This window comes from Musa acuminata, chromosome BXJ2-7, assembly GCF_036884655.1.
Source record: "Musa acuminata AAA Group cultivar baxijiao chromosome BXJ2-7, Cavendish_Baxijiao_AAA, whole genome shotgun sequence".
Classification (NCBI taxonomy): domain Eukaryota; kingdom Viridiplantae; phylum Streptophyta; class Magnoliopsida; order Zingiberales; family Musaceae; genus Musa; species Musa acuminata.
The window spans coordinates 1,995,148-2,105,974 of NC_088344.1; the positions used below are offsets into that span (position 1 = coordinate 1,995,148).

The 110,827-nt window shown below is 37.1% G+C and overlaps 13 protein-coding genes, 2 non-coding genes and 2 pseudogenes across 30 annotated transcripts; 7 read left to right on the plus strand and 10 right to left on the minus strand.

Annotated features, from left to right (window-relative positions):
- Window positions 1–2,312: 2,312 nt before the first annotated feature.
- On the plus strand, window positions 2,313–9,360 carry LOC135616061 (anthranilate synthase beta subunit 1, chloroplastic-like). Its single transcript, XM_065115228.1, has 9 exons — window positions 2,313–2,559; window positions 2,647–2,789; window positions 5,590–5,660; window positions 5,774–5,811; window positions 5,888–5,998; window positions 6,080–6,179; window positions 7,552–7,687; window positions 8,603–8,729; window positions 9,148–9,360. The coding sequence occupies exons 1-8, from the start codon at window positions 2,442–2,444 to the stop codon at window positions 8,699–8,701; spliced, it is 816 nt and encodes a 271-aa protein (XP_064971300.1). The 5' UTR covers window positions 2,313–2,441; the 3' UTR covers window positions 8,702–8,729; window positions 9,148–9,360.
- A 2,978-nt stretch (window positions 9,361–12,338) lies between these two features.
- On the plus strand, window positions 12,339–20,488 carry LOC103990841 (E3 ubiquitin protein ligase RIE1). The gene is made up of 5 exons (XM_009410121.3): window positions 12,339–12,940; window positions 15,920–16,039; window positions 16,520–16,652; window positions 16,759–16,917; window positions 19,880–20,488. The coding sequence occupies exons 1-5, from the start codon at window positions 12,438–12,440 to the stop codon at window positions 20,039–20,041; spliced, it is 1,077 nt and encodes a 358-aa protein (XP_009408396.1). The 5' UTR covers window positions 12,339–12,437; the 3' UTR covers window positions 20,042–20,488.
- A 3,489-nt stretch (window positions 20,489–23,977) lies between these two features.
- Window positions 23,978–30,331, plus strand: LOC108953434 (TPR repeat-containing thioredoxin TDX-like). Of its 3 annotated transcripts, none has more exons than XM_065115894.1 (11): window positions 23,978–24,160; window positions 24,257–24,290; window positions 27,509–27,682; window positions 27,772–27,859; window positions 27,954–28,034; window positions 28,142–28,206; window positions 28,299–28,439; window positions 28,502–28,618; window positions 28,723–28,773; window positions 28,912–28,960; window positions 29,794–30,331. In XM_065115894.1, exons 1-11 carry the CDS (start codon window positions 24,051–24,053, stop codon window positions 30,126–30,128), a joined length of 1,245 nt encoding a protein of 414 aa, XP_064971966.1. In that variant the 5' UTR covers window positions 23,978–24,050; the 3' UTR covers window positions 30,129–30,331. The 3 variants fall into 3 exon arrangements, with proteins under 3 accessions (XP_064971966.1, XP_064971967.1, XP_064971968.1); XM_065115895.1 differs by having other exon boundaries at window positions 28,915–28,960; XM_065115896.1 differs by lacking the exons at window positions 23,978–24,160; window positions 24,257–24,290 and adding an exon at window positions 26,377–26,424.
- Window positions 30,332–30,759: 428 nt separating this feature from the next.
- Window positions 30,760–36,581, plus strand: LOC135580805 (uncharacterized). Of its 2 annotated transcripts, none has more exons than XM_065115898.1 (5): window positions 30,760–31,047; window positions 34,460–34,712; window positions 34,801–35,005; window positions 35,224–35,272; window positions 36,095–36,317. In XM_065115898.1, exons 2-4 carry the CDS (start codon window positions 34,551–34,553, stop codon window positions 35,247–35,249), a joined length of 393 nt encoding a protein of 130 aa, XP_064971970.1. In that variant the 5' UTR covers window positions 30,760–31,047; window positions 34,460–34,550; the 3' UTR covers window positions 35,250–35,272; window positions 36,095–36,317. The 2 variants fall into 2 exon arrangements, with proteins under 2 accessions (XP_064971970.1, XP_064971969.1); XM_065115897.1 differs by lacking the exon at window positions 36,095–36,317 and adding an exon at window positions 36,332–36,581 and having other exon boundaries at window positions 30,791–31,047.
- Window positions 36,582–41,839: 5,258 nt separating this feature from the next.
- On the minus strand, window positions 41,840–48,032 carry LOC135616572 (psbP domain-containing protein 6, chloroplastic-like). The gene is made up of 3 exons (XM_065115899.1): window positions 47,544–48,032; window positions 45,394–45,710; window positions 41,840–42,167 (listed from the first exon to the last, which is right to left on the minus strand). The coding sequence occupies exons 1-3, from the start codon at window positions 47,899–47,901 to the stop codon at window positions 41,997–41,999; spliced, it is 846 nt and encodes a 281-aa protein (XP_064971971.1). The 5' UTR covers window positions 47,902–48,032; the 3' UTR covers window positions 41,840–41,996.
- A 551-nt stretch (window positions 48,033–48,583) lies between these two features.
- LOC135616062 (F-box/kelch-repeat protein At5g26960-like) lies at window positions 48,584–50,385 on the plus strand. The gene has a single exon (XM_065115229.1). It carries the CDS (start codon window positions 48,779–48,781, stop codon window positions 50,078–50,080), a length of 1,302 nt encoding a protein of 433 aa, XP_064971301.1. The 5' UTR covers window positions 48,584–48,778; the 3' UTR covers window positions 50,081–50,385.
- Window positions 50,386–54,462: 4,077 nt separating this feature from the next.
- LOC103990836 (uncharacterized) lies at window positions 54,463–60,000 on the minus strand. Its single transcript, XM_009410112.3, has 9 exons — window positions 59,767–60,000; window positions 59,585–59,634; window positions 59,412–59,481; window positions 59,208–59,313; window positions 57,479–57,545; window positions 57,190–57,265; window positions 56,081–56,376; window positions 55,319–55,452; window positions 54,463–54,918 (listed from the first exon to the last, which is right to left on the minus strand). Exons 1-8 carry the CDS (start codon window positions 59,957–59,959, stop codon window positions 55,369–55,371), a joined length of 942 nt encoding a protein of 313 aa, XP_009408387.2. The 5' UTR covers window positions 59,960–60,000; the 3' UTR covers window positions 54,463–54,918; window positions 55,319–55,368.
- Window positions 60,001–61,545: 1,545 nt separating this feature from the next.
- LOC135616573 (protein MIZU-KUSSEI 1-like) lies at window positions 61,546–62,556 on the plus strand. The gene has a single exon (XM_065115900.1). The coding sequence runs from the start codon at window positions 61,643–61,645 to the stop codon at window positions 62,357–62,359; it is 717 nt and encodes a 238-aa protein (XP_064971972.1). The 5' UTR covers window positions 61,546–61,642; the 3' UTR covers window positions 62,360–62,556.
- Window positions 62,557–63,001: 445 nt separating this feature from the next.
- LOC135618097 (small nucleolar RNA Z278) lies at window positions 63,002–63,108 on the minus strand (annotated as a pseudogene).
- A 70-nt stretch (window positions 63,109–63,178) lies between these two features.
- Window positions 63,179–63,272, minus strand: LOC135618096 (small nucleolar RNA Z223). The gene has a single exon (XR_010488919.1). It is a non-coding gene; the product is annotated as a small nucleolar RNA Z223 (small nucleolar RNA).
- Window positions 63,273–63,348: 76 nt separating this feature from the next.
- Window positions 63,349–63,433, minus strand: LOC135618102 (small nucleolar RNA U36a). The gene has a single exon (XR_010488924.1). It is a non-coding gene; the product is annotated as a small nucleolar RNA U36a (small nucleolar RNA).
- A 242-nt stretch (window positions 63,434–63,675) lies between these two features.
- LOC135618105 (small nucleolar RNA snoR134) lies at window positions 63,676–63,829 on the minus strand (annotated as a pseudogene).
- Window positions 63,830–64,832: 1,003 nt separating this feature from the next.
- LOC135580875 (transcription factor GAMYB-like) lies at window positions 64,833–70,103 on the minus strand. 8 transcript variants are annotated; one of them, XM_065115904.1, is made up of 4 exons: window positions 69,982–70,103; window positions 69,084–69,172; window positions 67,991–68,305; window positions 64,833–66,593 (listed from the first exon to the last, which is right to left on the minus strand). In XM_065115904.1, the coding sequence occupies exons 3-4, from the start codon at window positions 68,150–68,152 to the stop codon at window positions 65,136–65,138; spliced, it is 1,620 nt and encodes a 539-aa protein (XP_064971976.1). In that variant the 5' UTR covers window positions 68,153–68,305; window positions 69,084–69,172; window positions 69,982–70,103; the 3' UTR covers window positions 64,833–65,135. The 8 variants fall into 8 exon arrangements, with proteins under 8 accessions (XP_064971976.1, XP_064971974.1, XP_064971977.1 ...); XM_065115902.1 differs by having other exon boundaries at window positions 67,991–68,319; XM_065115905.1 differs by having other exon boundaries at window positions 69,084–69,156; window positions 69,982–70,088.
- Window positions 70,104–70,622: 519 nt separating this feature from the next.
- Window positions 70,623–71,303, minus strand: LOC135616075 (calmodulin-binding protein 25-like). Its single transcript, XM_065115245.1, has one exon. The coding sequence runs from the start codon at window positions 71,248–71,250 to the stop codon at window positions 70,729–70,731; it is 522 nt and encodes a 173-aa protein (XP_064971317.1). The 5' UTR covers window positions 71,251–71,303; the 3' UTR covers window positions 70,623–70,728.
- Window positions 71,304–73,567: 2,264 nt separating this feature from the next.
- On the plus strand, window positions 73,568–83,392 carry LOC103990833 (probable ADP-ribosylation factor GTPase-activating protein AGD14). 4 transcript variants are annotated; one of them, XM_009410108.3, is made up of 14 exons: window positions 73,569–74,068; window positions 74,148–74,209; window positions 76,753–76,840; window positions 76,923–76,984; window positions 77,084–77,180; window positions 77,290–77,455; window positions 77,555–77,727; window positions 77,855–78,664; window positions 79,045–79,182; window positions 79,261–79,371; window positions 80,973–81,050; window positions 82,549–82,675; window positions 82,744–82,789; window positions 82,869–83,392. In XM_009410108.3, exons 1-14 carry the CDS (start codon window positions 73,973–73,975, stop codon window positions 82,921–82,923), a joined length of 2,109 nt encoding a protein of 702 aa, XP_009408383.2. In that variant the 5' UTR covers window positions 73,569–73,972; the 3' UTR covers window positions 82,924–83,392. The 4 variants fall into 4 exon arrangements, with proteins under 4 accessions (XP_009408382.2, XP_009408383.2, XP_064971982.1 ...); XM_065115910.1 differs by having other exon boundaries at window positions 77,290–77,422; XM_009410107.3 differs by having other exon boundaries at window positions 73,568–74,068; window positions 77,290–77,727; window positions 79,045–79,173.
- Window positions 83,393–84,941: 1,549 nt separating this feature from the next.
- Window positions 84,942–91,018, minus strand: LOC103990831 (uncharacterized). 2 transcript variants are annotated; one of them, XM_009410103.3, is made up of 4 exons: window positions 90,419–91,018; window positions 87,538–88,020; window positions 85,474–85,754; window positions 84,942–85,366 (listed from the first exon to the last, which is right to left on the minus strand). In XM_009410103.3, exons 2-4 carry the CDS (start codon window positions 87,997–87,999, stop codon window positions 85,138–85,140), a joined length of 972 nt encoding a protein of 323 aa, XP_009408378.2. In that variant the 5' UTR covers window positions 88,000–88,020; window positions 90,419–91,018; the 3' UTR covers window positions 84,942–85,137. The 2 variants fall into 2 exon arrangements, with proteins under 2 accessions (XP_009408378.2, XP_018684847.2); XM_018829302.2 differs by having other exon boundaries at window positions 87,538–88,061; window positions 90,419–91,017.
- Window positions 91,019–107,482: 16,464 nt separating this feature from the next.
- Window positions 107,483–108,338, minus strand: LOC103990829 (uncharacterized). 2 transcript variants are annotated; one of them, XM_009410101.3, is made up of 3 exons: window positions 108,088–108,338; window positions 107,929–107,981; window positions 107,483–107,773 (listed from the first exon to the last, which is right to left on the minus strand). In XM_009410101.3, exons 1-3 carry the CDS (start codon window positions 108,323–108,325, stop codon window positions 107,651–107,653), a joined length of 414 nt encoding a protein of 137 aa, XP_009408376.2. In that variant the 5' UTR covers window positions 108,326–108,338; the 3' UTR covers window positions 107,483–107,650. The 2 variants fall into 2 exon arrangements, with proteins under 2 accessions (XP_009408376.2, XP_009408375.2); XM_009410100.3 differs by having other exon boundaries at window positions 107,929–107,984; window positions 108,088–108,314.
- Between the last annotated feature and the right edge of the window lie 2,489 nt (window positions 108,339–110,827).

Here is a 110,827-nt window from a genome sequence, read left to right on the forward strand (position 1 = left end):
GTTCCGTAGAAAGATCTTTCTCAAACGATCGATCCTTGGTATAAACTTTTCGGTGATTATGAAAGCTAGTATGAGGGAGTGTCCCAAAGGACGCTATCGATAGGAATCATTCTACCAACCACTGATAGAAACTGAGCTTACCAAGTGGCTGATATGTGTTGCATCTTTTCTTGTTGTGTCTACCTTCCGAGCAAGAGTTTGCAATGCACTCTACCGAGCAAATTGGCAATGAGGATTACCAGTGAACCCTTCAAACTTGATGAACAAGGCCCTTTCTTTAAGTCTTTGTGCAGTATCAACTCCTTTGCCCTTTTTCTGCACCAATTAAGAACCTCTGATGTATTCATGAAGCTGTTAGTGAAAGCAACAAATAATATGAAAGTGAAACCTTTGTTCATCCATATTGCAATTACCTGCATGAAAGCAGATCAAAGAGATTAGGGCCTTTCTACATTTTCATTTATAGCAATTTTTTATTATAAAGATGATAAGCCTTCCAAAAGCCCATCAGCTTATATCCCACCCAAAGTCTAGAGAGGGCCTCTTAGATCATCACATCACCAAGTGAATCAAGGGTTCAAATTCAACAAACACCTTATACATATCACAGTTTGTGATTCAGCAGAAAGATTAGTCTTCACATACACACACACACACACACACACACACACACACAAAAGTAAAGCATCATAAGTATTATGATCTAATTCAAAATTTTCATATAAAAAGTTGCATCCATATGAACTTCTTCCATTTCTTTTAGGATTTTGATGTTGTGATATATTGAAGAACTTTATGTCATCAAAAGACCCCAATGGAACCTTCTATGGTGGGCTTTATTGAAGGCATTTAATATTTGGTGTTTGCATGAGCAACTTGTAAGCAATGGGAAGATCAAAGTATACTGTTGATCATATGAGTGTTCTCTTAGGGCACAACATGACCCAATAGCTTCACATAGTGAAAATAAGAAGAATGTGAAATTGTTATACATACAAATTTAATTTACAAACTATATACTAAATTCTTAAAGCTGCCCCTGCAAATTTTGAGCCTTAAAAAGAAAAAAAATAAATTCTAAGATCAAGTATCATTGCAAGTACTTGATGAAGCATCTACTTTTGCATTTCAATTCTCTTTTTTTTTATGGAACATTAGTAGCCAATCTTATTCTTTTAATTCAATGACTTGATTGATTGACTCTATTACATGCAAAGGTTTTCTTTATCAAATTTGCTTTTCACTTGAACTTGGATATCAGATTTCTCCACCCTATTCTTGAGTCAACTAACATCTTATTTTAGGCTAAGGTTCTTGATTCCATGCTAGTAATGTAGATTATGTATGTCTCACTCTCATAATTTATGCCCTCTTTGTTCTCCTCCTAAAGTAATCAAGACCTTAGTGTCTCATAATATATAATTCTGACCTTTATCTAGTTGTCACTATGTTAAGGCAAAAAAATATTACAATTACTATAATTTTCCAAGGAATTATTTAGGAAAATATCTTTAAAAATCTAAAAACTTACCACCTTTCCCTCATTGGAATCCCATCAGTGTGAACACCTATATAACATGAATAATTAAAGAATGAAATCCTAAAAATTAATATTTAATTTTTTATAAGTTGAGAAATATCTTGGTCTTGATAAGTTTGTCTCTATGATTTGTCATAAATTGAATGATTTGATGATAATATACTAGATCCATTTTTTAAATGTTAAAGTTGAAAACTTTATCCAATATATATATAATTAAATGTCATCTTCACTGTTTATTAACAAAAATATAATAAATATAATTCAAAGAATCTTATAAATAGTTAAATTATTACTTCTATAATATGCAAATACATATAGGATTTTTTTTTTATAATGAAGTGAAGAAGGTTGGGGGTATTCTAAGTTATATAACATAAGATGTTTTTTTTTTATTCTCACTTTTTTTATTTTCATAAGATGATATACGGTGTTCAAATCGGTTCAAACCGAACTATTAAAAATGAAATCATTTTGGATATTTCTAATTCAATTGATTAAAAATTGATTATATATGATTCTATTAATCGATTAATTGATTTGATTAATTGGATTGAACTAATTAGAAGTTGAAATCATAAACTCGATCGAATTAATATTTTTAAATAAAAATTAATTTAGTTTGAAAATTAAAATTATTTATAATTTTCAAGATTAAACTATTTATGAATCTATTGGAGCCAAACCCGTTCGAGATCGATTTGGATTCGGTTTTACCGTTCGAACACCCCTGACATCCCCATGTTGTCGGTCTCATTATTAGCTTCCATTTCCAACGGCCGAATGGGGAGACCCCCCACCCCCTCGCACTCACTTCGTCTTCTTAGACGGCTCCCCTCTCTGCTTCTGATCCCCACTGTGACTCCCCTTCCCCTCGCTCCAACCCTCCCTCCCTCTTCCCATGGCGTCTTCTCTCCTTTCTCTCACGCCTAAACTCTGCATCGCTCCCCAAACCATAAGCAGCCCTCGCCGTCTCTTCACATCCTACGCCGCGGCCCTTCATTCTCCTCCATCTCTGGGTAAGAGGAGCTCCCTCTGTTTTTCGGGTTATTTCTTCGTTTGGCTTTCGGTTTCTTGTCCGTTTGATCTTGGGGTGCATGGATTAGGACTCGGGCGTGTCGGCCTGGCTCTCGGGAGGAGCCGGTCGATGGTTGCAAGGAGCTCGGCGGTTGCTGTTGCGAATGCGAGAGATAGCAGGCCCATCGTCGTCATCGATAACTATGACAGCTTTACCTACAACCTCTGTCAGGTACTCTAACTTGGATGAGAAAGAAGGGGGAAATAGTGTTTGTTATCTTCGCTTTATTTACTTGTTAAATCTGTTTTTTTTTTTTGTGTGTGATTAGTTAGGTCAAATTTGTTAATTTTAACTTGGCTTTCTATTTTAGTCATCAGCAATTGTTCATCTACTTATGCAGAACATAGCACGTGAATTGTCAACTGTGAACCAAAATGTATTGTAGGCTATGTTATCTTTTTGTGGATATATATTTGTTGAAATTTTCTTTTAAATTTTCATTACATCAAATGTCGTACATAATGCTCACACGTGGACTCAAACTTGAGACCTATTACTTGTGCAACAATGCACTAACTAACCTGAATGTCTCAATAGAGACATTTGTTGGAAAATCATCCTCGCATTTGCTTTAGATGCTCTATGTTATCTTTTTGTGGATATTTATTCGTTGGAAAATTGTTCGTCTCATTTGTTTTAGATCCTCCCTGTAGGAAATTTTCTTTACACCTAATGGGTGTGTTTCTCTTGACTTGTGCCCATAACAAGAAGTGATAATTGAACAGCATAGTTTATGTGCTTGGAATATTTTTTTTAACACAGGTTACTTTACTATTTCCTAGCTTGGATCCAATGTATATGCATTTACTTACTAAATGAAAGCTCATTGTACATGTAATCCTGGGAAAACCATTTGGATACTTCTAATATTTGAACACTGAAAATAGGCTTCATTTTCCCATATTTGAACACTCAGAGTAGGCTGAATGCTGGATGATTTATCTTAATGGCAAAAGTCCATCAAAGCAAGAACAAAATCAAAGACTTGGTCACAAGGACTTTTGTGCAAACAACTCATTTATGTGAAATTGAAAGCACCACTTTATTGTGCAAGGCTAAACCAACAAAGGATTAACAAGCCTAAAAATGTGCATGTTTGATATTTCTGTTGTGCATCATATATTGTTTGATTCAATATACTAGTGTACTGGTTGCACTAACATTATCTTACATTTTGATACATGAGATGGATTAGGAACTGTTCTTATTTCAGTGGTGCAAGATTTGCAGCATTCTCCCTGATCGGATTCAGTAAAGTTTGTGGAGTTGCAACAAAATTAAGTTGTCCAACTGCCCTTCTATTTTTGCTATCTGAGTCCCAAGACATTTTTCTTCAAGGATTTTTTGTCAAGCTTTGTTTGTTTTAAGCACTGTTTGATCTCTTTAAGAGTTATTGCTGTTAGCCCTGCAAGGATATCTTCAAGCTCTTGGTAGAGGGTGAACTCTAAGGTCTTCTTCTCCAATAATATTTCTATCAACGGAAGAAAGTTTGGCCATAATTTCATCGAGATCATCCTTGCTTGGGTACTAACTTAATAGAGTGTTGCCTCTAATGTGCATTCCCCTGATTGGCTGATTCTAGGTGGAGAATAAAAAAGTAAGAATCAGAAGACTAATAACAAAAGTAATGCACTTTATTGCATAATAGAAAAGTAAAAAAATCCAACATTGAGTCTATAAAGCTTACAACCATCTCTATATATAAGGCTATTGGTGCCCAAGACTTCTATTTTTGTTAGAAATTTATACTGGCCTATAATATCCTCATTAAATACATCAAACATGTGCTGAATATATTGAATAAATTCACCAAAATTTGGACAGGATCATTGTTGCTGTTGTTTCCTACATTAAGATTGGTTAAGCCCCACTTAGCCTCAGATAGAGGCTACCTCATTTCCTGGGGTTCCAGGAACCTTTTAGTATCTCTCCAACCTAGAACAAGGGTTCCAGGAACCCATTAAGGCTGGTTGAATCCTGTCCAGGTTAAAATAGGTGACCCTGTTTCTGCTGCCTTTTTTTCTTCACCTATCTTGGATGGGAAGGCCTTCCCTAACTTGGCAGGCTTCAGTACCCCTCTATCCTGGATGACTGCTGATGTTGTTTTCCCATCATATGTAGGTCTCTATGCTGAAGCTGGAAGTCAAACTTGATCTCAGTTTAGGACTAAGGCACACTTGTTTTTGACATGATATTGTGCATCCAAATCAGTTAACTTGCTATACTCAGTCATACTGTTGCAATGATTGACCACTGGAGCAGTTTTAATGAAGGTCCACAGGCCCCTGATTTGGGCTTATCATGGCCGTATTCTAATGGTCGTGTTTTTAATTGGATCTGTGTTAGATAGTAGATATGGATTCAGTTATCCTGCAATGATGTAGCACTTGATTTGGGTATCTTGTGTTGTCTAGGGTGTAATGCTCTGTTAACCTAAGATAATGATTAATTTATTGTTAAACGAGTGTAGACCATGGATTAGAGGAATCCAATTGAGTTACAAATAGTGATTATAAAATTATTAAGTTAATGTTACCCAGTGAACATGGATAAAAATAACCTCCATGGAGGGTGAACCAAGATAACCCAGACAGTTAATTGGGCTTGCAGCTAAACAAACAAGAAAGAACTATCGGAATACACCAACTCAGTTATCGTTGTCCCAAAAATGTTCATGGAGAATTGATATTAAACTTGTAATTGTTTGTAAAAGTTCTGCTTTAGTACTGTATAAAGATTGCTTGGTTAGAGTTCTGATCTTTGAATGAACCTGTTTTCACGGGAACGATTCGTTGATAATGATAAATGATAATGCTGATGATAATTGTGTTCATGATGATTCATTGACATGGTAGGATATGAGAAAACAGGGACAAATTTGAAACTAGCTAACTATCAAAATATTATAGTTATGCAATATTTTTATGGCCAAGTGAAAGCACTCTGAAATCCTACCTCTTCTGTCCTGAAGTATCTTGGAGAGCTAGGAGTCCATTTTGAGGTGTATCGTAATGACGAGCTAACTGTGGAGGACATAAAAAGGCATGTGAATCCATTTTATCTTATTTTCCATTGTTCAAATAGGCTGTCTAAACTAAAAATAGTTATGATCATAAAGTCTCCTTTCACTCATAAAGTATACTATGCTTTTTCAGAATAAATCCAAGAGGAATACTCATATCCCCAGGGCCTGGTAAGCAGCTTTTGTAAAATGTGGTTTTATAGTCATGAGGCTGCAGCTATAATGCAAATCATTCTTTCATGTATAGGTGCACCTCAAGACTCGGGCATATCGTTGCAGACTGTACTCGAACTGGGTCCTTCTATGCCATTATTTGGAGTTTGTATGGGCTTGCAGTGCATAGGAGAGGCATTTGGAGGTTTGAATGAATAAAGTGCATGAATTCCATACTACATTATTAATATGCAAGAATTGTTATTAATTCCCCATTTATCTGCAGGAAAGATAGTGCGTGCTCCTTCTGGAGTAATGCATGGGAAAAGCTCTCTTGTATACTATGATGAGACATTAGAAGATTCCTTATTTCATGGTTTGCCCAAGTAAGCCATTTGTTTTTTTATTATGATTTATCGATCTTTAATAGGATTTTACACTACTTTTATTCAGGTTCAGAAAGCTGATATTTCATACCATCCTTTTTTATTTTTTAATTTGAAAGATCATTGCATAGAAACTAGTTTAGATGCCTTATGAATGTACATGTTCATTTTTTAAGGTTTATTTTAGGTTTTGGAATCATTGAATTGTTTTCCTGTGAGATGAAAGGCGATCAGAAAGGAAATTGATATTCAGGACCTTTACTACATTTAGTTTGAAGAATTTTGTAGAGATAGTTTAACACCAAGAGATCAAACAAGGACACAATATCCTGATCAGTTTGGTATTTGATCTAAAATGAAGAGGTGGCAAAATTTGTGAAGTTTTGCCAAATAAGGGTACTTGAATCACCAAGGTTGTTCCACATGTTGTGCCAATTTAACATGGATGCTAAAACCAACACACACAGATATATATTGGTGGAAGAATTTTATTTCATCATTATCATTAAACGTTGTTTTAAACCTATTGAAAGTTCAACATGGAAAGTGGTGGGTGGGGCAATATTCAAATTAAAACAACATGCCAACATATTCTGCTTTACTTTCCAGATATCTAAGCTTGTATCTCTGAAAAAAGGCAGGGACACATATCTTAAACAGTTAGAGATTGTAAATATGTTTGGTTTTTTTCTGCTTAGATGTCTTCATATTGAAAATGCTATTTGGCTGGCAAACATTTAGGGATGGAAAAGTCAGACAACTTAAGCTTATTTTTTTGGTGATGGCTATATATGTAAGAAAATCTAGAAAACTGAGCAGATTTTAGCGTGAAAATAAACAAATAATTAAATTGTTTTAGAGGACCAGAGCATCAGGTTTGTTACCATTTAAAGGATTATTTGTTTTCCTTATTAGAAGTAGTTGTTTAAACTTGTTCAAAGCAAAGTCTAAAAATGAACATGTTGTCATTGCTGTTAGCTTTGAGAGAACAGATAGATGAAGGAAAAGGGAAAAAAAAGGGAAATCCAAAAATTTTAAAAAGAATGGATAAAGGAGAAAAGCTTGAGACTTGCACATGCTTGATAACTATGAGTGTCTCTCAACATGGTAAACTCTAGGCCAACCCTTAATCTTCATTAATTTAACAGTTTATATGTATCGTTTTAGTCCTGCTTGTATTACATGAAATTCCTACTTTTTATTACTTGGTACTGAACTTTACGTCTAAATATGCATATTAAATGTGCTCTGACTTATCCAGCATGTGCTTCATGCAACAATGATCCTAATTATGCTACTCATTTTTCCTCCTGCATAATTATCTTAAACTCATACACTTTATGTAGTTGATACTTTTATATTTGTCATGCAGCCCTTTTACTGCCTGTAGATATCACAGTCTTGTGATTGAGAATGATAGTTTCCCTAGTGATGCCCTTGAGATTATGGCATGGACAGAGGATGGATTAGTAATGGCTGCACGTCATAAGAAGCATAAACATATTCAGGTGCTACAGTAACTTATATTATACTTGTAGTTTTATTTTTATTTTGTTTTTTGTTTTCATAGGCAAATGATCTCTGCTGTGCTTGCTAATCCATTTTCACTTCATTCATATATATATATATATATGCCGGGAAATTTTTAGATTAACTTATTGCCTGAACAATTAATATTTGGTCTTAGATAAGCTGCCTTGAAATTATTAATCAAGTAGTATCACTGTTAGTACAAACAATTTTAATATCAATAAGCATATACATGTTATGGAAGGATAATTGAATGTCACTACAATAAATAGTTAACAATAAACTTAGGGATGCTTATTGCTTTTAAGATTTAATATCTTATAAGAATCATAAAAGCACCCCAGTACTTGAATGTCACTACGATAAATAGTTAACAATAAACCTTTTCCAGGCTGCACTTCAAATATGATTTTATGAATGTATGTTATATTTAGCATCAAACTACATAAAATGACATGGTAAAATATCTTATGTTATTCTCTGGTGTATTATCTTAATTATAAAATCTTATTATATTAACTACATGTTGTTGTTGTTGTGTTATAGTACTAGTAACTACTTATGAGCTAGCGCTTCGCTACAACATGAATAATCTTTTTAAATGTTGTTTTTCCAGCTTTACTGCTTATGCAAAATTGCCTCTACTGACTAGGCAATCATTGTGAGCTGATATCTGTTGGTTTATGCATGCAACTGTCTTTCCAAAGAATTAATGATGTTTAATAGAGATGATATTTCTTTTCTTTGGCCACTTATTGTTTAACATCATTTCAAATAGTCGCTCGTCCTACAATGATATCATTTTCATGAAAAGCAATTTTCTTTTTCTTGTGCCTTGGATAGCAGTAATTTTTGTTTATTTATCTTATTGTTGTACCCTTTTTACGTTGTAGGGTGTTCAGTTCCACCCTGAAAGCATAATGACACCTGAAGGCAAAACTATGGTTAGCAATTTTATCAAGTTGATGGACAAATGGAGCCAGCAAAACTAGAGTTGGTTCTGCACAAGGAAAACTTCAGGTTGAGTAATGATATCTTTTTGTCAATATGGTAAAAAAAACATGAAGATGGTCATTCATTTCTGCATTCCTTGTCGGCCCATCATTTACATGTTACTTGATCCATTTAAACCTGTTCCCCATGATATAATCCAAGTTCTAGATTTATGTTATAATAGTATGACATCAAAGTTCCTTTGTGGCAAATTATGTTCTTAAAAAAATTCTGGCACTAATATTCTTCCCAGGACATTATGCCTTATCATCTCATAATCTGCATGACATGGTTAGAACATGATATCAAAAAAATTAAATGCTTTTGGACCACATGCCAAAGAATCACAATTTATTTTGATGTTGAGAACCATTAAAAAACTTTCTCCTTGTATATTTTTTCTTTCCGCCCAATCAGTTCTTCCATGCAATTATTGACATTTCAGGTACCATGGTCAGATGGATATGAAGCTGGTTCACAACAACGGCATATCAACACATGGTACGACAATATCAAATAAAATTTTATTTGAAGCTCATGATATAGATTTTGTCTTGTTTTTTAACTGCTGAGTGGAACCATTCCACCTTTCACCTCCCGACAAATGTATCGTGATAGTGTGAATCCCATGAATATTATAAAACAAATTCTGAAACTATGAATCTGATCATTGGTAGGTAAGAATTTCAAATGTCTTATGCTGCTCATTAAGACTTCTATTGGATTCATAACAAATGTGTCAAAACAATCTTGATAATTTAGCTTAACTAATTCGATTAGGTTTTGATTATGTATGAAATGGGTAAAAAAAAAGTGACAGGCCTCCAGTAATAGAAACGAAACCATGTATGATTATGTAGTAGGGATGGTACAGTTGACCAATAGAAAATTAAATCTTGTTGTTAGTTGCATGTCCTATGAGTGGTTCTCTTCTATTAGTTCTCTCAGCTAATCAAAGATTTGACCAAGAAGATTTGTTGGGAAGGCATGCTTTTGGTGAACTAACCTGCAAAACAGAACACCTTAATCAAGATACCATTAAACATATCTTTTCATGAAAACAATAAACTGTCCATGGGATTTGAGAGGGGATTAGCTTGTAGTACATGTTAAGAAAATATTAGTTACATCAACAACAAATTCAAAAAATATATAAATTGTATTTATTAGACTTCATTTGTAACTCAATAATTCAAGTCTTAGGGTTATGTTTGGTATTTTATCTAACATGTATTTATTAGACTTTAGAGGGGTATTTATTTTGTATTTTATCTAATAATTTGATGCGTATTAGTATATGTTATTTTAAACAATTATTATTATTATTATTTTTAATAAAATGAGGTTTTACAAAGATTGATAGTTCAAAATTTCAATCAATAAATTTTGACACCTAAATATTAGTGTGATGTTAGTATATCACATCTAATTATTGAAAGTTAGGGATTTGAGATCTCATCCAATGATTTAAAACAAAAAAAAAAAACTTAGAGTTCTAGTTTGGATTAGCATCTAATCTATCACCTCCTGTATTCACATTAATTCATGATTTAAAAATTTTAATTCTCTAGTATCTTGATGGATATGTTTGATTACGAAACATTAATTTGTTGATGATGTAGCAGATTTATTAATCAAAATATTGAAGATTTAAAATCTTATTCTCATAAATTTACCTCTAAAATATTGATTTAGCGATCCACTTACCAAACATTTTAATATATATATACTTTATTTATTAACCCTAAATTGGGTATGTGAAAGGAACAACAGCAGGAGAAAGATTTGGGGAGGAATCGTGGGACGCAGCATTATTCTTAGCAATTCTATCACCCTACGTGTTCTTGGTAATGAATTTAAAATGTGATGGCAACATCTCGTCAATATAATTCAATTAGTTGTCAACATTATCTCCGGATGTAACGTCAACGGGAAAAGCTAAAGCGGAAATATCAAAGCAAGATGTGGTAGTACATGACACCAACTACCAGTCTCAACTTTCTCTAAGAAAAAGCCCCAAGCTGTGCTTCAGAAACCACCCATGATAATTAACTCCCATCCCATGTCATAAGAATAAGTCCACCAAAGAGTCTTTTAAAAACAAAATATTCATCAACTTATCATCAATGACAAACGTTTCTTACATCTATATTTATTTCAGATTTATAAGTATTCCAGAATTTGATTATTTGATCTGATATTCATTGAAAGTTAACTGAAATCTCTTTTTCGCCCTTATATTTGTTCGACTCAAGAGATATAGAACCTTACAAAATTATATCGAAAGTAATCTCGACAAATACTCTTCGGTTGGGAAATGTGCTTAGGAGCGCACGAAAGGGAGAGTTTTTTTATAATGGATTCTCTGAACCATTAATCCCATGATCGACATCGATTATGTGACACTAAAGTGTTAGACTATCCAAGTATTGATCATATGATATTATAATGCTAAAATATGATTCAGATGTCAATGTGTCGATCATATGATATCGAGATATTAGTCATGTGATATTAAAGTGTCGATCATATAAGACTAAATTATTAGTCACGTATCAATAAGTCATGGTTATATTTAGTTAGCCTTATTTTCAAATTTGGATAGGGAAAGATTAATAATTATATTATTATTATTATTAAAAAATATATCTAACGCGCAAATGCAGATCGAATAATTTTGATCTCCTAAGTCTAAAAAAGTAAATTTACTGTTGCCATGAGACCTTTCCTTTTATTTATTACTGTTTCTATTATTACATATGATCATCATGGATCAAGTTTTTTTAGTACCCAAATCTATTCGATTCAAAGTACCTTCAAACAAGATACAAATGAAATTGATAAGAAAATGGGTATTCAAACAAAACCTGCTTAACATCCTATTTCTTATTTGAAAAATATTCTCGAGACAATAATTTTTTTTTACAAGAAAATTTCTGAAACCATATCTAACATTTTTATTTGAGATGTATATTTCAAGTTTTATTAATAGATTTTTTTTCAAAAACTTAAATATATATTTTGATATTAGTACTACTGCTGGTGAATAACAGTCCTGTTAGCTGTAAATTTATTTTCATTAAATATGTATTTTTCAGAACTAATTTTGAAAATATTAAAAAAAATATATATAAAGAATAAGTGCCACCAATCTCCCAGTCTACCATATTAAATGTTAAAACCCATCTGCCTTCCAAACCTACCATTCAATACTTCACATCACTCCCACCAATCTCTGCCAACTCAACTCACAAATATATATATAAACACTTTAATTTTTTTTACATATATATATTCTTATAGTATTAATTTGGAGCATTTGCCTCTTATTAAGTTATAGTATAACCTATAGGACCCTTTTAATTAGCAAAGGACTAACAATATAATTCTTAAATTACTATTAATCATGATAAATAATAATTAATTTAAATTTAAAATATAAAAAAATATATAAAATGCTATTAATGTTCTTAGAGTGAAGCCATTATAGTCTAACATTATGGATATATGCTTAGCTTAAATAAGGGATGAAACAAAAAAAAAAAGGGCAGACTTCATAGGGATACAAATGCAATTTTGACTAATAAATAACTTGAGACTGCAGTTTTAGATGCTTAACCCCTTTCATTCCCATCATAAACGAAAGCTGGCCAGCGAAAGGGCTACAGTTTGTCAAACAGAGCCAACGAGAAGAGAGAGAGAGAGAGAGAGAGAGAGAGAGAGAGAGAGAGAGGGATGGAGGGAGAAGAGGGTTCGACCGCTTCGGCCCTCCTCCGGCCAGCCTGGCCGCATGCGCAGCCGCCCCGACCGAGCCGGCTCGCAGTCCTCCTCGGCCGCGCCGCCGGCCGCAGGGGCCCCTCGATGCTCGTCCGGGAGACGGCGGCTCTCCAGCTGGAGGAGCGCCGCGCCGATTGGGCCTACTCGCGGCCCGTGGTGGCGCTCGACATCGGCTGGAACCTAGCCTTCGCGGCCGTGTCCGTTGCCGTGCTTGGGGCCACCACCCGGGAGCGGCCCAACACCCCTCTCCGCGTTTGGGTCGCAGGGTACGCTCTGCAGTGCGTGGTCCACGTGCTGCTGGTCTGGGCGGAGTACCGGCGGCGGCGGCGGCGGAGCCGCAACGGGAGGCAGGATGTTGACGAGGGCGGACAGGGCGTTAGGGAGAGGGTGCCATCGGACTCCGATGCCGTGGACAGCGAGGAGGACGGGGAGGAAGGCGGGACTGGAAGCGCACAGAGGGGGTATGTCATGATGATTATTCGAGTTAAATTTCGTTGGATTTCACATAAAGATTGCAGCTTTTGCGTCGAAACTATAGTGACAGATTTAGGATTCTTAGACCGTGTTTTGGATTTTTGGTCGTCCCCCCCAATCTGCATACTATTTGGGAATCGGAGTTAAATTTGGAGTTTACTTATTTATCCACTTCACAAACAAAAGCGACGTTGAAACTTGAGATGCTTTGAGAAAAGGAATACAGAATAAAGGGAAAGGGGAAGGTGATGCTTTGTGGGATAGTTGATGTTGCTCAACTCATCATCTTGACCATCCAAAGTATGTGAGGGCCTCTCCGCCTACTATTACATTTTTGTCAACGATATCATTTAATTTTGGTTGCTGAAAACAACTAAGTATTTTTAGTTTACGACAACCGGCTCTGTGATTGATTACTTCATCCCAAAAGGGAAGGTGCTAAATCAAATCGCCATCATATATATAGTTACCTGGACGATGAATCAATTTGAAAAACATTGAGTTAGCTTATCTTTATTGGCTTATAAGAGTCTGATGAGTGTATTACTATCAACTTCAGCTTATCTTTATTGAGTCAAATCTTACATTAGAACAAGTTCAAACATTACCTTAAATTGTTGTGCTGTTTACTATTTTTCTGTGAATGCCTACATGGGGAAAATTTGATGTGCATTTTCAGGGTAATATGGTCTATAATTCTTTTATTGATATGAAATATCTGAAGACACTAAATAGTAGTGGGTAGACTAGGTAAAGTACATTGTACACCATGAATCCTGGAATGAACATTAACTTTTTAGTTAAATTAATTGAGAAATACCAACTAGCTTACTTCTTCAGTGCACTCTTTAACATCATTTCTAAAAAAAACACAATTGAGATGATATATATAATAAGGTTTGTCGTACTGTACCGACATTTCGACCTAGGCTCGGTACGGTATGGTATCAATGTACTGGTCAGTACATCAGGACGTACCGAACGGTACACCCTGGTGTACCGAACAATTTTATATTTTTCATATTGTAGCAGTGTTATAGTATAATACTGTAGTACTGTAGCGGTACCGGGCGGTCCGCGTACCGGTAACCTGTTGGACCGGTACATACCGCCTGGTACGGGTGGTACGCTTCGGTATGACAGGCCTTGATATATAATATAACTAGTAACTGGATCGTCTTTTACAATTACATCTTATAGAATGATGCAAAGTTGCAAACCAAGTATAATTCTGTGGTGAAGGAAAAAGCTCATTATCTCACATAAAGTAAGTAGTTTTATATTTGTATGTCTCTTGTCATTGCTTTCCTAAATTCAATATTGTGTTGATAAATGATGGTTTGGATTGTTGCAACTAACATTTCCTTGAACTGATAACATGTATATTATGTATTATTAATTACTTGTTGCATTAACTAACAGAAGTTACCAGGTACACAACCCAACGTGTCCGATGAGTTAGAATATATATATATATATATATATATATATATATATATAACCAGAAGGTGGTTGTGTGTCATGCAAAATATAAGGTTTTGTTTGGCCATGAGACAAATGATGGAGAAATAATTTCAATTGAAAATTTCTTTTCATGAAACCAAATACAAATTGTTTAGCAAAAGGAAAGCAAATATGTTGCTTTTGAAATTCATGGAAAAGTGGAAAGCTAGGCCCTTTTCTTAATAATATGTTGAATAGTAGTAGAAGAAAAGGATTTGAAGAATTTTTCTTTTTATTTTGATAAAAATAATTAAAACAAAAGGAAAACTTTCCTATAAGTCCAAAGATAGATTTCTTTTTTTGGTTTTATTATGCAGAAAATATAAGGAAAAGATATTTTCAAGGAAAGATGTTTTTAATGACATTCAACTTTTAAAGTGGAAGGGGAAAAGGGAACAAGAAAAAAAACTTAATGACTGTCATTTGCTGGCAGCTGCCTGCCTTCTGTTGTGATAAATGCAGTGAGAGAGAGAGAGAGAGAGAGGAATTGCAGGGCTCAGATAGAGTTACGTATTTATTGTTTAATAAACAAATAATTATTCTTTTTTAGGCTTTCTATGTACTGACTATAAAAACTTTCCTGATTTCGCTCATCCCAAAATTCATCCTTTTTTTCGCCCCTAGGAGGGAGAAAATTTAGCCAAAGGGTTTGGACCCCACCAGATTAAACTCCGAGAAAAAATAAATATGAATGCATTTGGTAAGTTGTGATGGTAAGATAACAAAACTTGTACTTAGACTTGAACTAAAACTTAGACTGGTTTAAGAAAGACAAATTGGGTTCCAGTTTCAGCTTATCATAATTTGTTACAATTAATTATATTTGGTCTAAATTCAGGTTGTTCCAACCATATATTAACCATACCTTATTCATTTACGTTTGATTAGTTTTTGTTCTATTTCAAATTTATACCGTCTCAATAGGAATGATTCTGAGTCTACATGTGCATGGATATGTGGAAGTTGCAAGTATGGAACTTTATTTCATGGGCAGGGTGGCAGCCGATAAATACCTTGCTAAGAAGAGATTGGCATGTGTTTGGCTCATGACACTACAATCCTTGATAGGATGGCACCATCATAGTGTGTGTTTAAATGTGTGCACTTCTATACTTTTATTGGCAATCATACATATTGTATGCCAGACTACAATAAGGAGCAGCACATAAGCATATTTGCCAAAAAGTAACTTGTACTACTTTGTGAAGATTTTGGCTTTGTTGTAACTAAAATGTGGATTCTGCAGTGGTTTTTTTTCCCTCTTAATTAGATCCAATATTTTCTTTTTTGAAATTTGCTAGATTGATCTTATGGATAATCTATATATTTTTCCTGGTTTACATGTTGTATTCATCCATAGGCAACTAAATTTTCTTGATAATCTGCAGTATGTATCATATATGTGCTGTTGAAAATATGCTTTCATCCAATTGTTTTAATTATTAGCTATGATTGGTGGCCAGCATTGCAAAACGATGTGAATCTCTTAATACCATGGTATCTTTCCTGTGGTGGATTATTGGCTTTTATTGGGTTGTCTCTGGTGGTGAAACTCTTTTACAGAATGCCCCTAGGCTATACTGGTAAGCCCCTAAACAAAGTGTTATTATGACTGCAATTTTATTTGTTTTATTTAGCATTAATTTAGCATGTTAGTTTTAACTATCAGCTAGTGTTCTTTTATAAAAGCTACTACCTGGTGTTTAAAAGAAATTCAGCTGCCAAAAATATGTTGCCTAATTGAGTGTCCTTAAACCTGTCCAAGATGCACAAATATTTCCCATATTTTACTGACTTCTTTTTCTTTGCTTAACTTGGAAATGTTATATAATCTGTTCAAAATTTAGGAAGTCGGAACCCCAAAAAAAAAAGATTTTATTTATCAAGGCTGTTGCACAATCCTACTATACAAAAGGCATAACCCTTATGTCGCTAGTTCTGTTCTTAATGACCTGTTATTATTTTTTAAGATGTTATTTAATCTGACCACTCTATAGCATGTCTTATTCTCAAAGACAGTACACATATGTCCATTGATAATTCTTTTTCTTCATGATGCACAGGTTAACTGTGGTTTTCCTTACATTTGATGTATTCTTTGCCATCTTTTGTGTCGCTTTGGCCTGTGTTATTGGGATTGCACTCTGCTGCTGCTTGCCTTGTATTATTGCGATTTTGTATGCTCTGGCAGGCCAGGTTAGAGCAGAAAGTCATTCTTGATAAGAAAAATAAGAATTTTATAAGAATTAACTGACCATAAAATTAGATAATTACTTTCATTGGTCTATTGATGGATATATAGGAAGGTGCCTCAGATGCAGATATCAGCATCCTTCCAAGATACAGATATGTTGAGTCATGTGAAAATGAGCAAAAGACACCTGAGGAGGGAGTGATGATTCCTATTCTAAATAATGGTGGAATTTCAACAAGTGAGCGTGTTCTTCTGCGGGAGGATGCGGTATTATTCTTTGTTGTCTGTATATCTCATTTTTATGATTTTCATCTTCAGGGCAGAATTCGCTTTCTTAAATCTTTCTTATTGTTGTTGCTACCTTGTTTTATAATGTTATACAAGGGCTTGACTGGAAGCAAGGCTTCAATCTCTCTTCTATATTTGACATTATATTTATCATAAATAAAACATTATTCAGCAATCATCACTGTTTGACAACTTAAAAATCTTTGTTTCCTTGCATTAACTTTTACATGGTATACTTATTGACTCAGACATCATATAGACAATGCAGTTTAGAAGGAAATGAACCTATAAAGGGTGTTATCTGCTACCGATGTATTGATGACCTCAGCATGAAGATTTCAAACAGTGAAACCATAAATTAAGTCAGCACCGTGTTGTACAAATTCTTTGTCCATTAACCAGCACAAATTGAAGACTCGTGAGTACAGTAATGAAATGCTTATGCGAAGTTTAAAATAAAATGGAAGACAAAATGCTCCTTCTTCTCATTTTATTGTGGGAATTGATCTCCTTTTGGGTGGCTGGAAACCAGATTTAAAGCGCTTGGCAGTCTTTCTTCAATAAATTTTCAGACATATATTTTTTCATCTGATAGTGAACAATTTTTCTGCTTTTGATCAACAAGTACAACTAATCTTTCTAGTCACTTTGCATTGCAAGAATGTAAACACCTTACAAAATTTAGGTTTTGTTAATTTTATCAGTTGACAAGTAAGGCAAATAAAGTTAACAAACGGCAACTTCTTTTCTTGTCAGTTGAAACATATTTGACATGTTGCAGCTTAACTCTATATTGAGCTGAATGGAAGAATGCAATGCTTAACAAATCAGTCAATGTTATCTTATACAATCATAACCTGTTCTCTCTACTCAATTCCTTGGTATATTCTTTTCACCCCTTCCTTTTGTGTTGCTTCCTCATTTCTCAGTTCAGTACAAATTGGGTTTGATATATGAATGACTGCTTGCAAACTGCATTGCAACTTTTGTGGAAATAACATGAAATTTACATGCTGCATAATGTCTTTTCACAGTTCTAAGATACAAGTTCACAGTTTCGGTTCCCAGATCTGTGGCAGTCCATGGCCAGACTGAGACAGGTCTGGTCCGTTTCAGTGTACCATGGTAGAAGAAGATGGAAGAAGAAGAGGAGCAAGAAGAAGGAAGAAAAGAGGAGGAAGAGGAGGCAATGGAGGAGCAGGAGGAGAGGAGGCATATCAGAAACCATGTTGTTGATGCATGGTGAGTGGTGGAGAGGCAGGTGGCGGCAGATGGCAACGTTCGAAGGAAGAGGGAGAAGTCGTGAGCCCTTATCACGACTTCTTTCTCTTTATACAGTTTTTTTTTAATTGACCAGACTGGACCACCCGATTTTTCTTTTTCTTTTTTTTTTTTTGTTGGGGGGGGGAACCTTGTCTCGGTTGAGGCTTCGACCAGTAAATTTTGCATGGTACAAATCGAACCAGGCAAAATTGTCATAACTGCTATCATCTACTCTGCTCTGTCACACCTGCGACGACAAGAGCAGCATCCTGCCAACATATACTCTGATCTGCCACACCAACGCTACAAGAGCAGCATCGGTTAATGATAAGAACAAAATATCAGTTCATTGGGATAGCATTTAAGTTGGTAATATCCTTACTGTCTGGAAGATGAACTTTCAGTTATTGCAAGCGAGTCTTGTTCAAAGAGAAACTGAGATAAGTTGACCCAGATAAATTTAGTGACCAAAAAAATATTAATAGTGTAGTATCATCTTTGGAGTTCACATTTAGCAGAACATAGTCCGTCTGTTCCTTGGTTTGTCATCAGAGTATTTTAAGATGGAAACTGGGAAGGGGAAAAAAATCTACTAGAGAAGAGTGGCTAATTGTTAAACACTGACAATTGGAAATAGTTGAATCTATTTATGCATTTGCCAAATACTTTCACAGAATATTACATGCATGCAGGAAAAGTTGTAAATTCAGAGATTGATAGTGCTTAAAATAAACATATGGATTCACATTTGAGCCTAAATGCTTGTTTTCCATAGTTAACACATTCCCGAACCTGTTTTATTAAGTGTTTATAATTTATTCAGGAGCACATTCAAGATCCACTTGAACAAATTTTATAGCCCAGCATATATTGCATGTATTGCTCGATGTATGTACTAGTGAGCTGCTTTCTCAATTTTAGGCGACCATCAAACGTGAGCTGGTATCCCTTTGGACTGTCCATCTATTTTGAGGGCACAACTCGTTGCTGTAGAGCTTCCTGTAGTTTGTCAAATAGCCTTGGAGTGCAGACCTAGTCTCTTATGTCGAGACAGTAACTGCAAGTCTACCCTGGAAAACGAACTTCTTATTATAAGTGATCCTTGCATTTCCTCAATTTAGTTGCTGCATGAATGTTGTCTAATTTGAAACTATATTTATTTGGAAAGAAAACAAATTCATGTTACAGTTACAAGTTTGATACTATAATCACTTTTTGTTCCATGATGAGTTATTTCATGTGAGCATTAGCTTGGGTGGCTTGTTTATTGTTCAGGTGCCCAAGCAACTGTCTATGACAATAAAGAACCTACTGCCTTTGCAATCTACGTTCCTATTTCATACTAGGGTTTGCTAAACATTATTTGTTCAATATATGCAGCATATCTCCCTTCACTTGCAGTTGGCAATTTCCTATAGTGTTTGACATGTATGTGTAGGTGATTACACCATAAACCTGTCAACTTCCATGTTTGGAATTGATAATTGATACTTTGCATAGTTTGCTTGTTTAACTTTGGAGTGCCAAACACTATCAATTTGGTGTTTGACGGCTGTTTGTTATTTAGGCTGATTCATTAGATTCTTCAGACTTTTCTATGCTGATTCATTAGATTCTTTGTACTTTTCGAAGCTGATTGCTTCAAATTATACTTTGATCTGACCCTTCTATGTTCTAGGAGTGTTGTATTTGCCTCACATCATACGAAGATGGGGTGGAACTCCATGCACTGCCATGCAACCATCACTTCCATTCCTCATGCATAGTCAAATGGCTTCGGATCCATGCCAACTGCCCGCTCTGCAAGTACAACATTCTCAAGGGAAGTGATATAGTGTGAAGATCAATAATCCACATGAATCTCTTCATTTTTCTTTCCATGTTGTATATAAGAATACAGAAAGTTAAGTAGTTGCAACCTTCCCACAATGCGCTGGTTGGAGCAGCTGTTTACTTGCTCTCGATAGGCTTCGCACACTCCCCACACTGTGAGCTAAAAAGTTTCTTGATGTGTTTTCTGGCATCAAATCTGGTGGAGCTGCTTTCATCTCGAACACCAAATCTCGTATAAATGTGTGGCTTGTTGTTCCTTTTTAAGAAATGTTGGTCTAACAGCTGATCTCATGTTTCTGTTGCTTGAGTTCAAAAAATCGGTATGTGCTTGCTAGCTATAGTTTAAAGGATTAAGCAGTTGTTATTACTGTCTGTAACTGTTGTCATATGAAATGTTTGTGGGAACAAATAGAAACGACTCATTATATATTGAGCAAGCTTTGAACTTGGAGAAGTGGATTAGCTTTCAAGTCAAACATGATATATCTAGTGGTGTTTAATTATATATATATGGACCAAACATTGGGAGACGTGGGTCATAGGCTTTTTTTTTTCTTCTCAATTTGGGTCATATAAATTTTTTAAAATTACGTTTAATTTAAATTATTTTTGTTAAAAAAAATCATATTATGTCGTTGTCTATATGTATGTATGTATGTATGTATATATGTCATTGTCTATATGTATGTATGTATATTTTTGAAGTAGCTTATTTCCTAAATTTAAAAATTTTAAAATTGTCTCTCCTTGTTCGTTCCCTCTTTTGTCATCATTGCCTACCTTGTTCGTTGTCTTTGTTGTCTCTTGTTTTGATTTCGGGGGTGAGAAGATAAAAAGGAAGAGGAAGTCGTCAGATCGTCACATCGAGGGTCAATCTATATCTTAATAGTTTGTTATCCACAAATGACTTACACAATGAAAAAAAGAGTTACGAAGGTAAATATATATCTAATTTATCGTCATCGTAAATGAAAATGATAAAATAATTGAGATCTAAAGCAATCCAAAATAACCAGCTTTTATCGGGCTTGAAAGGGTCTCCAAAATGGATTGAACAAATGCATATAAAGAGGATTTCGAAGATTGATGCAACATATAGTACTTTTATTAAATAGAAAGCTGATACACTGAAGATGTTACATTATCCCTAAATACATAAAATGTAATCCGCTTCAAAACTGTCCGACGTTTTGTATTGCTAAGCCATCCATAAAAACATAACCAGTGAAATATGAGAATGATACTATTTTGGATTATTTTTTTCTACGAATGACACGACTAAAAATATTTTCGAGTTTTAATGATAAAATCATGAAACAAAAATATTGACAATAAAGAAAAATAAAATTGATAGTAATAATTTTTTACTCTGTATAAGTTGCCCATAATAGAAAACAAGAATAAAAAACCGCCTTGAACCAATGTCAAATATTTTGTCTTGTCTGCATTGCTTCATGATAGGGTGATCGGAGAGAAGAGGAGGTTGAAGGTAGGGGAAGGAGGAAGGGCAGGTGGTAGGGGAGGAGGGGATTGGGAGAGGAAGTGAGAAAGGTGCTGACGAGGAGGAAGAGTAAAGAGTGGGGCAACTTTTGGGGAAAAATAAATAAATAAAAAAATATATATCTAAAATATTTATTTTTTAAGAAAAATTATTCGCATATATATATATATATATGTATATGTATATATATATATATATATGTATATGTATATGTATATATATACATATATGTATATGTATATGTATATATATACATATATATATGTATATGTATATATATATATACATATATATATATATGTATATATATATATATATATGTATATATATGTATATGTATGTATATGTATATATATATATATGTACCACAATGTCACGGTCTTAGCTGGAATTGCCTAAGGCGTGAGACACCCTTACGGCAAAGACACAAACTTAGCTTGCGTTACCTAAGTCGCGCTTCGCCCTTGCGATTTATGTCTGCAAAGATCAGCCCACTTGCAACCTTTCACAGGTCCCGAAGGACTTGTAAAAAAGAAAATTGATTAGTTTGAAGAACGAGCGACGGACAAGTCCCGATGTCTTACGAAAAGGGAAAACTTTACAAGCAATTCAGCGAGGACCTTGCGTGCACAAGAGAAAAGAGAGAGACAGAAAACAATGACTTTCAGAAGGTTGAACGAACAGCTGCAAGTCCACAAACAACTGCTCATTGAGTACCTTGATGGGAACTTATTGTCGTGCCCGGCACTCGATTATATATATATATATATATATATATATATATATATATATATATATATATATATATAAAGATTAACTTATATTTAACATAATTATCACTAGATAATTTAAATTTAAAATAATATAAAAAACAAAAGAATTTAATATAAACTTTAATTATAATTATTATTCAACATATCAAATTTATTTATGAAAAAATAAATACAGAAACATATATGAAATAGTTTAATATTTTATATCGGTATGTATGCTTAATCTAAATTGAAAGCGATAGGTAAAAAAGGGTCACCTTCATCAGTAGGCCGAGATGGGCCTTCATCGAATAATCTAACAGCCTACGCGCGCACCACGTGCTGTCACTCACACATCACGTGCTGAATTAGCGATTTTTTGGATTGTAAAACCGTCATTTGACCCGTTTAATTCAACGTTTAGTCAAGATTCGTCGCCGTCTGCTGTCACTCACACATCACGTGCTGAGTTAGCGATTTTTTGGATGGTAAAACCGTCATTTGACCCGTTTAATCCAACCTTTAGTCGCGATTCGTCGCCGGCTTAGGAGGTCGCAACCTTCGTGGTGCCCACCATGGGGCCCAATCGAACAGCGGTTCTCCTGCAGAACTGCTGTTCGTCGACGATGGCAGACCCGCCACTGATCCCTCGACTCACCTTCGCTTCTGCCTTCTCCCTTCCTCGCAATCCCTTCGTCCGTCAACGACAGCAACGTGCTGCTCACCGGCGACGTCCTGCTGACCCTGATCCCCTACTCACCCTCGCATCTGTCTTCTCCTTCCTCGCAATCCCTTCCTCCGCCAACGACAGCAACGTCCTGCTCACCGGCGACGTCCTGCCACGGTGGTCTGCCATTGTCGACGAACAGGAAGAACACCTGGGAGAATCGCTGTTCGATTGGGCCCCACGGTGGGCACCACTGTGAGGAAGGTTGCGACTTCCTCAAGCCGGCGACGAACCCGGCAGGACCCGGACTAGGAGTCGCTGTTCGATTGGACTCCACAGTGGGCACCAGTAGGTTGCGACTTCCCCATGCCGGCGACGAACCCGGCAGGACCCGAACCAGGAAGCCGCTGTCACCCGCAGCGGAGGAGGAAAGTTGGCGAGCAGAAGCGCGTTATCCGGGTCCTGCGAGAGGGCCTTCTGGTTCATGAACTCCGTCCGCAGGTACTCCGAGTCGTCGTCGGGCTCCAGCTCGACCGCCACGGGTGAGACGAACCGCCGCAGCGTCGACGGGTCCATGAGCGCTGCGTCCCTCGTGCTCGCTTCCTCGACACCTCCTCCTCCGCCCTCGACGGCGTCTTTGCCGTTGCGCCCTCTCCATTCCCTCTTTCTCCCCCCTCTTCGGCGTTCATCGCCCCGGGATCCTTCGAAACCCTGCCGGGAAGGATCGTCTGGTATGAGAATGATCCGTCATCCGATCGCCCGTCGCCCGTCGCCCGTGGCCCCCGATGCGGGTGAGCGCGGCTCCTGGTTCGGGTCCTTCCGGGTTCGTCGCCGGCCTGAGGAAGTCGCAATAGGAGAAGCTCGAGCCGGCCAGATTCGGGGAAGAAAGGAGTCGACGCGTCAACCTTTCTTCTATCATCGACTCGACGGATCAAATGACCGTTTTGCCATTCTAATTCAGCACCTGATATCACGTGCAGCGTCTTCCGTGGTTGTAATCGACAATTAGCCCCTCTTTTGTGTGTGTTATTGTTGTTTTCGCAAGGGTCGGCACAGCAAAGCGGATGCTTTCCTTTGCGGCAGCGGAAGGGGAAGTATGGATACCCACAAGGTGTCTGAGTTGAAAGCCTTCGTAACCAGCTGCAGGTCCGACCCTTCCATTCTCCACCATCCTTCTCTCGCCTTCTTCCGAGACTATCTCCAAAGGTGGTGCCTGCTCTCTCCTCCCTTCTCTTACTTCATCTTTTACGCCACCATAATTTGATTTTTGACTCTCTGATGGTCGCTTCCTGTTCGTTCTAGCCTTGGCGCTCGTCTTCCCCCCCAAGCGATGCCGGTCGGTGATTCGTCTCCTCTCTATTTCTTTGTACTTTTTGTGGATCTCTTTCGTCTACACTCACTCGATCTTTACTTTTGTGATTCTCGGTAGGGTTCATTATTGTTCTCGTGCGAATAACTTTGGTATCAGAAGCATTTGCAATGGCTTATTTAGCATTTGGTTAATAGATTTTCTGTGTCATGTCTTTCTTCAATATTTGTGCTGAACAATGTTTACGATTGCTGCATTTTCTTTTTACTTCCATATTTTGATATAGTAATTCGCGAACTCTGATTTTTGATTGGTTGATTTGCTGCTTGTTGAGTTTGTAAAAATTCAAAAAGATACTCTTTCTTGTTTATGGAATCATCGAAATCTCATCTTCTGTTCATCTACTCTAGTGATACTTGCATACTAATATTAGTGCCTATCAATTGGTTAGATTAGACAACTAGTGAGCCTGCAAGTGGCATCTGCTACCGTACGAGTATATTACCTTTAAAAATTGAACTGTTAGACATATACATGTATAGAATGCACAGCTCCATTTGTTGGCATCACATGCACTCACTTATAAACTGATAATTTTACAAAGACCATCAGAAGACTTCCTTCTTTCGTAGAAGTATATTCAAATCACTTAAATTAGGGATATAATTTTATCACTGTCAAAATGAGAAGATCTTAGCTTTGCTTGCTTAACTCTGCTATCCAACCTACTCAGTGTGGTGGACAGGACTGACAAAAGTGCCTTAGCATTGAAGTTGTCTGTTCTTTTGTTACACTGGGTGTGTAGAAACCAATAGAAATATTTTTCCTTCTAATAACAGGTGGCAAGCGATGTGCATATGTAGACTATTTTTCTATACTTCTCTTTTATATTTGTGGTATATATATATATATATATGTATATGTATATGTATATGTATATATATATGTATGTATATATATAATGTGATTGAGTAGCGAGAGCTAGACCATCCATCATGAGTGCCACACCTTGGCCAACTATGGTAAGGGTTGGATCAGACCTTTAGAGCCAAGATCAATCATAGCAATGCCCTGCACGACATCAATTGATTCCTACTTCATTTGGATGGTTGTTGGTTGATTTTGGATGCTCACAAGGTTATTTTATAGGCTAAAAAAGGATACTTAGATCAAGTGGGAGAAGAGGCAAGCATGTTTCATAAATTAGAATGGAATTTTTTGGAAATCTTAAGGTTTATTAGAAAGGAAAGAAGGCCGCTATGATAATTTATTAGAAAGAAAAGAAGGCCTCTACGATAATCTTGTACTGCTCAAGGGTTATTCAAAATAAATACTATCAGTCAATATACCTTTTCTAACTAGAATAAGAAATATATTAGACTTTTAATTTTTTTTATTTTTTGAGCTGATTTTGTGGTCATGATTAGTAGTTAGTTTAGGGAGTCTTTAGTTCATGTGAGTCCCAAAATTCATCTAGCACGGTTAGACAAGTTATTTTACAATTGTGATTCACGTTGAGAGTACTAGAACCTTCTTTTGGTAGTTTTTTGTGGGGTGACAACATTAACATAGATATTAGAGCATGTGTCTTCCACAACTTTTCTTCTTATTATTATTCTAAGATCGGGGTTTTCTTATATAGGATCAGCTTGTGCCTTTTTCATTATTGATGTTTGGATGGCCACATCAACAACACACTTTTTTTTGACTTGTAGGTTCTGCTAAAATCTTTGATTTCAGCTTTATATTCACCGCTCTACTCTCAACTATAGCTTTTGGCCTTTTGCATCCTCTATATGAACTTTTGCTGAATTTCTTTGTGAATCTTTAATTGATGATTTAAAAAAAAATCAGTTATTTAGAACATATATGTGAACGTTAACTGCTACAAACTCATTAGTAATTGTCTTTATACATCAAGAGCTATCAAGTTTCATGATTCTAGACCTGCCTCTGGTTGTTTAGATTGCTAAAGGTGGCACTACATTGGAGTTCAATTAAGGTGGACCAATCAGTTTAAGCTCCTTTCAAGGTAAATTGTGAATAAGTCTAAAATGGGTGATCAAGGATTAGAGTTTGATTATACCAGTTAGTATATATCAATTTTCTCTAGTTAGATCGTCGACCGATGCGTGGAAGCTGGAACCAAGCATACTGCCAAGTAAGTTCACTGTATCAGGCTTGCTAGATGTAAATTGATCAGTATCAAGCTGTATCGGATGATAAAATTACTGTTTGGTATCAGAATCCATCATGCCTCTGTATTCTTTTTTTATATTTTTTCACTACTGTTGCTTCTTCTTCTTACACTCATTTATTTCACATGCCTGCTTGTCGCTGCCACTGTTCATCCTCTTCCTTGTTACTCATTTGTATTTTCCATGTCACCCTCTACCTTGCCACCACCACTTCTCCTCAGTTGTTCATTCACATGGTCGTCTCCTCCCGCCGCCATCTCTTCCCTGCAGCCATCTCTCTTCCGGTAGTGGTAAGGCTGGTACTGACCCATATTGGCACCTATACCTGATACTCTGTATGGTATCAATGTTGTACCAGTTCGATTGCTGACTGGTTACAGCATTGGACATAGATTTTAGAACATTGTGTGTAATCTGTGTATTTAGCAAAACAAGCAAATGGATATATTACTTTTCTCCTTGCTTGATTATTTTAGGGTTGTCATATTTAAGGATTTAAAGACTAGTGTGATCTGATTTTGCTCACCTATTTATCAGTATGGTACATACCCGATACCATTAACTAAAATGATACAGAAAAACGAAGATTGATGATATTGTTTATTCTGGTATTAAGCTATATGATAGTGGTACATGCATAGACCAGTTAACATTGGTCATTTGTACAAAGGTCTTCTCATAAGTGATGTATTAGGTCTATATTACTATCATGATCTTTATCCAGGCTTCTGCTGTAGCAGAAATATGAAATATGCTATATATTTTCATTAATTTGTTCACAACTTCCTTGTCCTTAACCTCATAACGAGCTTGTTGTTATCTTCTCTTAGTTAAATTTCTTGGTTTATAGAAGGCAGATTTAGTATCATTCTGTTTGATGAGTTACAATAACTCACAGGAATTAGCAATTACTCCTTTGTCACTCTGTTTAATGTTTGGAGACCAAAATTTAGACATTCTGTTTTTCTGTCTATTCAAGTCGTGAAGAATTCTAAATATAATTACTGGTACAGAAAACCATTTAGAATTTTCAATTGGTAATCGCAGAAAAATCCTATGAAGGGTGAAAATGATGATGAGATGACAAAAGCTGCACCAGATTCTGTAGACAAGAAGCCTTACCAGAAGCCCGAAGATGCTGCCATTGAGGATGAAATTATCGAGTCAGATATGGAGCTGGATGGTGAGCTGGTGGAACCTGACAATGGTCCTCCACAAAAGGTATGTTTTGAGTTAGTCAATGTGAAGGCACACTATCAGCCTAGATATTTTTTTCTGAATTTGAATTTTGATTTCGGTCTACTGCCAAGATGGGAGATCCATCAACTGAAGTTTCCGAGGAGAGTCGTGATGTTGCTCAGATGTGCAAAGCAAAGGCTATGAATGCAATGTCAGAAGGCAGGCTAAAATTTGCTTTCAATTAAATTTGTTCTATCATTGATGACAAATGTGAATCGGTCACCATTTCTAACTGTATAATTATGTTGACCAGGTAAGTTGGATGAATCAATTGAGTTTCTTACGGAAGCGATCTTGTTGAACCCAAGTTCAGCTATCTTATACGCCACTAGAGGTAATGATTATTTTATTTAAAACAACTTCTGTTTGATTAGATTTGTGAGTGACGCTTTGGTTTTTATAATGTCTTATTCCTGTATTGATGTATGTCTTATTTTTCAGCTAGTGTTTTTGTCAAGCTGCATAAGCCAAATGCTGCTATACGTGATTCGGATGCAGCTTTGCAGGTTCTTATCTCATATTTTGACAACCTGGAAGTTGATCATTAATGATGATATGCATTTCCATATCATGTATCCTTATCAGTTTGTCTGCTTAGATAAATCCTGACTCTGCCAAAGGATACAAATATAGAGGAATGGCAAAAGCTATGTTAGGCCAGTGGGAAGAAGCTGCAAGTGACCTGCATGTGGCATCAAAACTTGATTATGATGAGGAGATAAATTCAGTGCTTAAAAAGGTTAATAAATTTTGTGAATAAGGTGCTGGAGAACTTTTCAACTAATGGATTGTAAACTGCAGGTTGAGCCTAATGCACACAGAATTGAGGAACATCGCAGAAAATATGAGCGCTTGAGGAAAGAGAGAGAAGCACAAAAAATTGAACGTGAAAGGCAACGCCAGCGTGCTGAAGCTAACGTATTTCTTTTCCTTTCTGCTTATATTAACTCTTTATCTTCCATGATACCTGTAGTCATGATAAGAGCATTGTTGGTCCTATTATGTATACTTATCTTGCACAGGCTGTATATGAGAGGGGGAAAAAGGAGTCAACTTCAGAAAATAAAGCATTTGTAAGAACTTCCTTTCTTGACATCATGTTCTATCATCCTTGAAACCTTATTTTTAGAGTGATTGTGTTATGTATGTTGATATTGTGTCCCATATTAACCTGACTATATTAAATATATGATCAAATTCCAAATCTGAAGCAGGATGCTGAGCCAAAAGACCCCGATTCTCTTGCTGCTCTACAGGATGGTATATCACTTCCATACAAGTTCTTTTCCTTTTATGTTTTCTTGTTGCAATCATATGCCAAAAAATACGCAAAGGTCTTGTAGGTTGGGCCTTCCCCTTAGTTTGCTTGATTAAAAGCTTTTTCTTTACTTTTAAACTAAGAGCTACTTGAAGGCCCTATAAAATGGAATGATGTCAGTGATCAATATTATATTATCAGGATAGCTGCTTGTCAGCTTGGTACTTGTATTATCATGCATCAGCATTTGCAATTTGTAGCTTGATATATCAGATTTACCTATTTTTTCATTCTCTGCCATCTTGATGTTTTTCTAGTGATCATTGCTATAACTTATTGGACCATAACTAGTTTTCCATGACTCCTTTGTTCATAGTCTTCTGGCTGCTATTGAACTTATATGCATTCTGTCTCAATTATAATTTGTAGCTTGATATTCAGATTTATTTGATTTGTTTCATTCTCCGGCATCCTTGATTTCTTTTATTGATCATTGGTAACTTATTGGACCATAAAAGTAAGACATGTGTGCAAGGCATAAAGCATGGGGATCAAATCCTTGCCACTAGGAAGCCAAATACTCTATTATCCAAGATAAGGGATGGTGACAACTTTTCAATACGCAACCAAGATAGATACTGCATACCACAAGATAACATAGGTTATGGTGTAATGTTTTGATTGATTATCTCTACTATACATGCGAGCAGGTTTACATTCGTATGACAGCATTACTTTTCTTGAGAACTTGAGTTATTATTTTGATTCCATGGTTCCTTCTGTTAAGCCCTTGTTGTAATGAAGATATATCTGTTCTTTTTGCTTTAATTGGCAGGAAGTGTTATAAGCATTCACTCTTCGAACGAACTGCAAATGAAAATGACGGCGGCAGTGCGCTTGAGTAGATTAGTCATTCTATATTTTACTGCAACATGGTGCGGGCCCTGCCGCTTCATGGCACCCATTTACAAAGCCTTAGCAGAGAAGCACCGCAACATTGTGTTTCTGAAAGTCGATATAGATGAACTCGGGAACGATGCTCATCGCTGGAATGTCAACAGTGTACCAACTTTTTTCTTTGTGAAAGATGGGAAAGAAGTCGACAAAGTTGTTGGGGCTGATAAGAGCGGCCTCGAGAGGAAGATTGCAATGCATGCAGCGAAGCCATGAATAAAACATGGAGTTATCTAGAGGTTTGTTCTCGTATATGATATGCCGGTAATAGGCAATAATATCATGTGGATATCTAATCTTGCTACTAAATACTACTCCTACTATGAGAAATAGATTTGCATGGTATGTTCTTATATGAAGAATATAAACTGCACTTGCTGTTTGATGGATGAATAAATGTGTGGAAGATTGCAACTTAATCGAACTCTGTGCTTGATATTGTTGTCAAAAGATACTGGATGTGGGAATGTTGAAGTGAAAGCAAGTTTCATACTTGGATTGGGTTTGGGTTCAATGCGAACTTGGTTGACCCAACCCAATTAAACCCTCTGTGTTTACTGGAAAATCTAAAGGTCATCTTGAATTGGGTTTCGATTGTTCTATGATTTGTATATTTGGAAAACATTTTAACCAGGTGTCCTTAAAATGTAGCAACCCGATCCAACTCGGCCTAATTCGACGCAACCCATCTGCAATCGAAGAAAACCCCGGTTAGTGCAAACGGAAACCGGGGCGGGTTTGGGGTTGACAAGGAAAACCCATGTCGGGTTTGGTTTGGGTTAACCTAATCCCGAACCAACTCAACCCCCGCCCGAGCCGAAACCTAAAATTTCCACTATCGCATGTACCTTCGTCCACCTCACTCGTTCGCTCCTCTCGCCGATCTCCTCTGCGGTGCACCTTCCCGGCATTGATCTCTCCCTCTTCTTTTCTGAAGACAAGTATCTTCCTATTTCTCTGAAGGAGAAGTGGAGGCGGCGTGCCCGGGAAGCCAGGGGACGCGCGACTAGCGAGCCCTAGATTCTTCGTTGCTGCCGCTGCCAACATCGCTGGCCTAGCCACCTCCTCCCTGCCGCTGACGCAAGCCGTCATCTCCCTCCGCCGTTGTCGCAGGCCGAGCTGCCTCCACTCGCTGGTACTGTTCCCTTCTCTCGTCTCTTCTCCTCCCATTCCTGTTCTTTCCTCTCCTCCCCTCTCTCGTGCTCTCTACACTTCCCCTGCCCTACTTTATCCTCCCCTACCCTCCCCTCTCATGTGATCTCTTCTCTTCCTTTCTCTTGTTCTGTTCTCTCCTCACCTCTCTTATTTCTTAGGTATCCAGATTTATTCGTGGGGAAAAAGAGTTATATTTATACACGATTAACTATTTGAACACTAATAACAAGAAGAAGCTTAACTACCAGAAAAATCTGATCAGGTTTGGCATGAAAATTCCTTATCCAGAAGCTCAAGAATCTTGCATGTGAAATTAAAATTGTAGAAGTATAATGTTGCACAAAGATACATTTGATGATTAAGTATACACATAACTACAATGACATGTTAAAAAGGAGTAAAAGAGAGGGAAACCAGAATGATATGTTTAGCATTTTATGGAAAGCAATCACTTGATATTTAAGAAGGTGAGCTTATCGGGTAGTACTGGTCAAATGGGATCAATGGCTGAAATTACCTTGGTCACTTCATTGTCAAGTATTTTTTTTCCTTTGGCTTCATGCTATCATAGGTTTGGCAAAGAGCACTGCTCAGATGACTACTGATTTGATCATGGTCGGATACTTGTTCTAATGACCTATTAAATGTTAGGATCAAGAGCACTAAGAGGGGGGGGGGGGTGAATTAGTGCAGCGGAAAACTTTCGACGATTAAAACTGCGTTCGTACGATAAGAGCGATTTCGGTTGAAAAGCTGATTCGTAAATCACTTTAAATTGTGAACAAGCAAGATGCAGTTAAAGCAAGTCTATGAAGGCAGTTTGCAGTTACGATGAAAATTAGAATGTAAGCGTAAACTGAGATATGATGTTCGTACGATAAAACTGATTTACGTCTAAACGCCGATTCGGAAAATACTGAACTTTGAAACACGATCGTAAATGCGCAGAAGGCAGTAAGCTATTGAGGTTTGCAGTAAAGATAATATGCTCAAAGTAAATGCAAACCGAGATTTAGAGTGGTTCGGTCAATCTTGACCTACATTCACTTTTGGCTTCCTCCACCGACGAGGTCACCGACGTCCACTAGAGGCCTTCCTTCAATAGGCGAAGGCCAACCACCTTTTTACAGTTTCACTCCTTTTGACGGGCTTATGAGACAACCCTTACAGAATTTTCTTTCCTCTCTTGACAGATCAAAACTTGGAAGAAAAGAGGAAGGAGAACTTTTAACTCATACAACACTTTTGAGCTCTAAAAATCACAGAGTAAGATCAGGATTTCAGTGGTTTTTGGTTACTCTTTCATTGCTGAAAGGGTGGGGTATTTATAGGCCCCAACCCAGTTTGAATTCTGAGCTCAAAACTGTCAATTCCTGGAATCCCGGGGTCTGGCGGTTGCACCGACTGATTGGGTGCAACTGCCTGACTACGGCGGTTGCACCGCCTGGCAGAGCTCGAAGACTGAGCCTCTGGGCGGTGTCACCTCTTGTCAGGGGCGGTTGCACCTCATGTCAGAGCTCGGAGACTGAGCTCAGGCGGTGCCACCGCTTGACTGGGGCGGTTGCACCACCCAGCCAGAGCTTAGAGACCGAGCTCAGGCGGTTGCACCTTTGTCAGAGGTGGTGCAACCGCCCAGCCAGAGCTCGGAGAATGAGCCCTGGGCGGTGCCACCGTCGACTCAGGCGGTGCCAACTCTGGCCAAGTAATCTGGGTTCGAATAGGTTGATCCATTCGGCCCAATTTGGGTCTGTCAAGGGCCCAATTGCCCCAAGATTAAGTTAATGGGATCACCTCCCATTTCTAACTTAATCATCGTGCTAACTACGAATTTTTTAAGACATTTACTGCAATTTGCTCTGGTGCGTCAATCGCTTCTTCTGGCGAGCTTTCGTCGATCATCCGATGAACCCTCGGTGATGCTCCTGCGGACTGCATGTCTTACATCCATCATAGTTAATCCTGCACATGTAAAACAAAACTTCGATCGAGACAATTATTCCTAAGCAATTAACCAAGTTGTCCGGCATGTCATTGGTCCCTCGACGCTTCGTCCGATTCTTCGGCGCATCGTCCTCTTTTGCGGCCTATTGCCCAATCGGCCAATTGACTCCGCAACTTCGATATCCTTGGCGCAATACCCGCTCTTCTTGGCCCGATGCCCGAGTCCACGACCCGAAGCCTTCTGTCGATACGTCGACCGATCCACCGGCCCGACGTCCAATCTTCTGACATGTTCCTCCGGCACAACATAATTTTTCCTGCTTTAATTGTCTCATCCTGATCGAAGCATCCCGCGTCACTCAAAACGCATATTAAAACATAAACACAATTATCAATTGGTTTCATCATCAAAATACGAGATTCAACATTAAACTGGTACAATGCTGGTATACAACCCGTATCATCTGATTTTTTTTCAATAAAATAATAAAATAAATTATTTTGTAATGGTATCAAGTTATGTGTTTTAATGTTAGTACATGGTCAGGTTGGTAGATAATGATCCGTATTTTCGAGCACGACTGAGATTTGAACCTTGCCAAGACTGCATTCAAGAGCTATGCTGCTGAGCACTGCAGTCACCCTTTGTCGACTTTTCTTTTTCTCTTTTTAACTCCTCTACTTCTTTCATCTTCACTTTTGTTTTTTTTTTCTTTTTCTGGGCTATCTAGATCAGGCAATGTGGTTGACAAAATCGGCACTCCCATCTATACGTGAGTCATTTATATAAGTTGAATATTTGCTGCCACTGCAATCTTTTGAACCTCCTATTAGATTTTTCTCAGGAGCCTTGATCACCTCCTATACGATCTCTTGGCTTAGTGAAGACTATATGTTCTTTTGTTGCTTTACCCTGTTAGGACGATAATTTTGTTCACCACAATGGTAGATGGAAGATACTTTTTTTCTTTCATGTTCCTGTAGTTCTAGCTAAGTCAGAAAACTACTGTGTTATTTTTTCTTGATTTTAATATCTCCATTCCTTGAATATATAAGCTTAATTAGTTGTAGACTTTAAAGCTATTTTGTCTTAATTTAGTTTTGAACTATTCAAATGGATGCTGAGGACAAAAATATCCATTATAGATGACTTGTTATCCTATTGATAGAATTTTACTGGTATTGTATGTGGTTATGTTTGTTTTGCCTCCTATTTAACAGCTTATTTACTTTATAGTTTCTCTTGGTTTTGGAAGATAACTTTGTTCATTTTAAATGACTGGAAAATACATTAGGCAAATTATAGGCCACTCTTCTCTGTTCCTCTGTGACCTAATCATCACTTCTAGATATCATCAGTGCCTCGCATTTCTTGTTTAATTGAAGGTTTTCAAAACCAAAATTGTTTTGTCAGCGATCCTTAAAGTTGTTTTTTCTTAACTTTTGAACAGGAAATATTGAGAATTTTCTGTGACACATCTGGGATATTCCTTGTCAGAAACCCTCCCTGTCTCTCAATCTTATTAGAGGCAGGAGTGCACGATGCAGATACAGGTAAAGTGCAACTGTGGTGATGGGAAATGCCCTGAGTGGGCGATAATTGAACTCCAGGGTGTTGTTGAATCCCAGTTAGCTATCAGTGATCAGATCAATGGTCTTGAGATTGGACATCTCTGCTGCTCTTCGTTGTCTTCTTCCTCTCAGGTCAGTCTATGTTCCTGCATTCCCAGTCTCTGGTTACCCAATTTCTTTTTATGTTTACTCTGACATTTCTTGTTCATTTGTGCTGCAGCTAAGCTACATCTTCACTGTTGGTTACCATGAACTCTCTGGCACAAAAGTACAGTTGAAGAAACCACTATTGGTGTTAAAGAAAAAGGCAGCAGTAGATGCTGCAGGGCTTGAATTTCCTGCTTCCTCTGCCACAGAACTGGAAGTCATTGGAATCATTCGCCAGAAAATCCTGTTCAAGACTAGACCCAAAGCACTGATATCACGTAAAAATATTTCCTCAAGCAAAATTTTAATATTCTTGGAAATTTGATTTTTACTTAGTAATCTCTTCTATCTTGTGTTTGTAGAGTGGTTGCATCTGATGATTTTATTGTAGATCATTTGAACATTTCACTAACTTGTACATTTTTATTTATCAAGGGGTCTCTGCCTGACTTTATTTGTGTCATCCAATTAACACAATATACATTTTATTTTGCAGGGGCACAGGCAAAGAAACTTTCATAATAAGGCAACCATCCAAAGATCAGGTACTAATTATCTTGTGCAACTCTTGCCTTTCAACACCTAGAAATAATGGAACTTTCTGGTAAACAACCATGCTCGGTTTCACCAAAATATTAACCAAGAACTGCAGAAGTTAAATGATTAAAATTCAGAATTTCCAAAGGCCATCATTATCTTCTACAATGTCCATTTTTTATAATATTATTTTGTACCTATTTAAATTTTTTGGATATCTAAGTTTCGATAGTGCAAAGGAAGCATGTCGGAGTCATAACTGCCATAAAAAATGGGCATAATTTCTTTTATTCCGACTGGACTCCGAGAATTCCTCAACTCTATATTCTAGGTTCTTACAAATGTCAAGCATGTAACCTATCCTAAATTGGTTCTCGTACATGGATGAATTGTAATCCCCTTCAAATTTAATAATATTGCTTTCATGTAAGTGAACTACTTCCTTCCTAGGATCTTTTTTGTTTTTATATTACAAGTACAACATGCTCAAAATGTCTATGGATAATCCTTAGAAGGACATTTTGTTCTGGGGATCTTTCTTGAATTTCAATTATAATTCTTTACATATGAACACAATGCACGAGACTCGTCAACGCGGGGATGGGAAGTGGCAATGTAACACGGGCTTACCTTTGGATATAGACTCTATTTCTAAGATATCATTACGTACATATCAAAACTAGAAAAATAGTTTGATGTTCTTTTATGCAGCTCTTTTGATCCATGCCTAAATCATTATTGTTCATAATTATTGTCATATAATGTTTTGATGAATCATCACAGTTGTCTCTCCTGTTTTACCTTCAATGATTCTTCTGATGATTGACAAGGGTAAATGCGCAAGAATTAACTCGAATCCGAGCCCCAACCCATTGCATGTTTTATGATTATGAGGATGAGAAGCTTTACGATCGATTCCACCTCCAAGTGGAACACCTCTTGCTTTTGGATTTTGGTAGGAGGAAGAAGGCATGATCATGTTGCCAGAAACATCCCTTGTTTTTGGCTTTACAAAAGACTAATGCATATTATTGTGTTGCCTAATGTTGGTTCTATGATCGCTGCAGATGCTCCTATCATTCAACTCCATGTAGATTTTGGACTCTGAAGCGACGACCATATGGGAAAGCATTAAGAGGCCAAGAAGAGGGGTGTATGCTTGTGCAGTCGCTCGCTTCTTAGTGCATTTGCATTTTTGTGAATTCATCTGTCGGCGTTATGCATATTTGCATTGCTATAGGCACTTGCACTTACTTGCCTCTTTCCGTCGTATTCTTTTCGCTTCGCGTATGCACGAGGCTTAGTTCTGCAGACGTCCATCTAAAACAGCCTTCTTTGCAGATCAAAGAATGTTATTTCTCGTTTTATATGAAACCATCAACTCGTGTGTAATCAAAATCATACGTGTGATAAAGGAACTAATAGTAAAGGATTCCTTATTCTATTTAGATGTCTCAATGTAGTTCATTCATTTTTGCATCGAGCTAATTACATATTATTATTTTTTGTAGTTAGTCATCCTTAGCATAATCGTTTTTATTTTTTATAGTTATAAAAATAAAATATTTAAATCTATTTATTTTAATGATATTAGTTTTATTAACGAAAATATGAAAACAAATGATGAAAAGATAAATTTAATATTTAGGGGATGGTGGATGGTAGCATCGGTAGTGTCGATGCTAACGTAGCTATTACCCTCTACCTCCTCTCCATCGTCGTCACTCAGCACGTCACCTCTTCTCCCTCTTTTATTATCGTTGTCGGTGAGAGCTCTTACGGTCGCTCGAAGCTCTCATGGTCGGCTTCGCCCCATCCACCTCTTCCTCTTGCGCTCACTTCTCTCCTCACCATCGTTGCCACCCAGCGTCTCCTCTCCCCCTCCTATTATCATTGTTGGTGAGAGCTCTCATGGTTGGCTTCGCCCCATCCACTAAGGGGGAGAGGAACTCACTTTACGAGTCCAAAAGAACTCTACCAAGGCTAACAAAGACTTCTTGTGGTGGAAAACCTACAAAAGGAGACGAAATCTCAAGTCGACAAAGTCAACTCTCGAGTAAATCAATTGACGAAAGACACCAAAAACTCTATGCAACACCTACACGAAATCGTAGCAAAACTCATGTTTAGGATTACATTGCTCACAAGAGCTCTTAATGCGAGAGGGAGCAACACTCGTATTGCTCCACCACAAAACTTGAAGGCACTGGAGTCGCATTGCTATGGGGTGCTAGGGATGCGAAGGAGCTCGAGAATTTCCTATTTGATATGGAATAATACTTCCGAGTTACGAGGCCCGATTTTGAAGAAACCAAAATTTTGATTGCAACATGTATATGAATGGGAATGCAAAACTTTAGTGATGAACACATTAGGAACAGATCAACAAGGTCGATGTCGAGTGGCAATATGGGAGGACTTGAAGCGGGAGTTGAAGACTCAGTTCCTACGCGAGAACATAGAGTTTGTTGCAAGAAGGAAGATAAGACAACTCCACCAAAATACTTCTATTCGGGACTACGTAAAGCAATTTTCTGTGCTAATGCTGAACATACAATATATGCCCGAGAAGGACAAGCTGTTCAGCTTCCTCAATGGCCTGAAGTCATGGGTACAATAAGAACTGCATCGAAGGAATGTTACTGATGTGGTTGGAGCATTCGTAATGTGGAGTGAAAGCATAAATATGATGGTAGCGCTACTAGATGACTTCCAAGTGATCCTTGGAATAGTGCATGTAGTGAAGTTGGTGCCAATGTCGTTACAGAACTCCCTATGCCTAATGGGAGGTGACGACCCCTTCGTGGTTTCAATTTCTTGAGGAGGAACTAAGAATCCACAACAAATATCTACTTTATAATTAAAAAATGGATACGAAAAGGTGAATTAACTTTTGTAGTCATAGTAAAACTAGAGCCACTTGATGTGGAGGCTACTTATGAACCTATTGTGATGGTGGATTTTTTAAAGGAGTTCACTGACGTTATGCTACCCAAGTTGCCAAAAAAATCTATCGTCATGTAGAGGCATGGATCATCGCATCAAGCTGAAGCTAGAAGTGAAGCCTATAGTGAGACCACCATACTGCATGGCCCCTCTAGAGTTGGCATAACTCAAGAAGTAGTTAGATGAACTACCAAGTGGTGGTCTCATCCATAATTCTAAAACACCATTCGGAGCTCCAATCCTCTTCCAGAATAAACAAGATGAGAGCTTCTAATTATGCATCGATTATCAGGCCCTAAACAAGATGATGGTGAAGAACAAGTATCACATCCCGCTCATCGCAAACTTGTTCGACCAACTAGGCAAAGCGAAGTATTTCTCCAAACTCGACCTTCAGTCGGGTTACTAGTAGGCGCACATTGCTGAAGGCGATGAAGCGAAGACTACATATACGATCGGGTATGGAGTGTTCGAGTTCTTGATGATGCCTTGTGACTTAACCAACGCTTCAGTCGTATTCTGCACTCTCATGAACTAATTATTCAAAGAACATTTAGATAAGTTTGTGGTTATCTACTTGGACAATATCGTCTTACAGCAAAATGCTCAAGGAGCATGTCGAGCGGATAATTTGAAGTGTGAACTCTTGATAGAGTGTCACGATTTCCTTTGGAAAGAATATTCGAATATTCACCAAATATTGCTCTTAGGAAGAAGACCTTCTATCGGTCGAAGATGAGAAATGATACGGAGGAATATACGTTGATAAGAAAATGATGATAAAATTTAGAAAAATAATTTTTTAACTCGAGAAAGAAACCTTTCGATTTTGCTAACGGCTTCCTGCACTAGCAAACGCTGAATCCTATTCTGCAGCCTGCCCCAAGAATCCTATCCTACGGCGGCGCCATCGCCTGAAATCATCGACGTCGATGGCATTCCTCCCCCGGTCGATGTCTTCCTCATCATTACATGCTTCGACTTTTGGAATAAGAACGAAATGTGACGAGTGCATGTTCCTCGAATGTCCATGTTCACCGCACCATGCTCCTGCAGCTTTGGTGCACATATTTAAGTTCTTTTTTCCCTCTTGTAAGCAAAACTTAAGTAGGAAAGGTGGGATAGGATTTGGTGAAAGTAGTCAAGGCCTATACTAGTTAGACTTTGTGAGATGAGAGATCCCGGACCACAACTCGAAGTGAGTTACTTCACCATGAACTACATAAAGAAGTCGAATGCAAATTCTACATAATAACCATAACCATGTATAAAAGGGAATTTATCGAATTCTTTCGATAAATTCTACATAATCGTTCAGTGTGTTACTTCTGGCTAAATATACTTTTAATCTCGACAATTGATCGAATTCTTACTAATTTGAGTCTCAAAAAGATTTTATCGAATACTTCCCCAATGACATAAGCTTTTGTAAAGTCTCGATCCGAATCTTCGTACTCACACATCAACCTTAGTCAAACTCACAAGTCGACTTCGATTGTGTGATGGACGATCTAACAAGGAGAAAGGAAAAAAAGCATAAAGGATTCCCCAGAATCATGCACAAGCTATCATCCATGAGAATGCTATAGGATTCTCCAAAAGCTATTCATTCATCCATCTCTTTCTATATGTTAATCATCCATTTAATCAAGAAAAGAGGAAATATCAAAATGTTGCTTTGACAAAAATCAAACAAATGAATGAGATGATATAAAACAAAATGGATGGTCCACTAACCTCTATGACCTTCTAATGCGAGATATGCAATACAAATCCTGCATTGCCTAAATTATTTCTATCATGTTCATTTTTTTTATTCGGAATATGGGAGAGGTTGAGATGATAAGAGGTGTGCAATGCAAAGAAGTCTCCTTTATAGTAACATGTTTTGTTATGATTGAATTGATATAAAATAATATTTAAACTAACTTTAATACGATAAGTCAAACATATTTACAAGGGGCTAATTAGATATTAGCTCATGCAGTTAGCTACTTTTAACATCCCGATCCCTACATTTTAACATATAAGTCTATTTACCCAATGTCATTGGTTTTACTAATAGAAACACAAAATTAAAAGGGTAAAAAAATAATTTTAATATTCAGTTAATGGTGGCTAAGGACGACACTACTAGGGGCCATAGGAGGCTATTGTGGATAAAGAGAGTAACGATAAGATGTAAGGGTTGCTCAACAATTGCGTTGACGATGGGTACGAAAATGTACTTAACACTGAATTTCGAGACCCACATTTTTTCTATCACCGTCGGATATGTCTGTCGGGAGTTCGATAACCACTCGCTTGCCAGCCTTTTAGAGCTTCCTTTCCTGGTTGACGATAACCATGACAAATAAAACTCCTTTGACAAGCTCCCCATCTCCCTTTTTTCATGCCCATGTCGGAACTGACACAATAGTAGGGAAGCGCCAGTAGGGGGGTGGCAGGAGCTCTAACGACCCCAGCTTTGAGTTAAGCAATTCGTCCAATGGGTCAACGATGAGGTGTCCACCATCTTCGCCATAGACATCGCGACGGCCACCACAATTTGTGTCGACGCCAATGCAGTTGCCAAGCGATAAAAGGTCCACTCGACATATGCACTTATAGCCTTTTCACCGCTCGGTAACTGTGTCGGCGTCAACGTAGTTGTCAAGCAATGCCACTCTATATCTATATCGGTGTTGATACAGATGTTGAGCGACCCTTTTACCGCTAGACAACTACATCGATGCTGATACATATTGTAATGGTTGTCGTGCTATCTAAGGCAAAGATAGTGATTGTTTTACTGTTGACCCCATTAGGCGGATCACTCGACCCAAAGTTGGGGTCATCGGAGCTCCTGTTACTTCTCCTAATGTCATGTCAGTTCCGACATGAGCATAAAAAAGAAGAGATGGGGGGCTTGTTGGAGGAGTTTTATTCCCCATGGTTGTCATAAACTGGGGAGGGAAGCTTTGGAAGAATGACAAGCGAGCGATTATCAAGCTCTCGATGAACGTATTCGACGACGATAGAAAAATATGAATCCTAAAATTTGACGTTCAGTACGCCATCATACCCATCATCAACATAGTTATCAAGCGATCCTCATTTCTCGTCGTCGGTCTCCTCATCCACAAAAATCACCTACGACTCCTAATAGCATCGCCATTCATCACTACCGACACCGTATACACTACCAACTAAAACATTAAAAAAAATTTTTACCCTTTGTTTACGTATTTCCTTTGATAACTTTAAAGTGTAGAGATCGAGATACTAAAGATAATTAATTATAGGGGATAATATGTAATTAGCTAATTGACGAGAACTACCCATTCAGATTTGACTGTCACCAAGAATGCAAAAAAACAATTGTTTGCAAAACTCAACATTCATTAATTTGTATAAACTTTTACGAAAATCACCAAAGGAAATACCAGAATAACACATCCCAAACAAGAATCATATTGCACGACCATCACAATGTCAATGGAAATGAAACTTTGGCACGCAACAAACACTATTGCTACAACTTCATTGAGCAAAAGATATTAAATGGAGTTCATGTCCTTTCCAAGCATTAACCGTGAGCTGCTAATTTACTCTTAAGAAAAACAAAAAATGAATATTCTCAATAAGTATGAGCAGCATGGAAGATTAGGTGTAGCACATCCATTATAATGTTACAGAATTGGCAATTCATCAATTATCCATATTTCATTTACATTAAGCAACATCAGAAAAGAAAATTATGGATAATCACATTTGACATTTTCTCATCACTACATATGTTTTGATCTATATTTTAAATGATTCAAGCATTGCTTTGAGAACCTTCTCTGAGAGTGGCCATTGTTTGTCACTGGCACTTGCTACAAATAAGATTACAGTATTTCCTTTGGCAGTTGCCTTTGCTAGATTATGTGAACCAGTCAAAGCAAATGGAGTCTCAAGCTCGTATTTGTAATACTGCAACCGAAAATAAAATTGGATCAGAAGCCGATAGGTAGTAACCGTTTTTCTTGAATATTCATAAAAAAACCCATGAAATTTGTCATTGTGTAATATCATCTTGAGTTGGTGCCCACGATCCAAGGAGTCTCAGAAATCACTAAAAACACAATTTACTGAAGGGAAAGTAGAATCTATTATAATTTATAAGTGAACAATATATGAGGGAAACATTGTCTTAGGATGTGAATCTCTAGCATCTCACCAGTTAAGGAAAATATCTCGGACACCACAGTTAAACAACTTTTTATTACCATGCAAAGTTTAGCTAATAGCTCTTTAGGTTTTTATTCTCTACTTGACTTAAGTTATGTTTGTTACTGTAGATGTAATCGGAAATACTTAATGAAAAGAAACAAAGTGATACATTAAATGAATAAAGTATGACACTAAACACTCATGATACAAAAGAACACCCTACCTGAAAAATTAGAAATAAACCAAAACAACATAGAACTGCTTAAGAATCAACTAAAATCAACCGATCGACAGCTGATCTTGACTAAACTTGGTTGGTACCAAACAATAAAAGAACTCCAACCAATACTGACCACTTACTAATTGATCTCAAACATGCATATCTTGAGCAACCTTTTGTTGATTTAGATTAATCAATCAGAGGTCTGATTCAGATTATCAACAAACCTAACTTGATTATGATCTCAAATTCTAGTGCCTACCACTCTCAGTCCCAGTCATGGTTTCTCAATCCACGCCACTGCTAGTACCTCTTCAGGAACAATGCCACATACCATGGCACAATGTGTGACTTAAACATGAGTCCTGAAAGTGGCAAACATCCAGATGGTGAGAGGGGAGGGGTTGGGGGCCAGTTCGCTTCTGGTTGTTCACCACATCTGTGACTCATGCCTCAAGATGGGCACCAATTTGTGGCATGCAGCATTTCTGCCTTTTAAAACAACATTTGATGTATAGGTAAGGTCATTAAAAGTGCATCTGAAGTTATCAGCAAAGATACAATAATGTCCAGACCCATTCATGGTCTAGATCCATTTCACGTTCGTCGTATATTTTTCTCAAATTATATTGAAGTCAAATCTGAGTCCTCCTAAACCATTTTTCTAATATGGTTTTATAATGCATATTATAAAAATGATAATTTTATCAGCACAAAGTGCACAAATGGAGAAAAATGCAAGACCATATAATATGCAGAAGTCCTCTTAAAAATGATAATATGCATTAGACCATATGGTCTAATATGGACCATATGTTGTTTTGCATTAGAACATGCTAATATGGTCTAGATTCATTCTGCAGCAACAATAAAGTAAAAGAGACCAATTTTTGCATGTATTTGCCATTGGTTTGCCAAAATGGAAAGGGATAACTTATTGATCTTTTCTGTTGTCCAAACCAAGGAACATTAGTCTCCATGAAAACACAGTCACCATGGTTAATTACCTGTAACATAATCTACGTATCTCATAATGCAATACATTGAAAAAAGAAGCCATTTTGTATGTGCTATTTGAAGTAATAAGCTGAACCTGGAGCATGAGAAAAGGTCAAAGACATAATAAAACCCATGCAATTCTCTCAATACCAAACATATACACAAAGTTGAATATAATATTTTAATCAAATCCAATGTATTATAATCTCAAGGTTTAAATGCATCAAAGTTCCAATAAGCTAAACAACATGATATACATTAGCACTTTTGGTGTTTCCATACACTTCATATGAAGTTATTGTCTTTAATTTTCATCTCATGCAATTGAGTTCATCTCACATAACTCGAAAGCTAAAGATAATACAGGCTAATTACATATTACCCCCTATAGTTAGACTTCTTTAGTATCCTGGTCTCTAGACTTAAAAAATTTACATTGGAACCCCTATAATTATGAAAGTGAAACATTTAGCTCTATTTACCCTAATATCGTTGGTTTTATCAATGGAAGCACAAAAACAATAGGCAAAAAGGTAATTTCAACGTCCTAGTAACATTTTTTATAGTGACGGATGCCAATGCCACTAGTGGCCACGGGTGACTGTTGTGGATAAGGAGGGAGAAAGCAGCAAGAGGTGAGGCAAAGGGAGAGGAAAAAGAGGATGATGCAGATATTGACGCTCTGCATCTGCGTCGACGTCGCTCAGCAACTATGTCGGCACTACTCGACATCTGCATCGGTGCCGATGCAAATGTAGAGCGATGTTGCCCTTCCCCGCATCGTTGTCGATTCTGACATTGATGCAGAGCATTAACATCTGTGTCATCCTCTTCCTCCTCTCCCTTTGCCTCACCTCTCGTTGTCGCTCTTCCTCTTTATCCACAACAGCCACCCGCGGCCCCCAGGGACATTGTTGTCCACCACCACCGAAAACATAATTAGGATGTTGAAATTACCTTTTGCCTATCGTTTTCGTACTTCCGTCGGTAAAACCAACGACGTTAGGGCAAATGAAGTAAGATGTTTCACTTACATAACTATAGAGATTTAAATGTAAATTTTTTAAGTCTAGAGACTGGGATGCTAAAAGGATCTGACTACAGCGGGTACTATATAATTAGCCCATATAATACACATATTTTGCCTTGTCTTATGCAATTTAGGATTCCCTGAAACTGAAAGGCAACGTAGTTTTACTCGTCACCAATTCCAATGTGATATAATCGGTAATCAAAGTAGTCCAGGTTGAAACTATTACAAGCAAGGCTATACATAAATTTACTGATGGTCATCTGTGTTATAAGCAGCACCCAACAGCAAGAGAAATATATAGTTCAGAAATTCCCATTGATCTGATTTTAAGTTGTTACATTCCACAACACAATTATTACATTATGAGAAGGCTACACTCAACTACAAATTTTGGATGTTTAAAGCAAAGTTCTGAGTAACAGTTCGATATTGATTTTGACAACCTATCGAACTGGCACATTACTAAGATAGCAGATAACATATCAAACTAGAGCATCCAATGTCTCTCAATAAAATAATTTAAAAAATAAAATAAGTGATATATGGGCAACACTGAGCTGCATGGTCACCAATGCTTGGTCAGACTGCTAAAATAGGTCTGACCAGTGTTTTAAACCATGGTTTAAAGTATTTACATGTCAGAGATTCAATTTATTTTTAACTAAAAGGAAATCAATACTAACAAAAATCTAAAATTGTTATTATGTAAGCAAGTTGGAAGTTAAGAAGTTTACCGTTTGATCCCCGCTCTTCTCAATGGATGCTTCAAGCAACTCATCAGAGTCGAATGTATTTCCAGTCACAAAAGGTCCAAGAGAAGCAATCACCTTCTCAGGGCTACCAATATCTTCAATTGTAGCATTCGGTTTGTTTGTTAGGCGAACTAATGGAGAAGCCACAATTTGAACTTTGCCTTGCTTTTCATCTTCAAATTTGACCTCCACCCATGGTTCAGCACATTTTGGTTGGCAGTAATTTCCAGATAGTATGTTGGCAACTCGTGTTTGTTTCCATGTTGGTGGGAGCATAAATTCATATGGTTGCACATTTCCTGCAAGACGCAGTTCCTTGAGATTCTCAAATGTGATAATCATGCTAAAGTATAATGATGGATGCAGCATGCATGGCATACTGATGATGACTGTTACCAGTTCTGCATTGTAAATACTATGGCGTTGAACGTGTTTCTCTAGGAAAACAATGCTTGTTTGAATCTGAAATTCCATATCATGGTTTTGAATTTTGAATTTGGTACATTCAGGCAATGACTTAACATGCCAAAATGTTGTAAGACATGGAATGTGCCGTAAAAAATTAAAATAGTATATATTAAGCACCAACGAGTGAAGCTAATATGCAGCAAGCTTATCTCAATGATAGTACAAATTAAAAAATTTTTGAAGTTTATATGTGTGTGTGATTGTGTTTGTGTTTATACAAAAAAAAAATTGAGATAGAAACCAACTAAAAGCATTGACGCCTATCATGTCATTACTCACAGTATGTAGAAGCATTGCTTGGTGTACCACGTGAAACGGTACGAAACAAATGATATGTACTAGTATGCAACTGTTTGGTAATGTGGACTAGCCTGTTTCGAGCGGTACGCAAGAAACAAGTATTGACCAGCACGAGTGATGTATCAGGCGATACGGTCATGAGTTATCAGCTGATATGGGTCAATACCGGTAGGAATTTGACGAACTAAATCAGGTCAAATTTGACCCCATTGGTCAAATTGGCCATTGGATCCTTTTTGGGGATTTAAATCACCCTCCTTCTCCCTGTCTTTCACTAACTCTCGCTCATTCTCAATTCACTCTCTCATTCTCACCCTCTTTCTCACTCTTTCTCGCACTCTCAGCAATTAGTGGTAATAAAACTATTGATTTGGATAAGGGATTGGAACTTGAGATCTGATGGAATTTCTCCAATTTGAGAGTAATTTAGCTTCTTAGTTCTTTCTATATTTTATTGCTCATTACATATAATTAGAAAAGTACTAATGTATATTTACGAAGATTAAACATGATTAAGGTCATTCTCTTATGTGATTAAGGTCATTCACTTTCTCATCCTTTTAACCTAAAATTCCTATTCATTTATGCCCCATATACACTCTATTCTTATTTAAACATAATAAAATTGCATTGGATTAGGATTTAAAAAATCCTTAATAAGAGTTTATGTTATTTTTTGGTCATTTCGACCTTTTTTCGAAAAATTGTAGATAATATAACATATTCATCAAAATAAATTTCAATTCATCGTACAAGAAACATAGCCAATATCAAAATAAATTTCAGGACACCAAAATTTTCTGAAAGGAAAAAAGAATAATTTCCATCAACTGTTATAAACTCTTTATGATTACCTTTGCCCCAAACTTTGACATCTGACTATAAATAGATATCCTAAATAAGTAATTCATAATACTCATAAGTACATACGAAGAACTCTAGGGAAAAAACGACTAAACAAAACCAAAAGAGCTCAATCCCGATGAGGCAAATGCAGACCGATGACACAAATCCGAACGACCATGTAATCACCGGTCTAATTAACACCATAAAATAACCCAAACCAAAATGTAGAAGGGAATACTGCAATCGACCGCTGCCAATTAATTCAGCAGAAATCAGAGTTACCACGAAATGCCCGTTCATGCCATTTAGGGTGTTGTTTTAATATAAAGCTCATTATAATCTGGCAGTGCACAATCATTTAATACAGAGAATGTCGAAATATGGACATGGCAAATGAAACACTATCGAATCATCCTTTAGCACAAAAAGGAGTACCGCCATGATCGTAGTTCGTCACATTTTTAATACACCATACTAGGCATCACAACGGAAGAACAGAAAAACCGAGAAGCAATTACCAGCACGAAGAGCGGGAGTGTCTTTAGAGGTGGCTTTGAAGACGACGAAAGCGGGGTCGGTCGGGGCCGGCGGCAGGTAGGAGCCCACCTCGACCTCCCGGGCCGCCACAGAGGGTGGCTCCTTCGTCAAGGCCGCGGCCAAAGCAATCCCGGCAACAAGGTCCCTCCGACGAACCAAGGGAGACTTGCGCAAGGAGGAGTCGGCGGCAGTGGTCGTGACGGAGACTTTGCTTGGGTTGGAGGCGATGGGTACGCATTCGGGGGGAACAGAGAGGAGGGAGTGAGATCTGGAGGAGGTCGACGTGGAGATGACAGAGGAGAGAAGGGGATGGAGGGGAGCGGCGGAAGCGTTCGCCATTACGAGAGCGAAGACTTAGAAAGGGAAGGGAAGGGGAATGGAGAGGTGGGGAGTTCAAAGTTGGGGATTGAGCTGAGCCGCTTCCCTCGCCCGCTTTCTTATCCAAGCTGATATATGGGCCCACCCACCGGAAGAGGTAATCCAACGCTTTGGTGTCAGCGACCAAACCTTCCTCTCCGATGCCCTAAAAATTGATTTGGAAGATTAAAAGTAATATGAAGAAAGACGATTTGTTGGTATTTTCTTTTTATATGAAGAAAGAAAATAATATCTTTTATTTCAACTTTGTTATTTGCTTTGGTAAGGACTAATTAATTAATTAATGGTAAGATTATTCCTTGTCATCATATTCTACTATTCCCCCGTAAATAACAAAAGGCTGTTCCCTGCGAACACATGCTGGGGAGTGCTCTCAGCGCAAATGAAGGGAGCGGAGCCATTCCGTCAATGCCGTCCGTATTAGCTGTCAGTGGCATACGCACCTTTAAAGCCTACGAACGACGTCGTTTCCCTGTCTGTAGTCCTCTCCTCTGCCCTTTCTTCTTTAATCTATTAATTAATTGCACTCACGTGGCCAATCCAATCCTAATCTAATCCTCCTTTTACTCACTCCACACTGCCCCAAAACTATAAATACGAATATTGCGCTTCCTCCATGAATAAATGAGTATATATATATATATACAAAAGAGTAATAATTGGAGACGAGGGCGGTGTCGCACCAAAGGCAGCATCGATCGAATCGGAGGCGATGGCACTGTTTCATCTGCTTTAATAAGAGCAGGCCAACTTTAATCGCTTCCATCACCGTCTTGCTTACCCTTTTTCTCTTTTTTGCCTTTGTTGCTTCTATCGAAGGAGAGGAGGAAGGTAAGGCATGGCGGATGCCTGCAACTCCCGCAGCCTCTCGTGGCTCGTCAAGCCCTGCCGACCCGATCCTCGACGCGAGATCATCGCCCACCCCTCGCTGGAAATCGTCCACCATCACCACAACCTCAGGCCGTCAGCCGTCGCCTCCGCGTCTGCGGCAGCCCCGATCATGTCGCTCCCGGACGATCTCCTCTTGGAGTGCCTCTCCAGGGTTCCTTCATCTTCCCTCCCTGCCCTTCCCCTCGTCTGCCGCCGCTTCTCCCTCCTCCTCGACTCCCCTGCCTTCCTCCGCCTCCGCTGCGCTCACGGCCGCCTCCGTCGTACCCTCCACGCCCTAGCGCTCTCCGATCTCGGCCTTCTCTCCTCCACCTCCCTCCCGGTCGACGCTCCCCTCGCCTCCGCCTGGGCTCCATCTTCCGCCTCTGCAGTCCTCCCCCTCGAGGCACTCGACGGATCGTTCTCCTTCTCCCACGCCCGCGTCGCCGCCGTCGGCCGCTCAATCTACATCATTGGCCGCGGCGCCACTCTCCGCTACGACACGTGGACGGGTGCGGTTGCCCCTCGGGCCCCGACCATTTTTCCTCGCAAGAAATTCGCCGCCGCCGCGATTGGCGGCAAGATCTACGTGGCCGGAGGCGTCGCCCGTACTTCAGCAGTCGAGGAGTACGACCCGACGGCCGACGCGTGGCGGGTGGTGGCGGAGGCTCCGAGGCAGCGGTATGGCTGCGTGGGCGCCGTCGCCGGAGGGGTGTTCTACATTGCCGGAGGACTGCGCGTCGGTGGCGTCGGAGGGGAGGGCGGGAGGCTGGACGCGCACGTGTGCGCGGGGTCGATGGACGCCTACAACGTGGAGGCAGGGGCGTGGGTTAGGGGGCGGCCGGGCGCGGGGACGGTGGCGGGTGCGGCGGCAGCAGTGCCGGGAGGCGGGTGCGTTGTCGGGGCGTGCGGGACGGGGGTGCACGTGTACGTGGTCGCGAGCCACGCGGTGGAGCTGTCGTTCTGGCGGTGGGAAGCGAGGGCTCGAAGAAGCGGCGGCGGCGAGTGGGCGCGATTGGAGCCGCCTCCGATATCGGCTCGGGCGGGTCTCGGCGGGGCTTTGCGCTTTAGCTGCGCCGCAGTAGGGGAGGAGAAGGTGGTGGCGCTCGTCCATGTCTCGGTCGGGTGCGGCGGTGGGGGGAGGAGGGGTTCGGACGCCGTCGCGGTGGAGGGGGCGGTGCTGGTGTACGACATCAAGGGCGGCGAGTGGACCCGCGGGCCGGACCTCCCTCCGGGGCTTCGACGAGCGGCCGTTGCGTGCGTCGAGTTCTGATCACCGCCATGGGCCAAGGTGCTTATTTTTGAGGTGGTGTGGGACCTCTGCTTTTGTTAAAAGATATTTGAAAATTGAAGGACGGAAAATAAAAAAAGAAGAAAATTAAAAATTAGAACAAAAGACTGACACTTTTTGGAAGAAGCAGCACTTTTAGATTCCTTTATAAATTCTTACAAAAAGAGGAAGCACTTCTGGATTTCTTTATAATTATTATCATCTGTATGTGTATTTTTATTTAAGGAATTTTACATCTCTGCTTTGCTTTAATGTAGTTATTTATGTATATTCTTCCAATTTGTCCCTTTATATTTTAGTTTGGCAATGATGTACCTTAAAAACTTAAAACGTATACATAATATATATATATATATATGTATATATATATATATATAAGTAGAACTATAATTTATATTACTATCATTTTAACTATTAAGATATTAAAATTATTAATGAAATTTACATTATACAATCAGTCATCTTTCTAAAAGAACTCTGAATGCTCTTTATTTTTACCTATATACGTCAAAAAAAAAGAAAACATAAAAATGGTACACAATCATGTCGGCCTCACAGTCTTCACAACGGTCACCACCTCTCCCTTATTTCTTTAGCTCCTTTATCTTTTTGCTTTGTTATCTTTTTTCTTTACCCAACCAAAATAATAATGATAATAAATACATCAACAAACACCACTCTATGTTTGAGTCATCATAGTCACATATCCTACTTGTCCCTATCCCTCCCAAAAATACTGAATTTATTTGATTGTAAGCAACAAAAACATGAATATTAACGACCTAATTAATGTCTACAGGCTATTCAAATTACATAACTAAAAGAAATACTTTTACCACAAGCTTCTATTTATCCTTCTATTTACCATAAGCTTCTATTTATCGTGAGCTTCAATTTGCTCACAAACAACTTTTCTTCCTAGAAATTGTATATAAATATATATTATTTTTTATTTTGCTTCAAGTCGATTAAAATAGAATAATAGTCTTGTACGAGTGCATTGCCATTAGTATAGATTAAGAGAAGACTTTTCTTCCTAGAAATAATTGTCATAAGTATACCATTGTTAAGTGAAATCATCATCGACATCTAAGTTAACTCGACGTGGTTCAAACCCAACGACGCATGAGTGTCAAAATTAATTTTGAGATGACTTCAAGGTGGCTTTAAGGAGGCTCCGAAGAGATTCTAAAATGAAAGTGTTGAACTTTCGAGTCATCACTTGGACTAAAACTAATATCGGGAGAAGTTTTCTGACTCATCCCTTCAACACTTAAGTTAATGACTAAAGTCTCTAATATGTATTAGTTTTTTTTCGAGAAGAGAGTCCTCTAGTGCAGCATTCAGGATTATCTTTTATAGTTAGTCTTGGAGAGGATAGCCTATAATTGCTCTAATATCCTCCTCTCGCGTTTTGTCCACGTGGACGACAGGAGGGAGATAACCCCGAACGACCTGCCTTAAACTTTTGTCCACATGCATACATATGAAGGTGATTAAGATCTTTTTTCTTTTATGTTAGTTTCACATTGTGCTTATATATTGGATATTGATTGATTATTACTGTACCCTCTATCAGAGGTCACCGTTGCTAATTTGATATATATATATATATATATATATATATATATAAGGGTGTGCTACGTGATATGACTTATGGGCAAAACTTGTTGGAAAGAGAGTCCCGAATCAAGACCTTTTTATGGGATTTTATGTTGGTACCAACTCCTTAATGAGGTCAGGTGCAAGAGTTAGGTGCTCTTAATAATAGCAATATTAGGGGTTTATATATTAATTTGATTATTTGAGCTTAAAAAGATCCTTAACCCTTTATTTATTGTGAAAGATAAAATGAATCGTTCGAGAATGTTTTGTCCTTTTCATCACTAATAAGGATGGAAGAGAAAAAATCTATTATATTTATTCTCACGACCCTTTTCTCTCGCCGCTTGTTCTTGTCATTCTCTTCCATTACTTATATAACTATTTGTACATTATCATATATATATATATTATACTTTAACATCACATTTATTTTAATTATATTTTTAGGATTTTTTAACATTAATTAAAACATACATTCAATTCTGATTACAAAGATTTGTGAGAGCTGGGTGGTGCCTCCGTGACAATATGTTGTGTGACAATTTATGGCAATGCCATAAATAGGATGGGATACAAATGAGCGACATGTCAATGATTACGAATCAAATAATCTTAAGAGACATGTTCTTTTTAATATCAATAATTAAAAAATCTTTGATGAAATATTTCATCATAATTTTAGTTTTTTTTATTTATAATATTATATTTTAATAAATTTTAAAATATCATAAAATTTTGTTCGATTCAAGAGTTTTAATATGAATAGTAATTAGATTAGACTAACTTTGTTTGTCAAAACTTACCTCCTCATGTTTAAGCATAATCCTTTTTATGATGGTCTCTTCGTCTTTTAGCCACTTGATCGAACAACATGATGAGTAAGTTATCATCCTTCAAACCTTGATTACTTAAGTCGACAAAATGATCTACTCGGTTCGAACAAAAATTAGTTATCCCCATCTCAAATGTGAATTGTTACTTCATAACTATAACATCCGATGATTCGACATATGACATCCTAGTTTAATAATGGTTGAGTATTTGTGTAACCATTTGTGAAGTTAATTACGACTCTAATTCAATAATCGTTTTAATCTAAGAAAATACTCTTGGCTATCCCTCAATTCCTTCAAAATTCTCTACTAACTTAAATATCGGAGAGGTCTTTGTTGGGCATGTACCTAATACAGTTTTCGTAGGGTCTTCTGTCAAATCTCTCATCTTCACAACATCTAACCTATCACAAGCTTAGAAGTCAAACCGAGTTGGATCTAAACCCCCCATGTGTCGAACAACAACCATAATCTAGCCATCAAAATTATCTCCTCCTAAAAAATAAAAGTCTTCATTTCCCACTCTTGACTATCATAAAAAAAATTCAAAAGATGCAACACGAATGCAATGGAGTTAGCATCAGGTAACATCGAGACCTCGACACTCCTTGACTATCCTCAAAAAATCAAATCAAATTAAATGATATAACCATGCTGATATATCTATAGAAAATCGAAGCTATAGCAACGAATCGCATGAGCAAATCTAGAATGCCATAGCACCTGTTACGTAGGTCGAATCCCAAAAAAGACCAAAGTTGATAGTTCACACAATGCACTAGACTAAAAAATACAGACGATATGATTAACTTAGTTCACAAAGCATCGCTCGACCATAACACGATCGAATCTAACCATAAAGCATCCCATAATGATGATGATGCAACTGAATCCAATCATAAAGCATCCCTTGACGATGACATAAACGATTCAGACCATAAAATGTCACAATCAATCTTCTAATAGTGACATAGTCAAATTAACCATGAAATTGTCCTGAAACGACACAAAGATAACCACGATGCATCATTTAGTAATGACGCAATCAAGATCAGCCATAAAGCGACTACTAAACAACCTAAAGACAATACATCCTGAGACACAATGGCTGATGTGGCTGGATGGCCCACCACACAAAGCATCGTGTCTCGACCAAATCCATGTGTTAAAACATGATGGGATAGATGATACGAGGGCCCTGAAACATAGGCAACATGATGTCCACATCATATATCCATTCATAAGATTACCAAGTCATCATGGTCCTACAGGGATGATTATTCAGTACCAACGAGGACGATACGATGACTCACACCAACAGGATAGTCTACTCAGCCGAAATAACAACGAGCTATTCCCACCATCAGCGCGAACAATTAACCTTATAACCACAACATTTAATGGTCGGATATGATGACTTGGGTAACTGTTTATTGAAGGTAATCACTAAGACCCCGTTGCTTATAGAACAGAAAGATGGCTAGAAAGCACAACAAAATACTCCTTGCTATCCCCAAATCCTTTAAATAAAATTCCTTATTATCTTATATCGAATCTCTCTCTCAACTTCCCAACATCCAATCTACCTGTGACAAGCTCAACATTGGATCTGAGGTGACAACCACAATTCAACTTATCAACTAATCATACCAATTAAGGAAATGTCCACGTTGCAAATCTCATGAGCTTGTTTAGTCATTTTCTGATTGATTAAGTTCCATCTCAATTGATTGGAACATATTTGATAGTTAAGAATGTTGCTGAAAAATAACAAATTGAAATTTTAATAGATTTGAGTTTATGAAGGAGGCATCTAGTAGTTATACTATTATTCTCTTTTTTTTTTTCCAATTATGATAGATACACTATTTTCCTATAAAGCAATATGTCTTCATCCTTCTTTAACAGACAACAGAAACTAAAACGTGAAGAAAGAGTAAACTCATATAAGACAAACAAAAACCTAAACCACAAGTTCTTCATGCACTCATGGCCTTGTTGCAGTTTTTCTTGTTTCATCCCTATCGTTAGGTATTAAAGTCCAAAAGCTATGCACCAAATGCAGATCTTAGGTCAGACAAAAAATAAAAAAAAGTACCTCGAATTGGTAAAGAATAGTAATACCCTCAGCTTACTCCAGTCAAAATCATGGCAACAGAGCAAAAGGAGGAAGAGAAACTAAGCATCCATTGTTTCCACGTGCTCAGATGAATCGTTTCGGCTAAATGTCCATCTGATTCTAGGCATGTCTTTTCTTTCCCACTCTCAATTTTCAGATCTTGATCATACATTGCAAGCAGTAGAGCATCGAGTACATGATTTCGGACCAGAATCTAAATCAGATTCTCGAAGACCAATAGAACTGAGCGCAAATTTTTATGCCTGTGGAACAGCAGATGCAAGTTGTATCACTCCCACAAGAAAGACTAGACACTTTCGTTATTTCTTGTATAATATCAATGAGGAAATAGAAAAGATTCACATTCTAATCTTAAACTTGAAATTTTAAAAATTAATAATGCGAAAGGGAAAACAAATTTAAAAAATTAAGAAAGCAGATAATCATTATAGTTTATTCCATCAAGGTTGTCATTATAGTTTAACCAGAAAAAATCCAGCAAACCCAGTGGTTATAGTTGACAAGTGATATGGAAAAGAAAGATCAGTGCATGAATCAACAGTTTCTACCCAAATCCTACGTTTCATCTAATTGGTCAAAAAGGAACAGGTGATGTCATAGTGAACGGGAGAAAAACCACAGACGAATCTGGATCAGCATTACCTGATGACACCCATAGACATCAAATGACAGCTTGCTCCAACAAACAAGAGCTAGACTACCTCCATGGCAGAAAGGGATTCCTCTAATATATTCTGCAGCTCCTTCATTCTATGTTTTGTGAGAACGATGCAATCCTACAAATAACAAAATGTGTTAGTAGCCTTCATGGACTCTGTTCTCAATAAGTAACACATTATATTTAAACAAGAGACAGGAATAGTCTCTAGCATATGCCTTTACTGGTCTTCCATCACACTCTCCCAAAGTGATGTATAATGCGACAACACAAGGAAAAAAATTAATTAAATCAGAAACTGTGAGACCTAAGTGCTAAGCCATTAAACAACCATAAACTCTTACTGATATATGCAAATGAACTGAATCATAACATTTTTTAAGACAAAAACAAAAAAGAAACAGGTTGTCTAATGCACAAGACTTCTACCAATGTGGAATATGAAGACAATCAATCTATGGAATTTTACCCTTGCAAATGAAAAGACTTTGGATATTGTTTAAGATTAATGTATAATCAATTATCTGTACTTTACAATAACGCTTTGTGATAACTAAAATTATGAAACATCCATGGGAAATGCACATCACAAAAACTTTCGCTTGTAAAATTAAATCTCATCAATATCTCATCAAAGACATCATTAAGATGTTTAAGAAGTTAAGAAGTTTATATATCTCACTTAGCAATAACATTTCCATTGTCATTTACCTAGTAGCTTTGCAAAAAATGGTATTGCGACGAACCTTAACAGTTGATGTGTGGGCAAGAACTGGTCCCCCCGGTTTATAGATCGAGACCAGCCGCTCTGAAGAATCCAAAACTACAGTTATAGAAGTTTCCATAATTGACTCTTCCTCAGCAGTTGGGTCTGCCAAGATGTACTTTTTGTGAAGTATGCATGTTAGAGAAAATGGGATACTGTGCAGCAAAAGCTTCCTCTCTTTATTAACCAATTCTGGTGTTGATTCATCTTCCAGTAGATCCCCAGAAACTGCAACTACTCTTCCATCATCACTGAGAGAAACAAGGGGGATTTGCACTGAAGAACAACAGGATTTATATTATTAATCATCAAAATCCAGTATAAAGTACATTTTTCGAAAATGTGAAAGATATTATTTTTTTTTAAAAATCCTCTTATAGTTTATTACGTAGGACTCAAAATCAAGTATACACTACTATCAAAGAGATGAAAAAATTGATACAAAGTTTCAAACACAACAGAGAACAACAAGCAACAAACAAGAAGTGCTTTTTGAATGAGATCAACGTGAAAATTTTCAACAAAGTGCCATATGAAACTTATACATGGCTAAAGAAGATAAATAAGCATAAGAGCAACAAAAAAAATGTCATATGAAGCTTATAGATGGCTGAAGAAGATAAATAGGCATAAAGTAACATGAAACAAACTATCAGATACTCAACATATAAGGTTTCCCAAATAATTTGTTTAAAATAAAGTTTGACATGTTTTGACCAAAGCAAATCAGAATTTTTAGAGCACTAAATTATACACTAAGAAAATAAGATACATATAAGAAGATAATGCAATTCTGCACCTAAACTAGAACATGCTTCCTTAAAGTAGGCCCATTGATTGCGACAATAAAGTGTGCATGTCATTTGCAACGTCTATGTAAATCGAAAATCTTATGAAAGGCAAAATTGCAGAGTTGCAATCTTATTTCACTAGAACATGAAATATGGACAAAAGAAAATTAAATTAAATTAAAAATAAAACAAAAAAGAAGTTAAGGAGAAAAAAAATCCAAAGAGATGTTTCTCAAATACACCCTCAAGGCTTACAGAATGAGAATTGATTCATTATTGAAATCAAAAGAGACTTTACAGTGAGAGAATGCAGCAATTGCAGAAAGTAGTGAGGCATCAAATAGAGAGCCATCAGAGTTGAGACAATAAATATCCTGCAAAAAGGAAAAAAGAACATGCAGCTCATATTAAATTGAAAGAGAAGCACTTAGGAAATATTATCAAACTTTAAACTTGTAAACGTAATTTTAAAATGAATCAGAGCCAGCATTTACAGCATCCTTTGTCTTTATGCATAGAGAATTATATAAATACGCAAAATAAGCATCATCCAGAGACATATTAAAATATTAATAGAAAGACCATACCAGATAAGCCATCCATGCAGCTTTTCCAGTAATCAAAGAAAGCTCCTTTAAATTTATCATCCCAGAACTGCAACAACTCAAACAACCCATACAAAATCTATAAGCAGCATTAGAAAAAATAATGGATTAAACAGAAAAGTAGTGAGGTGAAAAATATTTCTTATACAGATTCACAGGGTCTTCCAGTGACAAAGGACAATTGAGGGACTTCTTAGGTCAAGATGCAGGACTCTGGAGATTAGCATCTAAAAGTTAAAGAGACTATTCTGCATTTTAGAGACCATGTATAGTAAAGATTATCAAAGTATGACTCGTTGTTGACTAAGGTGAAAGGGACAAATAGCAGGTAAGGTGGGGCAATTTTTTAGCATCCTCAACTGCAAGTTGACGCCCAGCATTTGTTCAGAGGATCTCTATAGTATCAAGAAAACAACTAAAAAAGATGTCACCGGAAGTGCTTCACTGCGCAGTTCATACATCTCATTTTAGTCAAGCGCAACCACAATTATAATACTATAATTACTGAATAAATAAATAAATAAAATAGAACCAAGTTTGCCATTTTATAAAAGGAACAAACAAAAGCATGTCCATACAATGGTAAAGCTTCTCAACATTTTGCACAGATAAAATATTGAACACATATTCACATATGGCAAAATTAACACAGCCTAACTGTGTGGAAGTTTGTCATTAAGGATAAGATGTGACGAATTTACATTTTATGGTTCTAAAAGAAATATGTAAACTTGTTGAGACCACTTCAATTCTCCATTAGCCTACAGCGACCCTATGAGCTGCAGAAAACAACTTAAACTCTAACTTAATGTCACCTTAGCCTTTTTTCTCAATGGTTTTTTTAGGGTATAAAACCTTTACCATATAAAACTATTTAAGTAAAGTTAATTTCATCATAAGTCTGCCATGTCTTTAATTGGGCTTCTCCACTTGATTTACTACTTTTCTCCCAAAAAAAAAAAGTGTCATATTAACTTCAGCAACCAACTAATCCGATTTGATCCATTAAACCAAACAAACCCTTAAGCAGGAGATTTAGTTTCTGATGCTGAACAAGTAGTAAAGTAGGTACATGGTTCATGTTTTGATAACACAGTTAAATTCGGGCTCAGGTGAAATTAGCTGCTACTTGACTTGTTGCCTTTCATATCTGAAACCAAGAGACAGCCAATCTAAATCTCGTCATAGTAGATTTCCATGTAGAGAGAATAGTCGAACCTAGATAACAGTTACTATGTAGTCTTACTAGCACCTGGGGTCAACTTGAGAATAGCTTGGCTCATTTTCAGCATTAAATGGTAGTGACAACTTGATCAAACACAAAAGCATTTTGTCACCCACCTTTCTCTCCCACATGATACATGTTAAAAAAATTCAAAGATAAGAAATTCATCATCTCTATAATTTTTGAATAACCTATATCCTTCTTCAACTGAGCAATTGTAATGAAGTAATGGTGTTAACCGAAAAACAATCTTCTTCATTCAAAATAAAAAAAAGCGGACAAAAAATTCAAAACGAAGTATCAATAACAATTTTAGATGATGACTCAAAGGGTCATGTCTTCTTGACCCAAAGTACATAGCAACTGTTTCAATAATTTGCAGTTGCAAAGGAATGAATTTTAGACACTGAGCTTTTCGGCGGTAAAAGGAAAATTAGACAACTCAACGGTGCTATACCTAAGAGCTGACTGAAAAGATGGGATTACCTCAGTATAACATCTGACAATTGCTTCGAAACTACAGGAGCTACCTCCGCTGGTCTCCCAGGCCTAACAATCGGCGAACAAATTGGTGGCATGTGGAACTCAATAGCTGCACATAAAGCATTACACGATACTTAATATTATTTAGAAAACAAAGATAAAACTGCGAAGCAATAAACCCCTGGAGAGAATAACCATTGGACAGACCTAAAGAGCCCTCATCAGGCGCATCAGCAGATGGGGTCATGACCTCAAGCTTGATCGCTGCTAGCATTGTCTGCACAGCAGAAGCATTTCATCAAGCAGGTGGTACACGTAAACAGAAAACCAATTTCTTGGCTCAAATGACAAAATGAAAGAGGAAGAAAGAGAACATGTACCGTGTCGCCAATCTTGACCAAAGCAGAGCCATCAGCAGAAGCAACAGGGCCTGTCAAGGATGATAGAGAGTTCGACGGCAGAGTAAGAACATTTTGGACTACATATTTTCTGCAAAAGAAGAAGAAGAAGAAGAAGAAGAAGAAGAAGAAGAAGAAGAAGAAGAAGGAGAAGGGAGACGAACCGAGGGCAATGGAAGTATCACGGGCGCGATGAAGAGGGCGGGCGTCGGGGCGGACGGAGTCGAGGAGGTGGCGCTCGTAGAAGGGGAGGGGGAAGAGGCGGCGATACGCTTCCACCTCCATCTCCCCTGCCGCCCACCCTCCTCCGCTGCCGCCTATGTCGCGGCCGCTGCCACTCGTCGACGCCGCCGCCATGTCTTCCTTTCTCTCTCACACACTCACACTGAACGCCCAAATCGGAGACTCCACAATCACTTTTGCTTAAATAAAAGAAATTTACTATTAACCGTCTTCCTTTTTCTTTTTCTTTTTTTCCCAACCTCTTATTATTATAAATCCTTTAAAAATAATATAAAATTTTATTTTATTATTTACCATCCTCGTATTATCGATTTCACACTTCAAAAAACTAGTGTGAGATTCTTGAGCTTATTATGCATTTTCCGATTTCTCCCCCCTTTCTTCACCTTTTGCGACAGAAAAAGAATATATATATAAAGGTAAACATTTTTCATCAAAACACAATCACCTATGAAAATTTTGTTTTCATTATGTTGGTGTCATTATTCCCATATCAATTTATCTTTTAATTATGAAAAATCTAAGCTAAATATGAGAGCTACCTCCTAATTTACCCCTTTTTTTCATAAATCATGAAAAAATCTTTTATTAGCTCTATTAACTCAAGGATTAAAAAGTAAAATAGGAGAAGAAAGTCTTTGAAATCATCAAAATGCGAGTATTATATTTTTAGATGTAAATTTTTTATTTATAAATTGATAAGTCATTAAGTATACAGAGTAATAAGGAATTATTTGTTTTCGATCCCAAAAATACATTTGAGAAAATAGAGATGACTCTGCCTCGCTCATTCTTACATACAGAGTAATAACCGATATTATTTTAGTTCATTCTTACATATAAAAAGATTATTTCTAATTGATCTCATTAAATCGAATAATAAATTGAAAAGGACTATTCATTTCCAAATTCGACATTAAATTCCTGTGGCATGACCCGATCGATGTCAACAATGTAAAAGTCGTAGGACTATGATTGGTTTTGTAATGGAAATAGGGGTTCAGGATTAAAGATTATATGTTTGATACAAGTCAAACAAATATGGATTGTTCTACATGACACCACATAAGAAGATGGAAAAATGGACAGTAGTCAATCGACCCTCCATCAAAATACAAATCACTAATACTAGTTTACAGAGAGACGACGGACAATTACATCAAATGAAAGATATCTCACACAATACATAGAGGACTGCATATATTGATCATCTTTGGACTCCACATTATCACAAGTCTCATGTACTTAATTTTTTTTCTTTTTTCTCAGAAAACAAATTTTGTACTAATGTGCTAATGATCATAACCATCAAAGGCAATCACAATGATTCATATGTATCAGTAAAATCGAAAAGAATTTATATGCTTCATACATGACAGACAACCAAATCGTTCATGCCCCTCCACTTACATCAAATTGTTATTATTTATTTTTTGTTGAATTGTTTTTCTTTTTTTATCTGTATATATATATATAGACGAGAAGCTGTCGCGCGACGCATAATAAAATTATAAGAGATAACGACGCACCATGACAGGATTGGACGATCGCTGGCAGGTGATGGCAACGATACCAAACACCTCAAATGAAGATGGACCACAGTTGCCCCCATCCACTACCACCTAAATCCCAAGATAACCTAAATTAACACAAACCAATCGGCAACCATCAAACACCCCACCCTCCTCTCTTCTGACCACATCTTCCATCAAAACATCCAAAGCGAGCATTGCAGACGACGTGCATCCCACACCTCCCTCCTTCAAGAACCCACCGAGGCGCCCGCTGCGGTCCCCCATGACCGCAATGGCCAGTGCCGTCGTCCCCGAGTCCGCCTCCAGCCCATCCTCCCCTCGCCCCGCCATCACCCTTAGCCAGCCCAAGAAGAAGCGACCGGCCGTCAAGAATGTCAAGGCCATCCGCGCCATCCGATCCCTCTTCCGGTCCTTCCCCATCCTAACCCCTGCCTGCCGCTTCCATGCGACCCTCCCCCGCTGCAGCCGCGCGGCCGACGGCCACATCAGCGGCGCGACCCGCACCACCGGCACCCTCTTCGGCCACCGAAAGTCCCGCATCACCCTCGCCATCCAGGAAAACCCCCGCGGCGTCCCCATCCTCCTCCTCGAGCTTGCCATCCCCACCGGCAAGTTCATGCAGGAGATGGGCTCCGACCATCTCCGGGTCGCGCTGGAGTGCGAGAAGAAGGCCGCCGACAAGACGAAGCTGCTCGAGGAGCCACTGTGGACGGCGTTCGTCAACGGGCGCAAGATCGGGTACGGCGTCAAGCGGGAGCCCTCGGAGAAGGATTTGGAAATAATGCAGCTGCTCTACACCGTGTCCACGGGCGCAGGCGTGCTCCCCGACCACATGACCGACGCCGTCGAAGGAGAGACGACGTACATGCGGGCCTACTTCGACAAGGTGGTGGGAAGCAAGGACTCGGAAACGCTGTACATGCTCAACCCAGATGGGAACAGCGGGCCTGAGTTAAGCATCTTCTTCGTTAGGGTATGAAACCTGCATCTAAAGTATACAGTTTTAGATGTCTACGGAAGCAAACATGAATGTTTACTTCGGCTTTAGAACAACAAATGTGGGTGCATTTAAGTTGCTTTACATACGGCAGAATTACGAAAGCTACACATTAGCATCAGTGATTTGTACGTTGTTGTTCATCAAGATGATGGATGGGAGATGTCAGTGATCGTCTATGAGAACATTCTGAAACTTTGAGCTCATCAAGATGAACGAAACAAACAATATTAAAATAAGAATCATTCGTCTAACGGAGCAAATTACTGGAATATGGAAGACTCGTTCTTCTGTTTCAGAAAAACCTGATGATCAAATTTGACAATGTTTATATCCAAAATGTTATCTACGAGGGTAAATAACTTTGAATAACTCACAATTCAGGGTCAATTAAAAGAAAATTGATTTTGGATACACGACCCTTTACGCTCGACTATAGATGGTAGCACTTGTGGCTTTCTTCTCCACAGACATTGTCCATATAGTGTAAGGATTGACCCAATAAAACCATCTGAAGTCTTAAAATGACATTTTCTAATCGAATTATTTTGAAAGCTCTTATGATATTTACTACCCGCAACGAGTAAATTCGGTGTTAGCGATCAAATAGAAATGACCAGGAAGGTCGCGTGACACTCCGGGGATATGGAGTAACAGCACCAAGCAGATTCTCCCTGCAAAACAGGGATTTGGAGCCAACTACAACCACAAAACGGAGCAACATCATGGGCAAGCGAAGCCAGTACTAGAAATCAGAAAACATACAGCAGAGAAGCAGAATTCGGAATAGATGTCAAACAGAGAAGGCTCAGTCTTTTATCAGCTTCCTCAATCATGAATTCTCTGAAGCAGAACTGGCATTTTGAAGCTGTAAAATATGTCATCACAGCCAACGGATGAAAAAACCTAATATGAAGCAAGCAAATACTTGCAAGAAGAAAACCATCATAAGAATAAAAAAGAAAATAATCGGGCTCATATCAAGAAATTCAACCAATTTTCCGTTATTCTTCATGAATAAAAATCAGAAGCGCGGATAAGTTGTAATCATCGCCCAAATGAGGATCGATAGCTTCGAAATAAAGAGAAAAAAGGGGTTCATATGGCGAGAGTTTTTAGAGGCAAATTCATGAAGAAGAATATGCCACCACGTTGACCACACCGGTATTCGATCTTTGCCTCCATGACTAAGCTCTATGGGCAACAAATCCCCAAAGAACTGAAGGTGAGGAGAGGCACAATCTTCAGATCCAAAACAAACAAACTCTTAAAGAGAAGGAAAAGATGAAAGAGATGCATTATTTAGCCAACGCATTGACACAGATCAGCCGATGGAGATCGCGAACCGATCTGCAACACAGCGCGGCCTAATCGATCTTGCACGGGCATTGGGGCTCGCGTCGTCACCAGGGAGCGGAGCTCCTCAGAGGAGCCCGGGGTAGCACCATGCGGTGATATGCTTCGAACCGAAACACCGGACAAAGAACGAAGACCACAGAGCAAATCAAAGATTGCAAACCCTACCCTTCAAGGCGAACTACAACCAAAGAGATAGAGAGAGAGCAACACAAGGAACCGATTAGGGATCCAGAACATGAGGAGCAGCGATGGGGGCGGAGGAAGGGAGAAGAGGATTGGAGAGGAAGAGTCTGCGGCACGGGATCCCCTTCTTATAGACTGCGAATTGCAGCAACGCTCGTTAGGGTTTTGTTTTCCTGGGTTTATTTCGGGTCCACGGTTCTCACATCCGTACCCGATAAGCGATGCCAGTTTCAATATTCCTTTTTTTTCCTATGAAAATAATATCTAACAATACTTTTTTCCATGCCATAAAATATTATAATCTGGTAAAATGCTAATCCTTATTTCAGGCATTTGATTAAATATTTTAGTCACGTCAACTTATAAATTTATTTAACAATCTATCTAATTAAAAATCTTTGATGCTGAATCAGAATATATCTTCCTATTGTAATATTTGAAAGGAGGATTCCGTGTGGAAGTAGGTGAGTTCTTGATCCTAACCAACATGGTATTTTTGTTCATAATTTTTTTTTATTTATCAAATATTTAGGTCAATCTCATATTAGAACAATTCTCACATATGCAGCTCTTTCTTCAATTATTTTTTTTCTAAAATTATTTTTAACTCAAACTTGTATAAAATCTATGAGAAGTTCAATGTAGCTGCCTCTTCTAAAGAACATATCCTAGAAAATTGGGACACATTTGTCCAGTCATCATCATCTTCACCACATTGTGTGCCATTTTTGGAAATAGTCGATCAGGTAAATTGGCTCCTCGTTCAATCTGTTAATACTCAATTAGAATATGAACAGCATTCCTTCTTCTTTGATTTCATTTCATAAAGCTTTTGTTCACAAAGTAATTGAGGTGCACGAAGAGATTATTGTGGAAGATAGAAATATGGATCAATCACCCAAACAGAAAGGTCTCCACTTCCAGGCCGTGAGCCTCTTTGTTTTATTGCACCATACTGTGGAACAATGAGTACATTCTATTCACATGGAAACATCAACGATGTAATTGTCGGAATGAATGTTTTCTGGACCTAAAAAATTCATGAATTCTTTCCCATTTTCAATGATACCACAAAACTTAAATATGAAGATAATGCAATGAACTGCCACCGTTGGAAGGGCACGGGAACTCAGTCCAGATGGAAGCATGAGAACTGAAATTTTGGATCGAAGAGTTCTTCCAACCCTGTGTCATTCATACTTGGCAGTGAACACTTTTAACAGAACTTCTTGGATGGTTCTTCCTCTGCACTATCAAATGCATCTGCCTCTACCAGAACTGGATCGCTCTTCCATGAAGTAAGATATTTCGATTGCAACGAGAAAGTTGCTGGTGGAGATCCCACATATGTATCAGCTACAAGAGGTTTAGAATTAAACTCTCTGTCGTTGATACTTAACCCTGAAGAGCAGATCACATTATTGGGTTTCATGATAGAAGTCACTGACCTCTTCTCAGATGATTCTGCCTCTGAACTGCCCGGTGCATGCCCCTCTTGAAGTACTGATCTTAATGGAACATTCTTCCATGGTGTAACACAACTGGACTGGAATGGGATAGTAGCTGATGGAGATTTGACATACCTATCAAATGCAACAGGTGAAGAGTACAATTCTGTCCCGTTGATACTACACTCTGACACATCACTGGATTTAACGATAGGAGTTACTGAGCTCTTCGAAGATGGTTCTTTTTCTGCACTGCTCAGTACATGAGCCTCTTGAAGCACCGGACTACTCTTCCATGGTGGAAAACATTTGGATTGCAATGAGACAAGAGCTGATGGAGATTCCATATATGAATCAGCAACAGCTGTGGAATACAACTCCATATCATTGATACTTAGACCTGAGCACTCGAAAACATCATTGGGTTTGATGGTAGAAGTAATTGAGCTCATCTCGGATGGTTCCTTCTCTGCATCGCTCAGTACATGCGCCTGTCGAAGCATTGGACCACTCTTCCATGGTGAAACAAAATTGGATTGCACTGAGACAGTTGCTGATGGAGATTGAACATTATAAACTGAAACAGGTGTGGCTGGGCAGGTAAGCCTGCTACTGGCATCAGTCTCTACACATTGGTCTGAAGGGAGCTCTAACTTTGCAGTTCCACGAGTGGGACAATAAGTAGAGAAGGTATCATTTAGAAGGGCATGGCTGCCAGGGACGGCACCTAGCAAAGGTGCCAGGCTCTGGCTGCTGGGATCAGCACCATGGAGAGAACCAAAACAATTCCAAGGTGTGCTTCCTGAAGGCTGAAACAAAAATTGTTTGGTTGTAGGATAAACATCCGCAACACTACCATGTAAGGCAAGGAGAAATTTTTCAGAGTCTGTAGATTGCTCAAGACAATTAGCTGTTGGATTTGCAAAGGAATAATTCTGGGATCCAAAACCCGCTGCATCCGCAAATGGCATTGCATAGGAGGAAGCCCCATAACTTGTCTGGAAGTTGTCAGATATAATATCAGGACTGCCAGGGAAGCTTCCCTGAAGGAGCTCAAGAGGCTGATCATAACTGTAACTGTACTTGCTGAGACGTGAGCTTTGCAAATTTTCCTCGGAGACATTGTGGCATGCATTTGGAGGGTAAAGGGGCAAACCAGTACGCTGGCATCTCTTCTTTCGTGTATTCCAGTAGTTCTTTATCTCATTATCGGTACGCCCAGGCAACTAAAAAGGAATAAAATGAGTTGCAGGATCATAATAGGGAAAATCAAATAGCTAAAATCGTAAGAAAAATCAAAATACACCAAGAATAAGATGCCGAAAATATTGTGTATGGTCAGGATAGAACTACTTCATTTAAATTTGGTATGAAACAACTTCCAAAGTAGCATGCATACAGAATTTTGTTATATAATCCTACTGGAGAAAGTTTAAGATGTAGATGGAAACTATACCTGTATCTAACTGTGTCAACCAGATTTAAAAAAAAAAGGAAAAAAATATACTGAAATTTTAATGGTGGCTAAGTCAAGAATATCACCACTTCAATGTTGGACACATGCCTTGAGGGCTATAAACATGAATAAAGTTATTAGATAAAATACGATCTATGATATGGATATGCCAATATGTCAAATCTTTTTTAAAAAGGGACTAACATAAAATGTAAGCAAAAATAATATACAAATTACTATAAATGAAAAACCTTGTAAATCACAACAAGTAAATAACTAGCATTAAACCCATTTCTCATGAAAGAAATTTATTTTACTAATATAATAGTTCAACAATAAAGAGAAAATTACAATACTTTAACATAAAAGTTTTAATTTTTATCATTATTTTTAAAATTTTATACAAACACCATGTAATATTATAACAAATTCAACATCCTTCTGGACTATAATAAATGTATCAACATTTGAGAACAAAAACTCCCAAGAAGTATCAACAAACTATTGTCCAAATATCCTATTTTTATTTTTTTATAATATATGCTTTGAGAAAGTATTCAAGTACTGTGGAGATCATGTCGAGACCTACTACACACGGATGGATATGACAAGCAAGGTTCAAAAGACCAATCATACCCAGCACATACTTATCAGTATTTACTGGTTCAGTCCAGAACTAAGGCTTGGACAGAACAATTTCATCAGGTTAGAAACAGGTTTTTCCTTTTTTTTTATTTGGACAGCCTGTCAGCATCTGTTGACTGCCAACAGTTGGGCTGTTGACTGTCAACAACCCTCCTCTTCTTCTCATCCTTCTCTCACCTCTCTTCCTCCTATAATATTCCCTTATGTTGAGCATGAAAATTCATGGAGACTAAATGTTGAGTAGCAATTTTGATGGTCTTTGAAACATCAAATTATCTCCAGCCATAAGTATTCTTTTAACAATTGTTAGTGCTTCATAACTGCCCAACTAAACAAGTAGGACTGCACTAATCTAAGGCTCTAAGCACAAGCCAAAAGAAACCATCATGAGAACATTCAGCAAAAACATTTCCCTCAACTAATGCATAAGCAAATTAAGGCAGTATATTGGTTACTTATCATGCACCATATACGAGCACTATGTCATATCACAAGGAGGGAGAGAGAGAGAGACTGCCTTACAAATGCAGCCATCTGAGCCCATCTGTTTCCCATCTTAGAGTGGAGTGCAATGATCAGCTGCTCCTCATCTTCTGTAAAAGCACCTTTCTTTAAATTTGGCCTGAGATGATTAATCCACCGTAGACGACAGCTTTTGCCACATCGACGGAGTTTTGTGTGCATCCGAACGGCATTCCAGTTCCCCTCACCAAATCTGTTAACATAATTCACCAAAATCTCATCCTCAGCAGATGTCCACGGTCCCTTCTTCAAATCTTCATTCCCTTTGTTCGTCGATTCACCACAGCTATCTTCTTCAGATGGTTGTGAGTTTATCTGCTCCATTTTGTCTACGATTCAATTCACAGATCCACAATCCGAAAATGGCTTGTAAATGTTCAAATCATATCAGCGAAGAACAAAATGAAGGTCTACAGTAAACAGGAAAAAGAAGTCCTGAAGTGTAATATAGTGAATACAAACTAGGAAAATTAAGTCCTGAAGTGTAATCTAGTGAATACAAACTGAGATAACAGTAGGCTGATGCAATGCATTTTAATGGAAAGGATGAAGGAATAAAGAACTATTCTCTTTTTGCGAGCAGAAAGCAAACAAGAAAAAAAAAAAAGTAGATGAAGCTGATAAAAAAAAAAAAAGGCACACTTCCGTTGCAGCTTCAAACCCAACTCTGCAAAAAGTGATCTAAATTAATGGCATCACAAAGAACCAAACACATTGTCACAGCTAAGAATAGATGGATCCACCGAATAAGCTAAATAATCTTTAGAGAAACCCAGATCACCTTTTTATGGTTGAATCAGCCGAGACAGAAACCTAATACTGAACAAACAATCCCAACCCGAATACTACAAGTTCTAAACATGACGACCCAAAAGAAAGAAGAAGAAAGATTCATCGTTCTCTTACCGAAGGAAAGCATTGTCCATTTCAAAGGAAAGGAAAGGAAAGAAAGAAGAAAGAAGAAAGATTCACCATCCCAGTTGTTACCAAGGGATAATTGTAAACATAAAAATCTGTAATATGCTGTATTAAAATGTGAAAATAACCTTTATGTCAGGATTGAAATCAAATATATAGATCTCGTTTAACATACCTGTTGATGTCTCTGTTCAGATATTTCTGTTTAATCTGCAACGTACCGTCTTTAATTCAAGATTGTTATCAATCTGCAAGGAGTAGATCCTTTTTCCCAAAATTAAATTCAATCAAATGATCAAAAAATATAATCATTTATTAAATTTAATCATAATTATAATAAATCATATTTATCAATTTTATAATTAAGAATATAAACTAAATTTCTCAATTTCATAATAATAAAACTGTAAATATTTGATAGGATATAAATCGGAAATATGTTCTTTACGAAGGGTAAAACTATAATTTAGCAGAAATTAGACCCGAAGCAAAACTGTAAATATGTTGACAGAACAGAGCTACAAAATTTTGCAAGGGGTAGAACTGTAATTTTACAAAACTACTCGAGGGCAAAACTGTAAATATGCCAAAACCCTTATCTGCCTGCCCCGCCACCGCCGCCTGCACGTGCGGCGCTGCCGCCGCTCGCGGGAGGCCGCTGTGGCGGCTCCAGCGTGCGCCGCTGCTTGCGCGCGGCCGCTGCGGCCTTTCCTGCCTGCGCACGGCGCGCACGGCTGGCCGCGGCTGTTGCCAGCGCACGGCCGCTGCCGCCGCGGGGCTGCCTCTGCCCACGCGCGGCCGCTGCGGCGGTTCCTGCCCGCGCGCGGCCGCCGCTGGGCTGTCTGCCTGCGTGCGGCCGACCGTCGCATGGACGGGTTCTGGCCGTGTGCGGCCGGCCGTCGCATGGGCACTGTGATGCCCGCGTACGGCTGCCGCCTGCTGCGCTGCGGCACGCACGCTGCTCAGCGCAGCCTTTGCCGCAGATTCGCAGCAAGGTCGACGGCGACTGCTTAGCAATTCTCGAGTATAAAGGTAATTCAGGATTAAAATCAAATATATAGATCTATGCTTACCTTTTGATGTCATCAGATATTTCTGTTTGATCTGTAAGGCTCAATCAGCAGTAATCCTTTCCTTTCTCTTTCTTCCTATCATACGATGGTTTGGGGAGAGAGTTGAGGAGGTTATGTCTAAGGTCCTATCTATTTATAAGTGATAACAGAGAATTTATAATAAGATATTAGAAGGTTTTCTCATATTTCAACGAAACCTAATTAATTATATTATATATTTTTTTTCTAATTATATTATGTATCATCAAATTTCAACTCATAAAATATTAATAATATCATTATAATTTTAAATTAAATAATTATAAATAATTTAATAATATATAATTTATATTAAATGTATTAATTTTGGATTAGACTAATGAAAATAGATCACAGACATAATTATTAAAATTATTATAAAATAAATAATTAAAATAAAATAAGCTAATTCAAATTATTGTTTTGCTTGGTAGAAACAAAAAATAAATGCTCATGTGGTTTGCCGATGTGCAACTTTGCTCTCGCCAATGATCGAAATGTAATCATCTCATCGATCTATTAATGTGCCTGAAAGATTATTGTCCTTCAAGGGAACGAAGAGTTTCTTATTAATAAGATTTCTCGTATTAAATCAATATGTCAATAGGTGCTAAAATCATTAATTAATTAAAAGGATAGCAGATTTATTATTAATTAAAATAAAAACAAATAACAAAAGAGCCAAACAAAAACGATTTTTTCCCAAAAAAAAAAGAAAAAGAAAACATTCTAAAAGGAACCCCACGACTCGAGCGTCGGAAAACCGGTGAACGGCTCGAACTCATCCATCACCGGTTCAACTCGAGAGCGGTTCATGTCCTTCGGATCGGCCAGCCCGGTCCACCCGACGGCGAAGGCCGAACTGTCGAGCGTGGGCACCAAGGCCGGGTACAGTTGCCCTCCGCCGGGCCGGAATGGCTCCGGCCTAAGGACCGGCCCGGTTGCGCTGCCCGCGTCGAGCCGGAAGCCGGTCACCTGCTGAACCATCCGGCGGAAGTCGGCCGGGTCGACGCTGATGAACGTCGACGCCCTCCGCGTCGAGGCGCGCGACTTCCTCTTCCCCAGGGGACTGCCGGCTCGGAGAAGGGCCGGGTGGTCGGCGAGCGGCCGTGGCGGCATCGGAGACGCCGCGACTGGGACGATGGAGGCGGGAGAGGAAGTGAGAGAGATGGCGTCCCCGTCGCTGGGCAACGCGTCAGAGAACCAACGGGCGACGGCGGCCGAGCAGGTCTCCTCCATCAGCGCTTCCATCTCATTCCCTACGCCGATAAGCTTGCGTTAAAAGAAGCTTCTTGGTACGACTTCGACTTGTGCCACGAGTCAAGACCCACGACGCACCTGCTGATTTGTATTCCGAGAGAAGAGCGTGGGCCCGCGATGGGTTGCCGCGTGGTCGTAAACCAGGCCGGTTTCCAGACATATTTCCGGGTCCGCACATCGTTTGCCTCGCACGAAGGGGCCATGGACGGTGGAGTCCTCCACGCCGTCCGATGAGAATCCTGCGGCTCAAAACGAAACAAAGTCTTTCGTTGGCCAACCTCATTTTCCACGACGCTTTGCGAGATTCGTAACATCAGTTTAACGGACTTGCACGCAAGGCCAAATTTATTACGTGTCTGATGGGGATGGGTTTATGAAGTCATAGACGTTAACGCCATCCCGTTCGTTACGTGGTGGACCAAACACAGTAGCGACGGATGCGTGGATGGCCTTTCGATTGTGTGTACGATAAATGGATGCCAACCGTGTGATCATAGATGTACGACCGGACTACTGTCTGTTCTCGTTCATGCAATGCGATGCACCCGTAAAATTGAGAGATGTGTTATGACTGAGATAAGTTTTATTTATTGAGATGATAAATATTTATAAAATTTTAAATTTTTTAATTAATCATTTAAATTACGTAATCAGATTAGCTATTGAAATCTATGATTAATTGTGGATCCTCAATCCGATCGACTACTCTATTATGATCTTCTATCAATCCCTGTCATGTTCTTCACGTTATAAAAATTTTAAGGAGACGGTAAGAACATGACATCATTATGTTAACATAAAAAATTATGACTAATTGAAAAATACTTGAGCCTTCATCATTCGAGTGTTTCAAGTCATTAAAATACCTCCATGCGCCCCCATCTAACATGTATAAAATCATTCTATTTCCTACCAAGCTACTTGATAATGTCCAATGTAGATTTCACTGCAATGAATCTCCTATTGTAAAATAAGATCAAGGTAAAACTCAATATTACATGTATGTGTTAGGTAGTCTGGTCTATGTTTGTCACCTCCATAATTTCAACATATAATATTTATTTTTTAACAAACAAATATAATATTTTTTCTCATTTAAAATATTTCTTTGTAGGAAGGCATTATATTATTCTCATGAAGATGCTATATTGTCATTAGTCTCAAGAACACTTTTGTTTAAGAGTTGAGGATATATAGTTTAGGTAAACGTTCTTTGAAGCGTTCCAATCCCCATAAGAAAAAGGGTAGAGAGACACGTAGAATCTTCTTATCAAGTTCTTTAGCATCCACATATATATTAACAAGAGCTTGAGTTAACTCTCGAAGGTCAAACAATATGGTAATAGAATATTGAATCATGAGATACACATATATGCAACCAATAGGGTAAATGTCTTCTTTCTCCAACCAATTATTAACTATCGAATACCATTGATAGAATATTGAACCATGAGATACACAACATATATGGTGATAGAAGAAGAGGCATAGGGACTCGATGACTTGTTTATCGAGTTCCAAGAGTTTTGATAATTTTTCGACGTAACATTAATTTATCGTTAGATCATATGATCATATCTAACATATATTATAGATATGATTAGATTTTTATTAAGTTTATAATAGGATTCTTATTATATTTATCCGTCAATAAAAAGAAAGTCTAATTACGATAAAATTTTTTAAGATATGAACTTGATGAGAGGAACTCTCCAATTTTTTATCAGGTTCAAATTATGATAAAAACCCTTACCCTCACTTATAAAAATACAAGACCTCATAGTAACTCATTATGAATAATTAGATAGGTAGATAAATAAATAATAATAAAAAAAGAAGAAAAGACAAGTTTAGTTCGATCAACGTCATCATAACTTTTATTTATCGTATTGTCGGGAAAAGGACCTGTAAATAAAACTTATTTTACCTTTATTTCTTCTTATTCTATTTTAAAAGGGTAGTCAACTTGGAACGAGGACTTCACTACAATTAACGAAACATATAGAATCAAAATGCATATCGAGGAAGAATTTATGGGACTAATGCGATTAACGAGAAACTCGAGGGATCGATAACAGATAAAATCGAACGGAGGGACTCATTTGCATAATGAAGAAGCATCGCGGAAGCTTTTATTGTAATTAATAGGTAGTAGAAACTAATATGCAAAATGTGTAGGGACCTTAAAATAATTCGTAATAATTAAAGAAAATATATGAAAATGGAAAAAAGGGGCAAATTTGGAGGGACCGCTGAGGCAAAAAAACAAAGGCTTGTATTTATTTACTGACCTTTTCGAGGCGCTGCTCCTTTCGTCCGTAGCCAAAGAAATAAAACATTAGCAGCTCCGACCCCTCCCTCCGTCTCGTCGCCTTCTTCCCCCGTTCCCTGGCCATCGATCCAACCCTACGGCAGGAATCCTGAATTTTCGGGGCCGGAGGAGATCGCGTGGGAGTGGCGAGTTTAGATTGTCGATCGATCGCTGGTGGGTCGGGTCGGGTCGGGTCGGGTTGGTTGACGCGAGGAAGCTAGGGATTCCGAGATCCGACTTTTCCTTGCTCGCTGAGACATCTTTTGTGTTTATATTTGCGTTTGGGAGGCTGACTCTTCTGGTTCCCCTTCCTTAGATCCTCGAGTTGGCGCCACCCTACGGGAGTCAATTTGTTTAGGTTTTGAAGCTGCAAGTTGATTTTTCTTTGGAATTTGCTTGAAAATGAGTAGTAAAAGGGAGGAGGTGAGGAATGAGAAGATCATTAGAGGTCTTATGAAACTGCCGCCCAACAGGAAATGTATTAACTGTAACAGCCTGGTAATGTTTGGCTCTTTTGTTTCTTGCATCTAAATCTTGTCGATTAAAGCCCTTGATCCTTTCTACTTATTGGACACAGGGTCCCCAATATGTGTGCACAAATTTCTGGACCTTCGTTTGTATGGTGTGCAGCGGGATTCAGTAAGTCCATACATATTTTACGACAGTTGCAAAACTCCCTTTTTTGCTGCAAACGATCGGTAGTTCTGTACCTACCATGATTACAGATGGTTTGGTGAAAAAAAATTCTATCTTTTATCTTAATTCTCTTTAATCATGAAAATGATTAACTTAGAACTCTTTATTCTATCCATAATGACCCATCGGAAGGTACTTTAAAGAGTTCTTGTACATCGTTTTGTTAGCCTGTATCCAAAAGTTTAATCTTTCTTGGTCACATTGTTGTCCCTATCCATCAGAATATCTCGGTTGTCATGGGTATATTTTTGAAACTTGACTAGTTTTCTTGTGCTTGCAATATGAATTTTTGCAAAAAAAAAATGCAAGCTTGTATCTATGTGGCTTTGCTCAAGCCTGTTCGCGCTATTCAATCTAAAGTAGTTTGTGACAGAAATTTTTTGGTCAAATTGACTGGTTCCTGGATCACATAAGATTCACTACTAGTCAAGCTGATTTGTGTGAGAGGTTATGGACTATATTTGTGCAACTATAGAGATTTCATGATTAGAACATCATGAAAGAGTTTCATATAGTTCTGCATATTAGACCTAGTGGGGGAATGCGTACAGTCATTTGTATGCCCATGTTCATGCAGACACTCTCAAATTGCATGCTCCTGTATAAATTCATTGACATCCAACTTTGGATTTTGAAAGCTATAGAGACACATAAGATGCATTTGTCATGCAGAGAAGGTGTTTAGACATTTCAGAAAAATGAAAATTAATAGAAAAGATGAGTTAAAAAGCCCATCTTGTTTAGCTTATACCCTGAAATGATGGTGTCTTAGAGGCACACTTATTGTCTCTCTTTTTCTTGGAAGTCTAGCAAACAAACGAAGGCTATCCTGTCTTCCTTTGCACTTACCTCATGGAATAGATAGTACTGGGTTTGACTGCTGTTGTGGGCTCTCGGCAATTGAATTTTTCCGTGTCCTATTTTTGTAACATGTATTCCATTTTGTGTCCTGTTTGTTTACCTATTAAGTAGACGTCAAAGAATCTAGAGGTGATTTCATGTGAATTATGTGGGATTATTAGTTTTCTATGACCAAAAGTAAAGTTTTGCACCAAATTTTAATTTCCTGTAAAGCCTTCCAGTATTTAGGCTTTACTTTCATGTGGTTGGTAAATAATGGACCATGTAATTGGTTGTAATTGCTCATGCCATTGATGAATAATAAATCTAATTGTGATTGATGGTTAGGTATCTTTCTTTCCTTTTTGTTGCTTTTCTCTTTTTTATAGTCTATTCTCTTTTCTTTTATAATCCCTGTAGTTACTCTGTCGAGGTTCAAAAACAGTAGTTGTATTTCTTTGTTGCTTCTATCCTCTTTGATGACAATTTAGTCTTGTTTAGTCATACCACAATCACCATATTTTCTTTTAATCAACCATCAAACTCATTGATTTTATCAGATCAGCCCTTAATTAGATCTGATCTGAAGTTCTAACCATCTCATTGGCCTTGCACGTACCTCTACTATGCATCCCATTGAAATATAGTGGACTGTCCTCTTATCAAGGTAAAAGTAGAATCTTTTGCTCCATCTCTATGTAGAATCTATTTTTTTCTTGTTTTGTTAACTTTAAATTTGAATTTTCCTTTGCTACTGCTTGCAGGTTATTCTCATAGAGTCATAGTTATATTTTAAATTATGTTGGTGCTGAGTCTTATCCTGTGTGTAATATGTTTGCTTATTTTATTAACCTATCAAGACACTTCTAGAAAGTTTTTTATGCCAAAATTTGTCAGACCTCTAAACTTCAAAAGAAAAGTTTTGCTCAACAATCTTTCTTTATATTGAAGTCCTTGTTTAGTTAGGACCTAGGTCTACAAACGCCAGCCAGCTCAACAATCCTTCTTTCTTCTGAAGTCCTCATGCCTTACGCCTTTTATGCCTAATGAAATCAATCTATGCTTCCTTGCTGGTGAAAAGCATCAGCATCTTTATTTATGAGATTTATCTTTCTCAATCTGTTACAAAGCTTACACCCTACCTTGCGAGATGACGTGTTATATATGGTGATAAACTTAGGTTTGGAACATGATAAATTCTCAGCATTAGTCAATGGTGAATTGTTTTGGGATTTGGAAATTGTTCTGGTTGGTATTCCCATTAGAGATGCCAGCTAGTTAAATTGATAAATTTGGTTTCATCTTCTAGATTTCCTGCAGTCTTCACTTCATTTAAAGCATACCCAACTATAGGATTCCATCCATGGTGGCTTCTGAGCCTCTTTTTTTTATTATTCAAATAGATTTTGCTTGCCATTGGCATTTGCCTAGATTAGTAATATACAGTAGACGTGCAAAGTAATTCTTTGTATGTAGTTCGTGCTACTCAGACATTTACTTATTTACTGACATGGTGTATTATTAATATACTTTGGCATTCTTGTAACATCTTGAAAAGAATGTTTTTATAGTAAGGTATAGATGGTGCTTTTACAGTTCTATGATGTCATAACCACTAGTTTTGATGTAAATTTATTTCCATACAGCCGTGAGTTTACGCACCGTGTGAAGTCTGTTTCTTTGGCAAGATTTACCACACAAGAAGTAGAGGCTCTCCAAAGGGGTGGCAATCAGGTAAAAAGTAGCTGCTTTTGGGACTTGTATATTTGTGGGTTTATTGCCTGTTTTGCCATTAGTTAATAATGGTTTGTTACAGCTTGCTAGAGAAATTTATTTAAAAGATTGGGACATGCAGCGGATGAGATTTCCAGATAGCAGGTTTGAATATGTCTGTTAGTCGAGCTCTCTAACTTAAAATACTTTCAACTATTTCCTGTTAAATTTGCTTATTATTTGATTTGTGTTTTCTTGTTGCAGTAATGCTAACAAAATTAGGGAATTTATAAAAGATGTCTATGTGAATAAGAAATATGCTAGGGGGAATTCCGCAGGCAAGCCATCTAGAGACATTGAGGTAATTTGGTCTTTATGCATTGAAGAATTATTCTTTCCTGTGTCTCCTCAAATCTAACTAATGTTTATGCACTTAGACATTGACACTGTTATATTTATGCATTGGACAGAGCTCCAAGAATCATGAATTAGAACAGAGGAGAGCCAGTTCTTACCATTCTTTTTCTCAGAGCCCTCCTTATGAGTATCAGTATGAGGACAGGCGCTATGGAAAACAATTTGGCATGTTAAACAGAAAGCCAGGTTCCAATCAAGGGCATTATGATGGGAAAATGGGTAGCTTCATATATAGTCCAACTCATGTAACATATGAAGACAGATTTGCGAATGAAAGTTCTGGTTCAAGAATGTCAGACTTCTCCATTTCTAGTGCAGGTGATACATTCAGATATGATGTCCAGTCACTAAGTTCTCAAGATAATGGGTGTTGCAGCCCTTCTTTATACCTGTCAAGGGATGCCATAAATAAAGATGCAAAGCAACAAACATTGAATCAGTTTACTGAGACAAATGCTAAAAGGAATTTAGATGGGATGCGAAGTCCTAAGGTATGTGATCCTTACCCTGTATATATTGGATTCTGTATATTGTGTCATTATCATGTTGATAAGTGACCTGTGCGGATGTTGAAGGATAAATTTTCACAACTGACAATTTTGTACTTGATATGGTCAGAGAACCTCATCTGCTGGCAGCTTTGGTTCCTTGGATAGCAGCTCTATTTCTCATAGATCATTTAGTCCAGCGAATGCAGTAGATATTGCTCTGGAGCCTGTGCATTCAAGTGGAACCCAGCAGGCAAAAGCAACTATATCTTCTTCTACACAGTCATCTGCTTCCATTGTTACTGGGAACAAGGATCTATTGAATTCATCATTCGTACAACAACCAATGAGTACATCTCCATCCATAGATTTGTTTGCCAATTTTAATAACCAATCTTCATCTTTAAGCCCTTTTGAGCACAAACCTGATTCATTGGGTGTAGTAGATTTTGTCTTGGAGTCTGTGCATTCAAGTGGTACACAGCAGGCAAAGACATCTACATTCTCTTCTGCTCAGTCACCTGCTTCTATTCATACTGGGAACAAGGATATAGTCGGTCCAACATTTGTACAGAAGCCAAACACTTCATCTACATCTGTTGATTTATTTGCTGACCTTAGTAATCAACCTTCATCTACAATCCCTATCGAGCACAGATCAGCAGCAAATCCAGTCCCACAAAATGATGGATGGGCTACGTTTGACCTACCTCACCATGTAGGAGTTGATTCTGCAATGTGTCCCATTATCTCTGCTGTAGAGCTTTCTGGTAGTGGAGCACCCAAGGAAAGGGTGGGTGGATGGGTATCTCCAGAAAACAACTCAGGTTGGTTTCCATTTCAAAATCCTCTCGCTCCTGGACCCATGGCAGTTACATCTGGCCAGTTGCATTCAGGTCTACAAGAACACACAAGATCTGCCGATCAAAACAACTCACAGGTAATAGTACTTCTTGGTAATGTATTGCAAATTAAGAGTAAGCCTTTTTTTTCCTTGCTAGTCTAACTCATGTAATCAGATAATTACAACACAATCAATGCATCTGATCATAAGTTCAAGATCGAATGGCTTGAATTTGTTATTTTGCTATTCAGATTATATTTGATTTGTTATTCTTATTCGGATGAAAAGAGGTGAATGGTTGTGTTTGGTCTATTAGAATTCATGAGCATGAATCTTAACTATTTCCGGTACGGAGCTCAACAGTGGGAAAAGAACCATGAAGTTGACCCAAATAGTTGGCGTATTATGGCTTGTTATTGTTGTTGTAATTTGTTATTCTCACTATAGCTGTTTCCTTTTCCTCTTTTCTTTTCCAGTTGTGGAACACCTTTGATGATTCAACTAAGAAAGTACCTCAGGCATCAGCTGGGGGTCTACCACAGAATAGTATATCATGGATTCATGTGCCTGACTTTGCATTGCATGATCCAAATGTTGCTCTAAAAGTAATGCAGGTGCTACCATGATCCCTATTTTCTATTTAGGTATGTGCCACTCATCATCTAAGATTTGTATACCTGATCAAATTCCAGGATTTTGATAAGGATGGGTTTCAAAGGTCAGCTATGGATGCTGTAAACCCTTGTCTTGATCAGCCAGTGGGTGTTGTTGCAGGATCACCTTTGTCATTATTGGTTAAGCCGGTCTGCAGTAGTTCCTCAAACCTTCTTTAAGCTTATTTAGTTTTAATTAGTCACTTGTGATGGATTGTGAAACATCATTGTTTATGCTTCATGCTTACTGCTATTGATGTGTTCTTATACATAATTGAGTTGGGAATTTTGCTGCAAAGCTGCATAACTCTTAAGGTTCTACTGCATAGAACCTTTTATCCTATACTAGTTCATAACTTGAGATGAATCTACTTGTTCTTCTTACTTGATGATTTAGCTTAAAACATGCTTCTATCACCATTTATTTGCTAACCACTATTTTTATACTATTAATTTGTGAAACCCATTTGCTTATCACCCATGCATTTGCTTTTTACTGCAGTAGATAATTGAATTTCTTTGAGAGTGCATCATAGTTTGTTTTATGTATTAAAACAAGAACAACAATAACGAAGGTGGTATCCAAAATTAAACCATTAAATTGATCAATTTAGGGAAACCCTATAACAAGGTCTAGCATTGCCTTGTTTGTGTAAATAAGTGTCCCAAATCCAACAATGAGTGACTGAGGCAGCATGCTCAATTCTGACAATCTTTAGATTCTACTCAGGTATCTTACCTACTCCTGGCATACACCATTCAGAAAGAATGTTCTGTTTTTATGTCAACCAGAGCTGGTATCATGTTATTCCTAGTTGGTACCTCCCTCTTGCCTTATATGCTGATATTTTATCCTACATTGATGAGAACTACCTTGGGAACTACCCTTTAGAGTTTAAGAGGCATCTGAGACCTCAATATTGCTAAACTTCTCATCCTAATATTTGCAAATTCGCAAGATAGGAATCCTGAAAGGGTCATATGATCCACCAAAAACAAATCCTAGAAAATTTGAGAATATTGGATCGAAGCTCATTAGATCTGATTTAAATCACATCTCATCAAATTCTACATGATTTCTACCAAAATTCATCCAAGACACAGCAGCTTTCAAAAGAGCAAGGGGTTATTTTGATCAAATTTTGGCAAGGTCTCCCCTGATTTTGGTGAGATCAGTCAAAGGATATCAAAATGGAAAAAAATAAAAACAATTAAAAGATCTCAGTTCAGGAGCCAAATTTGTAAATCAAATCAGATCGATAATATAAGAGGGATTGATCACTTACCTTTGATTTCAAAGATGAGATCTAAGTCCGAAGTTTTGTAAAATCTAGTAACTTGTTGCTCAATTCATGATCTCCACACCTCAATATACTTGAGGAAGAAGCCACAGACAGATGGATCAACACCTCCAGGTTTGCTTATATTTGATGGAGCACCAGAGAATTCTGAGGGAGAGAGAGAGTTTTTTGGGTTCACTAGAGAAATTCCCAATTTTAGAATGATTTCACGATTTAGGTTAAATTTGAAATCTGTTTGAACTGAGTTTAAGTTGAATCTAATTGAATCTAGTAATAATTGGGTTGAACATCAAATCTTAGAATGTTCCAACGTTAAACAACACACATGGATATGCAATATGCTAGATACATGACCAAAGCAAATTTATTCTTTGACAGCAAGTCCTTGCTTAGTAAATTTATGTACAATGATTACTTAACCTGATAAAATGACTCTGTCTTGCTTAACAGGGAGGGGTTGATCAACCACAAAAATCAACAAATCCTTTTGATCTTCCATATGATGCGCACTTGGAACCCATGAATGCGGTATGCCGCAGTTTCTTAGTTTTCTTAGATATTAACATCGAAAGTTTTGATGTATGTACTTGTCTCTCTTAATATGTTTGTGCAATCTGAAGAGCATTGATCCTACTTGGATGCCAAAAATATTTGTATGTACTATTTAAAGTACTCAACACATAAAATTCCTAGCTATACGTCCATGGCACAAGCATCATGATGTCCTGGACACTAGCTTGTTTACCATGGTTTAACTGCTACACAATGGAGCAAATAAAATGTGGTGTTTTGTGAAAACCTAGAATTTTTATTATAAAAAAATATGAAATATCTTAATTTTGGCTAATCGCAGTATGTGCCATAATTAACTTTAATCGCAGTATGTTCACATGAGATCCAGTATTTTCATGTTAGGGAAAATCATCTCCAGTAGAATTTCCTAATATTGGGATTGTGGTTACAAATCTTGATCAAAGTGGTTGATATCATCTGGTATTTAGCAGTCCAACCAAATACTGATATCTAAACATGTGATTTGATACTGGTACAATCTCATTCATTATTATTTTTTCTATTGATACTGGATGGTATGGAATATTATACCACCCAATATAGTAGTATTTATCGGTTTAATAGGTTTCAGAGACTGGTATTGAATCCATATTGAAATTCTTGGTGGAAATGACTGATAACAGGTTGACAGGGCAGACATTTTATTTTGGGCCCTTTTTTTTCCCCTTTTTTGAGGAAACCTGTACACAAGAAAATCCTAAGAGGCATGCACTTTTTTGTGATAGTGAAATCAATAGGAGCAACTGTTGTGGGAGATAACTCTTTTCTAAAGCCAATCATCTTAAGCCTAAACATATTGAAATAGACTTATACTGTCATCTACAGTTTTTCCGCCTTCTGGCTTCATGTTTGATTGTGCTTTTTTATCAACTAGTTAAAGGCTTTGATTACTGCAGAGACGTTGATTGCCAATAACTATCTATTAAATATCGACTGAAGTAATCATGAAGGTATTAGGTGGAAGCTGTCCAGAAAACCAGTTAGATAAATTATCTCATCATGAATACGTAAGAAGGAGAAGTAATGAGTTTTTTGGGCAATTTTTAGGATGATGACTTGCATTCAATAATTACCAAAAGTTTCTCTGATTGTTGACTCGGTTGGTGTATATATGGTTTCAAATTTTTCTTTTTTTCTCTTAGGACTTTGATGCTAACAATTTAATATTTATGCATCTATGCTTTCAAATAGAAAAGGGTGATGGAGCTTACATTGGTGCACTTCGATGGGGTTTATTTTACAGAACCAACTTTCACATTTGAATGTGTTACATGCACTATTGTGTTGCAACAAATGTGTTGTATCTGTTTTCTTCTTCAAGTTATTATATTATTTTCGTGGCAGCAGACAGTCAGTGCCCTTATTTATTTGAGCCTCAGACCGCAATTGCATTGTATATTAGAAGTTAAGCCCTAATTGACTGTCCATGTTGATGATTAAACATCATTTGCAGTTCTTGGATATGAGCTCCTTAGAAACTGCATTACCAAGCACACAGTTGATCAATGATTACCTTGCTGGTGTAGCTCAACCCTGGAATTCTCAGAATGCGGCTGCAACATATATTTCTCTCCCTGAAGGTAAATTTTTAGTGGCTGTTCTGTAGTGGGTCTCGATGTCTTTCTAATTCCATTGTCTTCATATTTAGGAGGGTTGCAATACATGTCCGGGCAAGGACCAAGTTCTCATTTTCCGTAAGTTGCTTTAATTGCTTATATTATGAATTATTGATGCAATAACTTGTGTTACAATCAAATTTATTGATATCCACAGCAAGTTCCCTCCCCAAGGCCCTGGTGCATCTGTTGGTGGGAATCCATTCGCGTGAGTTCTAGCAACACAACTACATTACCCAGTTGCTTCAAGTGAATTTGCTTAACTGGGTCATCAATCTCGCATGATCACTTGCGCGAGGGATGGTCGATCTAAATTTAGTGTTCTGCAGTTCATATTCTTTTTGTGGGTTATGATTGTGTCCTGTATTAGCTTTGGTGGGAGGCTCTGCTCATTAGGAGCGAGTAGGTCACTGTAAGTTTGAAGCATTGGTGGTTTTGATTGCATCAAAGATTAAATCTGATAAGAGGCAGTTTCGGCCTATCCTGTCGTCGTCTCTCATATTTGGTCATTCTTTGACTCAGTAGAATGTTGTGAAATCATGGCTTATCGTCCAAGTCATGTAGATTCTTTTTAATATGAGGCTTCAACTTGTTGCAACATTATCAATAATCGTATGTATGCAACAGTGTTACTATGTTGTTTGCAGAAAGCAACTGTTAATTCAGGATGCTTTACATGTCCGTTATGGTGGTCGAGTTGCGTGTTGACGTCGAAAACCCATAGTTTGGAGCACTCACTGATACTATTGTGCGTGGTTGAACGCGTAGGCCAATTTGTTATTTCGCTGTATGAAGGCATTCTATAACATCTTGATTTAATCCAATGTTATTCTAACGATCGGATTTAGGCTTAACGAAGTTAATATTTACAATAGCTTCGCCACCCGACCGAAGTAATTTTGCGCATGATGGATTATCTAATGATATCAGTAGCATTTCCCGTTGCTAAAGAAATATCTCGATCTCTAGACTTAAAAAATTTATATTAAAATTTTTATATAATTATGAAAGTGAAATATCTACTTTCATTTACCTTAGCATCATCAATTTTATTGACGGAAGCACGAAAATAATGGGTAAAAATATAATTTTCGTTAGTGACGGGCGATGAACCAACTAGAGGTCATGGGTAGCTGTTGTGGATGAGGAGGGAGAGTGATGACGAGTGGTGAGACGATAACACAGATGCTAACGCTTTGCATCTGTGTTGGCATTGACACAATTGCTAAGTGGTGTCGACGTAGAGCAGTGAAAATGTTGCTCGATAACTACGTTGGTGTTGATGCATATGTAGTGTTGTGAAAGAGTCGCTCGACATCTATATTAGTGCTAACGCAGATGTAGAGCAGTGCCGTTCTTCCCTGTATCATTGTCGGTGATGAAGCATATGTAGAGCATTGAAAGGGTCGCTCAACATCTTCATTGGCACTGATATAGATGTAGAGTGGTGCCATCCTTCCGTGCATTGTTGTCGGTGTCAACACAGACCTAGAGCGGCGAAAGGGTTGCTCGACATCTGCATTAGCACCAATGCAGATACAGAGTGACACCGCTCTGTATTTGCATCGACATCATTCTGTATTTGCATTGACACCAATATAGATATTGAGTGCCCTTTCGTTGCTCTGCATTTGCGTCTAACACAGTTGCCGAGCGACATCGATGCAAATGCAAAGTATCGACATCTTCGTCTCACCTATCGTTGTTGCTCTCTCTCCTCGTCCACGACAACCAATCGCAATCCCAAGCTATGTCATCGTCCACCACCACTCAAAACATAATTAGAATATTAAAATTATATTTTTACCTATTATTTTTATACTTTTATCAATAAAACTGATGATATTAGAATAAAATAAATAAAACTAGATGTTTCACTTTGAAATTTCAATATTTGAAATTTCTTTCCTGCCAACTTGTCCCACCAATCTGGAATAAAACTTAGCAAATTCGAGTTCCTGCCAACTTGTATCATAAATTGAGGGCACCTTATTTGTGATCATTTTAAGATTTACTGAATTACGCTCATCGCATATAAATTCTAATCAAACTGATTCTTTGTATACAATCCATAGAGAGAGAAGGCAACTGATTCTTTTTATAACTTCAATATATTTTGCATCTTCCATGTCAAAAAGTACAGTTCGCATAATATCCATCCCAACAATTATTGATCAAAGATAACAGGAGATCTAAAAAGACATGGTAGAAACAGATACACAATCCAGAATGACGAAGTTCCAATTTCTTCTTTTTTTTGCACTGACCAGACAAGTAGCAGCGAACAGACAGTCCGTTCAATTACAACACGGTAGAAACAGACCAACAAAGACGGAAATTACACAGATAATTCAGTTTTGAAGGAAACAGAAACACAACAACCAAATATATGTCGGAGTCCTATGCAAAATGATGCATGTGTAAAATTAACAAAGCACTCCGGAAATAGTTTTTTCACATAATCGACTTGAGGTTGCTCCATTCATAAATTTTTCTTCGATGGCTCGGGTGACGGGAAGGTGCAAGGCAGCGAGAGACTTGTTACAATAGCTGTTTCCACATTTCAGTTCTCCAGTAACACCTGAAAAGTCCATTACCTCCACCTTTGATTGGCAAGGACTGTTTAGTGCAGCTCTGGCACGAAGTGCTTCCAACCTGAAAAAAATGATGGAATACGAATCAGTGCTACGTATTCATCCATGTCGATAGTATCCTATGATAAAAGCAACAGATTGAGAATTATGGTTCACTTGGAAGACAACCTCAATATCCTGGAATCGATCATCGTGCTGGTGCTCTTCCGAGAAACATGTTTCCTGTCAGCACCACTGCCCTTGTAGGACTTGCTTTTGCCATGTTTTTGCTTGTGATGATCCTTCTTTAAGGTCTTGAGACGTCGGATGTGACCTTTCACTGTGTGTGATTCAGATGTAGCAGGTGGGTCATACACTTCCGGTGCCCATTTGACACTCAACGTTGACTTTAGTGGCTTCCCCTCCTGTGCACGACCTCCTTTCATAGCAGAGACTAGCTTTGGGGTAGTCTGGAGGAAAAAGTAAATATGCAATTATTCTAAAAAACAAGCTCTTTGAATTAACTATCTTTGCCTGAATAAACTTGAACATATATAATAGGATAAACACACAGCCTTGGCAACATAAGGTTTGCGATGGAAACCGAGTTCCACCAATAAACATAAAGCTTGTTTCCTCCTATATATTACATAAATTTTTTGCACTAAAGTTTGGACTAAGCATGATATCCTTTAATTAAATCTGTATCTTACTCTAGAAGCTGGAAATGTCCAAATAGGTTTCTAAAAAGATGGGTTGAGAGATAAGCACTGCAGAATAATGTTTGACCGAGAAACAAGAGAACAAACAGCTGAAAATTAGTGTGTCAAAAGTTAAGAAAGACACACCAGACAACCTAGCAAGAGAATATAATTATGGAGTAAGGACATGGATATAACAAATTATGGACACCGAGCAAGTCTTCTAAAACTACTGAATGCTCCTTTCTTTGATAAATTTCCTATAAAGTCTCTAGGAATTGTATCACAGGCTTGTTGAATATAATTTAATTCCTTTAATTCAAGTTAAAGGAGGCTAGATATTATTTTAAATCTACTCCTACAATAAAATAAAAAAACCAATATATTAATTGTGCATAATGAAGATCAAGTAACATGGTGAATGTTAATGTTGATGCACCAGGATTTTTTTTTTCACCGAAAAGGAACACAGTGTGATAGTTAAGTTGCTAGTTCTAATCATGTAAAGTAAGTTATTTTTTTCCAAGGTGTTGCCGAACATAGGTCTTAAATCTTGATTAAGGTGCTAATGCATCAACAAGATGTATACACCACAATATTCAATATGCCAAATAAATGCATCCGTTATAATTGCAAATCAGCAGGACCTAATATTGGTGCCATCACACAAGCATGTATCTCCTAATAGCCTTTTCTTTTTCTTTAAATCCATCATATTATATCTTTGAAGCTTATATTATAATCTTTTATGATATCTTTTATGATAAAATAAATTTCATATGCAAGGCTATTTGCCAAAACACACATGCTCCATAATCCATAATAATGCAAATAACATTTAAGCTGTTCTGAGAAAAAGACCCATCAAATTTTTCAAAGTACATCTGTTCACTTACAATACCCTAAATTTTCATGATATAATGTGCAATTCTATTCCATATAGAATGTTATGTTCCAAACATCTTTTCTTCTCTTATATATTAATATCAAAATTCTTCCACCCTCCGTCAATCCTTTATTCATAATTTAAATATTGTCTTTCTTTTACAAATTACTAGTGAATTCAATCTTTAATCTCCCAAGAACTATGAAAACTCAATATAAATGAAGTAAAAACTCAATATAGACAAAATATTATCTCTTATGTTCAAACCCAACTTAATGATAAAAAATGAACACATAAGACTCAATCCCTTGAAAATAGTACACTAACATTAAAACATTACAAGTTATTACGTTAGAGCAAGTATTTACTACTGCAGGCATAAACTAAAACATAACTTCATTTTAGTCAATTGATATGCTAAAACACTTATATTGAATGAAAAGGATAATAGATAGCAAGCTTCACCTATAATCTCAAAAAGTTAAGTCACACATCAGATCATCATTTGTTAGACAAGTTACCAATGTTTGGATTTTGCAAATTCATGAATTACAGAAGTGTCTAAGACATAGTTAATCCTAAGATCATGTGATAAATCTCCAGCTGCATAACTTGAACAAAATGTAGTTGCAAAGATGGACACGTTAACAAATATATTAGACTTACAGGCTTTATAGGACACTCAACATGTGTAGTACCCAAGAGTCCTTCTACATCCAGTGGGGAAGAAGGTGATTGAACCTGTTCTATCCATTGTACCGTGCCTTCTTTGTTAATATCCTCGGATATATATTCGCCCAAGTAAGTTTTGTCCATCTCATCAAGACTACAGGATACAACCTGATTTATAGTAGGATTACTAACACACACCATTTCATAAGAATCACAAACATGCAGAATCCCACTCAGAGATCTTCCAAGATCTTCAATCATCAAATCATCCTTCTCATTGATAGCTGAAATGTCAAGTTCCTCCAATGGTATTCCCTTCAGAATCTTCTTTTCCAAAATGCTGGGAGTACTATAATCATGCTCCATGCATGATTCCTTGAAGCCAGTATTGCAGAAGTATGAATCATTACCAACATCTTCAGAACTCAAATTTGTTGAATACAGAGAACTGGCCATTTTTGGTTTTTAAGATCAGAACTTCCAGGAGATTTTTGTTGGAAAATGTCAGTAATTATAATCTGTAGCATGCAAAAGGCAAAAAAAAAGGAAATCATTTCATCGTAACTAAGTTTTAAGTTATTAAATGAAAATTACTATTCCACTGAAGGATCAAGTTAAACTATTTACTATCTCTAATGAAAATAGAAAATTTTGAGCTGGTATTAGTAAAATAAACATCTAAAGTTCAATTAACTCCATATATGCAAGGTAGGAAACAATTTTAGAGGTTTTGACTCAAAGCAAACAAGCAAAAGTAAATCAGAATCGAATATCTAAATTAATAAGCTCTAAAATAAACATTTCTTATCCTTTTAATGTTCCCTTGATTTTGTGCAAGTATTTTGTTGAATCAAGTGTGTTTTAGTGGTTACATTCCAATATTTTCATTGATAGTCTCATCTACTTTGTATCCCTGAGTCCTCATCTTCACGCCAACCCGCAAAGGAACAGAATAAGAATATTTTATTAGAAAAACAATCTGCAATTTCAACAATTTAAATGCAGCGCAAGTATTCCTAAAGCACATGATTTCCTTTAAATATAGTGTTCTAAACTAAATGAATGAGTTTGACAATAGGAAAATTTTACACTCATTGAAAATTTCAAATAAAATGAAGCTAAGAATAGAATGCATTTATTTGATGATGAATTTTGACCTAATCAACAGGAATCAGCTGAACTTGTAGAATACTTAGTCAAGAACAGCTATCATTATTATTCCAACAGATTATAAGTATTAGTACCAGTAGTTTTAGCTAAGTTAATGTGCACATATATTTTTGTAAAAGAAATAAAGTATCAAAATGTCTTTAGTTCACAAGCCTAATTAATTAAGCAAGGAACACAGCATAAGCAAGTTCATAACAGACAAAAATAACATAAGATGAAAAAAAGGCACCAGTGTCTCCAATATGTCTAAGTTCCTCACAGCGCATACCTAAAAGAGTTCACAAATTATGCACTTAAAAGTGAGTATAACCTCTGAAAAGATGGAGAAGTCGCAAAAGGAAGCATACACTTAAACACAAGTATAACACGGTACAGTAAGGTGGCTTGTCGAGGATGACAAAGAAGTTTCATTAAATTTATCAGATTTAGGAAAAGATCCAATAACAAAAATGTAGAGGTACTTGTTTAAAAGAATTTCCTGTTAGATCATCAGCCAAACTTTTTCTCCTATTTGTTTTTTTTCCAATTCAGTATGGGAAATTCACATTGGCATGTCTTCAGTCTCACGATGACTGTGCCTGAAAATATACTGTATTCATGAGGTCATGGTCATTACAGATGGTGTCAGAATACATGTGATTGAAAAAAAACATGGCCTACAGATGGGTTTGAGAAACCTTTGAAGCACTTGGTAAGAGTATGTGGGGTTTGTTAAACACTGGCTTCACGTAATTCTGGTTACTCTTCAATCATAATGAACAACTTAATAGGCCCCAAAATGTAGAAGAAAAAAAAAGCAGAAGATAAAAGGACATGATACATGATAGAACACTGAATGTTCATATGTCATCAGCATAGTTAGCCATTTTGTGATTGATACACTACCTAAAAACCATTTAGCTAAAGAAACCAAAAGATCAATTACAAAGTACCCATAGTGACTATTATCTACCACTGAATTAAGAAATGCTACTTTTAAGGCTGGTGTTAATTAAGGTGCACTAACTCATATGTCAAAATAATTGGCCATATACAAATTATAGTCAAAGCAACAAATCCATCCATCATTACCAAATGAACCAACCATCTCAAAGAGAATATCATGTGTTAAACAAAATTCAAAGACTTGAGCAATCTAGAATCAATCATATAGAACTGTTTATAGAACATGGTCTGCAAATGGGTCTGAGGACACTTTCAAGCACTTGGTAAGAGCACATGGAGTTCATCGAACACTGGCTTCATGTAATCCTAGTCACTCTTTAATCATAATCAACAACTGGATAGACCCCAGTATCTAGAAGAGAAAAAAAGCAGCAGATAAAAGGACCTGATACTTGATAGAACACAGAATGATCGTATGTCATCTACAGAGTTACCCATTTTGTGATTGTAACTTAGACTACCTGCAAACCATTTACCTGAAGAAACCAAATGAGCAATTAGAAAGTACCTATAGTGCCTATTATCTACAACCGAACTAAGAAATGCCACCTTTTTACAGCTGATGTTAATTAAGGTGCACCAACTCATATGTCCAAAAATAATTAGCCGGATCATAGTCAAAGCAACAAATCCATCCATCAAACAAAACGAACCAATAATCTCAAAGAGAATTTGATGTTTAAAACAAAAAATTTAAATTTAAGTATCCTAGATTCAATCATATAGAACAGTTTATAGAACTTAGCAACAAAACCAATACCTGGTCCAATATTTCCGTAAGCGCCACCGACGGCAGCAACAACTGCCGTTAGATGCCGGCGGGGACTCAAAGCAGGTCAGAATCGGATCGAGGAAGATCTCAAGTCGAGAATTTGAGGAGAAGAGGAAAGGGGGAGAAACAAATCGAGATGAAATCCTAAGTCCTAAAGGGTGGCGGGGAGGTGATACCCCTGGAAAGCAAACGTTAGCTAAGACTACCGCGACGATTCCACTTATTATGCAACTGCTTCAGACGATGGGAACTACATCCGCCATGGAAGGAGGTGAGAGAGGGGGTGAAGGGGGCCGCTCGCGGGTCGAGGGTTTCTCCGAGCACCGAAGGCATGGTCGATGCTCTTCGAATCGAACGGCGCAAGCCCTAATCCGCTTCCGATCCCAGCGTTGCCGACCAAACCAATCTCACACAAAATGAAGGATCCGAAAGAAATCTCCGATCGAGGAGAAGATAGAACTTGCGCGGACCAATCAAATCGGTCGCCCCGGAGATCACCGCGTCACGGAAGAGATTTGTCGATCGGAGGGGAGCAAAGACGGGAAGGAGAAGAGAAGAAGGAAAAGGATTCGAAGACAGGAATAGTTGGATCAGGGCAGACAGACGAGGTACATATAAAGAGAGACATCTGTGCCCCAAAATAGGGGGACCCACAGCTCTTTCCTGCATTCTACCCAATCAAAGAGACGCGTACGAAAAGTTATCGCCCCGTCAAAGCCGAGCGGAGAGGGATAAGGATGAGGCCGGAACCCAGCTCACCTGCCTCAATCTCACCCGAGCCACCGAACGGGGAAGAGCGCCTCGTCATCGATCGACAGATGCGGACCCCATGGACGCTGACCTCATGGGCCGGGGGGACGTCGAATTGAATGGCTGGCTTCTCGCGTGGGACCCATAAAGCTGTCGAGTGGTCAGACATCGGTTCGTGGTTGGTGGCTTAGCCAGGACACACAGATCCAACCCAGGCACTGCGTCGGGACGGGATACGGCGAAAAGGCCAACCCACAGGATTGAAGTCGAGTCGCAAAAGTAGGTCGCAAATTTGACCCAATAGTCATGCTCCGCGTGTCCAAACTCACCAGGTCGCCCTTTGGGGTTAAATGTAAACGATGTATCCTAAAATTATAACGAATGAAATCAAAGATTTACATCCAAAATCCTGAAAGAAAAAAAAAATTGTTTTTATCAATTAAATCATATATCTCAATTAAAATCAAGATTAAAGAGTTAATCGATGGACTTCGGATCATCAATTTTTACTTATGAATTAAAATTGATTTTGCCAATATCTCAACTATGAATAAAATAGAAATATAAACTCAACTTCTTTCGCTCTCAAACACTTTTTTCACTTTTCAAGATAGATGTCGCTTTTTTTGGTGGGTGTCACTTTATTCTCCTATCAATTCATTTTTCGAATTTTCACAACTTTATTTTTATTATATTATTGTAAAATAAATATGAATTTTCTGATAATAATTAGAAAAGAACAATATGGTATGAGAAGAGATAAAAGAAGAATTAAAAAAAATATTTAAAATTATAAATAAAAAATTAAATGACATTAATATATAATAATTAATTATCCAATTATGACAAAAAATATATATATTGTTGATCATTAAAAATTTGGAGACAAGAGTTCCACAAAAGACAAACCCACATGAACAGATTCCATGTTCACAATGTTCCTAATAAAAAGCCAAATCAACCTCAACTATCTATCTGATATGATAATGAATTATGCTTATCCATAGAGAAGTTTAATGTATTCCTCTCAAATCTGGTCACCCTTCTTTGACTTCATATATGTTTACATTTGATTTTGACTTACATAATGGAAGTTGGATTCACAATAAAAGAACTATTTAGTTTTTGTTAGACAATTTTAAAGGTAAATAATTATAAAGAAAATCATTGATAGACATGTCTTCTGTTAAATTCTTGAATTATATAAATTGTGATGAACAAGTCTTCGTTGCAACATATTATGTATACTTTATGTGATCGGCAACATCAAGATGAAATGATGAAATTATGGTAGAAAATAGGCATATTCATGCAATCAGTGTTAGTAAGTACATAAAAAATTTAACATTAGTTATAGAAATCATGGGTCTTATTTAGAGATTATCTTTTGTTACATTCTCCATCTGGTTATTATTATTCACCCAAACTCATGTATTGTCACTTGTAAATAGGTTAGGTAAAAAATAAAATTATTATATAAAAATTTAATATCAAAATTAAAATCAAGCATAGTAGATCTAAGATAAAACATACATATCTACATACATACGTGTCTTCTCTTCTTATTTTCGGAACCATTATTCATGGAACATGAATCTACTTATAAACCAACTATATATGATTCTTAAAAAGTTCTCGAAGTATTATATGATCTCTATGATCATTAGAAAGTTATCAAAGCATTATATGATCCTTAGAAAGTTCTGCAAGTATATCATGAAATCAACTTCTATCGTTAGATAATATAATTTATATCATATTATTATAATAAATTATTCCTTTAGCTAATGTATATATAAATCAAAAAGTGAACTTCCGAGATAATTTATAAAATTAGTATCTAAATATATTATTATTCCAAACTGATCTGGTTTCTGAGCATATAGATAATTTATAATTTTATTTTTGGATAACTCTAATATCTACATAATATTCTAAATACAAAACTAATACAAATATAGATTTGAGCATATAGATCTAAGATATATACAAATTACATTCATGATTAAGTCCGATCAAAATGTTTAAGTAAAGCGAGTCAAATTGATCAATTTTATATTTGAGAAGGTAAGTAAAAAATATTTGATTTTTGAAAGATAAAATTATAATTATATTGGGACATATATTGAAAATATCTAATTTTTAAGGGTAAAAATATCAAAACGATATCGATTGTAATTAATACAAATTAGAATGGTAAAATAGTTTTTTAATATGTAAAAAAATCCTTTTCCTCTTTTTTTTTTCTTAGTCACTACAATGTCATCTGCTACTTGTGGGATTGTTTGTGTCATGTCGTCCGTCGTTCGCATGCCGAACCCAACTCTTTCGATCGATATATCCTATCACCGCAACCCTCAAATGATAATCAATAGGGTATGTCAGATTTCATGCATCATGATTTACATGCTTCTACAAATCTACTGAAGAAAGAAGCTAAACTCTCATCTCTTCCTTTTTTGAGAGCCACTGTAATTCGTGAAATAAAGATCTATCAAGAGATAAATAAGAAATTTCTATAATCATGATCCATAGAACATTCTACTATATAGGTAAGAACAAAGGATCTAGAAAAAATAATTATGAGTGTCCCTTCCATCATGATCATTTCATAAGAAATCCTATCATAATTTCCTTTTTGTTGATCGATGATCATAATTAGAATCCAATAAAATTTATAATATACTTTACTTAATTAAATATGATCACAATTACTTAATTAATTAGAATCCAATATTCTTATTCTAAATCTACCTTTATTTGAACATTTAAATTGATAACCCATTATATGCATGATGTTCACTTTAATACATCAAGTGAAGTGGTTCCTCCACATAATGCTAGAGGATGCTATGAATTCCAAAAAAATATTGAAGTATAAGGATGACCCCAAGGAGTTCTTTGAATCTATAAAAACATTGGGAATCAAAAAGTGAAGTTAGTGGCAAAGCATGCTACTATTTGTGGAGCAAATCTAAAGTGAGAATATTTACTTATTTGTATGCTGATTTGTGATTGAACATCATGCACTCAAGCATATTTTACAACAAAGGATATTGCTACTTATGATGATTTGAAAACTTTTCATGAATCAAGGAAAAATGAGTTCCAACTCCTATGCACCACCCACTATTCTTTTCCTATGTAAGAATAGAAATTCTTTAAAGAAATAGAAACAACCTCATTTCATTGTCACATCACACTAACCGATCTCTATTCATCTATCATAAAGATTGGATTGTTTAAGGGAAAATCTCATCAACACTCCAAGATCAAATTTTGGTGTATATTCACATGTGTGCAGTGGATCATGAAGACATCGTGAAGAGCTATTTATGGGAAAGTGGAAGTTCCAATAAGATTAGATTAATTCATTAGTCCTCCCTCCACTTTCCTCATGCTTGGATGCCATGCTTCCTCAAGAATATGGAAGAGTCCTAAAAGATGGCTACACTGCTAAGGCTTAAAGTGTCCCTCGAGCCAAGTGAAAAGCCATCTTGCAAGGATTTAAACTTGTTATCTATGGTGGTCTCAAAGGTTTCTAGATTCGATCTAGAAGAATTTAAAATTCGATCTTGGAAGGAATACATTGTGTTCTATCTATTAGAGCTCTAAAAGATTTTGTTCTCCTTGGAATATCAAGAGCATTCTGAGTGATTGTCTTTTGTTTAGCAACTCAGTAAGGATGGTCAAACAAGGGAGGACAATGGACAAGCTCCAGCTTAACTATATCAATTCTCACATTTCTTGGGATAAGTTGGTGATGTTTGTGCAGCACAAGATGGAGCTACTTGGCATACTGTATATAACACTATGGAAGTGTGACAAGATACAATCCTTCCAACTTTTAGTAATAATTATTTACTATGAGCAGGATAGAATATTTATCAAATTAATGACTGATCAGAAATACTGATTAAAGATGTGATTTTATGTCCTAAAGTTTAATTGTGATTTTTTTCTTTGGATAAAATGTTTCTACATCATTTAATTGCTATACTTAAGTAGTAAGTACACTGAAAATTTATGAGATTTTAGATCATCAATTATTATAAATTGATATTATTTTCTAACTAATGTAGAACAGGAAGAGAAAGAGGGTGAGAAATGAAAAACAAGGAGGAGAAATGATGAAAATTATGATCTAATGAAATATATAATTTTTTAATAAACATATTGATACAAAATTATTGAACATGGAGAGCTAAGTGATCCATCAATTCCCTTTTTCCATGGAATCAATTCTTTTCCCTATGAATTATGCATACTTTTTCTGCATGGCCTATTGTTTCTTGAGCAGAATTCAACCTACAAAAACATGCAGCTGTTGTTAGTTGAGTCCATCCCAATTGCTCATCTTTCCCTAAGATATAATTATTCATGACTCTTATGATAGCACAATTTATTCTCTCTCTCTCTCTCTCCAATTAACATTTCTGAGATAGTTTCAATGTCTCTCCACTTAAGATTGATTAAGAGAGACAATCCAAAACTGTTGGCATAAATTTGTGGTATTCACAATGACCAACCAAATTTGCTGTCATTTTTTTTTTGGCTTCATATTTCTTCATCAGAAAGATACATAGAAGCTTAAGCTCCATGCACTTGAATCATCAACATGATCATCATGATTCTGTATGCAGAAACAAACACAACCATATAATCAAGTTTTATGTCAACAATATGTTCCAGAAAACAAGCATATGGTACATTAGCACCGCATCTCAATCCTTTCGGGCAATCAACTCATCTCACTAAAAAGAAGAGCAAATCATCAAGCACTAAGTTTCAGCATTTCTTGGTCAAGCCACCCATCTGCAAACCCAAACGCAAACAAAATGACGTGAATAAGATCCATACTGTATTAGGAGTAGACTGGAGCGCCATCATCTCCGGGGAGTGGAGTGCTCGTCGGAGGAGCATCCACAGACCGCAGCCACGGTCTCGACCTCTCTCCTGTGGAAGCTGCGGTGGCAGTCACAGGCGGCGCACCGGAGGGCGTCGCTCGTCCCCTCCTCTCCCGACGCCATGAACTCCCGACAGCCGTCGACGGCGTAGCCTCCGACGCTGGCGGCGTGGTTCTTCCTGCACTCCTTGTACCGCACCACTCTCTCCGTCCTCACCACGGGGCCGTTGGAAGCGGCCTTGTGAGGCTCGTGTTGAAGGCCCATGCTGCCTCTGCTCGCCTGCAAGGGTTTGCGTGTGCCGGAAGAGAAGGGATTTGGCAGGAAGGGATCGAAAAGAGTGCTGTCTCCTCACGTCGTAGTGGACTTGTATTGAAGTGGTCAGGCAGTGGAGTAGGTCGGCTTGGTGGTTGCTTTGTCAAAGTAATATCATGTAAATTATCTTTAATCTCTCTCTCTCTCTCTCTCTCTCTCTCTCTCTCTCTCCATGGATTCTCTTGGTGGTGTAATCTAGAGATGGATACGTTTATATCATGTTTATTGGATTGAGACTCTCACTGTCCAATGCACTTTTTATTTTTTGGTGTCAAAAGCCATCCTATGCAAATTACAAGAAAGTCAAATTTATGGCATATATTAACATTGATTACAGAGGTAACAATGCTAATAACCAATACTTAGGTAGTCATGGAATGATTAACTAACTAAAAGCATATAATTATGGAGCTTTGGTATAACAATTTATTATCCTCCAAAAGTATATTATGATAACAAGGAAAGTTTCCAACATTAATGTTTACTGTTTAATTTTGCATGGTATTTTGGGCATGACTCCAATAAAATGTGCAATTTGAGATATAATTGCTAATCATTCAAGAGTGGAAGGCAATTACTCATCCTATTTTTGTCTAGCACATATGTCTAAGACAGATAAATAGTTTGCTTAATTTGAAGATATAAAAAGTAAATCTTGAGGGCACAAATTCATACTATTTTCTTGTAGCACAAAATTTGAATGTTTTTAAGTTACAAATGACCTGGAAATTGCTCCACTATACATTTTTCTAAATGCTTATTTCATACTTTAATTTTATAATCTTCATAAAACACACATATATATAGACTCTAATATTCTTATTTTTTATTTCATATAATCTTGTTGAGTGCTAAGCATTACAATTTTTATCATTTTGAATCAAATAAATCACATCAAACCTATCATTTATCTAACTAGCTAATATCTTAAAAAATATATCAGATGAGATTTCGAATCCTCAACATTTAGCGAGTTTAATACATCATCATATCGATGTTTAAAGTGTTTGTCTAGATATAATAATATTATTTTGATGCAAGTCGTATATTTTATTTCTTCAAGAACAAAAAAAATAATTCTTGAAAACTTCCAGCCATAACTAAATATATAATAGTTTCCATTAAAATACATCCGCTAGAAAATTGATAATTTTATATATATATATATATATATATATTCACTTTATATCTTGCATAATAGCTCTGGTTAAGTATGTATTTCTTGTTACATTACACAGTTTTATTTGTCTGAAATCTATAGAGGCCTATTAGAATAGTTTCATAATGGGATAAATAACTATCAAGTCTCCTCTTATTAGATTCTTGGTTTATATTAGGTGTTTTGAAGCTAGTGGTTACAAAGTATGTATATTAGCCATTAATTAGTAACTTTCTAACTTTTTGTGCAACCAATTAGATGTTAAAGTTCCTTATATATAATCAACATCAGATCACAATCCTTGAATCTACCTCCACTTCAATGGAGTAAGGATACAACTTAAAATGGTTGTCTAGAAATGCAACTTTTAAAGTTGGATATTGATGTAAAAGTAGACTTAAGCCAATTGGGTGATTAGATCAATTAGCAAAGTAGAAGGAAATGAATGTCATGAAGAGTTCAGTTGGTGTACTCAACTGATCCTTTTTCTGTGTAAGCAATGAGGTGGAATTAACATGTAATGGAAAAAAAAGAAACATTTTGAGAATGGAGAACTTCTCATTAGAAGAAAAGGAAAAGCTTATCTATATCTATACTATCATATTTTAGAAGAAAATAATATAGTTTTTTTTTTCTCGAAAGTGAGACAACACAATCGTACGAAGATACATGATTTTACTGGAAAGAATATTAAAAAAAATTTAATGTATAAATCATTAGATTTCTTCAGTTTACCTATCGGATTTATATCAATCCCTAGCTAGATTGATATATATCGATGAGTATCAATATTTCAAATAATAAAAAAAAGAAAGAAAAAAGGAAAAAGAAAGGCTAAACCAGAGAAGAGACGAAGATGAGGAAGATAAAGAATGAGAGAACATAATAAAAAAAGAGGAGGATAATTATGGGTGACAACTAGAGATGAAAGGGCTAGTAAGAGGGCTAACGAACATGAATCATAAATTATATTTATTAATTTTTATATATAATAACTCGGATTAAATTGTTTGAAATAGGGATAACTCATATATTAATAAGTACGTTTCTTTCGTACTGGTTTGAACAAAGCTAAATATATAATTAGATTTAGATCTAAGTTTGAATAGTCTATCGATTTGACGTACTTAAACTAGGGTTATTCTATCCTTTGTCATTCATAAAGTGAGATCAAAATATGCTTAAACCAGTGTTAGGAATTCGGGTTCGAGCGTAAATGAAATCCATGGATACTCAACCTGATATTATATCTAATCTATACTTACCTGACCCTTCAAGATCAAGCTTCTCATGATCTTGCACAATATATGAACATCAAATCTTCAATTTGGTATTAAGGTCTTTATATGTTAGTGTTGGTCCATAGCAAATGTGATGAAAAACTATACGCTTCGAAGTTTGTGTTCTCTTTTGCGTTGTTTAGTTTAGTTTTGTTGGGTACTGATTGATTGATTGAGGGTTTAATTTAGAGCTAAAGAGGATTAATTTGATTGTTGTAGGTTAACCCCAACAAACATAATTGAGTTAAGGAGGATTATGATAATCCAATTAAGCTGGTTTAACCAGATGAAAAATTATTAAGAAGGGTGGACTCATACAACTTCTTCATTAGCTAATCTATCTAACTCAATTAGTTGTGACTTATGAATGATCTAAAAGATACTTGTTAATAAAATTAGAGAAATGACTTGTCAAGTTTAAATCATGAAGATTAGTCTATTCATGATTGATACTAATTTCCTAGAATAAATCAGGCAGATGTTTATGTGATTCAGAATCTTAGGAAATAGAAGTGGACAAGACATGAGCTTCTCTTGCATCTTTCAATATCATAAGGACTTTGGGGTGAGTAGTCTACTTCCAAGTAGTAAGCTTGTGTATGTGAGTCATTTTTTTGTTGATTTATGCAAGTGTCTCTAAAACATTAAAATCCACAAGTTCTGGATTAATTAGTCTAATTAATTCTGATAAGAACTCTCAATATATTTTTGCCAATACATGATTTCTATAAAATTATTATGCATGAATTGCTCTGAAATTACTGTACAGCATAAAAACTTTCCACTGTTCTTCCCCAAATTCTACTTTGCCCTCTTATCCACTAAACAATTGAGACAGGACAACAAGATATGGTTGGTGAGCATTCAAACAATGCTATAAAGTGGTGGGTTGGGCAGTAGTAGTACATAGATAGAGGCTTTATCACCTACTGATTAGGTATATCTAGCAAACGAATGGTGGACTTTATGTTGATGGCAGTCAAAAAAGCAAGACAAAGACTCCCCATGGAAGTGGGCACTTGTAGTTGCATTACTTGTTTCTTGAGAGCAAAAGTACCCGATTTGTTTAACATAGATTTCATGGATTTGCATTCCCCACCAAAGAAAGGAGACTAATCTAGCTTAAGCCATAAGAATGTCTTCTCATATTATGCATTACAGATCACCCTGTTGCTTAACATGGTGGTGTCATTCCTTAAGCATATTGGCATTAGCATATCTTTTTCTCTCTTTTCTCATAGCATTACTTATCATGTTCTATTTTATTGCTTCATGGATATAAGGGGAACATGACATTGACATGAGCTGATACTTTGTGGGGCAAATTATTCTTCCACTAGTATATAATGTATACTATCCTGTGTACTTCAGGGCATGAGGACAAAGTTGAAAGCATCATTGTGTAATGAACTCTCTACATTTATTTTTGTTGTGTGGCATGCAAATGGGGCATCTTCTGCTTTCACTATTTCCACCATAAGGATGATAGCACAGCTAAAAGTGGATCAAAGTTGAGTGTGCAAAGCATTGGTAGTTAATGGAAGTTGGAAAAGATTGAAGAATGAGGTGGACTTGATTCCACATCTCCCAATTTGATTGCTGGACAACCTTTTGTGGCTGTGTAAGGTGGGTTGGGGACATTAATGGTATTTAAGCTGGCACAAGAATAAATAGATAGAACTCTGAATAGTAATGGTTTGAGAATCTCTCAAACAAAAATACTTGTACAAAGATCTTATGATTTGAGAATCTTAATAGTTAAAACTCAAGAACAAATAGTTCTGATTGTCTTGTTCTCGATTGTTCTACAAGACCTTGTTTGTTTGATTCACAAAATTTAGTCCACATCTCTGTTATCAAGTTTTCATTGATCAGACTGTACCATAAATGACAATAGGCATTGTTAAGCCAATGATTGATTCTGCAGGAAGCCATGAAGATGGATTTGATGTACTTGATTGCCAATCTCATATGAACATTTGCAATTGGGTATCCACAAGGATTTGATGTACTTGATTGCCAATCTCAATAATAAAAGGTTATTTCAGTCAGTATACTCCAACATAAGGGCTACTCTACACCAAAATAAACCCATTAGTGGAACATATGGAGGGAGAAGGAACTCAGAGATATGCGAATTAATCTCCATAAACTCCAAATATGAACTGAGCAAATGGAATCCAAGTTAGAAAAATAGAAAAACATCCCAGCTCAAAGCAAGCAAATCCATGAGCAAGTTATTATAGGACTAACATTAAAATGTTCAGCAAATCTCATAATAGTTTTGCCTGCAAAATGTTTCATGTAGTGGCCCAAACTTTGAGATAGTCCCTTGATGACCAATCACATTGTAAGCAATGCATTGAACAGTTTTAGGATTAATAAATGTTTAGTAATCATTGTACAGAAATCTAATTTGGAGCCAAGCAGTGATACACTAAAGGATATACAACAAACTGAGTCAGTCATGGATATCCTGCACTAAGATGAAATGAATGCACTCAAGGGTATTATATCATAGAAATTGCATGTATGTGTTTTGGTTATACATGAAATTTCTTTATTCTTTTTTCCTCAAGTAACAGTAAAGTATTTGCCTTCTGCAATAATTTGACAGTCAAAAGCAGAGAAGCAGCAGAGGCCTTCCTATAGCAACTTTCTGAAGAACAAGTGAATTTTCATAGAGTGCTAAATGTAGTCAATGTTAGCCATGACACTGTTCAGTTCAGTATTATAGAAAAAGTTATAATTCTACTGTTCTTAAGCACTTGACAATTACAAGTTATTGGAAACAAAAAATGGAGAGAGATCTATGATGATCATAGGCTACTCATCTAAATTTTATTGGAATTTCCTCAGCTCAGATACCATGAAGGATAAAGAAATGTGAAAGTCATGGTCTATATGAATTCAGCATTGCATGATTAGCTCCATATCATAAATCTTCAACAAAAAATACTCAACTAAAGTAAAATTATTGTATCAAAACATTCCAAAAGAAGTATCTGTTCAGGCTATATCAGCTTAAAAATAAAGCAGAATGAAATAATCTATAATCTTTGTTTTGATGTTACCTTACCCAGGATCCTTCCCTAAAAGGGTGTTACCACTTCAAAGTTCCAAATTTTGTAGCAGCAAACTTGTGATGCCAATCCTTAATCTAGAAAGCAACTATCATAATTCCTTTCTCTAAATGCACAAGTTGAAGCACCAACTACAGCACAGGACTCGTCAGAAGACCGATGGAATGTGAATGTTAACCAACAACAAATTAGGAATCTGATAATTCCCACTGAATTTAAAGAACTCCATGCATCAGCATTATCTTCTGAATCAGTACAAAACTACAATTACTTAACAAAATTTACTTTGAATGTGAAAAGGAGATCACAAGTACATTTTGAGTGGACCAGGACATGAAAAAGTAACAAAAATGACTGTTGGAAGGCTCGAAATGGATCAAAATTAACATAACAAGGTATTACAGGATGTTGCAGGAGTATATCTCACCTACAGAAATCACATAGAGAAATTATTTGATATTCATGCCTCTTCTTTAACGAAAACAGAAAAGAAATTCCATCACCTTGTATATGATGATTTTTTATTCCCTGAAGCAGTTTCTTCAAAAAAAAATAACTACATGGGTTTCCAGAAACAGATAGAAGTAAATCATTGCCAGAAACTATCAAACAAAGACCATATCCATTGCAAGGAACGAAAAGATGGGAATAGGAAGAGCCCTAAGAATGAGGGGTAAGTAACAATTAAAAATCCCCATCATGGTTGGTATTGTCATTCTCATTTGTGTTGGTGAATCTGACTTCAATTAAAGTAGCATGAAGTGTATGGTCAACATCAGAGCCAGAATGGAACTTCCCCTTCTATGCAAACTTCAATTTAAGATACTTGATCAATCCAATTGTTTAATTTTTCAATGGAAGGATGACTCATTCAATGACATTCATAACAGAAAATGCATGAAAAAAGTGCAGATGGATAAATTTGTTGTGTCTGACTTCTGTGCTGAATAAGTAAAATTTGCCGTCTACTTGAAAGTTAAGTTTACATATATTCATGATAAATGGTGCATCCTTGTCTCTGCTGCCTTAATCAGACTCAAATGTGAGGTTATTGCTCACAGGTACTGAATATTTGGCTGTCAATTGAAATTTCAAACAGCACAATAAATGTTAAGATGGATGAGACTGTCACAAAGCGTGCTGGTGGTGTGGATTTTACAAACTCATAATAGCGACCTTTTGCACTGAAAGAGAACCAACTAAGGAATCATCGTATTGACAACTCCTACCTGATAAGGGTCCCTGATCATGCAACCACAATATTCCAAAATGCTAATTCCAAATACCTATCTTCTGTTCTGGATCTTGACTTTCCATGTAACTGATACTAACATTGTATTGAAGACTACTTGGTGATCTCACAAGACTCATATATAACGAGCCTAATTTTTTTGGACTTCCAATGATCCTCCAATATAAATAGGATAGATGTCAATCATGAATCAACCAATAAACCTTTAACTTCATGTGCCAAAAGCCATTACTCAAATAACAAATCTGAGGCATCCTCAAACATAGAAGTTAAGTTGGAGAGTGAAAATTGTCTGAGTAATTTCATAGTTCCCTTTCCCCAGTGTCTTTTGTTCAGTGCTAGCAACACTCGAATCTGGCTTCTCTTAGTGAGGTTAATGATGTTAAGATGACTTGCTCGGACCTACTAAAAGAGGGTTGATTAATATAAACATCACCTCTCAGAAATGTAACAATCACAAATAAGGAATTGATCAAATTCCTTGAGCTTCCTGACCATGAAGAAATGCAACAAAGATAACATATCATGGCCTCATTCTCATTCTATCTAAAAATTCGTCCAACAGTTTCAGCCCCCACATATTCAGACCATATGTTTAACCCTTATTAGCCATAGAAAGTGATTGATATCTTGATGAATATAATATCCCTATTCTTGTCGATTCTTGCAATACTTCATTCTCAATGAGAAATGCATAACCTGCAGCCATGTTGGTGAAACTAATGCAGCTGAAGAATTCTCCAAATACTTATCCTCGGTGAATCATAGCTGATGGTCCAACTTCAGCTTTCTAATCTTCTAGGAATAAGGAACTTATCTCATGGTCTTTTAAATTAAGAGTCTTTCCATTCAGCTATTCTAAAACTTATTCCCTAAATCCTAAATCTACTCAAGTGATTTGTGTTACTACTAAAGATATTCCTCAACTTCTACTTATGAGCATATTAAACATTCATCAACTTCTACTTATGAGCATCTTAAAAACTTAAAATGGCCATATATTAAAGATAAAAACAAATATCAGATAAGTGACTACCTTAAATAGATTAGTCCCAAGGAGATTTTTTTGGACAAACCAGTTTTGCTTCTAAAATCATTTAAGCAGAATTCGTAGTGACTAGTATAGCACATTATTGATACCCTTGCAACTACAAGGTTTGAGGTCCCCTCATGTAGATCGTAGTGATCGTTTTTATGGTGCAGGCCACAATGGAGTAATATATAGTGGTCATTCACCAGTATCTTTGTTGTTGAACCAGAGATGATCATATCTAATCCTAACCAAGTAGACTTCATCTACATCCTCCACCCAATAAAATCATTCTTTCAGTGAGGTTCCACAAGCAAACATCATTACATTCAATTTCATGTTCGAATCACATGTTATGGTTTATGATTGAACTTTAATCTCATCATCTGTCATCAACAAAACCAACCAGGCGGCAATACTTAAATATCTTGAAACACTAGCTATGAGGCACAGTCAGTGATTCTCATATCCCATTTGCGATAAATGACTAAAGAAGAAAACCACAAAGAGAGAATCAACCACACATTTAAGTTCGTGTAATAAGATACTGCCTTGTCACTTAAAAGAGGCTTTTCTTGTCAAGAAGTCAGCACGCACAGCAGTCCAATCGATAGCCATTCATGCCATAAGAGAAAAATATTATCAAGGTTTTCTACCTCAACTCGTTGGTGGTAGATGTGTGTATGTCCACGAAAAAGCGTCCACTAAAATCACCAATCCCTCTTATCATTTGATTGGGTCGACGAAAAAGAACAAAAGCAAACAGTGAGTGCAGGCGTACCACATCTAAATGTAAACCAAAAGACAAAAAGGAGGGACATTTAACAAACAGTAATCAACATCATATAGCAAAAGCTGAAAAATGATGAGTGAAAGAAAAATAAGACGAGAGCAATAGATTAAAAACATGGTGAACGATGGTAGATCTTATACCTTCGGAAGAGAGGGTGATGAAGACGGTTGATGCTTTCCGTGTGCGCCGCTTGCAGAGGCTACACAGGACTAGTACCGATACAAGAGAGGCGGAAGTACCAAAACACGTCGCTTTTGGATCCACCGCCAAAAGAGAACGGTTCGACGTTACAGCTGATGACGAGGAGTTTCTCTCGATCAGACAAAAAACACAGAAGAAGGAAAAAGATTCGTTGGATAGAAGTTTGCAATGACGACGAGAGCGACGACGACGAATCATCGGGGAGTACGGGCCCATCCACCGCCCGGAGAGCGCCATGGCTGGCCTTTTGCAGACGGTCGCAGCCAAATGGACAACGACGGCTGACGACGAGGCCAATGAATCATGCCAAAAGATTCGCTTGGATGAGGCGATGACGACGGCTGATGGCGAACTCGAAGCGTTCCGCCGTGGACGAGTCAGCGGCTCAGATTTATCTCTTTTTTTGGGTGAATTTTCGGAAGAAAAAAACACTTTTTTTTTTGTTTTTATCTTTTTTTAATATAATTTTTAGTTATATTATTTTTGAATATATTTAAAAATATTATAAGCTTATTTAAAATACTATAACTCATATGAAAATATTCTTATAATTCATACTAAATATATATATTTGAAGCTTCATTTTTTTATATGAGTGACAATGTTCTTAAATAGACTTATAATAGTATTTTGATTGACCAAAAATACTATTCTTGATGTATTTAATTGTTTTTTTTTTTTTGCTAAACCAATAAGAATAATTATTTGAAGTTTTAATTTTTATATAAGTTGGTTTATATTGAGTTTTGAGTCAATTTTTTTTAGATTTTTAATAGATTTATAGTGTTTTGATGGAGACGATAAAAATACTATAAGTTTATATAAAAATAATATAACTGATAATATTTTTGAATAGGATGTTTGAGTAAGAAGATTGGGATATTTCATAAACAAGATTTTTTTTTGAAAATTTTTTTATATTATTTTCTTTTATCTTAGATGAATATTTTTTAATTTATTTCTAAATTTTCTCATATATTTCATTAAGACGTGATTCGAATCTAAGACTTTACGATAATACCGTCAAAGTTTTTATTATTCCACCTTAGTAACTAGAAATATTAGAAAAAAATGCTTAAGAGATTAGAGAGGGATTGAGACAATCTCATTGTTTGCTATTAAGTGAATCAAATCCATCCAAATCTAATGGATCAATCCCTATGAGATTTGTTTTAGAAGGTAGAATTCCAATAGGACAATGTTGATTTGATTGAGATTCTTCTGACTTGAAGCTAATTGATACATATAGGTCTATCAACTACTCTACCCCTAGCAAAATCCACATGCAAACCTAACATGCCTTCTCCCTAATTGAAGGAAAGATAGGATAATATTCATCCCTTAATGTTGGGATTCCTTAGAAACTTCACACTTAATTCCTCTAAAATATGCTTATAAGATTCATCCAATCATGCAAGCCAATAAACCTGAATTAATTAGTTTTCTTCTCTTTATATTTTTCATTGATTATTTTAATAAATAAAATAGTGTTTATTGTGTTGCATTCTATTCTTCCTTTAGTCTCTATTTTTTTTGAATTTTATAATATAATTCAGCACATTGATTCCTTTATAATTAGAGTAGTTTTGAATATATTTATTATTTTATATATCAAATACTAGAAAAGAAACTCTTATTGTAATCATCATGCATCTTTTAAATTCTCATTTTTATCTCCATAATGATACCATGAGGTCCCACCTCTAATTTTTCATATTTTGTAGATATTTATTTACCTCATTTGTTATAATATAATAATAAACTTATAATCTCAATAATTATCTATAGATCTAAGTAATGCATAGGTTATTAATTAAACAATTTATAAAAAAAATATTTTGATTTTACATCTTTTGTACATATAACTCTACATTTATTTTTCTAAATTTAGCAATTAAATCAATGTCATTTTCCTAACCTTAAATTTCATATTTTGCATAATCAAAAGTGCTGAATAATTTGACCAAATTCCATCACTTTCAATATATGTGAACATAGTACATTTATTTTATGCATCCAACACATTCATTATGGTCAAAGCATTCATCAGTCCAAAGAGCACCATCAAAATTCTGAGCATTGTAATCATAATATGTGCAAATCAATGACAAACAACAATGAAAAGGCAAAAAAAAGTTAGTCAATTGACTCACATAACTAAAAGATAAATTAGAGGAATGGCTAAAGTTTCCATCAACATCTAGGCATAGGAAATGTAAATTATCCATATAACATCTTGGTCTTTGAGCAAATAAGCACACCCCAACACCACATAATTGAAGATATAGGAGATAAATTTATGATCAACCTTCATTTATACTCTTGATGATTCAGACAGTGATACTACCAATCCATTATACTACATATACAACCCAAAGAGCTACTTTTGCTAGACTCATTGATTCCATGCCCTCACTGCACACTCATCACTGCTAGAACATTAGCTATTGACTTCAAACTCTGCCAGGACTTTTTGGATCATGTCGATTGTTGGCACCTGATCCTGGGTAGTCGTTGCTTGCAATCTCCATCTTTGAGATTTCTTCTTCCATCATTCGCATGTCTCTGCTTGTCACCTGCATCAACAGAACTCGTTTAGATCATCTCGTTCAGCCATTGCTGCTGAATGAATGATGATGGTCACTGAACAGAGAAGATAGTTGTTTTAGCCCGAGGAGGAAGAAAGAAATAGTGGCAATCCACAGTGTGTGAGGAGAGAGAGAGAGAGAACCTGGTCTGTGTCTTCAAGAACTGGCGTATCCTTGGTCCCAAAACTTAGGCTCCCTACTGCAGCAATCCAAGGAAAGGTAAGAACACTTCGATTGCCAAACCGTATGACTCCAACAAGAACATATTAGAGATGTCACTGAAAGGATTAGAAGAACTTAACTGTGTGCAGGAACAGCACCCAAAGGATGAACAAGGCATGACAACAGGAGCAGAAGTGCCAACAGCTGAAGCAGAGGCAGACCCCTCTTTCGGCCTATCATTTTGATCATCTGGAATGAACCTCTCACAGACGAAAGAGCTGCCGGTTCTCCCAAATTTAATGGTGGCAATGCCATGGGGAGGGTATTACAGGTCCAAAGGACAGGGCATGCCCAGCACCCCTTAAAGTCAACATCCATGTTATTTTTATTTGGAGGTGTGTGCTGCTGTCCCCTTGGCTTTCCTGACACTACTGAATGCCTTTGTCCTCTCCATTTTGTGGACGCTGGTGACATTGATTGCTCCTCCCATTTACTCCTCATGACCTAACATTTTATGGCATGATAAATAGTAAAGTCAACAGTCTCTCTTGCACAAATACGTATCACATCTTGTAGTAGGAGCACCACAGGCAGAGTTACTATTGATTAAGTAACAAGTGGGATTGGCCTGCAATATAATTGCACTTGAGCTGCATTTGAGTGAGCAACTACTGTCCCTTTTGGTAGTGGGTGTCTCTCACCTGTGAGATATGATATTTAGATTTCAAGCAAGCTCTATAAAACACAAAATCCTATCAATCTTGCAGTGCAAATGGATCCCCTTTTTTCTTCGATTACCAAATCATGTTGTTTTCTCAGTGTGTCTATTATTTGTAAACTTATGTGATTAGTAAATTGGAATTCTATTCACAACTGATCTCTTTGCTTTCACTCTAACATCTGATACAAAAGCTTTGAGTGTTTTCCTGATCTAGAGTTGTAGTAAAATCAAGAACCATACTAAGATTCATGTGTAAATGGTTAAGCTTTAAGCTGTGTTAATATGAAAAGGGAAGGAAAATATATGTTGAGCTTGTGAAGTCACATCTCCATTTCTTGGAGTCAATGCTTTTGTAATTGGCCTCATAAGTGCAAATGGTTTGGCATGACAAATGGAGCAGAAACTGATGATAACCCACCACCATGCCAAAAGGAAAAAAGCAAGGATGGGAGGAGATTTGTAATGGTCCACTCGAGAAGTGGGAGGTGTTTTAGTATCAAAATATACTACGCAAGAACACAAAGGATGACAGCAACCAATCAAAAGGACGGTTGTTCTTATAGATAATCCAAGCTGGGGGGATTACATCGACCATTAAAACTCTTGGGAATGGCCTGTTGTCGACAAATGGATCGCAGACTGTAGTCGAATCATATCTTCTTGGTGGGATCATCTTGCACCTCCTCGGCAGCAGCAAACATGTTGGTGGTGCACTGTGCGTCTGCAAGTCTTGTAAGAAACTTCATATGCAAGTCCAGTGGAGAGATGAATAGATTATGGATCATCTTTTGAGACTTCTAAGAATGCTGTGCACTCGTGATCATTATCCTCTCTTCTTCTCCATTTCCGGAGTACGCACATGCAAGTACATGAGATAATGATCTTTCCTTTTTGCTAAACAAATCAGAAGAGTAGGTTTCTCTTGTGGAGAAACCTCTCACGTCGTGCATTGGATGCAGTGGGTGATGATGTCCTCTCAGAACACTCTCCATGGAGGCTTACTCACTTCCACTGCTTCTGAGCTCGCCAAGTAAACTATTCTTCGTGGAATGCTTACTCACATCACAGCTTTAGCAAACTGTGCTCAAGCCATTCAAAAACAACAGCTTTTTAGGTGCTCTTATGGAGCTGCCAGAGCTTACAAGAACTGATCATTGATTCCGGAGGAGAGGATCCATTACTATATGTGCTGTAATCTCTTGCATCAGAAACATGTTTTTCTTGGATTTGGATCATATGCCGACACCTTGGACGTCAACGGCTGCCACCCATCAGAATGATAGCAGGTCAAATGCTGTGGAACAGTTCGACAGATGCGTACTTGGGAAGTTATGTTGCGTCTACAAGTCGCCAACGGATCATACGTGCATCTCATTTTCTCATGAACAGTGCATGTAATGTCAACATCTAAGGAGAATATTACTGAAACAACAAGATTCTCTCCCTGATGTGATTGGCACAAGGGCTGTTCATTTCAGTTTGCCCTGCGGATTCGAACACAATAATTGATCCTTCATTCTCATCTTTAGTACTTTACTGAGAGTTTCATGAGTTTGTTTTCATGGGGTGCCTGGATAGAACACTTATACAAAATACAAATCTAAGTTATAGATATGCTTGCACTCATATGATGCTAAAAAGAGTACTAAATTCTTACAAATATAACTTTAATATATAGAGAGAGAAGTATAGCTTTAAATGGATATGACATATAACAGTCACACTTGTATTACACCCATATTTAGAATGAACACAATTGTTTGTGTCTATCATTCACAGTTTGCTTGCAACATATGCTAATTATGCGTGAAATTAATGTACAAATTAACTTAATGTGGTTTCATGTCCTGTAGTAACTAAAATTCCTAAAACTTATTCTCATGCATAACAATAAAAAGTGCATGTTAGTTATCATGTATTGATTAGACCATAATAAGATGCACATTAATTATTTTATACTTGGATTATAGGTTGTCATGTGTGTATATATACAGATTCATATTGGCATATACGCAGATATAACAAATGTATGTATCATTCGATGTATAAGTTAAATAAATAAAATATGAAATTATTTTCTTATCAAAACCACATCCGGTATGGGCTTCAAATTATGTGGGCCCAATGTGGGCCTGGCCCGACCGTAAATCTCCGCAGCC

What these genes read in the sequence shown, in the direction of transcription:
- LOC135580805 (XM_065115898.1), top strand. Translation starts at nt 34,551, where the DNA reads ATGCAGATACAGGTAAAGTGCAACTGTGGTGATGGGAAATGCCCTGAG. An exon ending in CGTTGTCTTCTTCCTCTCAG is followed by an intron (nt 34,713 to 34,800) that starts GTCAGTCTATGT and finishes TTTGTGCTGCAG; the next exon opens with CTAAGCTACATCTTCACTGT. An exon ending in ACCCAAAGCACTGATATCAC is followed by an intron (nt 35,006 to 35,223) that starts GTAAAAATATTT and finishes TTTATTTTGCAG; the next exon opens with GGGCACAGGCAAAGAAACTT.
- LOC103990841 (XM_009410121.3), top strand. Translation starts at nt 12,438, where the DNA reads ATGGAGGGAGAAGAGGGTTCGACCGCTTCGGCCCTCCTCCGGCCAGCC. An exon ending in ACTGGAAGCGCACAGAGGGG is followed by an intron (nt 12,941 to 15,919) that starts GTATGTCATGAT and finishes ATTGGTGGCCAG; the next exon opens with CATTGCAAAACGATGTGAAT. An exon ending in TTCTTCTGCGGGAGGATGCG is followed by an intron (nt 16,918 to 19,879) that starts GTATTATTCTTT and finishes TCTATGTTCTAG; the next exon opens with GAGTGTTGTATTTGCCTCAC.
- LOC135616573 (XM_065115900.1), top strand. Translation starts at nt 61,643, where the DNA reads ATGACCGCAATGGCCAGTGCCGTCGTCCCCGAGTCCGCCTCCAGCCCA.
- LOC135616572 (XM_065115899.1), bottom strand. Translation starts at nt 47,901, where the DNA reads ATGGCGAACGCTTCCGCCGCTCCCCTCCATCCCCTTCTCTCCTCTGTC. An exon ending in CACTCCCGCTCTTCGTGCTG is followed by an intron (nt 45,711 to 47,543) that starts GTAATTGCTTCT and finishes TGCGTCTTGCAG; the next exon opens with GAAATGTGCAACCATATGAA. An exon ending in AGAAGAGCGGGGATCAAACG is followed by an intron (nt 42,168 to 45,393) that starts GTAAACTTCTTA and finishes TTTCGGTTGCAG; the next exon opens with TATTACAAATACGAGCTTGA.
- LOC135580875 (XM_065115901.1), bottom strand. An exon ending in GGGCTCAGATGGCTGCATTT is followed by an intron (nt 66,594 to 67,990) that starts GTAAGGCAGTCT and finishes ATTCCTTTTTAG; the next exon opens with TTGCCTGGGCGTACCGATAA.
- LOC103990833 (XM_009410105.3), top strand. Translation starts at nt 73,973, where the DNA reads ATGAGTAGTAAAAGGGAGGAGGTGAGGAATGAGAAGATCATTAGAGGT. An exon ending in TTGCTCTAAAAGTAATGCAG is followed by an intron (nt 79,183 to 79,260) that starts GTGCTACCATGA and finishes ATCAAATTCCAG; the next exon opens with GATTTTGATAAGGATGGGTT. An exon ending in ATATATTTCTCTCCCTGAAG is followed by an intron (nt 82,676 to 82,743) that starts GTAAATTTTTAG and finishes CTTCATATTTAG; the next exon opens with GAGGGTTGCAATACATGTCC.
- LOC135616062 (XM_065115229.1), top strand. Translation starts at nt 48,779, where the DNA reads ATGGCGGATGCCTGCAACTCCCGCAGCCTCTCGTGGCTCGTCAAGCCC.
- LOC135616061 (XM_065115228.1), top strand. Translation starts at nt 2,442, where the DNA reads ATGGCGTCTTCTCTCCTTTCTCTCACGCCTAAACTCTGCATCGCTCCC. An exon ending in TCATTCTCCTCCATCTCTGG is followed by an intron (nt 2,560 to 2,646) that starts GTAAGAGGAGCT and finishes TGCATGGATTAG; the next exon opens with GACTCGGGCGTGTCGGCCTG. An exon ending in CATAGGAGAGGCATTTGGAG is followed by an intron (nt 5,999 to 6,079) that starts GTTTGAATGAAT and finishes ATTTATCTGCAG; the next exon opens with GAAAGATAGTGCGTGCTCCT.
- LOC108953434 (XM_065115894.1), top strand. Translation starts at nt 24,051, where the DNA reads ATGGATACCCACAAGGTGTCTGAGTTGAAAGCCTTCGTAACCAGCTGC. An exon ending in TTCCGAGACTATCTCCAAAG is followed by an intron (nt 24,161 to 24,256) that starts GTGGTGCCTGCT and finishes TGTTCGTTCTAG; the next exon opens with CCTTGGCGCTCGTCTTCCCC. An exon ending in TTCCCCCCCAAGCGATGCCG is followed by an intron (nt 24,291 to 27,508) that starts GTCGGTGATTCG and finishes TGGTAATCGCAG; the next exon opens with AAAAATCCTATGAAGGGTGA.
- LOC135616075 (XM_065115245.1), bottom strand. Translation starts at nt 71,250, where the DNA reads ATGGAAGCGCTGATGGAGGAGACCTGCTCGGCCGCCGTCGCCCGTTGG.
- LOC103990831 (XM_009410103.3), bottom strand. Translation starts at nt 87,999, where the DNA reads ATGGCCAGTTCTCTGTATTCAACAAATTTGAGTTCTGAAGATGTTGGT. An exon ending in TTGAGTGTCCTATAAAGCCT is followed by an intron (nt 85,755 to 87,537) that starts GTAAGTCTAATA and finishes TTTTTCCTCCAG; the next exon opens with ACTACCCCAAAGCTAGTCTC. An exon ending in ATCGATTCCAGGATATTGAG is followed by an intron (nt 85,367 to 85,473) that starts GTTGTCTTCCAA and finishes CATTTTTTTCAG; the next exon opens with GTTGGAAGCACTTCGTGCCA.
- LOC103990836 (XM_009410112.3), bottom strand. Translation starts at nt 59,959, where the DNA reads ATGGCGGCGGCGTCGACGAGTGGCAGCGGCCGCGACATAGGCGGCAGC. An exon ending in TTGTCAGATGTTATACTGAG is followed by an intron (nt 57,546 to 59,207) that starts GTAATCCCATCT and finishes GAGTTGTTGCAG; the next exon opens with TTCTGGGATGATAAATTTAA. An exon ending in AATTGCTGCATTCTCTCACT is followed by an intron (nt 56,377 to 57,189) that starts GTAAAGTCTCTT and finishes GTTGTTCTTCAG; the next exon opens with TGCAAATCCCCCTTGTTTCT.
- LOC103990829 (XM_009410101.3), bottom strand. Translation starts at nt 108,325, where the DNA reads ATGGATGTTGACTTTAAGGGGTGCTGGGCATGCCCTGTCCTTTGGACC. An exon ending in GGGTGCTGTTCCTGCACACA is followed by an intron (nt 107,982 to 108,087) that starts GTTAAGTTCTTC and finishes TTGCTGCAGTAG; the next exon opens with GGAGCCTAAGTTTTGGGACC. An exon ending in TTCTTGAAGACACAGACCAG is followed by an intron (nt 107,774 to 107,928) that starts GTTCTCTCTCTC and finishes CTGTTGATGCAG; the next exon opens with GTGACAAGCAGAGACATGCG.